Source organism: Eublepharis macularius, chromosome 7, assembly GCF_028583425.1.
Source record: "Eublepharis macularius isolate TG4126 chromosome 7, MPM_Emac_v1.0, whole genome shotgun sequence".
Classification (NCBI taxonomy): Eukaryota; Metazoa; Chordata; class Lepidosauria; order Squamata; family Eublepharidae; genus Eublepharis; species Eublepharis macularius.
In genome coordinates, this window is record NC_072796.1 from 123,748,133 (window position 1) to 123,892,311 (window position 144,179).

Here is a 144,179-nt window from a genome sequence, read left to right on the forward strand (position 1 = left end):
TAAAAAGTATTTATTAACAAACGATCGTCTCTTTAGAAAATCCATTTTCAGTCCCTTCTTGAAATCTGTTTTCCTGTATTGCCGTTGTTCTCTCCACTGACTTTATAACGAAGGGGGAAAAAATCCAATAAAATATTTAATCTAAAGGCCAAACATACAAGGAAGGGAGAAAAAAAAAAACAAACCAGACGTAAAATATTCTTGAAAACTGTAGTGGGAAAGAAGGATGTACTACAACGACGGAGAAAGGAAATAGAAACATATATTTTTTTCGCAATATACACTAAGCTTTGAAAACTGAATACTTGCTGGATATTGTTCCTTTATATACCCAAACAGCCTAAACGGCAACTCACTGTACGATCAAGAGATTTTTACTCACAATTTTTTCCAGGAAATTTATCATAGGAGTTTTAAAAGTTTTTGCAGAGAAGTCGTCCCCCCCCCCCCCCACCCGTGGCCACTTTACAAGGAGTGCATTTTAAAGGTTAACTGACATTTTATGGAACTGCTGCCTTTGCCAATTTTGCAAGGGCTTGCTTTTGCCCAAACTTAATTATATAATTACGAGACTGATTACAGGACACAGCAAAAACAGCAGCATTTTTCTGCAAGCAAAAAAAAAAAAAAAATTGTGGAAGTGATTGCCAAATGCAGTTCAAGCCGCATGGGCTATATGCACATAATTTTTTTTTTTTTAAATCAGCATTCTACCTACCAATAAGACATTTTTACCTCCAACCATGCAAGCATTTTTTTTTAAAATTACAACATGGTAAACAGCAATGGTTAAACAACATGTTGAAAAGAGATCAGTCGAAGGTCTTTGTTTCCTTGGGAGGTCTACATTACGTTATACAACATGGGACCCACAACTTTTCCAGAGGATTTGGCAGTTGGCTTCTTATTCGTGACAGCCATCAAAGGTTTTAAAACAATTCATTCTGGCGGCACACGTAAGAAGCCTTTTATGAACTCGGCCTTTCGATACAGCTGTAGCAAAGCAAGAGGAGCTCGTTTCAGTCCGACAGTGATGGAGAGCGAACAGAGCGCCCGCTGGCAGGGCTGTTGGAGAAGGTGAAGGGCTCCTTCTCCTTCTCCTTGCTGTCGTGTTTGTGTTTGTGCTTATGCTTGTGTTTGTGCTTCTTCTTCTTCTTCTTGTGCTCGTGATGGTGGTGGTGATGGTGCTCACTGTGCTTCGAGGAGCTGGACTCTTTCGTGAACCCAGGCAGCGGAGGCGCAGGGATTGGCAACATGTTTAAGTCGAGTGAAGACTGTTCTTTACCTGGAACAGAAGGTCAAAGAACAAACTCAGTTTTACAACATTAATATAACACGTAAAATTTTCAGAGTAAGCAGGAACCCAAAAGCTCTGAGGAGGGGGATCAGCAATGCATTTCTAGGGCCCACATATCTATATTTTGTAAAATTCTGTTGACTGTTTTATTTCTAGCCTGCACAGTCCTTTAGCACTGAAGTCACAAATCTGTAATGCACAACGATTTACCATTCTAACTTTCAGACTTATGCCCTTTAAATGACAAAAACAGCTTTTTATGTTAAAGTAGATCTTAGCACATGGTTTAGAGTCTTTACCAATTGTTTCCGCATAACTTCATACAATGAGGTGATATCACAGAGTTGACAGACCAACAAGTCCTTGGTTTGAACTTCATCCCCTGCCACAAAATAATGCAAGAAGTGAAGTGCTTTGGACACCTGAAAACAATGCATGAATGCTAAGCATTTTATTATTATGAGCAGGAAGAAGGGACAGCAGAGCACGCACATTACATGTGGATGCACCAGGTTCGATCCCTAGCATCTCGTTAAAGATGTCTGCCTAATGGGTTGGATCCAGACTCGTCAATGGAACGCGCTGGTGTCTTCCAACTTCCCTGCTTTCCCCTTCCCCCAGCAGTCCTTTTTGATCCCAGAAACTTCATTCCTAGGTTTGTGGAACCTGCGTGGGCTAACAGTTATGTATGTTGGGTGACTGCTGTGGGAAGGAACGGATGCAAGAGGGAGGGCAGAATGCTTTCTTCCCCGTGTCCCTCTTCACTGCAGCCCACCAACCTGTGGGGATATTGTTCCGTGGAAAGAGCTCCTGGGAAGAGAGGAAAGAAAGGAGGATCCACGACCCCCGTGCTTGATCCAACCCAACATCTCCATTAAGTGGTTTCAGTCACAACAGGTGGTGCTGAGCTAGATGATCCATTAGACCGAGTTAATGTAAGGTTGCTCCTTTTATCATCTTTATAGATGTCAACATTTGCTTCTACTTCGGTTCCTATTTCTCAACCGCTACCCTCCGCCTGAGTAGTGGGATCGGCTTCGCTTCTTCCTGTCTTTGCCTCAAGTCAATAAAACAATTTCTGACTATCAGCACAACGAAAGCGAAGAAAGCCAGCAGAGGAACAGGGACAGGTTTGCGGGGAAGGCAGGCTATGAAATTAAATTAAGCCTAATTTAATTGTTTTACATAAAAGAAAAGCTTCACAACACCCTGTTTTTGACCATCAGATTGACTAATCAGGGTGCCTTTAAGCCACATACAATATCCAACATGTGAAGTTCTCTCAAATATCAGACTAAGGTGAGAAAACCTGGTGGTGATTACTTGAAATGGGTTGCCAAAGTCCCATTCTTCTGATCATCCTAAAACACCCTCCCAACTAACTCTCTCACAGCCGTGGAAGGCTGTGCAAGTCTAATGAATGTGTCCACATTTACTTGCATAGGCAGTGGCCATGTACAAGTCTGCATGGAAAAGTAAGCTTGAACGAGAGCTAATGCTGAAGTTGATCTCTACTGCAGATGCTCATAGGGCACTGAATAGGAGGAGGGGTCTTTTTATTCTTAGCACCTAGAATTACTGCAGAAGAGTCAGAAAAAGATAAGAAATGGCTGTGTGACTTGACATTGTATTGCAGTGTAAATTTCTCCCCCCCCCCCCGAAATAAAAATTAACAAGAAGACAGAGCTAGATGCTGAAATTATGTTCATAACACTGCCGTTTACACAGGCTCAAGCTCCTATGTGTGTGATAATCGGAGACAACAAAAAGATAAGTTATCTCCAACTGAAATAAACAGGAGTCACGTTGGGGATTGTGGGGATCTGGTGTTCTAGATGTAAACCTCCAGCCTGCAAAGCCTTTCCCTTGACCACGAATTCAGCATGTTCACCTCTGCCTCTAACAGGACGCCATTCACAACTAGTTCTGTTGTCCTCTTGAACCGGGAGGGGGCGGGGGGAGAAGCAAGACCTAATGTTCACGTGCCATCTTTCAGATTCTCAGAGCGGCTAAGCTAATCAACAAAGACTCATAATCTTTGACTCCAGGAGTACCCACTAAGAATCAGAAGGGTGAGAAGGATTTATGCCCTATCCCAGACACACTGGCTAAGCTTTTTTGGAGGAAATTGAAAACAGGAAGCTGCTTTATACTGAATCAGACCCTTGGTCAGTACTATCTACTCATACTAGCATCAGCTCTCCAGAATCTCAGGGCCTTTCACGCCCTCTATTACCCGATCTGTTTAACTGGAGATGCCAGGAATTGAACCTGGGACCTTCAGCATGCCAACCAGATGCTCTTCCATTGAACCACGGCCTGTCCCCCAAATTCTGAAATTCTTAATTGAATTTTTCTTTAATAGGCTGAAGAAACAAATCTGAAAACATTATACAATACATGACAGTACAGAACTTACACACTTTATATTTTATTTATATTTATATTTCAATTTATATACCGCCCATCCCCAGGGGCTCTGGGCAGTGAACAGAACTTCATTCTGTGACGTGTGCAGTTTAGCCAGCTCTGTGCTAAAGTGCTGGCCACAATCAGGAAGTAAAGGCCAGCAGGAGAATCGTTGCTTTGCTGCTACTTCTGCCCTCAATTATTGTAGGGCCTAGGGGGCAGGCTGTCCTTACTCCTGGCCTAACTACCAAATGACACCATCATGAATTTAAAAAGGTGAGCTCCTGCCAACATGGTGGTGGCATTGTTGGTTTTGTGAAATATTTGAATGCAAACTGACTGCTAATTGACTGGTACCTCAACACTACCGGTTACCAAACTTACAAGGCCTCTGAAATATATAAGCTCAGACTAAATCTGCAGAAGAAACAAGTTTTGGAGGTAAGAGTTTATCTATGTATCTAAAAGCTAGCCATATGGAAGAAATCATCATGTGGAGATACTCTTCCACCAACCAGAGAGATTCATACATGAAACTGTCTTATACCAAGGGCTTTTCCTCATACTTGACTTATTGCTGATTTTCTTAGCCACTGATCACCAGACACTAGAGTCGGTAGGTTCTTCTGCACGTCTGCCCTCCCTCTGAATTTTTACAGCTGTGGAGTTGGTTTGTTTTGTTCATGTGCCTTAAATAATCAGGATTTTAAAGTGAGGGTGCTGTCGCCAGCAGTGGTATCATTGGTGATGTCATAGCACCCCCTTTTCTTTTTTTGTGCATGCTTATATTGATAGATAGATGTAAGGGGTGAGCTTTTTAAACAGACTGAAAATGAATACATGGGGAAGTCTTTGCGTGAGGAGGTCTAAAGGGGAGCAGCTCGGCTACCCATACCTATGCCCCCCCTCCAAACCAGAAAGCCCTGCCTGGCCTGACCAAGCCAGGAGGTGGAGGCCAGCACTGGCGGGGCAAACTGACCTCTGTTGGGATGAAGCTTGGAGTAGCAGCGACTACGTGTTTTTCAAACCGTGCTGCTGTTTCTGGTGCCAGGAGTGGCTGTTTCCCCTTCCCCAGGGCCAACAGGCTTTTGCAAATTAAAAAACATTGTTAAATTCATATTGATAGATCGACCTACCATTGTAATAGCAATTCAGCAATTCTTCAACCCCATACTGGATCCTTGCTAATACTATGTCTTTGTAAACTTGCATTCGTTTACCCTACGACATTGTTTATGGAAATGTTCTTGACACTGTATGGAAATGCCTGCCCTTGTCCTTGCCACTGACTGTACTAATCTCACACTATGTAACCTGCCTTGAGTCTCAGTGAGAAAGGTGGAATATAAATAAATAAATAATAACAGGTGCAACATATTCTCTGAATTCCCAGGTTTCATCTTTTAAAGAAACTAAGTCTCTAGCCTCTTCCCTTCCAGAGATATAAGGAAAAGCATATCTCCACAATGGAATGGACTAGAGACTTGCTTATCTTTTATTAAATGAAAGCTGAGAATTCAGAGAACCTGCTGTACCTTCTATTACAACAGAATCGATCTGTGGATATAAAATTGACGATTTAAAAAAAAGTCTCTATCCCCTTCCCTTGAGAAGATAAAAGGGAAAAGGCATACCTCCACAATGGAGGGGGCCAGAGACTTACTTTTTTAAAATATGAATTCAGAGACCCTGCTATACCTATTATTACAATGGTACATCAATATAGCAATACAAAACTGACAATTAAAAAAAAGAGATCAAAACAAGTCCCAGAAGAGGAGAAAGGAAGTGGGGAGAAGGAGTGGTTCAACAATGACAAAGTCCAATAATCACAAAATGGAGGTGGTTGGGAGCGGGCACGACAAACAAAAATAAAAAAAATTACACACAAGGGGAAAAAATCAACTCAAAATCGGTTTCCAGAAAAAAAAAACCAGGGGTAAAAGAGGAAAAAATGTGGTGGTGGTGTGGGAATGAAGCAAAAACTAAAGACAAAAAAATGTGTGCAGAAATCAAGGGACAAATTGGAGCAGCATGGACAAGAACTGAGGGGGGAAATCTGTGCGGAAAACCCCCAAGTCAGACCACCAGTTCATCTGTTTAAGTACTGTTTTTATTGTTACTAGCTGCAGCTCTCCAGGGTCTCAGGCAGAGACAGGACTTCCTAATACTTGCTACTCAAGACCCTTTAATTGGAAATCTTATGGACTAAATCTGGGTCCTTCTGGATGCAAAGCTAACACTAAGCCACAGCCCCTAAGATACAGGGCAGCCTCTAATAAAGGAAAGCACTATTCTGTTTAGAGATTAATAGGTTAGGGTGATTTTCCTAGGAGCCTTATGCCTGCTGACTTTTTAACGTTACTGTCTCTTTAAAATGCTGGATTCCTTGCCCTGTTCTATTCCCAGAGAAGCCTCTGACCACATGATTACAGCTTCTACATTATGGGCTTATATTGTATCTAAGAAGCTGTCATTCTCAATTCATTACATGAACATAAAAAGGGCACCCCGATGGTTTGGGTACACACATCTAACACACAAGAAACCAGACCAGATTTCAGAGCCATTTCAAAACACAAGTTTAAAAACCAACTGCAAAAGCACAAAATGGAGAATATATACATGAATACCAGAAAAACAGGAAAACTGAAAAGAGCCAAGTATTTGATTTAGAGCCCCAAGTCCTCAGAATTGCATCATTAAAAATATGTAAGAATTAAAAAATGAATGAGTCACTGAAAACCAGTTGTTCAAAACCAGCCTGCATCTGGAATACCAGCTTGCTAACATCACAAACTGCCATGCAAGACAAACTTAATGTGTTTGGTAGGGTCCGAGTCACCAGAATACAATCCCTCAAGTTTTAGGGCTGAAATCCTTACTGGTTCTTAAAAAGATCTCTGCTAAGAAAAAAGGTTGGAAATTAACACATATACCAAAATAAGGGGGGGAGGGGAGTCTCTGTTAATTCTAGGTATCAAAACCTAGGTATAGCCTCTTCGGTGCCATAAGGTATTTTTCCAAACTTCTAACACCAACTCCCCAAATGCGGTTATAAAAGTGACATACTGCAGAAAGCATCAAAATGCATGGAAAAGGACATATGAGAAGGCAATTCATACTGTGGAGAACAGACATCTTGAATCTGAACCAGTAAAACAGGTCCTCGGACAGACCCACCACTTATACCTCTTAATATATAAAAAAAATCGATATTAAGAACTCGTTAGGTTGCTATCTCATAGCTTCCAAAAACCTTAAGTTACTTTTCTTTTGAAATTAGCCACTGAGAACACATCAATGGCTGGCTCTCAAAAAAATTAACACAACGTTCAGCAAATGTTAATAAATTTCCTTCTGCAACTCAAATGCCACCCTTGAATACATCTCCACACTCCCTCTGATTCCTGGGCTTTAGCATCCCTGTGTCCTCAACATGTATGAATACTCATGTCATCATCTTCAATTCTGTGTGATTAATAATGTGGTCCAAAACACTTCCTTCGTATTGTTCTAAAGATGTACACCCTGCTGCACTAAAGGGGACTCTGCTCTTCTGATGGTTCATGAAACAAGAAACTGAATCGGGGATTCTCAGTTAACTATCCAAAACCACCACAGAAGGGTGAGGTCCTGGAGTTTGCTTTTGAAGTGGTTAGTAATATTCCTTGGAACAGAACAGGCATTATACTAGCCTATTCACTTGGCACCTTCCCCCAGTTTGGGATGTTCAGAGGCCAACATAATTATTAGTTTTCTCTGTGGAACAGATGTTTAGAATCAGAATTGCTCTCCCTATGGAGAAGGTTAACTGGTCCCCAGATATCCCAGCACAGAGCTCACGACAATACCAGGAAAAGTGAGAGCATGGGGGAGCCGTGACATGCCTTCTGGTCTACCCCAAATTGGGGGCTGCCTCATGATTACTATGGCTCTTGGCTCCACAGGCTATTCCAACCTTACCAACCCGTATTTGTGTAATTCCATAGGGGTAGCTTTGTTAGTCCATTGCAGCAAAAGAAACAAAAGTGTAGTAACTCCAGAAAGACTAATTTTATTTCAGCATCAACTTTGTGAACTACAGCCCACATCAGGTGCATCTGACAAAGTAGACTCTAGTTCATGAAGCTTTTGCTGGAATAAAATCTTGTTAGTCATTAATGTTCTCTTAGTCTCTTATATATTTTAACCATCTCTTGCTGCAATAAAAAGGGCATTTTCCATATGGACATCTAAATCAACCTTAAACACCATGCCCTCCCCATATAACACCAGGATGGTAAGGAGGGAGAGATGGAAAGCTACTTACACTTCCTGGTCTCCTGGTACTACGTGATGCTTGAAGGCGCTCATGCCAGCAATCTTGATTTTTTTTTTTAATTTTTTATTGGTGAGTTTAAATTCCCAAATTTAATACATACATTCCCTTCATATCTAATTAGTTCTGTTCCCCACCCTTTTCCTCCCCCCTCCCTATTGACTTCCAACAGCTTTCCAACCCTTACCCCCTATTTTTACTTAATTCTATTTCACTTATGTTTTTCTACAACACACAGATCATAATATCTCTTACTCTAAGCATATTCTAATTCTTTTAAACATATACTCTATCGAATATACTATCAATATAGTATCTATTATATACTATACCATACAATATGACATAGCATGCATTGTAATATAACATAACATATATGTTTATCTACTAGTAAATCAAATCTCCACACTCAATGGGACTGTGTTCTAAGCAAGTCTACTTAGTAAAGTGAGGCAGCGTGATGCTGAGAACCAGGGCTTTTTTCTGGGAAAAGAGGTGGTGGAACTCAGGACTGCACAATAACGTCACTTTGGGTCAGCTGGAACAGGGGGGGGTTGTTTTTTAAAGTTCAAATTGCCCTTGGCGAAAATGGTCACATGGCCGGTGGCCCCGCCCCCTGATCTCCAGACAGAGGGGAGTTTAGATTGCCATCTGTGCCACGGCGCGGAGGGCAATCTAAACTCCCCTCTGTCTGGAGATCAGGGGGCGGGGCCACCGGCCATGTGACCATTTTCAAGAGGTGCCGGAACTCTGTTCCACTGCGTTCCTGCTGAAAAAAACCCCTGCTGAGAACTGCTGGCTTGGGTCAGAGACATCCAGGTTCACGTCACCATTGCATCAGGAAGCTCACTAGGTGACCTCAGGCCAGGCACAGTCTCTCAGTCTAACTTGCTTCAGAGGGCTGGTATGAGTGTGCGCATTGTGCCACCGAGCTACAATGCCCATCTATGCCATCCTGAGACTCCTTAGAAAAAGGGCAAGTTAAAAATGGAGCCCCGCTAAGAAAAGTAAACCATAAATCTTCCACGTAACGACTCAAGAACAAAGGCTTTCTTTGATTTGCTCATGCAACACGATGTGGAAACCTCCTTTACACTGTATAAAATAATCTGAAAACTGGAGTGCAGAATTACGACACGAATACAGCCTGCTCTTCTAGTTCCTTTGATCCCTACAGAACTGAGGGTGGAACACTTCCTACTGCGTTTGAAGGTTTAATAGCAAATAAAATCTGTTTTTCATATTAGGAGTCAGATCCTGAATGACATCAGCGGCTTAAAAAGACTTCTTATTGATGCTTTCAAAACTACTGTCTTTAGGACAGAGTTATAATTTTCAAACCAACAGTGGAGTGGAGGAATGCAAAAGGGTGCTAACTTTTAGCTTTTGACAAACGAGATGCTGCTTTTAAACAGAGATGCTTTACTATAGTATGCAACGCCCTGGGTAATTTTTTTCCTAAGCAGGTTCAAACATTCATAAAATTAAGAACACAAACATTAGCTATTTGTCTTGATGCTTAGTGTTCTCATTTCTATAAAGTGATGGTAAAATAGAACAAAATCCAGCTTCGAACATTATCCTGCCCCTGCCCACCCCCACACCACTCTTCCTCAACGTAACAAAGAGTGCACAGTGGAAAATGTAAAAAAACCAAAATGTTAAAAATTACTTTTGCAAGCATGCCAACACCTTTCATCATGATTTGTGTATTATGAAACCACATCTTCATGAAACCTAGCTCTGGGTTGACACGACCATTCCCTTCTTTTGTTCATGCTTTTCCCAACAATCACTGTGGTGTAATGGTTAGAGCGTCAGACCAGGATCCTGGAGACCCAGGTTTGAATCCCCGCTCTGCTATGGAAGCTTGCTGGGTGAGTTTGGGCCAGTCACTCTCTTGCAGCCTAGCCAGCCACAGGGTGGTTGTGAGGACAGAAATGGGGACAATGTTGCAAGCTACTTTGGGTCCCCAGGGGAGGAGAACAATGGGGTATAAATGAAGAATCTGGTCATCAGCTGAATGCTGCTCCTAAATACAAAGATCTAGGGCTTTTTTTCAGGGGGAACGCGGGGGAACGGAGTTCCAGAACCTCTTGAAAATGGTCACATGGCTGGTGGCCCCGCCCCCTGATCTCCAGACAGAGGGGAGTTGAGATTGCACTCCGCGCTGCTGCAGCACGGAGTGCAATCTCAACTCCCCTCTGTCTGGAGATCAGGGGGCGGGGCCACCAGCCATGTGACCATTTTCTCTGAGGGCAACCCACTGAGTTCCACCACCTTTTCCCAGAAAAAAGCCCTGCAAAGATCCCATCATTAGCGATGACAGCTACTAGCCATCTATTAACATCCTCCACTAGTTTGTCCATTGCCTTTGTAAGATCACCACCACCCATCAGGAGCTAATTCTGAAATCTTCTGCAGACAAGAAAGCCATCCATCAAACACTATACTCACAGCAACCTGCAAGTTTACTGGTTACCAATTAATTAAAACAATTTACATCTCACTTTCCTAATGCATTTGTTCAAAGTGCCTTAACAACAAGTATCAGTAATACAGAGTTTCCCCTCACCCTGATGGGCTAAGATAACCACTTATGTGTGAAATGAGGCAGTCAAGCCAGTGACATACAATCTTTAGGGTGGTGAAGGCAAAATCCTCAACAATCCAGCCTCTGGGCTTCCAGAAACATTGTAAATTCTATAAAGGAAGCCATGCTGGTCTACTGCAGCCAAAAACAATGAACAGTCTTGTGGCATCTACAAAATCAATTCATTAACTGGACTTCCCCTTTCCTAAGCCAGAGCCCCCTTGGTCAGGTGCATACAATGTGGGGAAGAGTGGCATGGTTGCAGTTCAGCACCACAGCACAGGTTCACTGGCAGAGGTGAGAGATGACCTTGCAGTGCTCCAAAAGCAAGGGCCATTCAGAATACACGTGACTCCCAAAATAGCTCTCTTTGCCTGTAAATCGGCCAACTGGCCCAGCTTATTTGCACTGCGCCCGTTTCTATCCCCAGCATACTTGACATGGAACAATATGGAGCATGCAGCTGGTCGACACAAATGTCCCTTAAGCAACATCTGTTAGCTTTCTGGCACTGTTCTCCAGCATCTTTTGTTTATTATAACTTTATACCCCCCGTAAGGGTGTACGAGAATAGCACAGAACAAGTATTACGAAACACCAGAAAAAGAGCTACTTCTTGGCCTAGGTACTTGGACACTTCCCTGCATTTCTTTACAAGGCCTCACTGTAGACTGTATTTGCCACAGCAGCACTTCATTTTAAAGGATAAAGTACTGAAACTGTCTATGGTCATACTGTCTCCAGGGCTCACTCCAGGACGTTTGGTGAAAACCTTGAATATATTTTCAGGTGAAGTCATTTTTAAGGACATAATTAGTAGGAGTAATGCAGCACTAACAGTCTGGATCTTAGGCAAAGTTACAGTCCTTCTAGGTCCACTAAACTCACTGGGCTCAGGGGGGTGCAACTATGCACAGAAAGGCACTGTAAATCTTTGCTTAAAAAACAAAGAATGAGCAAGACACTCCCTCTATCACAAGAGTCTGCAGGGTATACTCATTTATTTTATTTAAAATATTTACATGCCGCCTTGCCACCCAAAACAGGCTCCTTAAGGCAATGAACAGCAAATGCTAAAACTTGTAAAATATTGACATTTAAAATGTATACATAATTACAAAAAAATTAAGACATATAAACAGCCGCACACCTACACTCACCAGTGAGGCCAGTAAGAGTTTACTGGGGGGGTGCCAAATGAAACCAAAGCCTTCACCCACTGGTAGAAGACAGCAATAGACGGAGACAGACAAATCTCCAGCAGGAGAGAGTTCGAAAGATGACCGCAGAGGGGCCGGTTTATATGGGAGAAGGCAATCCTTAAAATATGCTGGTCACAAGGTGCACGGAGCTTTAAAGATCAATACCAGCAGCACCTTGAATTGGACCTGGAAGGAAACTGATGCCAGTGCAGATGGAACAAGACTGAAGTGATATGGGCCCTATGACCCACCCCAGACAACACTCTGGCTGCAGCACTCTGTACCAGTTGCAAACCAGACAGTCTTCAGGGGCAGCCACATAAAGCACACTGCAGTAATCTAATCTAGATGTTCCCAGGACACAGATCTCCGTGGCACGATCTTTCCTATCCAGGAAGGCCACAGCCAGCTCACCAAACAGATCTAGTGAAAGGCACTCATGGCCTTCACTGCCACCTGCTTATCCAACAGGAGGACAAGTCCTGCTCCTTTAGGGGGAGTGCAATCCCATCCAGAACGTGAGATATTTCAATTGCTGGGTCATACCTTCCCCTACAAGTAGCACCTCCATTTTGTCATGATTAACGTTCAGCTTGTTAACCCTCATCCACTCCAAAACCACCTCCAAGTTCACAGTTTCCACAGCCTCCCCGGGATCTGTTGGAAGCGCAAGATACAGCTGAGTGTCATCCGCATACTGGTGACCACTCAACCCGAATCCCTGGATGACCTCTCCCAGCAGCTTCAAATAGCTGTAAAACAATGCCCCCAGATGCAAAACAATGCCCCCAGTCCCCACCCCGAAAGGCGGTCCAGAAGGACACCATGTTCAATGGTATCAAAAGCCACTGAAAAGTCAAGGGGAATGAATAAGATGGCACTTTTCCTGTTCACTTCCTGGTGCAGGTCATCCACCAGGGCAGTCCAATCAATACTCTTAGAACATATCTTCAGGACTCATCACAAGACGGGATACATCAGTAAAAACCACACTAGTTTATAGAAAACAAGCCCCAATCATTTCCAACTAAGTTAATATGCGCCAGGCAACACCTCACGTTCCTAGCTCAGTCTCAGCACAGGTGACACCTTGGAAAACCATGTTCTATCCTAGCCATTCTGCAAAAAGGTGTCTTTTTGTCAGCTGAATTTGTCAGCAACAAAGGACTCGAGTGCATTTGCTTGCATCTATTGCTGAAATAAAGGGACTGGCAGAGAATTAAGAGCCAGGTTAACATGCAAATAGTCACAGAACGAGTTTTTTGAGGGGCCAGTACACATCGGCAGCAATCAGATCACTGTGTTCTGGGGCATGTGCTGAATGCCCAATGATCCATGCATTATTTTTAAAATAAGCTACACGTGCTGTGGTCCATGAAAGGAACATCTTCTCTAGAATCAAGAGTGAGCTGCCATCTAAAAGATCCTCCTGTACCAGACAGATTGCTCATTTGACCTGGTATTCTCTGTCAGGAGGACCAGATACACCGTTGCTTAATGGCTTCGGTTCTGATGAGCCTAAACTGGGGATGCAAGAAGCCTGAACCAGGTATAAGAGCGGCTCACACACTTACAAAGTAATTTGCATTTTTTGTGTCTTTATAATTCTCCATGGCATGTGACTTATAATGTTCAGAAAAAACTAGGTTTTATGGGTCCATTTTATTGTCATCTGACAGAATTAGAAATCCTGGAGGTGAAGGAAAATAGCGAGCAATATAGTATTTAATTTCGCAAAACAGCTTTGCACAGTTAAAAAAAAAAGAATGCTGTAAATACAATCTCATAAAATGCCTATGCCAAAGCAGCTTCTGATTTGTGAAAAGCTAAAAATTAGCATTCCTCTGTGAATCACTGTTGGTGTGAAAATTATAACTGTCTATATGTTACCACTAATCTGAAGGCATAAAAATTAAACATAGTCAACTCTGTTGCATCAGTAAGGCTCAAAAATTCCAGTGAAGACCACTTCCATTTATACTTAAATAATATAATTGCTCGTTTCAATACAAATTCCATTAGCTGTCAAGAAGGCTTCTACTTTAGAAACACAGACATAGAAACACAGAGCTGGAAAGGATCCGAAGGGTCACTCTGATGACATTCTGTAAGCTGTGCATGGTGGAATTATTCAGAAGGGATTCTGCCACTGCTACGTAATTTTAAATTATATGTTAGTTTTTATGGATTTTTAATTGTATACTGTTTCATCACACTAAGTCCAGTTTCAGAGAAAGGCAGAGTAAAAATGCTTTAAATAAAAACAAACAAACAAATCTCTAACTCTAATGACTTGTCTGATCTTTCACTTTCAAGAAACAACTCTGGGAAAGTCCAGAAAACATTCAATGCAAAGTTACTTTCTTTCATCTTTTTTCTTTTTGCTTGATGAATGATTTGTAATGCTTTTAAAATACATGGCTATTGTACTTTTCCAACAAACATTAGGACAGATTTTCAGATTCAAACACACATAACTTGACAATTACATGTGTCCCATCTTGTTATAAATGAGTCAAAGAGAGCTAGTTAATCATGGGTGTTAATGTCCCAGTGACAAAGGAAAGGTGCTAGTGAATATGGGGGAAACGGCTTCCCCAGAACAAATGTGCTCAGTATTCCTAGCAAAATAAAGCAACCAGGTCTGAACTTTTTAAAAAGATCCCAATGGAGAAGGCATAAGAGTGTGTTAGAAAAAACTGGCTTTAGAACAGGAAAAACACTAGTCATAGCTGGAATCTTGTCAAATCTGAAAAGTCGTAAGCGTCTCAGAGGCCACTCTTGGGTCTCAGTTCAGATGAGCTGCAGTCCTGTCAGTATCTGACAAAGTATGAAGCTGATTTAGACAATCATTAGTAAACCTTTCAAATTTGTTTTCAAATTTGCTTTCAAATTTAACTTCTGCCACAGGATCACTGAGAAGGTCTTTTCTCCCTGAGTCAGACGTGTGAAATGAGACCTTTAGCAGCCTACCTCACAACACTGTTGTGAGAATTCCCAAGAGAAAGCCCATTGAACAGAGAAAATTCTGTAGAAGTTTTAAGCAAAAAGTGTATTTCTCTCAAACATTGAAAGATCTTATTTTGGAGCGCTTGTTTACTTTTTTTTTTAACCTCAACTATTTTGTTTTCATGTTAGAAAATTTTATCTTATTCCTGCATGAATTGTGAAAGAGCCTTTTAAAATGGTGCTTTTATTCATGTGCTTGCTGTACACGGAATGCAAAGCATACAAATACATGAAGTGGCTGTATTTTAAATCAGACCATTAATCCGTTCAGTTTATAATCGGCTACTCTGACTGGTAGCTCTCCACAATCACAAGGAAACTGTTTGTATCCACCTGAGATTCTTTTCACTGCAGATGCGAGAAAATGGCCCTGCGACCTTCTGAATGCAAAGCATATTCGTTGTTACTGAACAACGCCCCCCACCCGACACCATGCAGTCATTGCATGTACAATACAAATTATCACCATAACACCAATATGGGAACATACAACACCGGTACTGCGGCAGCTGCATTGGCTACCCGTGGAGTACCGAATCAGGTTCAAGGTTTTGGTACTAACCTATAAAGCCCTAAGTGGACTGGAACCATCGTACCTGCGGGACCGCCTCTCCCCATATGAGCCCCAGAGGACTCTTTGCTCGAGCGATAAACATCTGTTAAAGATCCCTGGCCCTAGGGAGGCTCGCCTAGCATCGACCAGGGCCAGGGCGTTTTCAGCCCTGGCCCCAACCTGGTGGAACGCTCTGTCTTGTGAGACCAGGGCCCGGCAGGACTTGTTATCATTTCGCCGGGCCTGCAAGACAGAGCTGTTCCACCAGGCATATGGGTGATGCTGGGTGATGCCCCTCCCCGCAGTGGGGGGAGGTGAGTTTCTGTCCCTCCTGCCCAAAGTCATCTCACATCTTTATATGATCGTCTATAGGTGAATGTATAACGTGCTGCTATGTTTGCAATTTTGATAGCTGTATTTATATGGTGCCAATGTTTTAAATGAATGATTTATATTATTTATATTTTAAATGGCTATTGCTGATGTATTGTGTACTGTGTTTTAAATTGTTGTAATCCGCCCTGAGCGCACTTGGTTGGGGAGGGCAGACTATAAATCTAAGTAAATAAATAAATAAATAAATAAATAAAATACATGCAGTACAGTGCCTTCCAAAGAAGAGTTCTGTTATCTATTAATTATTCAAAATGCGTATATCCTCTCTTAATGTGCACTGAATGAATGTTGGCTTAAGGTAAAATCATAAAAGTGTGCAATAGCTTAGTTCCAGAAGAGAGAAAAGCAGTGGGGGTGGAATTTTTGCTGATTCTCCTTCTCCTATTGTAGACCTCGCCAGTCCCTATTCAAGTTGTTTCTGTGGCCCTGTTCCCCAAAGATAGAACTTCAGGGGCCATTCTGGGCTTAAACCTGAAGGGAGGAAGATGGGATAGTTGCGCTCCATGGACAGAATGCCCATCTATCAGCAAAGATTACTACTGGCCTAAAAATCTAACGCAAAACCAGTAACAAAGCAACAGATACACTAACCTTCAATCACTCAACTAGAGCTTGACTCTTGAAAGCTTATATCCTGGAAATCTAGTTGGTCTCTAAGGAGCTACTGGACCCAACTCTTGCTCTATCAACATTGTATCTTTAAGGTGCTGTCCATGCAACTCTTATGCAATATCAAACATATCTCCCTGACCCTCATTTACAAACTAGTTTGTGGATAAAATGGCTGACGTTCACTCCTAAGAACTGTGCTTGATCAGACCAATGGTCCATCTTGGCTAGTCTCCTGCTTCACATTATTGATTAGGTGGTAGGTGAGGTGAGATATCTACCTGGGACCTGGAGACTGCTTGACAATCAGAATGGATGATACCAGCCATAACAGATCAACAGTCTGGTTCAGTATACAGCAACTTCATGTGTGCACATTATGGCCAACCAGATACTCTTGGAAGGCCCCTCAGCAGTGTACAGTAGCCAGGACCTCATTCGGCTGTTGCCTGCAGCACTAGTTTTCAGAGGCTTATTGTCTCTGAACATAGATACACAATGACATTAATTTCTGTACTGGAATTCACCTTGGGCTCTACTGATTGCAGCTGCATCAAAAATATTTGTTGGTTCCATCTGAGGATGTGGGCAATATATTTGGAGAAGTCGGGTTTTGAGACCCAGCTTGTTTTGGTGACTCTGGGAGAGTCAGGCAGAATAACGCTACTGATTCTTCTGGACTTCGTAGTGCCGTTTAATACAACTAACTCATCAGCTAGGAAAATGCCTGCCTTAGATACGATTGCATGCTTCCCTGAAAGATCAGGTTCTGATGAAGCTTAAAGTGATAAACACTCTGCTCAAACAAAAATTCAGTGAATCCTGAAAAGCAGAGTACAACAACAAAAACTGATTTACCTACTGCCTTTCAGGACAACTTAATGCCACATTCAGAGTGGTTTACAAAGTGTGTTATTATGTAAGCCCTAACGACCACCATTATATATTTTTTTCCTCAAATTCAAGAGAAATGTGTACACACCTATGTCCTGATAGGATGTTTCATAGCCTTGGGAATACAGCTGAAAATTCCTTGCTATTGACCATAACAGCTCATGAGAGAGAATGTGGAACAGGATCTGATAACTATACCTTAAAGCAGCACTGAAGTGTTTATCTGGCCACTCCAACTAGGCTATGCGTAGGAAATCAAATAAAGTCATCAGCTCATACTCAGTGTCTAGTGTGCAACTTGAATGACAGAGAATGGGGAATGTGATTGGTAGGATCCATTCAGACAAGGAACAGGGATGCTTATGAGCACGACGGTGGTGAGGGAGCGCAGCCCGTTTAACCAACCTGGTGTTGACGGTCTTTCCAACATGTTCAAATGATGGTAGATAAAAGCCTGACTATCATGAACAGTGTCCATATCAATCTCTTCCTCCTCTTGCGAGTTTGAGAACTAAAACAAAAACAAACAATATCAAGCTGCTTAGGGAGGGCCAATTAACGTGCTTTAAAAATATCCCCCCCCCTTTGACCATAGAAAACTATTCCAAAGAGGACATGCAAATCAAGCCCTTCCCACCCCCCAATACTGCAACTGACAGGCTCAGATATGCCTAAACCTGCATAGGATGGGATGCAAATTTTACTTTTATGATCTGGCATGGATGATAACAATTACTTGATGGTCATTTTCATTTTGCTGTCTGGCATCTAAGAGGGCCAGCACTTGTATGACAGGGCATTTTTTAAGAATGTGGCAGCCAGAGGAAAACTGGGTGGGGATCTTAGCTACAACCACTGGGGCCTGGTCACTCTTTATCATGGTGTTCTGTAGTGTAATGAAAGCTAGGTTTGCATCTGCCCAGGGAGGTATCAAGTATTAGGTATCACTTTGTTACCTTCCGCCTTTCTCAGAGTATATTGCAAAAGGGGTTGAGATCCCTTTCATCAGTCAGCTGTAGGACTGGACAGGTTGCTCAAGAAAGAGGGGGGTACTGACTGGCCACTCCTGGCAATGACTGCTACCTTAGGTGACCCCCCAAGCACTCAAAGTGCAAAGCCTGCTATTTACTTACCCTTATCTTGAGTTTGACTTTACTGTCTTCACTCTTCTCAAGGATCTGGCCTGGTTCCAGCGGGGACCCCAGAGGCGTGTCAGCTTTCCTCTTCAACCCCTGCTGGTGAGCAGGAGGTATGGCTGCTGCTTCTTTAACAAGATGATCATCCTCCTAAGGAACCAATAAAAAGCCTTGAATCAATCTTAGATAGTCCCCAAACACCATCAAGCACAGCAGCATAACACCATCGGCAGCATAGTGACACCAATTAAGAATTGGTTGGGGAACTTGAGATAATTTAGCCAGTGCTGCTGTTAATAAAGGAGGGGAGCTGCAGCAGGAGTTGTTCCAAATGCCCTGAAGCACAGTTTGGAGTGAGCACAAGTGCTATTCCTCCTACTAAACGCAAGAAACCCCTCCTTGCGCCAAGCCAGGTCATTCTGAACAATGACTGACATTTCTTATGGAACGAAGTTTGGTATATTACATACTTGTCTGACCACAACATGAACTACAGACATGCCAAAAAAGAGCGTATTTACATTGTTTTAGCATGGCTTGCATTTCATCGACTTCCAAGTGGAATCTGGGCCACTGGCTACTGAGAATTTTTGATGAATAAGCTATGGGGGGGGGGGGGGTTAGGAAAGTTATTACGAATGTGGAAGTGGAACTGTTTTTTGTCTGGCATTGTAAACAGCACTGGCCATTGCTGTTCCTGCATTTTTATATATGGATTTTAGTTTTTGTTTTTATGATGTTTTTTGAATTGCTAGCCACCTTGGTGACCCTGATTGGGCAGAAAGGAGGGATTATCTGTTTTGTGAATAAGCAAACAAAGGACAAGATGAAGGAAAATGAGATAAGGAGGGAGAGGCCAGGAAAGAGAAGTGAGGCTGCCCTGGGTTAACTGGGCAACTGTGAGTTCTGGGAAGGCTGGACAAGAACAAGGAACTGCTCACGGTGCTTTGGAAGCCAACTATCTGTCCCAGGTTGTTAGGGTTGTTGGCAGGTTCTGGGCCACTTGACCCCGACTCAGGGATGATGGTGGGATTCAGCACAGCTTTCTTTTCTTTCAGGTTAAGGACCAACCCGAGTTCTGGCAGTGGCAAACAAGAAGGTCTGCTGAGACCAAACAGGGTGGAGTACAGGTCAACAGCGCCACACCGCAGCCGCCAGTCGTGAGATGTACCTACGGAAGCAAGAGGAGAGCAAAGGTTCACACACTATCTTGTCCAATGTTTAACACCCGTTCTACTGCAAGCCGTGTGTGAGCTGCAGTTCCACAAGAGTGCAGAAAAAACACAGAATGTGGTACTGGGTGCAAGCTTCAGTGTCTTGGGACCTAAAACTTTCACTTAAAACAAGTCAACAAACAAGGCAAGTGATAGCCCTTATGTCTGAGAAGATAAGGCTTTGAATGTTTGCGGGGAAGGCATGCTTAAAACTCAGATGTGCTTAAGACTTCTAGTGGCTGGGGCAGGACTTCGGTAGCCTGCAGCATACTCATGCTCAGCAAATTTTAGAATAAATCATGCGAAATGAGCGGATTTTCATGTTTTCACCAGAATTTGCATAATTCATACTGGTCAGATAATTCTGCTCTTCTCAGCACAGAATGGGATTTACCTTGATTATTATAGCCCTGGCTCATAATGATCTCGTCTTGTCATAAGAATGGAAGGGGTGCCCTGCTGGATCAGACTGTTGATTCATGTCGTCCAGCATTCTGTTCAACACAACAGCAGCAAACAGGGCCCAGGGCCCAAAACCTTCCTGTGGTGTTGCCTCCTAGCACTGATACTGCCCCTAGATATGAAGGCTCCCTTTCGTCGTCGTCACGTCAGCTGGCCATTGATGGCCCCGTCCTCCACAAATCTGTTTAATCCTCTTTTTAATGCCATTTTTGGTAGTGGCCACCACTCCTGCCAAAGTTACCGAAATACTTCCTTTCGTCTATCTTGAATTCATTGCCCATCAACTTCATTGGGTGTTCCAGAGTTCACGTTGTTTAGCTTATCAGAATTACTTTAATATAAGGAATAAAGATAGGAGAGTGTGTGTGTGTGTGTGTGGGGGGGGTGACACAGGTGTAGTGTAGAAGGTTGCTGCTGAAAAGTGGAGTGGCTTATTTCAGAAAGGGAGAGAAGGGCAGCATTAACTCCCACATACATATCAAGACACACACACACACACACACACACAAAGACCCAAAGAGAGATACAGTCTGAGAGTGGTATTTGAAAACATGGGATCTGAAGGTCATGCCCAGCTAGTTTCAAGCACAGTTCTAAGCTTTCGCCTCGCTTTCCCCTGCATTTTTGAGTTCTCTTCATCTTTGTTCTGCCTGTGTCTAAAAATCATAGGGAAAAGGGAAAGTCTTCTACACAACTGAGCTGCTGTGAGTTAAAAGAAACACTGAACCAACAGAAAACAGTCCAGTAGCATCTTGAAGACTAACCAACTTTACTGTAGCATAAGCTTTCGAGAATCACAGTTCTCTTCGTCAGATGCTACAGTAATGTTGGTTAGTCTTCAAGGTGCTACTGGACTCTTTTCTATTTTGCTACTACAGACTAACACAGCTAACTCCTCCTCTGCTCTCTGAACCAACAGAGACCGACATAAGATACCGCAGCATTTTTTAGTATAGTCTTGGTTCTTTAATTTTGTAATGTTCTTTGAATAAAATCAGTAACATACATTGTGCTACTGATGCATTATCACTTTCACCAACTTTTATCTCAGTCTCCAACAACTGCAAACTAAGTAAAAAGATCATCCTGCCTTCCACCCACGATTTAAAAAACTAGGTCATCTCCCTAATAAAGAAAACTGCACAGAACAGGATGACCCAAATGTATACAGGGCCTGCAGCAGAATAAACTGCTTGTTCCAGCACGGCTAGTAAGTATCAGGGGAGAAAAGGCAGCCTGGAAGGAGTAAGGTTCAGAATGTGATTAGGAAGAACCCGTGCCTTGCCAAAATCCAGGTTGAGACAATGGGTTGCGCGCCATAATGCAAAACTACCATTTGCAATGCTGACGTTCTTAAGCTCGATCATGCTTGCAGTTTTACCACTGGCCTTTCTTCTTCACATGGGTCGCCCACAGAGTACGACATACACATTGCTAATAGATTAGGGCAGGGGTGGGCAAATTGCGGCCCACGGGCCAAATGCGGCCCGCTAGAGTTTTTTGTGGCCCGCCAAGACAGTAGAAAAGTATGATAGGGCACATTTGTCTCATTAAACTTATTCTAAAATTAAATGTGCTTGCAGCTATAGATGATATGAAATTAGCACAATAAATAAATTGAATAAAACTACCACTATTTTATTTAATTTATATTTATTGATTTTTATGATACAGTTTATACCTTTTCTGAAATGCAAAGTTAACTAATGAATGCAATCATTTTAAAAGGTGCGGCCCTCCGCTAACCTCCGCTCCCACAAAGTGGCCCCCGAGCCAAAACAATTGCCCACCCCTGGATTAGGGGTTTAAAATTCTTTATAAGGCCAGAATATATCACAGAGATCCCAAATTCTCTTTGTGTGGCCATAGGCTCCTGTTAAAACAATGATATTCCCAACAGCCTTTGTCCGCTTTGGCTGTTCTTACTGGCCTCTCCTGACCTGCAGCTCCCCCCACCACAAAGCCACAACACTGAAGCTTGTTTTTTAAACAAAACAAAACAAAACCCCTTAAGTTTAAAAAGAAACTTGTGATTTGGGGCCAGAAGGAGACCATTTGAAAGCCACAGGAGTCACTTAAAAAACCATAGAAATGCACAACATTGTTCTCTGGACCGGGGCCTGTCTCTAAGTCGCATTTTTACAACACACACTATGGGGGTCTCTTTTCCTGTTACTGCAGTTAATGAAACAAAATTGACCGGTGATGTGCAGTGCAGAGAACCCAGTAAGCCCACTGCTCTGAAGCTAGAGTAATTTACCAAGTTGGAGAACTATCCTTGTGATTTTACGGGCAACGTTGCGCATTTTAATAAATCAGGTTGTTTATAACTCTGGGCTATTCATTTGCAAAGACACCTTTAAGAGGGATAACCTCCAGGTTTCTGAGGATCCCACACAAGAGATGTGCAGAGCCTTTCTTTGTTATGTACAGAATGCATGCGTTCTTTGTTAAGCAGAGAAATACGGCTGCCCATGCAATGTATGCCACCTCCCTGCCACTGCTGTGAGGGCTGCTATCACCAGCCATTCCCTGTACAGCTTCTTGTCACAGGTTCTAGAGAGGTGGCATACATCTTTTCATAATAAATGAATAAAGTAAGATTGTCCCCGGAGTGCTGTATGCCCCATCTTAAGAATCACTGGGCTACCTATAGCAAGGCGTTCACTTCACCTTCCTGTCTTCTCCACTCATTAGGCTACCCTGGGCGAGGAGGTTTTGGTAACAGGAATGAGCAACAGCTGCCCAGTGTATTTTAAAAGACAAACCCCTGAGAGAACTAGTCTGGCTTCTCTATTGCACACTTATAACCGCACAGCAGCCACAGAGAGCAGCCAGAGAAGCTGCTGCTGCTGCTGCTTTTACCATCACAAGTAATCACTTGGAATTGTTCTGCAGGGGGCAGTGAGGCAGTCGGCACCTGGCACGGGTCACTGCTCTAGCTGACTTTCAGCCATGACTGCAGAGCAGGCGGCCAGCGTAGATGGAAAGAGGTAGCTGCTTCAGAGGGTCAGTTCCATTATCCGATATGGAGAGGTGTCTTAGCTTGCTCAGTATTTCAAGTAACAATGCCTACAAATGGCACAGAACTGGGCCACATCAGCCCTATATTCAGGGCTTTTTTTCAGCTGGGACACGGTGGAACAGAGTTCCGGAGCCTCTTGAAAATGGTCACATGGCTGGTGGCCCCGCCCCGATCTCCAGACAGAGCGGGGTTTAGATTGCCCTCAGCGGCGCGGAGGGCAATCTAAACCCCCCTCTGTCTGGAGATCAGGGGGTGGGGCCACCAGCCATGTGACCATTTTCGCTGAGGGCGATTTAAACTTTTAAAAACTCCCCCCTTGTTCCAGCTGACCCAAAGTGACGTCATTGGCTCTGGCAGCACGCATGCACTTTGCGCGTGAACATGTGGTACCAGGGGCACTGCCTCCCGCCAAGAGTTGCCCCCTGTGCTGACAACCCACTGAGTTCCACCACCTCTTTTCCCAGAAAAAAGCCCTGCTCATATTTATCATGTGGATAGCTAAAACAGAGATATTCTGTGATGTGTGAAAGCATGCTATAAATGATACCAGAGCCCAGTAGTTCAAGGGTTCATTGAGTGGCCAGTTCCCAGATGGGAAAGAGATTCAACCAGTAAACAAGGTAAAAGGCACATGGCCTTTAAAAAAAAAAAAGAGGAAAGTTACAAGACAAGCTTCTGTAGGATATAACTGTCACGAGAACCCATAGCATATGACAGTGTCTGTGGAGATGCAGCCCCCCCCCTTGCTCTGATAAGACTTTTTGGAACATCTGGGAAAACACAATGAAATGAAGCTCAGCCGCTCTTATCATCCAAACTTGAACACATCTTGAAGGCCATACAGACTAGAGATTCTCCCGCCCCTCTCTTTTGCAAGTTGCTCAGCCATGAAATGTGCACTGGTTTCTACAGCTAGGATAACCAGAGTTTTGGAGGAAATTTTATTACAACTAACATAACAGGTGCTATCATTTTAAGCTTTCTAACAACAGACTAGTGAACACTTTCACCGCTATTTAAGCAGACATTCTGTAAACATTTAAAAATCTAAGTGTGATTGACTATTTATGCAAGTATTAAACATTGCAAATTCACTAGCTTTACCTTCCTAGATACTAGCAGCTGACATTCTCCTGAAGTTGCAACAGCTGCCATAAAAACATCTTCCTTTGCATGGGCATTAATAAGTGACAAAGCATTACACTCGGAGGGGTGGGGTGGTTTACTGGCATTCTGGGACTCTGCAGTTGCTCTTTACAGTAAGCAGAACTCGGGCAAAAGGTCTACAGGATTCAGAGATTTATGTGGTTAACACACAAAAAATACCAAGAAGAGAACGTATCTTTTACTATCGCTTTTTTTTTGTTACAACAAGGTCAACGAGTTAAAGGCTAACTCTGTACACTAAAACTGCTTGAAAAAGAGAACAGACACATCACAAATTCTCTGGCGGCCAGATCCAAACTGTTTACTTCCTGAGCTTGACATCTGGTAAACCTTTCCAAAAAAATTAAGTGAAGCAGGTCCCCCACTGGCGTCCCACTGTTGAAATGCAGCTGTAAACTGCCAAACTCTAAAAATAATGATGCATAAGAGCACATGGCTCTCACCATCCCTAGAAGAACACATCTAAGCACTACAAGCAATGTGCCAATTTTTGAAGAACATTTTTTAAACCTCAGTGGTCTGTTATGGGGGGAAAAGATGAATAGTAATTGAAGGTAGATTCTGGTAAAATATTTTCTGGCTATGGAGGGACCCCCTGTAGAAAAACACATCCGGATGTTTCCAGCAACAGACCAACAAGCATCGCACTCAAAGATCTTCCCTGCAAAATCGAGCACCTTTGAAAAAGAATAACTAGCGTAGGAAAAATGGCTCTGCTATAGTTCATTGTTCATTACAAACACTTGACAGAGTTCGTTATTTTTAACTTCTGTTTTAACCAAAAACTTCCAAAAGTATCAAAGATAGATAGGCTCTTCCAGTTTTCAATGGCTCTGGTTTGACTGATGTGAGTTAAAATAAATAACCTCCCTTTTTTGAATACATTTCTAAAGAAAATCTATATCTTCCCAATAAAATATACCAAACAATCCTGAATCTATAATTCAAAATATATCAGATCATTCAACTTGAATTTGTCTTTCCATGTTTTACCTTTCTCTGTTATGTAGTTTTTAACGATTTACCAATGTTGTATTTCATACTGTAAACAGTTTTGTTAATAATTGAAATAAAAATAATTTAAAAATAAATAATAAATAACCTCAAAGGAAACGTGATAGATTTGGGCATAACTGCATGGCAACCGCCAGTGGGATGCCTGACATACTACTCCCAGATTGTTGTAACAATAAGCTGCGAGGGCATAAAAAGGTAGTAATATATTATTTGCAATGATTAAATTTAATTAAATGTTATCAAAGCATTGCTGAACCCATGCTTTTACCTTTGAGTGGATAGCACCTTAAAAACCAACAGGCTTACTGGGACATGAGCTTTTGTAGGCAAGAGCTGAAAAGGTAGGTACAAAGGGAAGATAAAATTAGCAAAGGAAGGAAGGTAGGTGCCCTGACCTGGATAGCCCAGGTAAGCCTGAGCTCATCAGATCCCAGAAGCTAAGCAGGGTTGGCCTAGGTTAGTGATTGGATAAGAGACCTCCAATGAAGACAAGGGTTGCAGAGGCAGGCAACGGCAAACCACCTCTGATAGTTTCTTGCCATGAAAAGCCCACCAGGGGTTGCCATAAGTCAACTGTGACTTGAGGGCACCACACACACACACACACAACACACACACACACACACACACACACACACACACACAAGGAAGGTAGGTACTGTCAACTACAGTATCAAATGTGAGTTGCAATACATATGCATGCAGTAATCTTTCCCATTCTTTCTGAAAGGGCTTCAGAAGGTGAAATGTTCATTACTATTATACTGTGAGACTAAAACAACAGCATCCTGGGGAAGCAGCTGCCCGTGTAGTCTACTGACTGCAATGGTACAGTCATGCAGGAAGACTGTACCAACTTTGTGGGCCGACTCGGTACCAACTCTGTGACTGAGGTTTAGATCAGCTTTGAGTTTCCTGCTTTTAAGGCAGATGCCAAAATTTAAAATTTCTTCACAACCAGAAACTAAACCCCTCCTCTGGTGCCCCACAATAAATTAATTTCCAAACATAACAGAATGCTGAGGCAAGCCCATGACAGGGATGAACAGAAGCAAACTATATTCACAAACTCACAAAGCATACAGTACACTGACTAATCCAGCTCTCACTAAACAGAAAACCTTATATGTCAGGTTAATTCTACAAGGAGTGAATGTGATATCCAAAGAATTTCATATAATGTAGGCTTTAGAAAGCAAGATTGTAACAGTATAAAAGGAGTTAAAATATTTATATCTGCTACTTCTTCATATCTGAAGCAGCTGATAATAAAATTAAAAGGCAGATCAACACAAAACATTCCATCACAGGAAGCAAGCATCAAATAATTAATACGCAGTGCTGCAAATCAGACAATCCAGAGCCACTGGATCCCAAACAAGGAACAAACAAAATCACAAAAAGCAAGAGCACCTTTATCAAGCGTAATCTCAAATTTGCAAAACCTGAGCAGTGAAGACACTTCACAGGTATTCCAAAGAACAGCTGCAACATCAGCAGACCAGTATGAAAGCGCCAGAAAAGAGTAAACCCAGTGGTGCAAGAGAGCGACAAAACAGCATCAATGCAAAGGATTTTGAGTGGCATGCAGGTTGAGACAGGGCGAGGCAGTTCTTCAGGCATGTGGGTCTCAAGTAGGCAGTAAACCAGAACCAGACACAACAACATGGTTTCAAGGTGGTCATAACGTGTACCCAGTGACCTGCACCTGTTAATGCACACTTACTTGGGAGTAAGCCAAGGTAGGAAGGCAGCAACCTGGTTAAAGCTACACAGGTCTGGATTTGGTCAGTGTTTGGATAACAGAAAGCCTGGCAGTCTGCTTATGCTGCTCTGAATTCCGTGATGAAAAAAGGTAGGGTGATATTGCAGAATAATAAATGAATAAGCCCTGTTGAATTCAGTGGAAGTTAGTTACAAGCAAGCATGGAAAAGATCAGGTTATATGCTAATCTGAAAAATGTTCCTAAAAATAGGAAAATGTTTAACCTGAATTCATAAGTTTCCAGAGTTGATCCACTAGAGCTTCATTGCACAAAGGAGACTCCATGTTCTTGGTAAACGGTGGGTTCTTTGTCAACATGTTCAAGATCTTATGTCTAAAAAACAACAAGCATCAACTTCTTAATTCATATAAACACAAACTTTCCATTTCTCCTATCTTTTCTCAGCTTCATACTTCTTTATGAGGATTACAAAGGGCTTATATAAAAGTCAAATCTGTCCTTCAGCGCTCACAACCTCTTAGGAAAGAGAACCTCTTGTACTTGTATGGGATTCTAAAAATACATCAAGTTGCCATTTCAGAGAAGAATCCTGGGGCAGTAGTGATCAGTGGCAACAAGAAAAGAAACCAAGAGGGGAAAAATCTGAAAAGAGACTGCAGTGTTCAAAGGCTGCTATTAGCCAGGTCAACAGGGGTGCTGACTCACATGGGCAAACATTAAAACAACAGGGCACGATGTTCATCTACAAATGTGTCATTTATAACCTTTGTCCCCCTACAAACTAGAAACCAGTTTACACTTTTCTTGGCTTCTCAGCATAATGATATCCACTCTGCTCCGATACACTGGGACTACTGTGGATTCTTTTGAAAGGAAAAAAAAGTTTTAAAGAAATTCCTCTCTATGGCCAAAATACTTAAGTGTGTGATGAAGGCCTCCTTATGGGAGGTAGGGAGCAGCTGTTAGGATAAGCACCCGAACCTCTCTAAACTCTCAACCGTCTTGGGGTTTCTCTTTTCCCTTAGGGAAGTGGAAGAGTGCTGCCCTCTTGTTCAGCAACTACAAATGACTGTCAGCTCTGGACACAAACTATTCTGTTGACTCAGGCGGTAACAACTCCGTGCAATGTTTGTAATTTTTTTTAAAGCAGAGATATTTTATGCAGATTATTCAAAATGGTTTACTGGAAAATCTTTGTAAGATCAATCAGAAGTACTGTTAAAAATAAACAGAAGTAAGTGACAAATGCAGAACTTTGTCCACCCGTTAAGAGGACTAACCTTATGTAGGGCACAGGGTCATTCTGAACCATATTCAGCAGCCACTGTAATTCCTCATAGCTCCTGTCAACTTAAACAGAGAATGCAGGACACACTGAACAAGACGGCCGTCTCAAAAGCAAGAAGCTGGAAGGGGTCAGAAACCTGAGATAGACCCGGCCAACTTTTCCTCTTAATCTCATGAGATTTCCTCACCTTGCAGCACTTCTGGCCCCTCATGGCTTTTGTCAACATGGGTCCCTCAGGCATCACCTTTTTGGTTGTCAAAAGGAGCCAGAAAAGTCGGTCGGACCCCACACCCCCTACCTTGCAATGCAAGCCATAGGAGAGAGGGCATGGTTTAGGACACAGTCTCAGCTCACACACCACAGTGGTAAGAAGCAAGGGACCTGAACAACACCCTGCACAAAACATCCTTTATGAATAACTGCAGAATCTGCCCCAACATGCCAATGTTTGTGGAAGACTCATGGGGTTCTTTCACAGGCACATCAACGCAGAAAGTGAAAGTCTCCATTCTGATACAGAGACAGCTGTCTGTACATCAAGCTGTGTGTGTACTTGGGCTCACAAAGCACCAAGCTAAAGCTCCCTAGAGCTCTCCCACATATGGAGCTCTTAAGCAAAAGCCTTTCATGCGTGGATTAGTATGCACACTACAGGTGCTACCTCCTTTCCCCCCTATCTTTGTGGGGAGATCCTGAACACACAGGCCCATAAAAGCAAGGTAAACTTGATCGTTCTATGCTTTTAAGTCAGTATGAAGAAATACATCCTTGACTGCTACTGGAAATCCCTTCCCCAGAGCAATGGCCGTTCTAGTTTCTTGCCTCTGCACAGGCCAGATATTGGGTGGCCTAAATGATTCCAAGCTTGTCAAATCTCACCCTTAACAGCAGAGAAGCTGCTTTACGTTGATGAAATTAAGATAAGGAGGTGCTCCCATTTTCATACTGCTCTTCTGTTCTACCTTACAACTACCATGTTTGCTTCTGTTATTAAATTTCATTTTTTTAAAAGGATTCTACAGTGATCTCCCACTTAAACTGAGACTCAGTCAGGGCCTATATAATCTTATTACTGGATTGTTTAAAAGTGTTTTGTTTAAATGGAGAAGAGTTAAAAACCACGTAAAACGTGTGATATAACACTACAATTTTTAAGAACTATTAAGAGACCTGTAAAATTTGAGACAAAGGGGAAGTTGGTGTGAAGAGAGGGGCCTTGTCCTGCTATAGCCATTCACTTAAGAGTCAAACTATACATTGCAATGTTTGCAAGCCCACCACAGGGACTCGCAGCCATATTGCAGATGCAATTTCTCGGTGGGAACTCCCTTTAAAAATTCTGTGGGGGCCCCGTTCAGTTTGGGAAAACAGCATGAGTGGGCAGGAGCCCGTCCTCTACTCACACTGTTGTTCTAATCTGAATCAGGCCCCAAAACACTTATAAATGGAGTTCCCACCAGGAAACTGCAGCTGCAAGATTGCTGTGAATCCTTATGGTGGACTCACATATGTTATATCATCTAGTTTTGCCCTTGCAAAGTATATAGAGACAGGATGTGCTCAGGAATGCCATTATAGTGAGGACTGAACAACTTCTGCCTCCTACCCCCTGGTGATTCCCAGGCATTAAGAATCAAGTCTGTTCCCATCCTGGGTTCTGTTCTGGGATCTCTCTAATGTGCGATGGAGCATTCAAAGAATGGGGTCACAAGTCGGAAACCAACAATTATACATACGTTACAAGGAAATATAAGTAATGCCTACTATGATTAACTGAATGGTTAAAAAAAAATTACCTTTTGTATAGTCTACAACTGCCTCCAAGGCTGCTATTCGGATATCCACAAAGTGCCCATATTCTGCATATGACTTAAAGACAGCAGGATCGCTTGGGACGTGCCCGTTCTTCTGCAGTATACGAATAGCATTCAGGCAGCTAGTATTTGAGAGAAGGGAGAAAGGCGAAGAAAAAAGTTCTGCTTGAGAATTCTGAGTGTCCAATCACAGGGGGAAAAATTCAGTTCGGCATTTTGACAAGGATTTACACATCAGTTTGCTAAATTGCACCTAAGCTATATGATAACTTTCAGAATCTTGCTATAGTGAAATTTTAATTAAAAAGAGATTGCTCTTTATTTCCTAAAGTTTCTCCAGTTTCTACAGAGCGAAACATGAGACCATTTAGGTATACAACATACTAAGTGCAATATATTAAGTGAAGAGATCCAACGTAAGTAAAATACAGGTAAACCATCTAGTTCATTCTGGGCTGCATCTGCACATCATTGGATAATGCGCTATCATTACACTATAGAAGTAATTTGCACTTGCATCAACTGGTCCAAACAGGAGAATCCTGCTATGAACTGCTACAGTGCAACGATACCAGAATATTCAACTATGTATGGATGTAGTCCACTTGCAGCTCCCTTCCCTTTACCTCCCACATGGTATTCTGCTATTGTTGCCCTTGTTCCCCACGGACAACTGTAAACATCTGATGCAGAATACACACTTCATTCTTCAATGCCAAGCTTCCGTTAACTGCAGATTTTTCCTTCTTTTGTTGTGCAAGTCCAAAAGCTTGTAGTTTCAATTCCACCAGCTGCTCTGGTTTTAAAAATATCTAATGATGTGCTTTTCCTCACACTCTTTGCAATGTTTTTAACAGGACTTCCGAAGTGCACAGTCAATCTCCCATTTATCTTCTAGCTTTTGTGTGTGTGTGTGTGTGTGTTTAATATAACTGGGAAAGTAATTAAAAGGTACAGTCTGCAAGATCAGAACGAAGCATCATGGTTTAATAAGATCCGAATTACAAAGATGAAGTTTACTAGACTGATGATTGCAACAGTTCACAATGTTATTGAATCATACCTGACTGTAATGGTGTGCCTGTAACTGGGTAGTAGCTTTTCCATATTTAAGAACCTGGTAATTTCTTCAAGAATGAGGCGAACATCTGGGTTTAAATTATCTAGTGTCCGAGCTTCGTTGTTCACACTGACAGCAGGGGTTACAGAGTTTGCTAGGGCATCTATCAGTTCAGCTCTGTAATAGTTGTCTGAAAACTAAAGTCAAAGACCAAAACATAAACCAACAAACAATGCAGAGTGGGGCACTATAAAAGAGAGAATCTCTCGAAAGGCACATTCCACTGAGTTTGTTTCCATACAAAGATCTGACACTGCCATCTGATAGGCATTAGGAAATCCCTTTGTCTTCAAAGGGACATGTATTTGTGTAAATGAGCTACAGCCATGGATGTAAACCAAGTGTCCCCAAGGTGGTGCCTGTAGACACCATGGTGCCTGCTGATGCCTTTCCTAGCACTCACCAAATGTTTTCAGAAGTGGTGTGGACAGGTGGGTCTCCTGCCCAGCAGGGCTTCTGATTGGCTGTGCAGAGTAAAATAATGTTTTGGCAGCAGCTGCAACCATAGATTTTATTCTCTTCCTACTCTTCCAGTGTATTTTTTTTTAATTACTCCTCTTGTCCCCTGCATTTGGGCTTCCTCTGTGTGTGTGGCTAGCTCAGCCTCCTGGGGTGGCCATTTTGAGGTTGCAAACACCCCGTGACAGAATTTCAATGGTGCCCACAGGATCAAAAAAGTTGAGGACCCCGGATGTAAATAATATACTTAAGTCCAAATTTTTCATTACTGTATCGGTACCACTGCTGGTTTATCATGGTTCCACCCCAAAAGGCTCCATAATGCAACAATGTAAAAACCATGTGAACAGGTGGGATTATGTAGGAAGAAACATATTCAAATAAAATGCTGGGTGAGTGTGTGTGCACAGACCATATGTACTGGAAAGCAGCGTTTAGACATCAGAGTAAGTTGTGGTCTGATCAAACCCCAGATAATTGTGTCATCCAAATCCATGCAGTCAGACAAATTTGGACTTCCTGGCTGGCATCAAAACTGGAGTTTCAAAACTATGGTTTATAAATCACCATTGGTATTCATTACGGTGTGTTCTGGCACATGAATTCAGAAACCAATCTGCTGAGCAGCACTTCCTTTCCCACTACCTGGACACAGAAAGCAGAGCTTGGGAACAGATCTTAATGGGCAAGCTGGAATATGTCAAGTGAGCTGCTCTTGTAGCATATGAATTAGGCTCCACTTCGGGGAGGTGAAGAAAACAGAAAAGCAATCCTCACAGGACTTTACAATGTTTAAAATCTGTAAACAGACACACCCACCTATTGCTGAGTTACATGTTTAAGACAGGACCTACGAACATGTCATGATTTCATAAACACACGGTGATCTCAGGAAGTTTGTCCTTTGCACACCAAACAGTGAGATCATGAATATTTCAAAGCAAGCTTTTTACCTTGTTTTTTCTGTTGTCGTTGTACTTGATTAGGTCTAAAATGAATGTTAAAACCTCTTTAGGACACAGATTATGAACATCTCTCAGCAAAGCCATTGCAACGGGCATTGTCTGTGAAAAGGATTAACACATTAATGATGAAATAACTGAAACATTTAATCAGAACTAGCTTGTGAAAAATCACTTCTACCTTGATACCGAACAGAGTGAAGTTCCGTCTTTCAAATCTACTGGGCTAGCTTGCATAGTGGTTAGAGGGTTAGACTAGGATCTGGGTGGCCCAGGTTCGAACCACCCTCTGCCATGGAAGCTCACAGGGTGACGTTGGGCCAGTCACACTCTCTCCGCCTAACCTACCTCCAGGGATGTTGTGAGGATAAAACAGAGGAGAGGAGGACAATGTGAGCAGCTCCCCATTGGGGAGAAAGGCAGGGTATAAAGTAAATAAATCAATACTGGATAGCCTCTCTGACAGCAGTGCCAGCTTCATACAAGGCAATGATAACCAATAATTTCCTGAGATTCAGGATCATCATCTGGAGAGGCCGAGCCCTCATAATAAAAATGTGATACTAGATCAGCTAAGCAAGACCAGTGCCAGGTCTCCAACAAATGTCCCCAGAAAGCTCACGGACATACAGAGCCGAAACCTGAAATATTTTCTCTTTCAGAATGGGGAAAGTGCTTAAGACGAGGATTTTTTTTTACACTCACAATATATAGCATGAAAAGGTTCAGGACTTTCTCAATTTTTCAGATGCAGAAACTGAGAAATTTGGAGCAGCACTGAAACACTGTAGTCATATACAACATTTTTAAAGACTTCTGTTAAACGTAAATAATTCTGGAAACATGAATATGCTACAATGTATTTAATTACAATACATTATTATATAGTACAATTTTATATAGTAAGTTACGGACTGTATGCCGGGCTTTTTTTCTGGGAAAAGAGGTGGTGGAACTCAGGACTGCACAATGACGTCACTTTGGGTCAGCTGGAACAAGGAGGGAGTTTTTTAAAGTTTAAATTGCCCTCGGCGAAAATGGTCACATGGCCGGTGGCCCCGCCCCCTGATCTCCAGACAGAGGGGAGTTTAGATTGCCCTCTGTCTGGAGCCACTGGGGCCACCGGCCATGTGACCATTTTTAAGAGGTGCCGGAACTCCGTTCCACCGCCTTCCCACTGAAAAAAAGCCCTGACTCTATGTTTTACGTTATTTAAATAGTAAAATCAGTTTAGGTTTGATAGGATAGTAAGTATTGCATATTTCTCAGTTTCCCCCTCAAGTGTCATTTTTTTTCCTCAATTTTTCCCCCTCTGAGGCTTCAAAATTTCTGGAAATTTTACATCTCTATTCAGAACGGTACACAGAACTTGCTGTGTGGGCAAACCACAGATTTACCAGTCTCCAAAAGAGTGGTGCAAATCTTCCAACCCCACCGCTGAATCCAATTCTGCTACAGGAAGTTAACACACGTAGGAAAAAGTGATGACAAATACACCTTTACCTTTTGAAGGAAGTAACTCTGGAAGTTCATGAAGTTGTTGGTTTTCACAATGTTGGGGCAACTTTTACAGCAGAACATGCGGGTGAAGAGAGACTTCATAGCTGGCGGCCCCGTCCATGTGCTCACCATGAAATTGGCGATCTAGATGATTAGGGAGAAAGAGAAGCCGCAGTAATACTGACTGAGTGCTGCTTACACAGTTTCCATCCCTTAATCAAATTTACTTACCGAAAGGGGGTGGGGAATCTGCAGCAAGCAAACAAAATCTACAACCGTTGAATAGGTGGGAGTTTTAAATCACTGGCTTGCAAAGTTTTCTACCCTCCACTTGTCTGATGGGGAGTTCCTGCATAACTGCTATGGAATTTGCATGTGCTTTAGAGAATTCTAAGGCCCAGTCTAGCGCGTGCACTAATTCTGTAGACACCCCATGAGGGGTTACCGGGTTCAGTTCAGAGTTCTGATCATCACCTACAATGTGCTTAATGGCCCACATACCTGTGGGGCCGCCTCTCCTGCTATGCCCCTCTACAACACCTTCGGCCATTTGAACAAAGCTCTCTCAAGGCGCCAGTTCTGCTTGCTTCACCTTGTAACCTGGCCTGCCTGGGGTGGTAATGGAAGGGCCCACACATCCTCTCGCAGAATGTGCAAAACAGAAATGTTCAGGAGTGCGTTTTTACAAAAGGATTCGACGGGAAGTACAATGGAACAGAACAAGAGACTACTTCTATAAGGGATAACATTACAGTACATTACAGTGTTAATCGCATGCGCCACTTCCTTTTTTACCGCAATGTCCTCTCCCTTTGTAGCCCCCTTTCTTCATCATATTATCCAAGGTCTGAGTATTGCGAGGAAGGACAAGTAATGGTGGATAACCACCATTTGCTGAACAGCATTTCTGCCATTGCATCGCGGAAACCTGATAATTTTCTGAGGAACCCCAGGGAGCACCGTTTCAGAACCACTACTTAAAATGAAAGTGCTACCTAAAAACCAGACAGCCTCTCATCACCACAGCTTCTATAAATTGAAACTATAGCATGTGGAAACAGTCTGTATTTATAGGACATCTGCAACTAATTATCTTCCCACAATCAATACCTGGCTTTACTTGTTCCCTTCACCGCCACAATTTACATTTCAGTCAGATTTTTTAAAAAGTTGGTAAGCTACATATTCAGGGTTTACAGAAGCCCATCACTGAAAAGTCATTAGCATTACCAATTTTCTCATTTTACCCTGCCAATAACCTCAATGCAGCTTTCAAACATGCCTCAGCCACCCTGGAAGTACAAGACCACCCGAAGAGAAAGAGACAATTCAGAATTTCGTCTAGGTTTAAGTTATGCTCTAGAGCAGATGAAGCAGCAAAGCAAAGTTAACAATGGGCACATCAGAGACAGAGCTTGTCCAAACAACCTCGATTTAGAAATTCTACTTTACAGAATAGTAAAGGTTTGCAGAAATTAATGCGCATTGCATTTGTCAGTAAAGACAGCTGGCAGCAGATAGGACATCTATCTGTTAAAAGCAAGACCTCACAAAAAGAGATGGGGAAAAGGTATATCTCCCTGTAACATTACAGGGCTGGGGTCTACAGTTCAATAATCTCAAAGGCTTAAGAGACAGAATGAATATTTTGTCGAAGGCTTTCACGGCCGGAGAACGTTAGTTGTTGTAGATTTTCCGGGCTGTATGGCCGTGGTCTTGGCATTGTAGTTCCCTGCTTTAAATGAGAGGGCATGTGTGCTTTTTGTAAAAAAACCCCAAACCCAAAAACCCTTGAAAATGTTCACCTTTGAAGATCAGTTATACAAAAAAAAAAATTCTACCTTACTCAATTTGTAATCAGTGAACTATAAACTTTTAAAAGTAATGAGAATCCAACTAAACTATTAGGCTACTCATTTTAAAATTACATTTGTTTAGATTTGCAATGAACTCACTTGACCATCTTGGAGAGAAAGGTAGGCAAGAAATACAGTAAAATAATTAAAAAACTGTGAGCTCCGGACAAACCGTGTTGAGGCATCCAGAGAATTCCTTAAAACAGAAATCCAACAGAGCAAGCACACAATCCAAACTACTTCCTAAATGAACTTTTAAGCAATTTTCAAAAATCAATTTTACAAACATATGGTACTGGCAGAACACACACATAAGGTGCAATGTAAAATAAAACGAACAGTGTAATCTTAAGAAGAGTTACTCCAGTCTAAGCTCACTGACGCCAATGAGCTTAGACTGGAGTAACTCTGTTTAGGATTGCACTGAAAGTTACCTTCAGAACACCCCAGGTCACTGAAGCTTCCATGCAGAGGTTCTGAGAGGGCTGGTAACACGGTCAGCCACCAGAGGCCCTGCCAGGACCAATCCATTCCAGAGCAGTAATGGAGATGGGGAAATCCTGTCAACCAAAAGATTCAGAGAAACTGGGAAATCTTGTCAATGGAAACTGTTGGCAGACCATGCTGGGGGCGGATTGAATCCCTGCTGGCTACAGCATCTCAGTCTTCCAAGAAGACTACCTGCCAGTCTGTGAGCAGCCTCAAGCCTCCTCCTCTTCTGCTACTGAGAGAGTGAAAGAGACCAGGGTGGGGTAGGGGAGCCACATTGCTAGCAAGGCACCACTCTAGTTTTCATAGCAGGAGACGTTCAATGTAACACTAGAGTTATAGCAGACATGCAAGAAATTGCATCTTGTCATGAAGAAAGGGTGGCATAGAAATAAGCAGATCTAATAATTCAAATTAAATTCTTCTAATTATGTATTTCTTTATAAAAATTCTATACCATGCGATTATTTTCCTTTTGCAAAGCCAGGAATATGGTTTAAGCATCAAATTGTGTTCCAGTGTTGCATGTGCTTCTCTACAGTTTTAAATCTACAGAACCATGCTGTATTGCTTTGCTAGAACAAAAAGGAAACAAGAAAGAAAGAGAAATCCAAGGAGACGGTAAAGCTAGAAGTGAAAATTCACCACTTCCCCAGATTTCCAACACACCAAGGAATTCACCACCAAAACAACACATGTATATTTGTAGAGCGGGGGCGGGGCGCCTTCCTTTAGTCACACGATTTAATGCAAGTCAGGAAACTATTTTAATATCAAGTATTTCTGCTTCCTCAATTATGGTGAAAGGTGCCTCTATTTTCCCTTTTACAGAGTAAAACAATACTGTTTTCTTTTCAAATTGGTCATTTCCGAGCAATTGGTAAATATTTCCATAAGGCTGGGTTGGACAGCAATCCCATTTGGGAGATGTGCTGATGTTTGGACGATTACTCTCAGCTGACATGTTAAAAATAAAGAAGACCTAAAATTCTGCACTACAGTTCAAGAATTACAAGGAATGCAGCCTGAGTTTAAAGCCGCTAATCATAATAAAATGACAGCCAGTGTGCTGCGTTGGTCAGACTAGGATCAGGAAGACCTGGGTTCAAATTCTCTGCTTATCCATGAAACTCACATCATGGGGTGACTTTGGACTGGTCATTCTGATTCCAACTAGTTTAACTTACAGGGTTGCTGAAAAAATAAAATGAGGGAGAAGAGAACTGAACACACCTCCCTGACCTCCTTAGATGAAGGGTAGGATAAAAATACAATGTTGAGATAAATAATGGATTGGATTCTGTTGAAAAGACCCATGCATGGAACTTCCCCACTTTCCCCTTCCATGCCATCCCCAAATACCTCCCATGCTGCTCCTGGGTGCCATTGTCCACCAGGAGTGGCATTTTGGGCTGCTGCTGGACGGAGGAGGCAGGGAAGCAATGGGATCAATGGGATCTAACTCAATGCTCATAATCCAGACACAGATTTTTATATCCCTTTGGACTCATTTCCCCTTTAGAACAGTAGGCAACCTCTGCTATGTCAGAAACTATTTTTGAAATTCCCATAAGCTACAAAAGGTAATTACTATATGATGTATGTGCAAGAGGATGACTGGCGTGTGGAAAAACACAACCTGCATCGGTTAGTTGATAGTATCCAATAGTATTCTGCAGGCTCAACAAATATTATATATATTCTTATTTTGGTTTTAAAGTTTTTTGGAGGGACATGATCTCTAGGAAAAGCAGCAGCTACTAGCTGAAAGCCTGGAGAACATACAATCACTGCATTGTGGGACAGAATCATCCTGCTGTCCTAGCTGTAAGCAGGCACTTGCTATAAATGGCATAAATAAATACTTTTGTGGGAGTCTGTTTTGTTGTCTCTGCAGGGAATATCAAGAGCTCAGATGTGATCCATATTCAACAAGATAACGTGATACTGGGTTAGGCCCTGAGAAACTGCTGTGGAAGTCTCAGAACCTTTGGCAGCTTTTAACAGAAATCCAACATGGCTCTCCTCTCACCTTGGCAAGACAGAAGCATGCCATTATTCTCACTCGGTAGAAACACTGCTCTTGTTCGAGGATATCGGTCAGTGCAAGCCGTGATGCTGGAGTGGGGAACTTCTGCAGGGCCAAAATGGATTCCTCCTGTGCAACCACATCTCTCTCATATCTGAGCTGGTACTGCCACATGAAGTCAGCCTGTTCAAATTCTACCTTCCTTAATACAGACATGTCCGGGTCTATTCTTATCCAGAGCAAAGGAGAGTCGGCGCTGAAAAAGAGACGAATGAAATTTATGCTGTGGCTTAAAATGTAGCAGAGGTGTGAAGACTAACGGTAACATTTTAACGTGGGGTGAACAGATAGCCCTAAACACAAAACCTCTTGTTTTCTACACACGTAAGGCTAAGGTTATGGTTTTACTCCTGGTACAAGCTTTTAACTGCGACCATATGCTTTTAGGGGTGGGGCATTTTCATGATAATTTCCACAACAGAGCACTCTGTTGAAATTCTCCCAACTCTCCTTGGCTCTTTGTTGTCTTTCGCTAGCCCAAGATGCTCTTGACCTAACAGCAATACCTACATTCAAAAAATGGCACAGGAACAAACTAGTCAAAAGGCAAGACAAATTTGCAGAGGACAGGTTTATCAATGGTAATTCACTGTAGTAACTAAAAAAAACACCTATCTTCAAAAGTTTTAGGTTAGCCAACATCAAGTTTACCATATTGGAGACCTTTGGATTGCTCTGGCGGGCCAGGTAATGTTCTTTGTTAGTTGGAAGGTGAAGGGGGAGAGACTGGAATACACAAATTAAATATGCTGAATTTGTGACTTTTTCAGATGTTAGTGAGTTGTTAAACTGCTTGACTTCCCTCCTCCTGACTGGTCAAGGCACCATTTGAGGTACTTGACTGGCCAAGCTAGGGTGCATGTACACCCTTTTAAAGAGATGCCTGCTGGCCATCTGATTGGTGGTGGCTGACTTTTAATGGCTGTCTACCCTTTGGCAAGGGATGGAAGAGACAAACCACACCCCAGTCAGGGAGCTGCTCACAACCTCTCACCTTGTGCCCAGGATTCCTGGTGTGGCGAATTTAGTAAGGCCCTATAATAGAGGGGGGGTCAAGGAGGATGGTCCAGGTCTGGTTTTCAAGCTAGAGAGGAAAAAGTCAAGGGTGAGCCAACCCCCACGGCCTTTCCTCTGGGTCTGAGACAAGGCCCAGAACAGCACTCAGGCCCACCGGACTAGGTGAACAGGAACTTCAGTGGAGAGATCATCAGAAACCCTTGTGTAGATTTACATGATAGATGAAGGCTCACATGTGCCAGGGAGGTTCTCATCATCTACATTGGCTTAATCCACATATAATCCCAAAATATGGTTTGATGAGTAAAAGTACACACACATGGGCTTGCACCTCCTTTGTCTTTCACTACCCACAGTTTGTCATGCTTAAAAACCAAGCTGCAGCAAGACCCTTGCTTCCAAAGTAGTATTTGAAACCCAAGTTTGAAGTGCTTTTTGCAAGCCACGGCCGGTTTCCCAGAGACTTGCATCCCAGGACTTGCATCGTGCTTTTGAACAGAGAAGCTGAGCTCAGAAATGGTGCAAGAGGCAAAGAGGAGTGTAGGTCAGTTTGCTTGAAGCCGTTTTATTTCTGAGCTGTTTGGTGTGCGCGTCTGCCTGAAAATCTCTTCGCTTTTGAGGAGTGCTCTAGAAACAAATGGTCCTGCTGGGAAGAGCTTCTGCTGAGTGAGATGAGTCAGCTGCCTATTGGCTAACCCCAGTGGGTGTAGCTACAGCCCAGAGCTGTAAAACAGGGTTTATTAGAGGGCTGACTCTAAGAAGGCACATGGGGTTCCTAGGGGCTTGCACCCAGTGCTTTCACAGGGCTTCTAAGAAGGAGTGTGCTTGGAAGCTACATAAAACCATAATAACTGACGCAGGCAGCATGCATTCCCCAAGTTAGAAAAGGTACTGTCGAGTCTAAAAAAGGTCTGCCCAAATGAAATGAACAGAAAGGACTGCAGGGTCTGGCAAAAGAAGTGTAAGCTAATAATTAAACATGTGGAGTGCTAAAAGCACGAAGATAAACAATAAGCATTTCTTTAAGTACTAGCAACAGAGTCTGTTTTTTTTTAAAAGGGCCCTATAAAACCCAGGAACACTGGGCTTTCTGCGGCGGCAGGTCCCTATGGAGGAGCAGGTGGGCTTGCCAAGCCGTCCTTCAGTGGTGCCTTCCAGGGGTAGGCTTGCCTGGCAGTCGCGTGGCGGTGCCCTCCAGAAGGGCAGCAAGCTCGTCGGGCTGTCCTGCAGCAGCAGCTCCCTCTGGAGGCCGCATTGGCCAGGACACACTTTTCATCCTGCGCAGGCGCACCAGGATAAAAGTGCGTAGTCGGGAACACAGTTTCCCTTTTATATAAAAAGATATCCAGAGCAGGAAACCAGCCAGAGAAGCAGATACTTTGGATAACCAAAGGAATCAAAGTATTGCTAAAGGAAGATGTTGGGATGACAGAGAAGCTAAATTTGTTTCTATCTGTGTTCACTGTGAAAAGCGTGGGGCATGTGCCCACAGCATGCTTTCCAGAAAGGAAGTCTGAAGAACTGAGTCAAATTGAGGCAATAAGAGAAGAAGTTCTAGACCTACTGCAGGAATTAAAAAACACTGTATCTCCCGGTCCCAAGGCACACACCTGAGAGTTCTTAGGGAACTCAAATGTGAGTTTGTTGATTGACTAACCCATTTATGTAACTTGTTACTAATACCAGCCTCTGCACAAGAAGACTGGAGAACAGCAAATGTTACACTGATTTTTTAAAAGGGGTCCAGAGGGGAATCAGGAAATTACAGGCCAGTTAGCCTAATATCCCAGGAAAACGAGTAGGAATTGTAATTGAAGATAGAATTGTTAGACACAAAAAAGAATAAAGCCTGCTAAAGGAAAAGTCAGCACAGCTTCGACAAAGGGAAGTCCTGCCTCACCAACCTTATCGGGTTCTCTAATAAAGTGAACAAAGATGTAGATAACAGTGACCCAGTAGTTTCAGTGACCTGTTATATACTTATATATAAACAGAGACATTCTATACTTCAACTTTCAAAAGGCTTTCGATAAGGTACCCCACCACCCTGACCTGGATAGCCCAGGTGAGCCTAATCTCATTAGATCTCAGAAGCTAAGCAGGGTCAGCCTTGGTTAGTAATTGGATGGGAAACCTCCAACGCAGGGTTGCAGAGGCAGGCAATGGCAAACCACCTGTTAGTTTCTTGCCACGAAAACCCCACTGGGGGTTGCCATAAGTCAGGTATGACTTGAAGGCACTCTCCATCACAAAGGTACCACCTCACCAAAGAGAAAGCTTAGCAGTTATGATGTAAGAGGACAGGTTCTCTTATGGATTAAAAATTGGTTAAACAACAGGAAGCAGAGAGTAGGAATAAACAGACAGTTCTCACACTGGTGGTAGGCAGTGGCATCCCACAAGGATTTGTGCTGGGGGCTGGTGCTATTTAATTTGCTCATAAATGATCTGGAATGGGGGAGGGGGTGAAGAGTGTAGTAGCCAAGTTTGCAGATGACACTGAACTATTCAGGTTCTCCTGTCCACCAGGAACAGCATTTTGTGAAGATCAGTGGGCTACAGTGGGAAGCAGCAGAAAATTTCTGTTCTTCCACTGGAAAATTTAACTAGGATCCAGGAAAAACCAGGAAACAGAGGAGGGACTTTTTTAGGAGTGTAACCACAGATTGGTGGTAGAGCATTTGCTCTGCATGCTGAAGGTCTCAGATTCAATCCCTGGCATCTCAAGTTTAAAAGATCTGGTAGCAGGCATTGCACAAGACCCTGGAGATCCACTGTGAGTCAAGAGTAGACAGTAGCGGCCTTGACAGAACACCAAAGGTCTGACTCAGAACATGTGTTTACATGAAACGTGAATGAGCTTACACACCATTTACAATTAACAAACCATGGCTGGCATTACAACTGAATGAAGCCTGAGATATACATGTGGTTGCACAAACTCAACAACCTGCAGTTTGTATGTTTTTTCTGTACAGAAATACCTTCAAACACAGTAGTTTCGGAAAGCTTGATGTCTTGATTGTTACTAACTGGCACACATAATAACTGCATGATCTTTTAAAATTATATTTAGCAGAGGTTTCCCAGTCAGGACTTCAAGAGTTAACAGCTCTTTTGTTGAAGAACCGAAGGAAGATGGCCAACAACAGAACAAGGTGGCCAATGAAGTGGCAAATTCTTCTGATTAAAAAAAAATCAGGCCAATTCACAGCAGTTATTGGATCAGTTCAGGCCAGTTCACAGCAGTTATTGGATCATGATGACTACTGTCGCTATAGAAAAAGGATGGAAGAGTGTCAGCCCCAGTTCCAAGGCTTGTTTGGACAGCTCTAACGCAGCACGCTCGTACAGCTTTTGCTACAGAGGCCACTTTCTCAAAATGGTTCTTTTGAGAGTGCAAATGGAGCAGTGCTCATGGGCCTCTGGAGGGGACTCAGTGAACCCCCAAAATCATGGACCTTCAAGGAACAGCGATTGGAAAATATAGCTAGGATGCAAGCACTGTTATGACAATATTTGCAAAGAGGAAGAATCAGGATTCTGTGAGCACTGCAGAAGGCAGCAGGTGTACGGCTACACCTCCAGATTATTTCTTCTATGAGCATCATCCACCTGTCTGGTAAGCAGAAGAAAAGAAGTACCTCCTAACAGGTAACTGCTGCTGGGGCAGGCAGAGATGGGGGTGGGAATTAAATGGAAGCAAACTGATGTTTCCAAATCCAGGCTGTGCTACTGGATTTGGGCCAGTATCGTATAATCTCTCTTCCTTGGGACAACGCAATACAACACGAGAAAAGGGACAATATTGTCATGAATTGACTTACTCCATGGCAGAAAGATCCATGTCTACTTCCTCTCCATTCATCAGGGGAATCTTCTTCTTCTTATTCCTGTGTAAATGTTTTTAAAAAGTCAAACGTGTATATTAAAAATGGGTTTTTCGTTTCTGACCTCAGCAAGCGTAGATTAAACTGTGTTTCAATGAACCATGTTACGAAGAAGGCTAAGGCTGAGCCATTAAAACTTCATTCAACCAGTGCAGATGTTCCCGATTGTTTCTGTCAATCATCCTTCAGAGGCGCATTACCTCCTCCCTTCTGCAGACAGCACTCGCCATGGGTGCACCATCAAGCAATATGGATCATGACTGCTGCTTAAAAATGCTTAACCACCCTGCTGAATCAATATTTCTGGTGGTTAAGAGTGACAGGTAGGTTTTTTCCTATCTTTTAAAAAAAAACCTGTTATGCCTGGAACAGGGAATTCAAACCCACATTAGCAACTAAGGACTGCATTCTCACATAACAACAGTGGCACAGAGGCTGCTACAGGGCTACCCCTTCCCAGCTCATCATAGTAACACTGGAAGCCCCAGGATACAAGGGGAAAGCCCATGGTGTGGCCCTTTCCCTACAGTAGCACAACCTCCTGTTTCCACAGAGCAACCCTGGCATCAGAAGGAGTCCTAATGTGGCTTCTTCATACATGATCTGGTGATACAGGAAAGGGCAATGATGTGGCAGCTCCCATGCGATCGATGTAACATAAAAAAGGGGACCAAGGTAGTGGAAAGTGGGACACAGTACTTATTCTAGTTACGTGTGCCACAAAGATACTCTTATAAATGGTCTAATGCTTACCGTCTGCTCTTTGAATGGCAGGGTATGTCATGTTTAAGGCTGTTTTCTTCTATTTGCAGAGTGTGGTTGAAAGATCCGTCAAGCTCTTGCACCGTTACTTTCAGAGGGCCCTTAGAAGATATTAATTTAATGTGAAAGAACAATTAGCTGTGATTTCATGTAAAGTGAGAGTGATTTGACTGTTTCCAGCACGTGTATCCTAACTTTATCTCACAGCACCTTCCCCCACCAACAACCACCCTATGAGATAAGTTAGATGAAGAGAAAGAAGCTTGCCCAAACCTATCCCATGATTTCCAAGGCTGAAGCTGGATCCGAACACAAGATTCAAATGCCTAAGGACAATATTCAAGCCACTATACTAAATCAGGTCTTCAATGAGTTACTGGTGGTGTCAACCACACTTGGTATAACACCCTATTGCCACCATTATTTTGAATCAGGAAAAAAAAACCTTAACAAAACATGTTTCATGTGCCCTTGGTTGCAGAGACATGGGATTATAAAAACAAGAAGGAAACAAGGTAACCAGAAGTTAACTGAATCCGGTATCCATGCATCCAAATTCGCCTTTAGGATAATAGCTGATAAATAAGGGGAAAATGTCAACTGGAAATTATATCATCTGACATTAATAAATATTCTGTTCCACATGTATTAATGACATGCAATAAAATATTTAAAGTCGCTATGGGCTACTGACCCCTACCCACCCTGACCTGATATTGCTCAGAGTGCCAATAAAGTTGGCCCCCACACTTTATTTAATGGTAATAGCATTTTAAAAAGACAAAATGGACAGTAAATATGTAACTATTTTCAGTTTCAGTAACTATTCAGAAAATTGGACTTACCACATATTTCTGGGTTCCAGGAGATGTATAGTCCTGCTTTATTTCTAACTCCAGTACGTTTCGTTTCCTATTAAATGCAAAACTTCCATAAAACTTTACCACGCTGCTCTGATCTCTAATGGACTGAATAGGATAACCACCATTGTGTTCAGATCTGCTTTTTCAAGTGCATGTTTCCCCAAACGGTACCCTCCTAGGCTGCTCTGATCACCATACAGGGCTTTACTGAATGCAATTAAAGATCATTATTCTCCTTGTGCTGAATTCAGTGTCTTTTAAGTACATTATGTAAACAATGCCTAAATCTGACCTTTCCAGTTATCTTCATGATGGAGTAGCAAACATAGATTAATTTGCTCATGGGAATTCAGGTGAGTCACACAAGTGTCTCCTTAACTATTCCCAAGACAACATCAAGGTGAACTCAAACTCTATCAAAAGCACAGGCTGACACTACCAGTTTTTACAAGCACCAATGAGTTTTACACATCTCTTCCTGTTCACACAATTTTTAACTGTTGGTGTCCTAAGACTTTTTGGTGCCAAAATGGAGTTTCAGAATTTGTAGCTTAGGATGTACCAAACTGGCATTTTCTATATATGACACATGGTTACAAAACTTCTCACTATGTAATTTAGATTTAAATTCAACTCAAGCTACTGTACGTTTTTCAGGGTGAAGGCAACTCTACAGACTGTTCCAACCTGCTCCATATAAGGATTCACAGGATTTTAACTTAAACAGAAGAGAACTGGAGCGCAACAACTGGAACAGATTTTTTAACTAACAAACTCTTCATACAATTTTAAGGCTGCTTCATATGTTCCAGTGTACTCATTTAACTGGGCCACAGAACAGCTACTTTTAATCTTTGCTGTTAACTAGCCCAGAGCTAGAATGAAAAGGATACACCCATTGCTTTATTAATGGCTGGATATCTTTGCCAGAGACGTTGGAGATGGATTTCAAAAACCCAGATGTGGAAACCAGCATCTGACTCCACATATGAGACTGGAACTTCTGGGATGAGGCGGTACTGGCCAGACTCAACAGTTTGTTGAAAACCTACAAAGAAAAATTAGCCTCAGTTCGTATTCAAAGCCAACAAAGTGATCTTAAATCTTTAAAAAATGTGAGAGACATTCAGGTCATAGTACGCAACAGAATTCATCTAAAAACAAAGCCAGACAGGATCCTAGGTGGTTCTGCTGGTAGGGAGAGAAAAGATTTCAAACAGCATCTTTTGGGAACGAAGCTCCTCATCAACTACCTTTGGAAAGAGCATGTATCAGAAAACTCTGACTCAGAAGTGCCCTCATAGTCTGCGTAGTTTGGTTGTCAGCAGCAGTTAACATGGGAGACCTCTGGGAGCTCACAGCACAGTACCTTCTACTCCATTATCTTGTACTCAGAGGCATGCTGCCTTTGTTCATGGAGGTTCCATTTAGCTATCATGGCGAAGTACTGATAACCTCATTGTTCAACAGCTTCTTTGCATAATGCTTAATAAAGCAGGCTGCTAAGAGATTACAGCATAACTCTTCTGTAGAGTTACTGTCATCTAAGCCCACTGAAATCAGTGGGCTCTGATTGGAGTAACTCTGTACACAATTGTACTGTATGCTCGCTGAAACTGTTTCTGTTGGGTGGGGGGAAAGAAGAGCTCGACACATGCAACAGCAACAGATTGAATTGTTTAAGCCAGTGGTGAGTACCCTTTTTTTAAAGAAAAAGGCACTGGCTTGATTCCATGGCCTGCTGTTTAAGAGGAAACCTGGTTTTCCGGGAGTGGTTGTAACTGGCTCCAAGCCACATGGGTCAGTTATGCAAACAGCTATCCATGCAAAGAGGTGCTTGTGTTTTCTGAGCTCCGCAGGATTGTCTTAAGGCAGCACGATCCGATTACACTGCCGAGGCTATGGAAGTTTAGACCTGGCTAGGGAGACCACTTAGCAAGTCCATGTACAAATGTAACTAACAAATCTTCAATGGTTTGGGCCAGTATGGATGCAAGGATGCAAAGGAGCAGGCTGTGGGGCCACATGCCCTTCCTGGAGCAAATGCTTCCTCCTCTTGTGTTAACCATGGTTAAGAGATATAGTGGCACCAATGTTCACCACGGTTAAAAGCTAAACAGGTTCTCTCTTAACCATGACTTGAAGCTGGTTAACAATCTCTGGAGTAAGCAGGAAACATGGTTACCCTTCACCCTGGCTAAAGCTGGCTCCAATATATCACTTAACCATGCTTCGGTAAAAAAGGGAAATTGGTTCAAGAAAGGGAACCTATAAGCCCCTGGCTGACCCCTAATTTCTTCACTGTGATTAAAAGAAAGCTTTTTATATGTATCAGACATTTGCACCTAATGGGATTGTGCTGCTTTTACTCAAGGGATTGGATTCAGCCAGATTTTCAGCAGCAGAAATGGAAATTAAGGGTCCTCCTCTCCCCTCTGACCACCAAAGATGCTAAGCTGGGGACCAGCATGGACAAAAGCCAACGGGAGCAGGAGCAGTGGAGAGGAGAGGAACTGGACAAGATTGACTGAAAAAAACTGGCTGGATCAAACCCACGGTCATATTCCCTTTTTTTAAAAAAAATCATATTTTAAAGTTATGACATTGAAATTGATTTTTTAAAAGCCATGGTTAATGGAAAGAAAATACTCTTGAGGTTATTTTAAGGTAAACCAGAATCCATTTCATAAAGTCATCCAAATACTTACTTGTAACATGAATTCCATGCTTATTCTGTTTTCTATCAGCCTCATGACTAGGTGGGCCTTACACTGGAACATAGTGTAGTATTCCCATGATAAAGTGTGTGGATGTTTTATGGAAAAATGCAGATGTGATGAAGGGCTGGAAAATAAAATCAAGATCAATTCAGGACCCTTTTACGACAAAATCCCACCACGGTTCTCGGCAGAGATGACAACATGACAAAAAAGAGAGCTAGATGGGCTTCAGGAGCATATTATACACACACACACAAGTTCTGGAAGTGTGTACTGTCGAATTTGAATGGTAGAGATTTTACAAGGGAAGTCCAGTGGCACATTAAAGACCAACAACATTTATTCTACCATCAGCTTTTGCAAGTCAAAACTCATTTCCTCAGACTGAGCATTGGTGAAAACTTAATATTAGACACACACACCAGAAAAATATGGGCAACATATTTCTCTATCCAGCAGCAAACTGGTTGGCCCTATGTGGATAGCAAAAGCTGCACAGTAAGGCAATGAGGTTCTCTACCGACTCAGGGGACTCCCTATGCAAAAAGACAGGACTTTGTAAATGACCTGAAGTAAAAAGACCTCAACAACAGCCTGACAAAATCTAAATTTTATTCTATAAGGGACGCAACGTTGAGTGTAGTTAACAGTCAGTTAAAAGAATAAAAAGGGGAAAGGAGGACCCCTGCCTCCACAGAGCTTAGAGCAGGGGGTCTTCAAACCAAGGGCTGGGATTCCTAGCTGGATTGCAGAGCACTACCTGCTGGGACATGAGTCCCGACTGAGCTGCTATTGACAAATAATGTTCTGAGAGAGAGTGCATCAGTTAGTGCAAATGTGCCAATGGTCGACTCGGCAAAATGCATTTAAGGCTTTAGCTTGAAGCTCAGTCACTTTAACCTGTCTATTCTAGGGCTGATTCCAGATGGCCCTCTGCAATCCAAAATGTTGCGCGTTGTCGCGCGTCATCACGCGGAAAACGCGAAATATCGCGTTTTCTCGCACGAGTTTTGCGCGAGGTCACGCAAAACTCGCGCGAGAAAACGCGATATTTCGCGTTTTCCGTGCGATGACGCGCGACAACGCACAACGTTTCGGATTGCAGAGGGCCGTCTGGAATCGGCCTAGGACACCAGAAACAATCTGATATAAGCGACCTGTGTTAACCAATCATTACAGACAGACAGCAGGCTGCAGTGGTTAGAGAGTCAGATCGTGGGGAGACCCACGATCAAATCCGTGCTCTTCCTCGGAAGCTTGCCTGATGACCTTGGACCAGTCACACACACTCAACCTATCCTATCTCACAGGGTTGTTGTTGTAAAAATAAAATGGATGAGGAGAAAATGTAAGCGTCTTTGGATCCCCACTGAGCAGAAAGGCAGGGTATAAATAAGATAAATTCTGTATTAAGTATCTACTTTATTGCTCTCCAAATATAACGGGCTTAAGACCTAGGACTTAATTTTTCAGCCTAAATAAACATACTTGTCTTTTTCTTTTCCTCCACCAAATATTGGATGCAGCAAGACTCCACCAGTCTTCAGTTCATACACCACTATTTTGTCTAGTTCCTGAAATGTAAAATATATAAATACTGTGAATGAATATCTTATTCTAAAAAGACCAGTTCAGCTGTGTGCAAAGTCTTTGCTAGCAGCAAAGTAGGCAACTCCAGGTATGTGAGCATCAAAAGCAAGAGAGTTTCTCTCATCAGGTACAGTGACAAGGACTCGTGTGGATGCCTCCCATACTGCTCTTCGGATTCTTTTGACCCCTGAAAAGATTATTTCTGGGATCACAGAACCTGTATAGATCAAGAGCCATGTGGATTTGGGTGTGTGTGTGTGTGTGTGTGTGTGTGTGTGTAGGGGAGAGGGACTGAAATCACACCTTGTGTCACTGAATAGGTTGAATTGCTGCTGAAGAAATGATGGACAGAGATGTTCCCTGGGAGTGGGAAGAATACAGCATAGTATTCCAAAGAAAACATACGAGGTTGTTTAAGGAAAAAAAGCAGATGGGATGCAGGGCTACAAAATGAAATCAAGATAATTTAAAAGCTATTTATTTTAATGGCAAAATATACCACTTATTATTGATACACTATAAAGACCAAGAAAAAGAACCAGATGGTTTGGACTAATTAAAAAATCATGTATTGGATGGAAGGATGTAGAGCCTCCCCCAAGAGGCCTAGTTCTACCGTGGTAATGAATTAGCATTTTGACCGTGCCACTTAAAACTCTTCAGATGTTCTTCCTTGGATGGGGGAACTCTGCACTTAGAAAACTGGTATGTACGTGAATTAAAGCCAGTCTAAATTTGGGGGCCTATTTATTTGTAATTTTGAGTCCTGAAGCATAAAAGAACTTTTTTTTTATGCTGGTTGCTGACACGCACACGCAAAAACCCAATTACTGGTAAGATAATTATTTCTCCATTCTCTCTCCATCACTGAGGCAGTGATACAATAGCAATGACTAAATATAAAGCCAACATACATGCCATATACTCTGCCATATGCATGCATACACATACATTTGTGAGCATGAACTGCACAATCTGGTTGCAGTACTTAGATGCTTCTCGGGTCCATTCAACTGCAGAAGCTACCAAAGTAGACACTTAAGAACTGGTTAGATTCAGAATACCAATTGTTTCCCACAAAGTAGTGGAAACTGTAAGGAGGATGGTAGCCTAAGGAAATCTGCCATGTGACTGTCTCCAAAGCCCATTATGCTTTAAACAAGCTTAAACAAATATTTCTTGATGCAAGACCACATTGCACCCATTTTGCAAACCAAGGCAAGAAGTTATGGGTTATTAACACACAGCCTGAGGTTGAAGAACCAGGTTATCTAATCCCTACAGAGGTAGTAGACAATCCAATATGACAAAATGTTACCTTAAAGAGATAACTAGATAACGGTATAACTCAAAGCAACTTCATTGTGAAGGTGGACCTCTCTGCCTGACTACTCTGATGTCACCTTTTTAAATGTCTCCATAATGGTGCCAAGTGCTTCCAGACCTTGGTCAATCTTCTAGAACAATTTCTTTTTAAAATGTGCAAGTTACACTGATAATTTCATTCACTTTAATCTATCAAGACCACAAAGCACACAGCTTGTTCTCAAAGAGCCACCTGCATGGATGTATTACCTCCTTGATCCAATGTCGATACTCATTTACGCCAAAGGTTTTCTTCATCCAAAGGCCATAAATATAACCAGAGATTCCTTTCAACACCCACTCATCTGACCTGAAAGCAAAGAAATAAAGCTCCATTCCTCTTGATTTACACAGTAGTGTGAATGCTGAAAAGTGCAGCTCCTGCTTTATGCTTTCATAGTGCAAGTATCTTAGCAGCTGACACACTAGCACATCTAACGAAAGAAGTCTGACAAACTATGAATGGAGTGTTTGTGTCTGTCTGTCTGTCTGTCTGTCTGTCTGTGTGTCCTGGCCACAAGACATCGAGCTACCAAAAAACCAAATGACTTTGCCTCCAAAGCTAAAACATTAGATTTTGCATTAGGTGCTATTGAAAAGTTTCCTGTGTTCAGGACAGGAGTTGCCATAACATTTTTGGGATTCATTTTGAAATTCTGGCAGTTCAACAGTTTAAAATGTTATCAGGGATAAATCATCCTAAATGTCTAAACAGCAATTGCAGGTAGTTGCACTGGTTCAAAATGAAATCCAAACACAAATGCCATATAATACTTTATATTCAGACTGACCAAAACACAAAACAGGCTGCAAGCTTTTGAGTTCTCTTTATTGGGCTGCACAAACAAACAAACAAAAAGGAGGTGGGAAAGAAAAAGTTTCAGATCAAATGCTTTAAGACAAAGGGCTGAACCCCCCTCCCTTCTGTATTTTTTACATCTAGCCTGATGAAGAGATCTGGAGAATCTGAAAACTTTTCAAGGTTATTTTGAATAATAAGAACCTTTTATTAACAAAATGTACTTAGCAGCATTTCTTTTTAAACATCTAAATAATTATGTCATATTTAAATTATGTCATTTAAGAGCTTGCAGGTTATCATATCGTACATTTTAAAAAATGCAACACAATCCAGTGCTTCTTGATCTGATAGCTAGGAGAAAATGTCGATCCTACAATAGGTGCTATAATGCAAATGCTTTGCAGACTGTGAGTGTGGGAGGGTGCAACATGCTGGGGGGGGGGAGGGTCGCTTATCCCACGTCCCTGCCTGACTGCTTGGAAGGATAATCAGACCCAGAGGGGCAGGGCAAGCTTCCCTTTAGTCCACAGTTTCCCCCATAACAATTCTCCCTTTAGGGAACAGGCTTACCTCTCGGGGAAAGTCCCCTCACTTTCTATGGCTCAGCTCCCTTCCTCCACTTCCCCTTTCCCTCGTCCACTCCAGGCTTCTCAGGGTGGCAGCCCTTAAGGAATAGTCCAGGGGCTGGACCTACCCTCCATTTGCAAGTCTCCCACCCTCTCTCCCCGCCCATGCTACAACCTCAGGGGAATTCCCTCCCCTTGCAGCTGTGAAGACGCTGACTGAAGCCCGGCCACAATCAGACTATAGGGCTTCTGTGGTGACCTGTGTGGGGAATCCACGGTCTTGAGCAGCTTTTCCCCTGGTAAGGACTTCCATTGCTCTCTCCCTTGACCTCCTTACCCAGCTGCCCTATCACACATACCCATAAACAAAATACTTCTTGCAGAATGTTATATATTAATCTGTACTCACCAAGACATTCTGGATATGAAACAACCAAAGAACTGCTGGGCTAGGGCTTGAGCCAAACATCTCCTGGTCAGTGGGGTCTCGTCTATTATCATTGCACTGTGCAAAAGGTTTGTGCTAAAGAATTTTTAAAACACATACATAGATTACTGTAATGTATAAAATAAAAAACCACTTTTACTCTGCTGTTAAAACAATTAACAAAAATGTAACATTTTAGGAATCTTAGACCTCCATATACAGTCATGTTTTTGAAAAGCTAAACTTTCAAAAGTACAAGGTTTAAAATTTGTAATCAGTATTTGCCCATGAAATGGTGTAAATGGCACCAATGTGTTTTGTGTGCAGAAGCTTCGGGGAGGATTTCTTTTCCTCCAAAGGAATAGGAGGTGTTACATATTCCTAAGAATGTTAAGGCAGCTTGCTTTTAAATTTAATTAATCTCAAATAACTTTTCCCAAGTGCTTTTGCGTACTTTTCGTCTATGAAAAGTGAAATTAAAAGAAGGCTGTGCAAATGAGAGAGCTCTCTGGCTTGCATGAGGTCAAGTTATGTGAATACACATTCATCCTCTGCCTCCCCCCACCTTTTATCCAGCAGACTTCTGCACGGCATTACAGGCTGCTTCTGAAGATGCACTGAGTTCCAAGTGTGTCGGTCGGGGCATTGTTTCTGGGTCAGAGCTCCATCCTAACCTTACCAATCCTCTTGGGATTATAGTCATATAAAACTGGTCTCATTTATGAAGGCAGCTTTTTAATCAGAGATTGCATGGGAAAACTTATAAGAGGAGTTAGTGGTGCCTTCCCCAGCCAGCTTGTTTGTCATTTATTTATTTGTTTTTATGAAAATACTGATCAAGTATTATGGGTTAGGGTCCTTGTGAACAAAATGTGCCAGAGTACATGGGTCTGCAAGGAATAGAAGGAACTGGGTATAATCACATCCACCCCACTTACAGCTGGCAGCCTGCGCCAGGGAGGGAAGAGATGATTTCTCCCATTCTCCTTCCTTATTGCAGCCCCTTGTACTATAGTACATTTTCTTTATGGGCATCAAAAGGATTTTCAGAACAAAGAGCACCCTGCTAAAATAAAGAGAAAACGGAAACAGATCCCTGCCACCAACTCCTTCCATGCGCTTTTCTGCTGGACCCAACCTGTAATACTTGTCCAGTTTGCTGCTAAATAAAGATGAGCTGTAAAATGTATATGGAATTTTTAGGATCTATACACTGTTTCTGCTCACGCTCCTGTTTGTCCATTGTGGGGGTGGTTTTTCACTGGGGAGCATGTTCCTATGGCAATAAGCCCTTCTGAGCTCACTGAAAGACACTGGCTGTGGCCTGAGCTTAGTGCCAGAGGCATGCATTCCACAAACGATGAAAGGAATGCAAGCAGAAACAAGGTATAGCATCCAGGCCTTCCCTTTTAAGTAAACTAGTTTTTACATACAAAAGTTCCAAATACCAACCTAAATATGCTCATGGAAGCATAAGCAGCGACTTCAACATATGCCTCATCTACAAAAACTGTTTTGAAACAGGAGTAAGGGTAACGGCAGGTAAGTATCTCTTCATAGAATTCAAAGACTTCATGGAGATAGGAAGTTGTATGTTTGAGCAGTGGGAGAAGCTGAGGTAAGCAAAAATGAGTCACCTACAATGAAAAGGAAACGTATCTAAGTAAGCTGGCATCTCTCAACGCTTTAACATTGGAAATCTTGAATCTCATTGAGCTGTGCCCAGGTTTGTCTAAACCATTTTTCTGCAATCCAGTTCAAGTCCCCTTCTGAGAAAATAGGCAAGATGTAAATATTGTAATAAAAATGTAAAGAAATTCTGTCTAAGGGACATATCAAGAAAAGCAGTTTAGTTTCTGATTTCACAATCACTGGGGCAGTTGACCCAGTTGGAAACCATAACGGGCTCTTAAAATTAAGGGCACCACTTGCTTATAATTAACATCAACCATGTTTCCTAAAAGGAAGAGAGGGATCGACTCTTGGGAAATGATCTACCTGGATTCAGCAGAAAAACCACCAAAAAAAACCCTCTTATTTCAATGTCTTCCTCCTATGACAGCATTCAATGAGCAGGTTCAAAGAACTGGCAGAACATTTTCCATAATTAAATATGGAATGATACATAACAGAACAAAACAAACAGGCTACCTGCACCAAGCTCCAGGCTAGGGTAAAATGAAGTTCTAAAATAAGGTATCGATAGACATAATCACAGAGTTTGAATGTAAATCTTTATTTCAACTTCAGTGACTTCTAGACCTCTTTGTTGGTTTCTTTTGTCAGTTACCATATCTCTAGAAGTACCAGTTTTACTTAAACTTGCAGTAAACTGCAAAGACATACAGTAGCTGCTCAAAAGTAAGGCACCTATGCCAAGACTGTCTATACATTTTCATCCTGTCTTTCCACCCAGGTGCTCAGCACAGCATACATGGGTTTTCCCCATGCCTTACTTGGTCTTTACAATAACTCAGTGAGGTAAGTTAGGCTGAGTGTGTATGACTGGCCCAGATTCATTCACTGAGCTTTATGGCAGAGTGGGGATTTGAGCCTGGGTCTCCTACGTCCTACTCCAATATTCTCATAACTGTATCACAGAAGCCTAATATTTCATTCCCTTTCTTTGGGAGAATCATCTTTCCCATATTTTTGAAAGACGGTAGAGGTCTGGTTACACTGCAGCCTGAGGCTACTCAATGTAATGTAGATAGCTACCGCCCCATACATTCAACAGTGTTTTTACATTGTTACTGGTTATCAAACTGAACACACACAGAAAACCAAATCAAATCAATAATCCTACAAAACGCACGCTAAACCTAGTTACCATGTAGTGTATTGCAACTTATAAAAACCTTTACGACCTCTTTAAAATTCGTATGACTAATGTAACGATATCCATATAATCCCAACTGTACTCCACCCAGAAGCACCAGAATAAACAAAGTGAAAAGCACTACCTCATGCATGTATGGGTCAACGAGGATTTCAAATGGTCCTATAGCCAAAGAGATATTAGGGGCTGCAGTTGGAATCGTCAGCATATAGTGAAAGGTCTTTTTTCTCATATCGTGAGTGTACACTGTTTCTACCAGATCTCCATTTGAGACAGCCACCATTGTCGCATCAACTGTATACTCCAGTTTCCATGTGCACAGTTCAGAATATGAATCAACACAAGGAAACCAAAACCTAGAGAGAAAATCAGAACATCAGTCACAATGACCTTTCTAACTCTAGACTATACTACTAAATTTTGTGGTACTTTAGCCCTTGATGTTACCTTACCTAGCCCTTGATGTATATTAAAGTGTGCTCATTCTGTCAGCAAGAAAGGCAAAGGCTAGGTGTAACTTACCGAGCCCCCACCCCCGAGCTTTGCCACAAGCAAAACCACATGCTATTCCATGCCCAAACACAAAACCTGGCCAAAACAGGATTTACTCAACAGCAAAGGCTTAACACATTCTCAACAGGATGCAGCTCTACAGTACTGAAAGAGCTGCTTTAGGATCTCTGGAAAATTTCCATCTTATGGAAAAGAGAACACTTTGGATTCTATCCCTTAGTAACGTCAGTCATAAGGTATGGCAGAAAAAAGAGTTAACCCATCTGTGAGAATAAATGGATGTCAAAAAACATGTGCACATTGGGTTGGGGCAAATCATCATGTACTGGTAGGAGGCATCTTAGCCCATCTTAAACCAACTACTCAACTGCTACTTAAGCGAAGAGATACCAGTGCTACTATTGCTTATTAAATCAGGCACATCTCAGTCTCGGGGGAGGGGGGAGTACTTTTAAAATATACACATGGAAACTAAAAGTCTCTTTGTCTGTTTTAAAACAATGCTTTAACCAATAAACCACATGTATTCTCTCCCAAAGCCTGAAAGAGGTCAGAAGTTTTATTTATTCCAAGTGTAAAGTGAAAATCATGTAAGCCTAGCCAAAACCCACTCATGATTGTCATTTAAAATCAATCTAATCAATCTTGAAACAATCAACTATACAGAGATCAGCAGATCTGCATATGACATAGTCCCTTATCTTACATTAGTTCTGAAAGATAAAATACAAATTTAAGAATCTTGCCAAAGCACTTTCTGAAAAATTAAATAATCCCATACCTGAGAGAACCAGGGAGTCTTTGGGGTTATTCAGGGAGCTATATCTAATACAGGCTCAATGACATGAAACCCACATGATCATACCAAAAGCCACCGATTTGTCACTTCCAATGGCATGCCATGAGTTTGTCTCTGAGCTATAGCAGACCTTTCTCATAGAATAAATGTAACAAACTTTGTTCTTGTTAAGAACACACTCTTGAGATTAGTCTGGGCATCCCTCCGACTGGTGTTTTATTCTATTTGAAGACGTGCAGCAAGAACTGAGCAGAGAAAAACATGTCTTACAAACATGAAAACTAAAGCAACTGGATTAGGCCTGTTCCTTGGCTCAACTAATATCTATTTCAGAATAGGGTCTGTAACACCATGCTGTTTCTTCACACCCATGATCTCTTTACTTCTTCTTTCCTGCAGTGGTTGACCAGATGCTCTGGGAGGGACAAATATGCTTTACTGAGCCCAATGACTTCCTTCTGCTTAGTGAATCTCTCTCTGCAACAGAGGCAGATTCTCATTCAATGGAAGAGAGCACCTTTGAAGCCCCGAGCTCCTATTAGTGGGGAAAGGCAGCGTAGAACATTTTAAAATGAAAATAAAACCAATCCCCTGAGGCCCACAGATCTGAATACCTCTGAACTTCATCGCTGAGAAGAGCTTATCTAGGTTTCCCACATCAAAAAATAACACTTCACCACTGGCTCTTCTTGACACACGAGAGAGGTACAATCTCCATACAGGACAGTACACACAGGTTTATTCCTACCCTTATATAGGCACAATGTCATGTCTGACGTGGTTCTAAGATGTAACTGAGAACACAACAGAATTAAATCTCAAACTGTCACAGCAGCTGCTCTTAGTAAAAGCACAGTTTTAAGGAGAATCAAGGAGGAATTGCGAAGGCAAAACTGTACAACTCTCACCTTGTAGAATTTTGATATCCACAAGAGAAGACATGGGCCCCTCTTTCAGCCAAACTGCCTTCCACATTGGGTACCACAAAATGAAGACCTCCTTTTGGCTGATCCAGAGAAAAATTTATATGTACTTTTAGGGCTTTTAACTCTGTAGCGATAAAACAGCAACAACATGTTGACGCTCATATTTATTTAGTTATATGCTTACTTCATTTATATTCTCCGAGATTCACTTAGCGGAAGAGTTTTCTAGTGGTCATCTATCGATTGCCTTTAATATTCAGCCTTGCAAAGGCATCCATATTAACAACTGGGGGGTGGGTAGATGCAACTGTTTGTGAACCTCGGTTTTTTTAATAAAACCTATGACTCCCAAGTGAAATAGTAATTTTCTATAATGAGTTTGTTTGAAATCATCTATTCCAAATGGTTTCTCGTGATACAGCTTTTCCTACAGACGGAGAGTAGTCTGAGATTCTCAAAATACCTCTTCATTGGTACGGCAGTGTCAACCCACTGTCAAACCACTCACTGCCCATTATAAAAAGATTCTGGATTGGGAGCAGGTCTGTAGGGCCTTCACTTTAGGAATCAATAGGGCATCTACAACTTACCATCAACTTGCTTCCACAGCTCTGATGGCACCTTAATACACAGCTCTCCATTTCCTGCATCTGGGTCCACAGCACTGACCGCGGCAGCATAAGCATTGGAAAAGTAGTTGAGGTTTCTCCTGGAACAAGACAGCCAAATGGTCTTTTCAAACTCAAATTCAGGCTGGGGTTCTGGGAAGTTTTCAAATGAAGTTGTTACCAAGCTGGAGAAGAGTTTTCAGTAAAACACAGTTTAAAACAGCCTCAACCAGTAATCAGTAAAATCACGCGCTCTATAGCAACAAAGCTAAGAAACCGGAAAAGCCCACTCGATAGTCATAGATCTTCTGAAAGAGGAAGGTTCTGCATCCCCTTGGAAAAACTTCAGTACTCAGTGGGAAGATTCTTGCAAGACTGCCCTGAGCCTGCCTGTGCAGGGAGGGCAGAATAAAAATCGGGGGGGGGGGGGGGAGTTATGGAATACCAGCAGCAAAGACCTAGCCTCTAACAGCACATGAAGTCTGTCCACTGTATAAAAATATGGTGTGATACAGAGCTAGTATGTGTATTGGCTAGAGTGATGGAGTAGGGTCTGGGTGACTCCGTTCAATTCCTCACTCTGCCATGGAAGCTCGCTGGGTGACCATGAGCAAATCACAGTCTCAGCTTAGCCTACCTCACAGGGTTGTTGTGAGAATGGAGATGAGGAAGAGAATGATATGAGTAGCTTTGGGTCCCCAACTGAGGAGAAAGGTGGGATATAAATTAAGTAACTAATTTGGCTTATAGGGAGAGAGGTGATCTCTGACAGATGTTTGGGTTCTAGGTTACCGCTGGATCTGGAACTAGCAGATAGAACTGATCCAGGATCCAACTGGTGGCCAGTGCATTGATTGCAGTATACATGGAATACATTCTCACCTCCCCCATATCTGATAAAATGGTAATTGCTGAATGGCTATATTACTGAATGGCCCTTATGACTGAAGCCACTTGTATTATGATGGTGGTATTTTCCACTTGGACTTAAAAAACGTATTTGGGATGTGTATAAACAGCTGTAATTTTTTTTGTACATTACATTTCAGACCACAAGTGGATGGAAATTCAAAGCATCAACCCTTCTATACCTAACCATAGCAAATACTGTTCCTTAAGCCACTAAATGTTTCTGCATCCTGTTTCACTCTAATGATGGTGATTTCACAGTCAATTGATTTCCTTGGCTGGATGGCTTTATACAATACCTCTAACATTCTTTTAAAGAATGATCTAATGAAGAACAGAGAATACTTTTGATTCCTATTAGATTGTGAACTAGTTCTGTTAAAAATACCAACAAAACATGCAGCAGTCTGTCTCCTTCCACTCATGAAAAAGATACAAAAGCTAGTAAGTAAATGCAGTGTCACTGTATATGTTTTATCAAAGTCATTGTTCGGCACTGCAAGCTAAAAAAGAGTTGAGCCAAATTTAAAACATCATAAAAATCCAACATGATCTCATTTCAAAAACTTTCTATCTGCTTCCCATTCCCTACCCAATACAGACTGAGTGAGCTTCATTGTAGATGATGTCTTAAATCTGTCTCAGAAAGTCCCACGGCTTTATACCAAAGCTACACTGATTTATACAAGGGCAGTCCCTGAGGTTATAGACACCCCAAACCTAAAGCACACCCTGCGTCACTTAAGGGAAGTGTTCTGGGGCGTATGATGAGGACAGATGCTAGTGGGCTTTTGATCATTCTAAGGGATGAGCCACACAAAGGGTGACTTGCACATGTGAATAACTAATCCTAGAGCAAACACCACAGGAGTAATCACCTTGCATCTCCTCAAACACGATGATTTTCAGAGGAGTCGATTCATATATTTCATTAAGAGCCACCAACAAAATATTCAAGTAATGACAGTTGGTGATAATTATTTTTGTATGAACAAGTTGGCTGCCTAAACTGCCTGAGTCTGAAAGCGTGAAGTGTTCAACACTACCTAAATTACAGCAATACCAAGAGAGTTCCCACTAAACATACATTTATTTAGAAAATTTACAAGCTACCTTTCCAGAGACCTGTTCAATATATCACATCAGAATTGCCACATTAGCTTTACCATGTTCAGTTGTAATCTTGTAATCTTGTAAGCTACTGTAAACATCTTCTTGTAACCATCATGCAAACTTGGTACACAAGTTAAAATGATCAACAAGGTATTTAGCAAAAAGTTTGTGATGGAGTCTAGAAGAAAAAAGACCTAAGCAATTTAGAGTTCAAGGTGTATGGAATACAGGAATAGACTCCAGAGATCAGTATCCCCAGTAACCAAACTCCTCAAGCAGATGTGCTGTTATGTTCCTTTCTACTTCTAAATACTCTTCAAAGGCAGCCCAAGAAAGAGCATTTTACAGCCTGGAGATTTCACTGACAATTAATTACAAATACTAATGTTGAAAGGTCTCAGCTGCCTCACTCTTGACATGCAATTCACAGACCAAGGCAGGCTCAGCAAAGGATCTGAGGGCCATGAACTTGCAACATCAAGAAAAGCTGAGCATTTTTAGAGAGAGAGAAAGCACATTCCAGTCTTGTCCCCATCACTCAGACATTCTCAGTTCAAAGGCTGGTCTATCTGTCTTGTCTGTACAGTTTCAAGCGGCTCCAGTCTAGGGTTCCCAGGTGCCTGCTAGTGGAAGGTAATCTCTCAGGCATTCCTGACTCCGCCCACTGAACGCTGGAGATCAGCGGCAGGAGGCAGGTCTGTGAAGATTCCCCACCATCAGCAGGCAGGCTGGGGAAATGTGCAGGCTCCTGCACCGGCTGATGAGATCACTTCCAGCTCAACCAGAAGCAACAGCTTTGTGCCAGGGCCAGAATCGGCTCAAAACACAGTGAAAACACTTAGGTTTTTTGAATTGGCCCTAGCACAAAGAAGTTGCTTCTGGCTGCAGTGGAAGTGAAGTGGGGAGAGAACACAAACTTCACATGTAAATGGAAGGGATGCCAGGTTCCCCTATACTCCCAGCGGCGTTCCCCCACCTTTCCTCCCTTGCTGGCCAAGTGAGTAGAGGCAGGGGGCAGAAGATGGGAGTGGGGGATCCTCCGACCCCAGTGGGGGAATGGCATCCCTAATACATGGTCTTAGGGACAATACTTGTCTCCAGTGAAAGGGATGTCAAGAGAGCACTGTCGGAGAATTTGGAGAACTCTTGCCTTTCCATGTAGACGTAAAGTAGATGGACTCACTGAATTCAGAGGTCTGACTACGGCATTTTTTTCATGGACACTGAAGTTAAACAGAGAAATCTCTCGTAGCATCAATGGGACCCAATGTTCCCTTTCGGATCACTGAGCAGAAGTCAATCGAGGCCACAATCACATTCTCAGTACCACGCATATAATAGCAAGGTGGCCTGGATCCAGAACAGCAACAGAATTCAATTATTTTTGGAGCTGTGCACTGATTCCCAACCCCCGCCCAAATTTCCCTAACATTTTATTAGCGGCAGAACTGCTACATTCTAGGTTCCATAAACTTGATTTAGTCACTTGGAAGCTGCTGGCATTTGATTTGTCAAAACTGAAGCGCTCAATTAAACATTGCTAGACGTATACTGTTTTGTTATATTGTACCAGTCTCAGAGATACAGCCTATTCCCGTAAATAATCAAATCCACAAAATTCCAGTAAGTGTGGTCAATAAGTACACTTAATTCTTTCCAGAATTAGGCTCACAGCTCAGCAAAAATCAACCATCTGTTAAGCACTTTTATTTTGTCTCTTAGCCCTAATGCTGCTTTCATATTTAAATCCTTTAGTGATTATATCAATGAAGTTAATAAAATAAACAATGTCACATAATTGGCAAACAGAAATTTAAAAAATAACACTTCAATGTTAGCTTCAGGGATACCTGTTTCAAAGTACTTTAAAGTAAATCTGATACAGGAATTTTATGCCTGTGATTGTTACCAAGGGACAGCTTTTTCTGAATGTCTCTGTTTAGAGGGAACTTGTGGTTAGATACTAAATACCAGTGGATTCACAGACAGGAATAAACCACAATTTATGGAATGAAAGCTAGACTCCTTAAAAGGGAAGCTACTGTTCCACAGAAACCATTCTTTATTTTGTTCTTTTTCACTCATGTGGATTGGTACAGTTTAAACTATGTGACGCTATAAGAGGAACCTATTTAGAGTACCAATATGATAAATGAGATGCTTTACGGCTGTGTTTGCCCTCTTTACATGGAACATAAATGGTTGTATTGGTAGAATCCTCACCTGGACTTGTATCCCTCTGCCATATATACATTTATTTTAAACTCTAATAAAGACCTTTGTGACCCTCTGGCTTGGATGACATATTTCCAGACATATTTTTGAAGAAATAATGTGATATTGGACTATTACCATCAAACATAATGCTTTGTTCATACTTGTTATTCACGGATTACTATTTTTGAGTTGACTCTGAGTTTTATTCTGTAACCTGTAAATTTAACCATAAATTTTAACCAAAATTTAACCGAAGCGGGAAAACATTCCGGATTAACCCGAATCCTGAAGTGGCAAGCTGCTTCAGGATTCGGGTATTTAAACCGCTTTGGTATGCTCTGTAAAGATTCGCCACTTGCAAGTGGTGCGGGGGAGCGCTTTAAGTTTGCGCCCTTGCAAGCTTTTCAGTATCTTCAGTCTACATGCACTATGTTGTTTTAAACCTAGCTGTAAATATTCTAATGATGTTAAAGGATAAGCTGCTGACAGAGTTGTCCCTAGCCTAACTGTGACAGAGAGTGGGCCTGCGCTCCTTAAGCACACAAGCGTATACTTTGCCGGATCAGCCCAGTTGTCCATCTATTCCAGTATCCTGTTTCAGACAGCAACCAACGTCTTCTTCCAAAGCTGCTTCCTAGCTCTGGTAGCCAGAGGTTTACTGCCTTTCTATATGAAAGTTCCCTTTAGTCACTATGGTCAGTAGCCGTTGCTGAACTATCCTCCATGACTCTAATTCTACCACAGCTCTATACAAGAGTCTTACAATAGTGGGAGGTTTTTTTCAAGCCCTTTCCTAATAAACCCCACCACAAGAGTTTGCTGTTTTCAGTGCTGCCACAAACGGAGCTGACACGTTCAACAAGCTATCCACTACAACCTCAAGACCTCTTACAGCTTTGGTCTCAGCCAGTTCAGACTTTAGCAACATATATTTAATGTCAGGCTTTTTTGCTCCTACATTTATCACCTTGTACTTACTGACTCTGAGCTTCATTCACAGTTGTCTGTTCACCCAAATTAAAGAGATTCCCCTGGAGCTCTTCATAACCCACCTTGATTTTTACCTTCCTGAATAGTTTCTCAACTGAGCATTTAGCCATGAGACAGCTCACCCCTATTTCCAAGCCACTTATGAACAAATGTAAACAGCACCAGTCTCAGCACCGATCCTTGTGGACCCCACTGCTCACTTCCCACCATTTTGAGAATTCTCCATTTATTCCTGCTCTCTGCTTCCAGTTGTTCAATGAATGTTTAATCCATAAAAGGCCTTATCCTATAATCCTGTGACCGTGAAGCAATCTACCTAAATAAACATTCTTTTTTGCTGTTAATAATTTTTATCCAACTTGGAGCTAAATGCAACTTCCAATTAAGAACATCTATGCTTAGGAAATCAGAATGACTCTTGGGAAAATTAAAGGCTCAAATAGACTGCACAATCATCTTTCACTCCATCCCCTTTATAAGGCAATATTGTTGTGCTTCTTGTTATGGGTGCGTGATCTGGCATTTATATACCAGTCAATGAGCTGGATTTATGCCCATCTGGCTATGCTGGCAGAGGTCCATCAGTGGCTATTAGCCACAAGGTATAGATGGAACTCTGTCTAGGGCAGTGATGCTCTGTATTCTTGGTGTTTTGGGGGGGGGCAATCAGTGGGAGGGCTTCTAGTGTCCCTTCTCCACTGGCAGACCTCCTGATGACAACTGGTTTTCTTGGCCACTGTGAGACACAGAGTGTTGGACTGGATGGGCCACTGGCCTGATCCAACATGGCTTCTTTTATGTTCTTAATAGAGGATGCCAGATCAGATCTGAGAAGGTGGATACCAATGGGATGGATTAAACCAAGTTTATTTGGTTTAATCCAGTAAACGCAGCTGCAGATTGGCTTTCTTTTTCTTTCCAGGCCCCGGGGGGGGGGGGAGAGACCACCTCCCTTGGTCCATGCCCTCATGGCTCCCCATGCTCCCAAATGGTTCCTCTCCCAGCCTCTCTGCCTGCTGCCTCCTATTCCCCGTTGACCTCACAGCTCACACCATTCTCTGAGTCCTGCCATGGACTAGCAGAACCTCCCTCGGCACTTTGTGCCCCTTTGCTCTGCTGCCCTCTCACTCACTGCTGCTCCACCTCCTGCCCTACTTTCCTCCAGGAGGGGAGGGTCATGGATTCCCATCCCTCCTCCACCCACACCAGAGCTCCAAAAGAGCTGTTCAAGCTGCCACTGACTCTTGTAATGTGCTCAATGTGGGGCCATCCACAATTTAGAAACTTCAACTGTTACAGAATGCAGGGGCTCACTTTAGATGGTATTTGGCAACACAAGCAGGCAAAATGGGTTCTGTGTGAGCTTCAATGTTTATCAGTTCACTTCTGGGTTGAGTTCATAGTGCTGGTATTAACTTTCACGGCCTGGAACCCAAGTATCTGAAAGCTTCTGCACCTCACCACAGATACTGAAGTACCAATTAAGATTGGAACACCAAGCCCCATTGACAGCCCCATCATTACAAAGGGAGGGAACAATGGAGGGAAGAAATGTGGCTTTTCCTGTAATTTCTCCAGTGCTTCAGAACTGCCCCCTGAGTTGGTCCAAAAAGCTACTTCACTTCAGACATTCTGAAATATTTTCAGTTGGCATTCAGTTGATCAGGTTTTGTCAGGTTGATCTAGGGTTTGATTTAATGTGTGTTTTAAATATTTTCAAATACCACACAGCAAAGGTCATATTTAATGCTCTTTTTTCATTCTGAATTATAGTAATCAATACTGATGAATTAGAGATACACTTGTTTAAGGTTTTGTTCTGGTTAATGCACCCTATAAAAGGCAAAGAAATGTACCCGTAACTCATCAATGAAAAATGATCACAACAGAAATTTGAATTGGTGCATTTATCAATCAACTACTTAAAAACTGGAGCCTGGGGTGAATGTGTGTGTGTCTGAATAATTCATAACCAAGATCAGATGTCAACCACACGGAGCTCTGAGGGGGGAAAAAACCCTTGAAATGTACTAATTAATCTCATATTTGAAAAGTGCACTTGATTTTATGTCATTTATATTCCGATCACAACAAATACTGATAATGATTTCAGAAACTGGAGCTACTAAGAATAAATATACTTACTGTTTTGATTCATTATGACAAACTTCAAGCGTGGGGTCATTATAAATAAAAGCTGCTTCCAAATCATTGACTCTCACTCTGTATATCCTACATTGTTTACTGTTAAGCTTGATTCTATTCAGGTTTGCCACAGTGGGAAATATTGTCAGCTCCACATAACCCTATATGGATTTAAAACCACAATATTAGGCACAGGCATGTTATGGAATGTGTGTGTTTCAAATTCAGAAAAAGCATGCGCCCAAAGTGACTTATTTTTATAAAAGCAAATACCAGCACACAAACACAAACAAAATATTCTGTACTACCCGGAAGTCCTAAACAAACCAAAGGGTGAATTATCCAGTTGGCCTCCTACTGGGTGGGGGAGCATTGAGCTGCTCTCCTGAGCGTACTTTCCATTTAAACAGGTGGCCATCCATACCCCATGGGGTTTGAATGCTCTGGGGTGTGCAATATTGAGCGCTGCATCTTGAATTGTTTTATTGTATTTGTAGTTTTGCTAGATTTTATTCATATTATGGGCGTTTTGTGTGTGTGAATATAATACATTATCCACTCTGAGTCTGCTTGCAGGAAGAGCCAGATACAAATTCAATTGATTCAATAAATATTCTGGCTTTGACTTTTCTTTTAGGAAGTCATTCTAGGAGCTCTCCCTGGTCCAAGTCCAACACACTATCCACTACATACCACACCAATTCTTTTTTGCCATTCTTCTTGCACTATTTATGCTGCTTGTGTTGGAGGATTCATTTCTTTATGGAACTGCAATTGTTTGTGTGTGTCATGAAGTGTGCACTTACAACATTACAATTAAGACAGTGGAGATGGGGGTAGCAGATATACTGGACTGGAAGTAAACAGTGGGATAGTAAGGTTTAGCAAGCACTGACTGCTTTAAATAATGGCTTTGCATAGAAGCGCTGAGGTATTTTAGAAGGCTTTTATTAAAAAATCAGCGTGACGGGAAGAAAAATAGTGTTGTGGTCAGAACACTGGTATACATGAAGCTGTTCCCTTCTGCACTTCAAAATTTATCCCATTACTGTATAAGTTACTCAGCTTCCCCATTCATCTGCAGGGTTCAGTAAGCAGCTGCGGTAACATCACATCCCATGTTCAAGTTCATTCAAGTCCCATTCAAAGTGAGCATTTTGGGAAGAGCTGCAGCTCAATGGCAGAACATCTGTTTTGTCTGCAAGAGGTCACAGGTTCAATCAGGCAAAAGGATCACGTAGCAGAAGATGTGAGACATCTACACAAGACCTGGAGATCTGCTCCACTGCCAGTCAGAGACGACAATACAGATCTTGTTAGTAGGGTTACCAACAGACCTGGAAATAAACATCCTGTCCCTTTAGTAGAGGCATAATATGTTGATAATAAATAATACTCCATTAAGCCTCTATAATAAGAACTGAACATAATTCTCCAGGCCTGTTGGCAACACTACATGCTAAACCAATATTCTGACTAATGCTATCTTGGAACACCCATTTCTCACCCCAAGATTTGAAAAAAACAACAGAACAATTCATGCCTCCCTCACTATAACTAAAACAAAACAACAGTAAACATTGCTGGTGGTATTCACTCATTTGAAGCCTGAGAGTAAGCACATAAAATGGAGCATATGGAATACATTAAGGGCCTCTGGGAACACAAAAAGCTCATGAAAAATAGGAAGATGTACCATGAAAGCCACCATTGTCAATTAAGACAAAGTGGAGGAATGTAGCTATTCATGTTTACAATAGCTCTCTCTACAAGGGAGGAATCTAGCAACGATCCCTGCCTTTTTAACCTTCAGAATTGACCCCTGCAAAGTAGCTTATAGGGGGCTGCCCATGAAAGGCATTCAGAGGTTTGTGCAGAATGTAGCAGCCTGCTTCCAGTCAAGCATGGAACAGCACCAACACACAAGACCCACGCAGAGGCAACTCCACTGGGTACCTATTCACTTCCAAATCAATTCAAGCTGCTTGCTTTAGCACTATTTGTAAGCCACTTTGAACTTGTCAATAATTTGGGATATAAAAATTTTGTCAATCAAGAAAAAACCCTAGGTATTACATATTTTAAGGAGCACTTTTCTGGATATGCCAGCATATCTGCTGGGATCAGATAAATCCTATTCCCAATACCATCCAACTGCAGTATAACATGACAAAATCTGGAATGCTGCTTTCTCTGCATTGGCCCAGGAGCTGTTGAACTGCCTCCTGAGGCCCACCTGAATACCACTCTCTATGTAGGCTTTAAAAATAGGGGCCTTACAGATAGTTCTAAGGGATATTTAAGTTCCAAGATGATGATGATGATGATGATGATGATAATAATAATAGATGTATATACCATTCTTCCCACTCAGAGCAGTTTAAAAATATGTTATTATCATCCTCACAACTATCACCCAGTGAGGTGGGTGGAGCTGAGAGAGCTCCAAAAGAGCTGACTGACTTAAGGTCACCCAGCTGGCTTCAAGCATAGAAGTGGGTTATCAAACTCAGCTCTCCAGATTAGAGTCCTGCATTTTTTATGATATATTCTGAAAATTTTTAAAAAATTATGTACTCAGTCCTGAAGTCACCTTAAAGAAACAATACATAATTACCAGGAAAAATGGGAATACAAAGTTCTTGGCATATCCAGCTTCACTCTCTACAAAATTTGGATGCCTTGTGATGCTTAATCTGTTCTTATAATGTTCAATGATGCATACTGATCTCTGACACTTCAAAGTCTGCTTATCAGATATACTTTTTGGAAACCTGAATTCTCCATGAATTCACAATCAATATTTGTTCAGCACTTCGTTGGCTTGGCTACTGATTTTTGTTGTAGCATCATATATTATTAGAAGCACATGTAAATTTAGGGCTAATTGGCTAGTATGTTATCATTATTGTTGTTGTATCCTTTTTTGTGTCACTGCATTATTTATACAAAGAAGAAATGTGTTAAAATAATTGTATAACTGTTAAATGCTAGCCTTAGGTAGATTTTCACACTAAAGCACGCAGATCAGAGATTGAGACACTCAGCATCTGCAGACCAGCTTGGTGGTCAGGAACAGGTGACCAGACCAGACAGATAAAGAGCAATGCTTCTAAGTATTTTCCTGTCTATGAGGATTTTGTTAATGGCATAACAAAAATGCAGTTAGTAAAGCTGAAGGAAAGAATCAGCCGGAATTCAGCAAGATACATGGTATAAAATAAAAGTTACAACAACCCCAAAAACTAATCCCTTGGTAGCTATAATAAATAGAGGGGTTTTGACATAAGTTACATACTTACAACAACAGATTTTCTCTGGAAATTTATGTTGTTTATACAGACCACCTGATGAGTTGTGCTGGGCAGAAGGGGGAAAAAAAACAGAATTCAAAATAAGGATCTTGGCAAACCCAACTGGAAAAGAAGGTAGTGTAGTGTTACCCTATACACACTCATATGAGTATAGTAGGTTATGTGCTTGGAAAAAAATTATTTCCCCTCAGCCACTGCCGAGAACCAGTATTTTCAGTAGAGCTTATCAAATGTATGTGAATGCATTAGTAAATACCATAATAAACATCTCTGAAATTGTAACATATGAAAAGTGTGTAAGTATAACATATTATTTTCTTGAAAAGAACAATTCATAACATTAATGTTGCTTACATGACCCCCCAAAAGGGTAACAAGTTTGCTAGTACACCATTACATATACCATGATGTATTTTATATATGGTTATAACAAGAAATAACCCTAGGGCACCTTTTTGGCAGGGCAATTAGAAATGGACAGTTGACCATTTTATAATTTCATAGCTCTGTTGCCCCTGAACAGCACAATTAGAGTGCGGCAAAAAGTCTCTCCCAGCAGCCCTAGTATGTTTTATATAATGAACAATTCTACATAATAAACTGCTCTGATCTTATCGCAAACCTCTCTTTGTAAAACCAGCTGAGTAATACAGGAAACAACTCATTTTTATTGTAAAATGAACTAAGAGGGGCTAATCCTAGCCAACCCCACATTCATAACAGTAATAAATTGCCCCCCAAAAATCTAGTTCACTTCATCTGCAGACTCTGCTGTATGCCACTTTCAGACATCAAGCTAATTTTGACTGTCTGGATCAGGAACTTAAGCCAAGTCTATTTATGTGTACCCAAAACAAAGATGGTTTCCCACTTCTTTGTGGAACTGAAAAATGGCTTGTCAAAGTGAAATTTCAGCAGCTCTATGGTTTACCCACAATCTTTCAGCTCATCAGTCTTTCATAAACAAGTGCTTTTTAGTTCCGGAAAGTTAACATACTTTAAAATCATCAAACCATGCTCACAAGACACAAAAATTTATCATAGATACTTATAATTTATATGGTCTCGGGCTCTCAAACCCCTTGTCTCCTTTCTTTCTGTTCATCATGAATAGCAGCACTGGATCGATGAGAATCAAATACACACCACCTTCAAGAGGAGTCTTTTCAAGTGTTTTCCCTTTCTTCGTGAATTCCTCTTCCTGTTACAGATCATTCATTAGCAAGTCTTAGAACAGCCCACACTTGGACATATCCAGAGGCACCGTTATTCCCTCCCCCTCTCAAAAAATGCAGCCTTCAATGCACGAATGCTTGATTTTTTTTTCTGAAGGATGTCCCTAAATCTGGAAAACATTGATCTATTAAACTAGGAGATTGATAAATACATCTAGTACCAATGACACCATCTACTGAGTTAATGAGGCAGAGAAGCATTGCTAGAAAGAGAATTTATATAAGCCAGCCTCTGGAACTCTCATCAAAGTAGAAATGGGCACTTTATGTGCTTTCAAAACAAACTACTGGTGTGTCCTTTCTTTGAGCAGAATATAGTACAAAAGGGGCCTCTTTCTAGTGTTGAACTGCCCTTAGAACACAGACAGGTTATTGTTGGTGTTCCTATTTGAAGAAGGGAGCACTAATAATAACCAGTTGGCCATCCTTTGGACTTGATTTTGGAGAAGAGACCTAGACTGCTGCCAAGGCTCCCAAGCTGGTCTAAAGGTATCTAACACACGGGTGCCTTCTTACTAGAGCCTTAAAATTAGATGAGGTTTTATTGGTGCTCCCATCAGGACCTGAGGACACCAACTTAGATGCGCTCAGCACGACCTAATCTGACTCAGACCCAGGATTCCAGGGCGGATGGAACTGACAGTGAGGGTATGCCTAATTCCTTGTGGAAGCTACCCAGAAGAGGTGTGCTTTGGGGTGGCTCATAGCAGGGGTTGGGGCTGTGTGGCAGCGCAGTTAGCTGAATGGCATCTCCGGGGAATGTGAGGAGGTTCTGAGGCAGCGTCGGCCCTCCACTCGGCGCTGTACTCTTCAGGACTGGCAGGGACGCGCCGGCTGCCCTCCTCGGAGCAGCGTCGCTTCCCCTCAGGGAAAACCCTGGCGCTGGCAGGTTGGAGGCAGGTCGGCTCAGGCGCGGAGCGAGGCTGGGGGCCGGACGACACGTCTTCCTCCAGGGACCCTCGTCCACTATGAAGCCGCTTGGGTGGAACGTTCCCGGCCCTCACACCGGCTCCACGGAAGTCCCTCAGCCAGTCTCTCGTCCTCCCGGTCACTGAACACGGGCCGCCGACGTCACTCGACCCTTTCCCCGCACTTCCAATCAGCTCCACGCCTTCAGAGGCTTTCGTTTTTATTGGTCACCTTTGACCTCCCTCCGTCGGTTGAAAGGTCAACGTCTATAACGGTCGTCATCTGCGGTTCTTTAATTTAGACCGCGGTTGTCGAACGAGTTATCTTAGACGGCTGGAGTCTAAGCAATGAAGAGTAAGGAAAGGAATTTTATTTTTAAAAAATTGTATTGAGGCGCATGCGCACAATGGAAACTCAGGCGGGTCCTCTCGCACAGAAGCGCGCACGCGCAATGCGATTTAACACTGGGCGGGAAGCAAATGGTTGATTTGTGGCTTAGAACGGTGGAAGTGGCAGGGCTGCCAACTTCCAGTTGAGGCTCGAAGAGCTCTGGGATTTCCCCTGGTGGAAATGGCAGCTTTTGAGGATGGACTCTTATGGCATCACATTCCTGCTGAGCTGCTTCCCCAAATTCTGCCCTCTCCAGGCACCACCCCCGAACCCCCAGGAATTTTCCAGCCCTGGAATTGGCACCCGTTAATCTGATGCAGCTGTCACAGCAGGGAGTCTTACCTTGCAGCCTTTTAACAGGTTTACGGTGCAATCCTATGCCTTATAATAAACCAGACAACTGGATAGACTGTATAACGGTGCGTTGTTACACAACAGTCACTGGGTTAGAATCTAATTTAATGAATCGTCAGTGAACGTGGACTCAGGAAGGGGGGCGATTGTGGATAGTGGTTTTAAAAGATTGTGGAATGCGAATCTGTGACATTACTATGCACATCTCAAAAAAAATATTATCCAGATACTCCCCTATTTACAGCTGCTGTGAATGATTGCTGTGCTTCCCTTGTATATTTTCGAACTTTGCATAAACATGGGACAAATCTTGACTTCCATGGGCTTTTAACCCAGATATTGTTTATGTATTCCTCTATTTCTGGAAGAGTTACTTCACCAAGCAGATGAAATAGGATCTATGTCCTAAAAGCCTCTGCCATAAGGAAACGTATGGGGGCACAGGACCTCCCCCCCCCAGATGACTGAAAGAATGGAGACAGCCCAGCAGAAGGAAAAGGAAGGCATCCTGTTTTTGCAGAACAGAATGACTAACAATTGTGTTTTAAAAGCAGGTCTGGTGCTATAATAACTTTTAAAATACACAGTAATCTTGTCATTTCCCCCTTTTTGAGATATAAATGGGAAACATTTAAATGCTTAGGAAAAATCTGAAACTTTCCTTCAATATAGGCCCAAGATTCAAAATTACAGGACATGAGAGTCCTAGGTTCATATCCCGTCAGAGTTTACCCCTTCAAACTGTAAATGTCAAAACTGACAGCTGTACAATGTCATGGGAATCTTTTCCTCCCCTTTCACTTGGCCACAACAGATAGGGCCATTTTAGAGAGAAGGAAAAAGAGGGTTATAAAAGCTTTACCCATCTATTTCAGTCCTAACAAACTACAAATAGGATTTGATCAGATGTAATAGCCTTATGAAGCTGCTTTATATCAAGTAAGACTATTGGTCTATTATATATTTACCATATTTGAATACTGTTTTTCGATGTTGCTCAAATCAGTTTACAGTTTTATTTTACATCACTTATACCCTGCCTTTATCCGCAATGGGGACCAAAACCTACCTCATTCTCTGAGGTAGGTTAGGCTGAGAGTATTTGACTGGCCCAAGGTCAACTAGTGAGTTTCCATGGCAGAACGGGGATTCAAACCCGGGTGTACCAATGCTAGTCTGATACTCTAACCACTACACCACACAGGCTTTCCAGTTTAAGGGCTCCCCCATACCAGCTCTCTTAAGTAAACTATAAGAAACGTAATAGAAAAACAAAAGTACAGCATCATAAGACATAGGAAGAGAAAAGGATTTAGCTCCCCCAGCTTACATTCTGTTTTTGTAAAAAGTAGACCCACCCTCACTCTGTTGTAGATGTGACGGTCATGCAAAACAAACATGGATTTCCATCACAAACCAATCATGTTTAGAAGTTTAATAGAGTGACATCAGGCCATTATTGTGAGAATTAAATAGGACATGAACGTATGGACTAGCATTCAACCAAATGCTGGCAGAATATACAGTGTTCCCCTCCTCCTCTGCAGTCTCTTTAGACGCCAAAAAAATTATTCTGTGATTAATGAGACAGGTGTACATGCATGGGTCAGGGGGCTTTACTGAAGCAATAGAATGGGGAGAAAGGGACTGCTAGGGGGAAATGTGAAATGTTGTGTACATTCTAGCCTTTTCTGAGTTCAATACAAGCCATGTTCAATAAAAAGAAGGGAAAAGGAAAGAAAAGAAACGGCCCCTAAACCCCAGCGCTTTCCCACACATTGGTCCTCCTGCCCAATTAGCAGCCAACTGCTATCATATTATTGTACCATCTTATGCCGTAGTCAGCAGAGAATGCAAGGAACGTTAATTTTTATTTCCAAAATCCTAGAACAAAAAGCCTTATAAATAAATATGTTTTGGATCAATATTTCCAAATGCTTTGGATATATTTCCAAATGCTTTGAAAAAAGGATTCCCCCCACAATAATATGAACTGTTGTTCTTCATGTAATGGGCCTTCTAGAATTATAAACTTTAACTCCATTCTGCATCGAAGAGCGAGCATATTTTGTCAGCAATGCACCAATTGTTTGCTTCTCTGAACATAAGTCCCTGCAAGATAGAACAGAAACAATCTTTATGCAGTTTTAAAAATCCAATCAAATAGGACAAAATGTTTCCGTTATTTGAGTGTACTTCTGAAGCTTATGTAAAATTATGGATTCATCATTAAATTATTACAGAACATTTTCAACCACCTCACATTCCAGGCTAAAAAAGGAGAAACATTTGTGGGAAATGATGCAACATGAAGTGATGTAACTATAAAAGAGAGCAAGACCATGGAAGAACTTTGAAAGCAAGGAGATAATTTGCAACTTATACTATGAAGTGAATGGTAGACCAAGTCATTAAAGGAACTAAGTTGTAATCAAGACCACTAGAAAGAATTTCTGGTCAGCCCACACAGATGAAGGCTGACCAGGAAAGAGGTCTTGGAGTTCTGGCAGCTCTCAATAAAAATGTTGACTCAGTGTGCCATAATGAAAAAAAAATGTAATAGGGATGATTAGGAAAGGGACTGAAAATAAAACTGCCAACATTGTAGTTTCCTTGTATAGATCTATGGTGTGACTGAATCTGAAATACAATTTAGTTTCTGGGCAGCCCACTTCAAAAAGTGCATCATAGAGAAGGGAATGGTATGGAAAAGGGCAACCAGGGACTGGAGCAATTTCTTTGCAAGGCTAAAGGAACTGGGCCTTTTTAGGTTAAAAAAATACAACTAGGTGGGAAATGATAAAGACTGATGCAGTTATGCATGGGTGGTGGAAATGGATAAAGAAAACTTCCAGACCCTTTCCCTAGTTACTAAGACCTGTAAGCAGCCAATTGAAATTGATGGGCTGTAGACGAAGGACAAACTAAAGCACGGCTACATACCATGCATTTTTTATGCTCACTATTACAGGATGTGACAACAGCCACGCTCATAGGCAGCATTAAAAGGGAATTGGATAAGTGCATGGAAGATGTGTCGCATTAATAGCCATTAGCCGTAACAGCTAAACCGAACCTCCATAAGAGTCCTTTTAGATCAAACCAAGCTTTCATCCAGTCTAGCCCTACAAAAGCCCTATTCATGCCAGGTACCAGTGCTGGGCAGGAGGGCAATAATAATAAGAAGCCTCTGTGGTATGGAATTTGGCTGTCCACTGGATTAGATGGACTTGGTCTGATGTACCAGGGTTGTTCTTATGATAGCAGGATGCAGATAAATAGATAATGGGAGTAGGGAAGGCCAATGAAAACATTATCTCAATATTATGGCATGTTTTAGTTACAGAAATTGTTACATTTAAGTAACACTGCAGAGAGAAAAGAGGAGCGTTTGAGATACCTAGAAAAAGTGTAGGAGCCACTGGTGAAATGCAAGCTACTTGCATAATGGTTAGCAACACAGTTGGCAGAAATAGAGTAGAGAAAGGCTGGGGAGTGGCAAAAGGCACAAAACAGAACTGCTGAAGATTAAAATATTCATCTGTAAACATCTCCAAGAGCACTGACTAGGTGGTATAGAGAAACATGTAAAAGATATCTGAAACTATCAGAATTCAGAGAGGTCACCCCAAACTGTATACAGAGAGTTAAAAAGAGAAAGAAAGAAAGAAAAGAACACACAAAGAAAGGGGGTTGCATACTGCTAGAGAAACTACAGTAGCGGATTCAAAATGTGAAGTGAGCTATATGAAGAAAGGACTTATTGCATCTGGAGGACAGGCGCTTAAACTACTTACTGTATATAGGGAGCTATATCAGCTTCAGTCCACTTCTCCCGAAGGGTAAATAAGCTGTTAAATCTTTCCTGGCTATCCTCCGGCAAGTCTTCAACATTTAGCAAGAAGATAGTCTCCGGTCGGGAGGATTGATCCACAAGAGCTAAACCCTGGAAGAAACAACATATCAAAGGGGAAAGTTAACATCCATCTATTTTGCATTGTTCAATTTATTTATTTTCCTTCCAATGGCAGTGTGGCATAGTAGTTAGAATGTTACACCCGGGCATGTTTAAATCCTCAGGCTCAGCCATCATCAGGCACCCTCAGGCCAGGTGTTCTCTCTCAGCCTAACTCAAGAGGTTAGTTTTGAGGATAAAACAGGAGTAGAGGAGAACAGTGTATGCCATTCTGAGCTCCTTGATGGGGAAAAAAATGTGATAAATGGATTACAGAAGTCCAAGGAAATGAAAGGATCCTTTAAGGAGTGGGGAGTAAGTGTACAGACCAAAATGCCAGCTCTGTAGAGCATAAAAATTGCTTTGTTAGATCAGAACAGGATGCAATACTCTTGTTTGCAATAGCCACTTACAGATAGTCATAGACAGGACATGATCCTTTTCATTCTTGTAAAGAGTCCAGTAGCACCTTTAAGACTAACCAACTTTACTGTAGCACAAGCTTTTGAGAACCACAGTTCTCTTTGTCAGATGCATCTGACAAAGGCTGCATCTGACGAAGAGAACTGTGATTCTCGAAAGCTTATGCTGCAGTAAAGTTGGTTAGTCTTAAAAGTGCTACTGGACTCTTTACTATTTTGCTACTACAGACTAACACAGCTAACTCCTCTGGATCTATTTTCATTCTTGGTGTCTCCTAATCAGAGGTAGGCTATATCCACAAAGAGATGTAAACAGAGGCTCCTTCTTCAATCATCTCTTGTGCAGCAGACATGTCTACTTTAAAGTACCAGGAAAGCAGACAGCAAAGGATGTATTACTGCTCATGGGATCCACGTTACCTTTAACTGGTCTAGCCTCGTTGTAATTCCGTCGGGGACACTTTGCTGCCACACTTCTTGGAATTCGGAGAGGCTGAACTTGACTGCATTTTGCAAGAGCATTTGTGCCGTAGCTCTGCATATCTTCTCTTCGTTCATTTCAAAGAAAGTCTCACCTAGTATGGAGTAACAAAAATCACAGATCTTAGAACTGGGATTCTGTACATATGAATTCTTTCTAAAATAAACAGGGGGAGTGGAATCTCCATCTCTCTGAGGTATTGATTTTTGGGCCGGGTTAGATAAGTTTGCCTGGCTTGTACAGAACATTAGATAAAGCAGAATGCAAGCCACAAAGTTTTGCATTTGGTTGCAGTTTGGTTGCAAGACATAAAATCTGGTTGTCTCCTGGTAAAATACAAAGCTGTTTTACTTGTTGGGGGAGAGTTTGTGCATGCGTGTGCCAAAGTTGGGCATGTTCATCTATAGGAAAATGGGAAGATTGGGATTCATAGGGAAGTAGTAAAAGGAGAGGGGGATATGATGTAGAGGAAACATAGAGCAGTTGAGTTTCTCTTCCCCACTCCTCACCATCAAGTGCCACAATCTTCCAGTGCATGTAGTTCCCAAACTATCCCTCCCTGCTTGTGGCTGAATCTTATGTCAGATCCTCCATTTCATGCACTTTTGACTTCTGCTGAGCTAAGCTGAGAGAAAAGCACTTGTGGCAGACCCAAGTTTAAGCAAGATGATATTGTGAGGCAAGTAGTATTTACGAAGGTAAACTTTACAGGCATAGACTTCAGTTCTTGCATAGTGGTAGTTCTGGAACATGTATATGAAATCTAATCTGGCATCCAGAACTATCTGCTGCAGTCCCCTCTAGTTGTTTACTGTTTTGCCTACTGTTTAGCACCTTGTTGTTTAACAACTAAAAACATGCATTCATGAGGGTGACTTACCTTCGTTGATGCTTTGCCTTCCGTAACTCCTAAGAATGTGGTCTATCATTTCCCTGGAACAAGCATAATTTGTCTACTTCCAGCATATAAATAATAATCCTCATCATGCCACAGAAATTAATCACCGTAGTCAAATCTTGTAACTCTTCAACTAGACTCTTGCCTTTAAAATTCTGATGATAAAGATGTTTAAATACATGCAACAGCACCACTTTTGAGACTGGCACGCTATGCTCTTTTGGAAAAGCAGCATCATTAGGACTCGTAAGGCAGAATATCTGCTGCACCCCTCTGCATTAGGCAACAGAAGGACTGGTTAATCCTCCCCTTTCCTGTAGTAACTGTATTCCACAGTTTCATTAGGTGGTGCTAATGGGAAAGGGGGGGACTTTCTAAGCAAAGAAGAGAAAAGAGCCGAATTGTGCAGTTCAAAAAGAGTATAATCTGGAGCAGGGTTTTTTATATATAAACCCTATTACATTGTTTATTGAAATGTCTTTGAAACTGACTGTTCTGACTCACGCTGTGTAAATATAAAGGAAGGAATATAAATAATGACAACAATAAATTAAAAATACCTCTGATCTTGACTGTCTGCGCTGTATCCCCCAACTGAGGTTACCATCCTAAGCACACTTGACTAGGGAGTAAGTCCTACTGAATCCAATGGACTCTGTGGACAGGCCCTAAGATTCGGGGAATCCCAGGAGCTGTTAACAAAGAACTTACATGGGCTCCAGAGGTCCGAGTTCTTGAAGACAGATACTTAAAGGAACCTTGCTGAATGGCCATGACTCTGTATATATCAGCTGGGTCACATGATTCAGCAGTTTCATCTCGTAATCGAAGTCTAGAATCCTCCAATATCCTGCCAAGCAGAGATCAAGACTTTTATTTTAAATGGTAACAGGTAAAAAACAAAAGCCGTCATTGTAATGTTGCTTCCTTCGGGTATTTTGAAAATACAGATGATATCCGTTAACACTTTTAAAAAAGAGGTACATGCTGCCTTAAATTCTAGTATGTTCTGATGGGGACTGAGGGTGGGAGGAGGTCTATGTATTACAGAGATTGCACAACCCTGCCCTACCCTGAGCGTAGTTTCTGGAGTGTGCTACTGTAGAAGCCAGGAACTGGCTTTTCGTATAATTATTCAAGCTGAGGAAAGGAAACTAGAGCAGAACAAGAAAAATCCATGCTACTTTGCTACACAAGGCAATTCTGTTAATTAAACGTGAGAGGTGGCAAGCAAAGCCTTGAGGCAAGCGCCGTTAACTGCCAAAAGCATCGGAAAATTTTAAAGAGCTCTCAGAAACAATTTTAACCATATACTCTTTGTACTCTTAATGTCACAGTTCATTAGAAGAATGGCAGAACCAGCAAGGAATCATGGGGGAGTGGAAACCCTACCCTCCCACTGACCCCACCATCACTTCTTCCCAGGGCTTTTTTTCTGGGAAAAGAGGTGGTGGAACTCAGGACCTCACAATGACGTCACTTTGGGTCAGCTGGAAGAAGGGAGGAGTTTTTTAAAGTTTAAATTACCCTCGGCGAAAATGGTCACATGGCCGGTGGCCCCGCCCCCTGATCTCCAGACAGAGGGGAGTTTAGATTGCCCTCTGCGCCGCTGGCAATCTAAACTCCCCTCTGTCTGGAGATCAGGGGGCGGGGCCACCGGCCATGTGACCATTTTCAAGAGGTGCCAGAACTCCATTCCACCGTGTTCCAGCTGGGGAAAAAAGCCCTGCTTCTTCCCATCTGGCTTTGCCTCATTCCCCTTCCCCCTCTCTCCAATCTTCTCAAAAGTTCAATTTTCTTTACATTCCTGAACCCCCCCCCTTTGTGAAAAAAAACAGACCTGCCTTGGCGTACAATTGTATTTAACGTTTTGTCCTGCTTGGCACGAGTCCGGATCCTTATCCTTGGCCCTCCGGCTTTACAACTACGTCTTGAAACCTGGAGGCTCTGATGCTGGAAGCTTTCTTAGTCTGGCATAAACTCGTATCAGGTCTGTTTCGGTATTAGGTTAATTAGCTCCTTTTCTTTTTGCACATACTCTCAATTTGGTATTTTATTGAATTTCTTAATAAGTACAATATATTTTACATTTGTATGATGTTTCATTGGTTTCCAGCTTCAATCTAAAAATAAACCCTGGGTCGATCGGCCCTCTGCTACTTTTTGTAATGCTTTGGCTGAGCTCAGCACAGCTGAACCCAGGTGTGGTCCAGTATGGCTCGAAGCTTCGTTCCCCAGCTTCTGGCTAGGACTTAGTAGAGGAAGTGGTAGCAACCACTGATTTTGGGGGTAGCATGTCTCTTTGCAAAGGACCCCCCGTCATTAGAATCCCCTGAGTTTGTGACAACCTTCTCTCTCCCTCTCATGGATGCCTACCTTTTTTGGTTTGACAAGTTTTTTTATATGTATCTGTTCAGATGTCATATGCAATGAGGGGGTTAACCCACTAAATTTTGAGAAGGGATATTTTTAAATATTCTTTCTGCAGACCTGGAGACCACCCAAGATATGCAGAAAAATATACCCTTGCCTGGGTGGCTCCCCCGTCCATATTTTTTGATCCATATGGCAAGCATGTAGCATTCAAAATCAGCAACCCTTGGGTTTAATCACGGAGGAACCGAAACAGACAATGAGTGATTCCGCACACATTGGATAATGCACTTCCAATCCTCTTTATGGATCATTTGGAATGGATTTTTTTGTGTGCGGAACGAATAATCCACCTCAAACAATTGATAAAGTGCATTGAAAGTGCATTATCCAACGTGTGTGGAATTAGCCAATTTAGAGAATGTGATGCAAAATGATTCCTATCTATATTAGTCCTAAACAGCAATTCATACCTTCAACCTGACATGCTTTTAGAACCTCCAGCTGATGCGTTATTTCTTCCTCACTTGCTTGGATCTGATCTAGCAAATCATCTGTTGTGTACTATAGAAATAAAGCAAAAAAATATTCCTGGGATGTTAATTTTCTTGCCAGATTTAATTATTATGTTATTCTGTAAAGCATCATGCGCACAGATGGAGATACACACAGAGCCAAACACACAAAATGTATTTATTTGAAAGATTTATATCCTGCCTTGACACTGCTACGATTTTCAAGGCAGCTGGCAAATATAATTTCAAGCAGCATGAAGCACCAACAATGAAATGAATTAAATAAGCAACTTAAAAATCAATCAACATATGTTTGTGTATCTGTGATATACACAACCAGTTTCCAACATTACCAATGAAATCCTAAGCAGAGGTACTCCAGTCTAAGCCCATTGATTTCAATGGGCTTAAAGTAACTCTCAGCAGATTTATCCCTCACCCCACTGGTATCCAGAGAAGTCCTGCTCATGGATAAAAGGTCACCTTTCACTCCTATGGAGAAATAAAGCACTGAATGCAAAGCATGAAAGCATGTTCTCCATTCTAACTCTGGACGATTCTGCATTCCTGGACAAGGGATTAAAAATTTTTACAACAAGCAATTCTACTACCATTCATTATTTTTCATTACGGCTCACAAAAAGACCTCCCAGGAAGATTTCCTTCCTGCTTTGACTCCTGAAACTGTGAACGCTGCCTCAGTTTAATGCCATGTCCTTTAATCTAAGTGGCAGTGAAAGGAGGAGCCTTGCAGTATGCTGGAGGCTAACATTTTTATACTTAACACACACGTCTTTGAGACCCAGAGGAGTTAGCCGTGTTAGTCTGTAGTAGCAAAATCAAGAAGAGTCCAGTAGCAACTTTAAGACTAACCCATTTTATTGTAGCATAAGCTTTCGAGAATCACAGTTCTCTTCGTCAGATGCATGGAGGGCAAGAAGAAACTGGTCAGATATAGAGGAGGAGAGGGGAGGGCGGAGTAGATGCAAACAGCTCCTTCTGATATGGAGATCAGTTTGCTTCTGTAAAGGAAATCAGTTACTTTTGATAATGAGATAACCATTCATAGTCCCTATTCAGTCCCAGCTTGACAGCGTCAAATTTACATATGAATTCCAATTCAGCTTGAGAAATACTGATGGCCAGGAGCGCTCAGAGCCAGGAAGCCCCCAGCACAAACCCTGCCTCTGGTAGGAACTTGTCCACTGGCCTTAGGCGAGTTGGCCACTCAGCCTCAGCGGCACCCCAACCAATGATACAAATTTGGGTTAGAGGGTTGGCATTAAGTAGGTCATTCTTTAATGTTATCGGCTACTTTCCACTTATTACCCTCAGTTCATTCACTGTTTTCAGTCTACTCTTCTGTGCATAATCCTTCCAAATTATTAATTTTTAAGAGGCTGCTGCATCCTCTGAGCTGAAGAGAGCTTCTCCCCCTTCCTATTTTTTACCTTTGGGCTTGTCAACGTTTTCCTTTTCTCCTCATCTGGCCCTTCGTAAGGATTTTCCATTAAGAGTTTCTTGAGTTTCTTTAGCTTGGGTCGACATCTTCTTACTTCCCAGAAATTGTTAGAGAAGCCTGCAATCTTCAATAAGAATCTTAATTGGGATTTGCCACAACTACACTTTTTAATATGGCACCTGCCCACAGAACTCTGTTCATCAGTAACAGACCTACAACAAAACCACCATGATATTCCTAGATGGCTCCTTGAAGCTTCAACAATTTGTATCCATTCTGTTTTTTAACTAAGTTATGAACACAGCTTTTTCTTATTCCCCTTCCCATTCATCATTCGTGCCTGAAGGGATCATTCCACTGTGTTGTGTGGCTAATGAGACAACAGGCTATGAGGAAAACCAAGGGTTTCTCAATCCCTCAAGCAACCTGACCAGCACTCCTGGTTTTTCAGCTGAAGGCAGCCCATCAGGTGGCAATCAGAGTGAGGTGAACAGCGTTTTGCCCGATAAAGCAATGTGAAATTAGAACAATTTTCTTTGGGTCCACCAAAATGGCAGCTGCGATACTGCTATTATACCACCAGAGGCTGGTGGTATAATTGGGAGAGTTTTTTCTCCTCAAGTTATATGAGAAGCTGTAGAAGCTGCAGCTACTTGTCGTCAATGTATCATGAAGATGACATAAACCATGGGTTCTTCTCTCACACTTCATGAGAAAGCTATATGATTATCTCCAATGTATTTTTAAAATCTGAAGAATTGTGATATTTGAAACTAGCGTATAGCCCAGGGAATTCATTATTTTAAAATGTATTTTCAGATACATTTTCTTATTTTGCCACTGTTAATTTTGGATTGCCCTGAGCTAGATAGCCCAGGCAAGCCTGATCTTGTCAGATCTCAGAATCTATGCAGCGTGGACCTTGCTTAGTAATTGGATGGGAGACTTCCATAGAAGACCCGGGTTACGGAGACAGCCAATGGTAAACCACTTCTGTTCGTTTCTTGCCTATAAAACCCCACCAAGGGTCGCCATAAGCCAGCTATGACTTGATGGCACTTTCCACTATCAATTTTGGATTAATTGACAACATATGTTGCATTTAAGGTTTGGAGGGGGTCCTTCTCCTTCGGGTTTTGGGTTTTTTTATAATTAGCTGTCACAAATGGGAACATCATGTACACATTTCTCTCTCTCTCTCTCTCGAAGATAGTCTTTAATATAGAACTAAGGAGCTGCCGAGTAAAAGGACCACTGAATCTTGCATGAAAGAGCTGGCCATCCAATCACCAGCTCATCAGGCCTGGGTTCAAAACTTCACTCAGCATGAATTGCACTAAAAGACCCGAGTCAGAGCTTCTCACCCTCAGATAACTGAACTCACAGAACTGGGGTATGGATAAAATGGGATTACCCCATGTACACTACCTTGCACTAACTGGAAAACAGGAAAGATGCAAAGATAAAAGGAATAAATAAAAGACTTATATGTGTGTGTGCTTGTATGTATCCCCCCCCCAAGAAAATTAGCCACTCTAGAAAAATACCTGTGTGTGAATGACAGAAGGAGGCTTGTCTGCACAGAGCTCGTCTGGAATTTCACAGGTAGGTATGAAAAGCAACATGTTAGAGGTATCTGCGATTTTCATCTCATAGGTCCTATCTTTGCTGCATAGCACGGCGTGGTCCTCTTTATCTCCACGGATGACAAGGCTGGAAATGATACAGTTTTTACAATTATACACAGACTTCAACACAGAACTAGTATGAAGCGGGATTTACTTCAGTGTAGAGTGAAAAAATTCAAAATCCACTAACCCCATATCAGAGCTCAGTTGGTACAAAGGCTACTGCATGTTAGGTGGAAATATAAACCAGGCTTTAAGAAGAGTCCTGCTAGATCAGAGCCAGCAGTTCATCTAGTCCAACGTTCTGTCTCACAGAGTGGCCAACAAGTTCCTACACAGGGCCCTCAACTAGTGTTGCCAGCTCCAGGTTAGAAAATTCCTAGAGATTTCTGGGATAGAGCCTGGAGAGGGTGGGATTTGGGGAGGGAGGGTCTTCAGCAGAGTATAATACCATGGAGTCCAGCCTCCAGAGGAGATATTTTCTCCAGGGGAACTGATCTCTGTTGGCTGGAGGTAAGTTGTAATTCCGGGAGATCTCCAGCCACCGCCTGGAGGCTGGCAACCCTACCCTCAACATTGCATAGAAGCCACAGCCTTCCCCTGATGTTGCCTCCTGTTGCTGTTATTCAAAGAATTTACTGTCTCTGAATGTGGGCATTCCCTTTACTGGGCATGGTTAGTAGCCACTGATAGTCGTACCCTCCACGGATCTGTCTAATCCCCTTTTAAAGTTGTCTGTTCCTATGGCCACACCTACATCCTCCAACAGCAAATTCCACACTTTAATCTCCAGTAAAAGGCGAAAGATTTATGCGATCTGAAGAGAAACCAGAGTATGAAAAATGTTTGTGCCCATGTGGAGATGGGAGTGTCGAGTCCCTATTACATGTTTTCTTTTGAGTGTAAAATATATGATCATATTAGGGAAATATATATCAAACCTGTAATTGATGGTCTTCCGGGGAAAGAGAGAAAAAATTATATTACAATCATGTTAGCAGACAGGAATAGGGAAATGACGCTCCAAGTGGCAAAATGAGGCTGGATGGTCATTAATAGGAGGAAATCCTGGCTTAGTGTGCAGAATCCTAGATAAGTATTGTTATAATTTGATAATATAAGGTAATTTGAATTTTAGGTATTTATATTATGTAAATTATAGTAAGCTACAATTTTAATGATTGCCTGGATATTTTAAGTTTATATTGTTGCCAAATAGTTATGCTTTTAGGACTGATCAATTTTATAAGTAAATTTTAAAGGTGGTAATTTGTTGAAATATATACCTTCTAAATGTTTATTTTAAAATGGCATGTGTCTCGCTGATGTGCAATCATGTAATTTGAATTGATTTCAAGAATGTGATGGCCTCTGGCTAATAAACTTTGTTGTTGTTGTTGTTGTTGCTTTCACACTTTAATCACTCATTGAGTAACGCTGCATTTCCTCTCACTAGTGTGTGTGATTACTTCATTCTCCTATTTGCTTATTTCACGTATGTGACCTTGCTTAAACTCATTGCAGGAATATAGAAAGCATCTTCAAATTATATCAATCTACAACAGGATGCAAGTGCAACAGAGATGAATGCACAGCCATTGCAATGAACTCTGTGAGTGCGCAACTTATATTTAACTTGCCATACAAGTCTAAGGATGAAGTTAGTGAGATATTCTCTAGAGTAAGCATGCCTGGGATCACACAGTCCTGAGACGCTCAAGAAAAAAACAAGTATATAAACATTTTAAATAAATACTGTACAGTATCGGTGACATTAAAACAGCTGCATGCCAATACCCTTGCACATCCTTTTTCTTTGATTAAGGAACCGTGTTCATGGTTTTAGCATCACTGCAAAGAACTCTGGATTGTTCTGCCACACTGTCCTAGGACTAAAGCCATGAAGACAGCCCCCCCCCCCGATTTTTTTCCAATGGAAAAATTAGACATTTTGAGAAACACATTTTAAACGTTTCTGTGAAATAGTTGCTCTTTTGGAATGAACGAAATGCTTTTGAAAACAAAGTTTTACTCAGTGCAATCCTAAGCAGAGCCACACTCTTTGAAGTCCAGGGCGTAACTGTGCTTACTGTCAGAATGTGGTGTATGAAAGTTATTATGCAGAACCTACATATAAGAAAGGAAAAGGCAACACTGGGCGGCAGTGGTCAAAGTGCTGGGCTAGGATCTGAGAGACTCAAGTTCGAATCCCTGCTCTGCCACGGAAGTTTGCTGGGTGACCTTGGGCCAGTCACATGCTCCCAGCCTAACCTACCTCACAGGGTTGTTGTGGGGATAAAATTAAGGAGAGGAGAATAACGTAAACTATTTTGAGCCCCCACTGGGGAAAAAGGTGGGGTATAACAGTCCTACTTTCTTGGAAAGAACCACCTGGCACTGCCAATTCCAGCCACAGGGGGAGCTACAGAGCGCAGACTGCCTGCCAACCTTATGCGCCCTCCAGCCGCCAGGGGGCGCCGCCCCCTCTCACACGAACCTTCCTCCCGCCTCCAGCTCGGCGCAAAGCTCGGGCTCCAGCTGGAGCAAACAGCAGTCGGCGGCGTCCTCCGGGGAGCAGAAGCTGAGGCACTGCGCCGGCGGCAGCAGCTCCGCAGGGTCTAGCTTGGCGATGTGTAGCGTGGCGTCCACCTCTTCGCGGCTCCGCATGATCGGTGGCTGTGTCTTAACCAGAGTCAGAGCGGCGGCGGTTAGGGCAGTTATGGTTGCCCGTGGCGACCGCAAAGCTCACGCAGGCAGGAGGAAGCGATCCCCTTCCAAAAGCGCGCCAAAGCGCCTCACGTGACGTGGAGAAGGCGGGCCTAGAGGAGAGGCCCAAATGGGTAGAATTTGGCTGCGCGCGTTAGACGCGGAGTTAATGTCGGAAAAGATTGATTTTGTGGTTCGCGTGCTGACTGGTTCGGTAAAATGAATATAGGGGGTAGGGAATCGACATTTGGATTTAAAGAGGCGCCCTTTTAGGGGAGGGGGGATGGCTGCTGCCCCCACAGAGCTCTAGATCTCTCTTCCAGTGCAGTCCTATGCATGTTTACTTAAAAGTCTTATTTTATTCATTGGGGCTTACGTGGGGAGGTTGTAGTAAAATAGGGCAGCACATCACTTGCTCTCGTTTTTGTATTCTTAAAATTGTTATTAAAAGACACAATTTATTACAGTTTTAGAAAGTGAATCCTTTTTAAAAAGGAAAAAAAATATCTTTCTTGTTGCCTGAAACTGCGTGTTTACGCAGAAGGTAATACCATTGGAGTTACTGTTAGACATGATGGTAGCCAGGAAAGAAAAGCCCATCTTGATTTGCTGAGAGAAAAACAATTGATGCTTTTTACAGCATAAATGTTGGCTGATGTCAGCCCATCTAAAATTTTAGAAAGCATGGTTACAGTGGCCCATTCGAAAACTGGCATCCTGACTGCTAAGTAAGTGTAAAGAGCTTACTCTTAAGTAAGCCAGTGTAGTTAGCGTGTCAGACTAGGCTCTGGAAAAACTGGCTTCATGCTCTGTAGTGATCTTTGGCCCAAGATTCTTTCTTGGCTCAGCCCACCTCACAGGCTTGTTGTGTGGTTAAAATGGGCAAAAAGAAAGCAACGTATGCTGCCCTGAGCTCCTTGGTGTACCACTGGGATACAAATGTACCTCAGAAATAGATAAGTATCCAAAGGACTTCCATCTTAAAACCAAACATGTGCCTAATAGGAGTTTTTTTGCATCCCAGATACTAATTTTACACACTTGACACTTGTGTTCTGTTTAGCTAATTACAACATGTATGATAGCCAGCTTCTTGACAACCTAGTTTGTATTACCCCTCCCACCCTTTGCCTGGACTTGAATCTTGCTGTTCAGAATAGAGTTGCCAACTTGTTTTTTTCTTGGCCAGGTTATTGTGCCTTTAACACCTGTATGGTAGGTAACTGAGTGTTCCTTATTATACAAGGTTGCCAATTATGGGTAGAGAAATTCTTGGAGATTTGGGGGTGGAACCTGGAAAAGGCAGCGTTAGGGGAAGGACCTCAGTGGGGTATAATAGCCTCCTGCAGCTATTTTCTCCAGGGGAACTGATCCCTAACCCTTGGAGAGCAGTTGTAATTCTGGAAGATCTGGAAGCTCCACCTGGAGGATGGCAACCCCGGGACCTTCTGCGTGCCCTGCAGATGCTCTGTCGCTGAACCCCAGCACCTCCCCTCGACTCAGCGTCTCTCTACACAAGTCATCTTACACAAGGACACTCAAGTGACTTACTTTCTGTGTGGTCGTATACTCAAGTGTACTCTGTCTCCCTAGCAGGGCATGTGTATCCACAAGGGGGAGAACAAGTGTAAGGTCTTTCACTTGAGCATCCCTGTGTGAGAGCCAAGCTACAAGAGACGAATTACACAAGGAGGAGCACGTGAAGGGAGTCACAACGTTAGCCGGGAAGCTGAGTTTTAAAAGACAGATTGGAAGGCTCTGTCAATTTCCCCTCTCCACAGAGCCAGCAAAGATGGCTCTTCAGACTTCTGTAAATTTCCTCTTTGCCTCCCAAAGGCTGTCAGTTTCATCTCCCCTTCTAAGAGGGGAAGAGGAAATAAACCCTCTGAGCAGTCATCTCCCTGGCTCTGTAGAGAGGGGAAAGTGACAAAGCCTTCCAATCTCTTTTAAAACTCAGCTTCCCAGTTAACATTGCAACTCCTTTCAAGTGCTTATTCTCTGGAAAGCTTTGTTGGTCTTTAAGGTGCTACTGGACTTTAATTTTGTCCTTCCTAAACTTCTGTCTAGTGATTTAAATCTGTCAGTTCTCTTGTGGTATTTCTCTGTCCTGTTGTACATCAAAAGAAAACCACATGGGGGCAGACGGGTATAACATGTACAATATGTGACCAGTTGCTATGGCAAAGGTGTTAACGTGAAAGGTGGAAAAATCACCCTGTGTTTCTATTACAGTACCAATTTTCTCTAACTGCTCTAATCTTCTCTTCCTGTTTACTTTCACAGCTGGAGGAGTTTTTGCATCTTGCAGTTTCTGTGTGTCCTTGAAAATGCAGCAAGTTATTTAAAATCAGATCAGTTTCTGGTTTGTGGCCTTCAGGAAGTCTGTGTACTGTTGTCTGAATTCATCATCTGCAAAACTAATCGTAGTATTGATTAACCGATTGAACAGGAATGCAGACAGGTTAATGAGGGTAGGGATGATTTGTAGAGTATTTTCAGGTGTTCAAAATACTTTACATACTTTTTTGGTTGTAATTCTTATATATCTCTGCACGGTAAAAATATTTTCACTTATCCCAAAAGAGAGGCACAAATAGGATTTTTTTCCAGTACTTCCCACTATCTCACATTTTTCCCACTGGAATACTGAAAAGATCCTTATTCTTTATTTTGTTGTATATCTGGAGTGAGCAGGGTGGATTCAATTTAAATCAAATCGATTTAAATCATGATTTAAATCCCGATTTAAATCACTAGTCAGTAAGACTAGATTTAAATCATGGTTTTCTACATAAAGGCTCCTCACACTTAGCTTCTTGAGCAGATCTATTCTACTCCCAACAATCTTCCTATTTATTGCATTTTTTGAAACTTAGCACTTAAGAGGGTAATGGGTTGGTTCTGTGTTCAAAGATTTGCAAAGGAATAATGGGATTGAGGTCTTTTTCTCAACTGTGTATGTTTATTTTATAACCTTTTTGCTGTGAAGAAGAGACATGTGATCTCTACAGACACAAATTCACAGTTTTGAGAACTGTAAAACCAAGCATCTGTGATAATATCTTCTAGATAGAATAACTACCCAATAGTCTTCCAGAAACCTCTGGAAGAGCATGACATTGTGAATGGATTGATGGAATTCGTTTACCAAAAAAATTTAAACATTGAAAGACTATACAGCTTCATTCTACGTAATTAAAAACTAATCTTTATTTCATAATGATAATCTTTAGACTATAATGTATCTTAAATAGAAAACTATCTTTAGATAGATTTTTCTTCAAAAATATTTTATTTAAAAATCCGATTTAAATTTAAAAAATCTGATTTAAATTTTAAAAATCCATTTTTAATTTTTGTTTAAATCATTGATTTTTATGCACTCTGGGAGTGAGCAAAACCTTTGCCAGATTTTTCCCAGGAAAAACAGTTTCAGGTGGGTAGCCGTATTAGTCTGCAGTCCAAGAGTAAGATCCAGGTCTAATAGCACCTTTAAGACCACCTAAATTTTTAAGATGTGAGCTTTTGAGAGTCAAAGCTCTCTTTGTTAGATGAAGGGAGCTTTGACTCTCGAAAGCTCACACCTTGGAAATCCAGTTGATCTTTAAGGTGCTATTAGATCCGGATCCTACTCATCTTAAGAAGCATCTCACTTATTTCAAAAGAGAAACGATTTCTTGGTCCCCCCCCCCAATATTTTTCTACATTCCCAGTTTTCTGTCAGAGAAAGTCCTTTGAGGGATTTTTAAAATTTTTCTGGGCCTTCAGATCACTTCAGGTCATGGATTGGTCCTTCTGTAGATGGTCTGCTGTTAACTCATAGCCTCTTCCTTTGTCAGCTTTTGAGAGTATCAAAGACTGATGACAGTTAATCGCAAAAGTTAAAGACAACTAACAGGAAATAAACACTTTAAATGGTACCCTAGTACAGAGGACAAGGTCTGTACATTCGGTCAGTCCAATAGCCACTTCTAAAAGGCATCAGGCGAGAGTGTACAATGTACACAGCCTGTCAGTTGGTAGCATAAGGAGAGGTAGACTGGTCATCAGTTTTAAATTGATGACTGCTTCCTACACTATTGCTTGATAATATGAATTAAAGCAATTGAACAATTAACAGCTGTCAGCAATGAGGAGACGGATGCTCAAGTAATCAACTTTTCATATGTAACAGCAGTCATTGAAATAAATATTATTGGTAGGTAGCAGTCTCCATAACAGAGATTGTGAAAAATGCTCTTTCTGCTGCTCCATGCTAGCTGTTCTTTCTGACATCGAGTGATTCCGCACACATTGGATAATGCACTTCCAATCCTCTTTATAGATCATTTGGAACGGATTTTTTTGTGTGCAGGAACAAAAAATGCACCTCAAATGATTGATAAAGTGCATTGAAAGCGCATTATCCAATGTGTGTGGAATCAGCCATCATGACATCCTGTATCTCTACTTTCTTTTCTCCTTTCCCTCGCCTCTCTTCTCTCCATACATGTCACCAACTAACTTCAACCTCTGTTTGACTTTCCTCTGCAACTGTTGTGTGCATTTCTCTTCAGTTGCCTTTGCTTTTATAGAAGGCCTTACCTGCCTTTGGGGCCTTCTGTTATTCCAGTCTGTAGCAGTTTCTTTGTTGAAGGAGAGTTGTTTCTTTCCATTTAAAATCAAGGGTGATAAATTATCTGTTCTTCTTTATGCAGACAACAGGATCCTGTTGGCAAAACATCAACAAGGGTTAAGATGACTGCTAAAAAACCAAGCAAACAGTAATTACTGTTTGGCAGGATATCTTGCCATTAATTATACTGAAGCAAAGATGACAGTTTTCAGGCCCAAGCTGACATGTTGTAGCTGGATGTTAGATGGCCAATCAGTCACTCGGGGAGACTCACAAATATTTGCTGCATTTATTAATTTTTATTTGGAAAACTTAGGCTTAGCCTTTATTTAGCAATATATCTAATTCTCAACATGTCCCCATCTGTGGATTTTTAAATCCACATCTTGGAGCCATGAGCAAACAAATCATATTTTCTACAAACTTGAGAATATACCTTTAAGAAAAATGAATACTCTCTGATATCTCTATAGCCATTTTAATGGTTCCTAGGCAACCTCAGCAATATTGCTCATCTTCAAACCTTGGTTTCTGTCAGTAAAAGTAAAAGGCAGGGTAGAGGCCCCTTTCCAGGGCTATTTTGGAGAGAGGACTCATCAGGGCCAGGGCCAACAGCAACTGCTTGGCAAACTGCTGCCGTGTAACACACTCCACTTGGCTGGATTCAGCAGTAGCCACTATACAACTCACCTGAACAACTGGCTAATTTTTGCAGCTTTGCCAGATTTTTCCCAGGAAGAGGCTGCTGGGGAAGCGAAGACGGAAAACCAAAAGCCACGACGGCATAGTGATTAGGTTAGGCTCCGGGAGGCCCAGGTTTAAATCCCCACTCTGCCATGGAAGGTTGCTGGGTGACCTTGGGCCGGTCACACACACTACCTGGCAGTGTTGTCGTGAGGGTAAATTGGAAGAGAGGAGAATTATGTAAGCCGCTTGGGCCCCCATTCCCAACGGGGGGGATGTAGGATATAAATCAAGCAAATAAGTATTAAAGCTGAAGATTGGAAGGCCAGATTAAAGAAAGGCTGGTGAATGGGGAGGAGAGAAGGAAGCAAGAAAACAGGCTAGAACATGAGGGCTGTCTGGAGGAGGGGAAAGGAAACGGTGCTGGGAGGGGGACACGTTGGAAAATGAAGTGACTCATACAAGTCCATTTAGGATTCTACTTGTTTATCTTTTTCTCTCCCCAGTTGGGACACAAGGCTGTTTGCAGATGCAGAGGAGTTAGCCGTGTTAGTCTGTAGGAGCAAAATCAAAACGAGTCCAGTAGCACCTTTAAGACTAACCGACTTTATTGTAGCATACGCTTTTGAGAATCACAGTTCTCTTCGTCAGATGCAAAGCTGTTTGCAGCATGAAAAATAGGAATCCAATAGAAAAGCAAACAGGGAACGTGTCTTAATATAGGGCAGGTCCTTCTCTGCTTGCTGATCTTCCTCAAAGCTTCTCTAGGCTATGATCTTCAGTGTAAGAGCCAAAGTTTAGGTCCAAGTACTTGGAGCAGAGGAGAAACAAATCTCAGCCAGGTCTTATTCAACTGCTGCTAGTCACTTAGCAGGCTCTCCTCTGCCTTTTGGCTACAGAGAATCCAAGATCAAAAAGAGTCCAGTAGCACCTTTAAGACTAACCAATTTTATTGTAGCATAAGCTTTCGAGAATCAAGTTCTCTTCGTCAGATGCCCAGAGAATCCAAGGAAGCTTACAGAAACTAAAAAGTCAGTAATATTCCTATAAATAAATCTGACAAAATGGAGGTGCTACTTGTAGGAGGAAGGTGGTACTTGTAGTGGAGGTGCTACTTGTAGTAGGTCTGACCTGGGCATGGGTATATCTCTTGTTCTAGATGGTTTGACACCCCCCACCCAAAAGGAGAAGGTCCGTAGTTGTGGATGCTACTGGATCCAGGCCTCCTGTTGGATAAGCAGGTGGCCAGGGCCTTCTTTTACCAACTGTGGCTGTTGAGCCAGCTGCAGCTGTTCCTGGGCAGAAAAGATCTTGCCACTCTAATGCATAGTCCAGTAGTATCTAGATTAGATTACTGCAATGTGCTGTGTGGTGGGGGGTGGCTATCCTTGAAGACTGTCTGGAATCTGCAATGGATACAGAATGCTACAGCCACAAAGCTGAATGGGGTGGATTCTACAGACCATATCGCTCTAGTCTTGTTCAATCCACCCTGGCTCCCGATTTGCTTCTGGTCCCAATTCAAGGTGTTGGTATTGACCTTTAAAACCCTATATAGCTTGGGACCGACATGCCTTAAGAACCATTTATTCCCATATGAACCTACCCACCACTCTGGTCATTTTCAGAGACCCTGCTTCTGGTGCCCTTCTAGATGGGCTTTTTTGGGCATAACGCTGAAGCTCTGGAACTCCCTGTCCAGGGAAATTCGCCCGTCTCCCTCTCTTGTTGTCTTTCTTCTGTGGGTGAAGCCTTTTTTGTTTTGCTTGGCATTCCCTCACTACCTCTTATTAGTCCTCTTCCCTGTTTGTGGGGTTTGTGTGTGTTTATATTAGGTTTTGTATAATTGTTTTAAACTTTTTATACATACATTTGTATTTTAAATGCTTTGTAATGTCTCTTATGCTTTAATGTTTTGTTTTAACGTTCGTTGCTTTGGGGTCCCTTAATTAGGTGGGGAGGCTGCATTAAATAAATAAACAAATAAAACAAGCAAACACTAAATTGGATGCAAAGGTTGTGTTCCACCAGCATAAGACAATTTCATTCACATAATGGAACTTTCCCTTCTCTTCCCTCCTTTTTCAGATAACTGAGTTACTATAAATATTACTCTTTAGGAACAGCAAGTTATGGGGGGAAGTGAAGTGAGGGAATTGACAAAAAATGGCTTCTGGTGATGGGAAGTGACCATTACAAACAAGTGCATCAAAGTAGCAGAGATGCCTGGTATATATAACAAAGTAGCATCAGAACTATTAATACAGTCAACTCAGTGTGGTGGTGATGGTAAGTGCCATCAAGTCATAGCCAAGTTATACTTCCCTCTGGATTTCCAAGGCACGAGACCTCTGCATAACAGCCTTGGTCTTCCACAGTATATGTGTAACTTTTCCCCCCTTTCAACCTTACTGGATGAGTCAGGTCATAAATTTCAAAATAAATAAATAGAAGTCAGGCAGAGAAGGGAACCGCATCTCATTCCGTTTTCTTAGATTCTTTTTACATTTTTGGTAGGCTGTTAATATTAACAAATCCTACTGTAGTAGCTATGACTGCTGCCAGATTGAATCGTTGCTGACATTTTCTTGATATTTCGTTTTTTATTTCGTTGCAGGGCTGCTGTAGGGTGGGGATGACTATGAGTACAAAAATTCAAGATTGGGTCACCCTGGGGAGTCAGGCACGATCTGGCTGAGAGCAGCAGCAGCAGCATGCATGTTCCAGCCAAGCATCTTGTGTGTTTTCTCCTGAATATGAAGACGGCCCTAGAGGAAATCTTCTGAGTTCCCATGATTTGGGTGGCTCTAAGAGCTAAAGCAAACAAGACGAATTACATGAGGATGCTCAAGTGAAGGGTGACACAATGTTAGCTGGGAAGACTGGAAAGTTTGTCAATTTCCCCTCTCTGTAGAGCCCTGGAGATTTTTCCTCAGAAGGTTTGTTTATTTCATCTTTGCCTCCCAGAAGGAGAAGTGAAACTGACAGCCTTTGGGAGGAGAAGAGGAAATAAACAAACCCTCTGAGGAGCAATCTTTGCCAGCACTGCAGAGAGGTGAAATTGACAAAGCCCTCCACTCTGTCTTTTAGAACTCAGCTTTCCGGCTAACATTGCCTCTCCCTTCACTTGAGTATCCTCATGTAATTTGTCTTGTGTGATTTAGCTCTGAGAGTGTTGAGACATGGAGGTATTTGGTAATGATGTCCCATATTTTAAAAAGAATTGCCTAGTTAGTTGCCGACCTACCACAGCATGGTCTTCATTGTGGCCAGAATAAAATCCCAAGAGGCAGGCATCTCATCAGAGATCTTTTTAAAGAACGAATAACAGCCATTACATTCACAGTTGTATGATTTGCATACAGGCTCTTCCTCAGATTTTACGGGACAATCCTAAAACTGTTCCAATCCTTCTAAGTCCACCAAAGTCAATGGACTTAGAAGGGGTTAATTGTAATAATATAATAACATTAGATTTATATACCGGCCTTCAGGATGACTTAATACCCACTCAGAGAGGTTTACAAAGTATGCCATTATTATCCCCACAACAAAACACCCTGTGAGGTGGTTGGGGCTGAGAGAGCTCTGAGAGAGCTGTGACTGACCCAAGGTCACCCAGCTGGCTTCAAGTGGAGGAGTGGGGAATCAAGCCCAGCTCTCCAGATTAGAGTCCTGCCACTCTTAACCACTACACCAAACTGGCTCTTTGCTTTGTACTGCAAAGGTGATGACTTGGCTTTCATCTAGTGTGAGGTGGGCTGTGTGGTCTAATGATGTATGATTTGGGGGAGGGGGGATTTTGTGCAGCCGTAGCAGCAACAATAAATGTGACCGGCTGATATTTTGGGATCAAAGTAAAATTCAAACGGTTCCTTGTTTCCTTATGGGCTTATCGCATATTTTGGTGCAGCCAGGCTTTAAAACTTGGTTTATTTCATTTCTTTTAAACCACAAAATAGCTCTTATCTCACTTGGCCATGACTGCTGAACTGTACTGTTAAATTAATGTGGGTTGAAGTGGTAGAAGGGGAGCCGGCAGACACATTCAGGACAAATCCACCCGTGCCATTTCAAAGGACTTTTCACCGTCACCTCTGATGTTGATGTGCACGTACAAAATCAGGAAGATAGTTCCCAGTGTGTTTGTGTTCATGTGTTCTGAAGTGCTTCACGGCAATGCACCAATTTATAGCTGGATTTCCATAATTTGGTGATTTTCCTATGATTTCAATGTCTGTCTGTGTGCTGGTATACTGACTAATTTATTTTATCGTATTTGTATCCTGCCATCCCCGTGAACAGCCTCACAGTGGCTCAAAACAATAAAATATTACAAGTTTAAAACACTAAAAATACAGAATTTAAAAACCATAGTAATCCATAAATTAGTGCAATTTTTTCGGCTTCCGCAACAACCCTCAGAATATTAATCAGTCGAGACTCTTGCAGGCAGATAAGCCTGCTAACTGTGTGTCTAGGGTTTAAACTGTACATTTAACTAGTGTATTATTTTTAACTTGTAGGACCAGGGCTTTTTTTCAGCTGGAATGCGGTGGAACGGAGTTCCGGAACCTCTTGAAAATGGTCACATGGCTGGTGGCCCCACCCCCTGATCTCCAGATAAAATAACGGGTTGATGGTTGATTCCAGGTATTCCTTACAGATGATTAAAACCGATGCTTCTTTTCGAAGCATCTAGGAGCTCTCTCAGCCCCACCCACCTCACAGGGTGCTTGTTGTGAGGATAATAATAACATATTTTGTAAACCGCTCTGAGTGGGCATTAAGTTGTCCTGAAGGGCAGTATATAAATCAAACGTTGTTGTTGTTATATATTTGGTGGAACATTTAAACACTCACCCAGGATTGGATTATTGAGGCAGGTTTCCATCTGCTATATTCTGTTTCTTGGATAAGCCAATAAATGATTGGAAGAAAAGGTAAGTTGTGAGGTTTCACTTGGAGGCATGTCTGTGAGGAGAAATTGTCCAGGAATGGAAGTGTGTGTGTGTGTGATTGGTTTAAATAATATCCCTGGCCTTCCTTGGGATTAAAAAAAAAGGACTATGATCATTTTGGCGTTTTCTCCACTCTTCCAGGAGGCAGAAGTAAGGAATAAGCTGCAGACGCGCTATACAAATTGTGGAATGGCAGAAGTGCAAGGCCTCTTGACGAGGAAAGGTAACACCGATCTCTGAGGGAACAGGGAGAGCAGAGCCATGCTCCCGGAAGCACAGAATGAGGCTACTCCCACCTCACCCCCAAATCCATCATTTGTCGCATTCGCGGACGTGCTAGGAGCCAACAGATCTTTGCTGTGATCTGTCTGAGAGACCACCCGAGATTTCAGAGTTTAGAACTGATCAGGCAAAGAGCCTCAAAGTCCTGATACTCAGTAACATAGAGCAAACTTTTGAAACCTGTCCGTCCAGCGTAAGGAAAGGAGTGAACCCCCTATTTGACGTCCATCCCACCCTCTTTATAGCAGTAGTTCAACGGCTTGTGAATCCCCACTTCTTTAATAGGAACACTGACTTCACTACCTTTTCTCAGGTGCCGTTATAAGTCTCCTGTTCCATCTAGATGATGCTGGGGAATCGTCAGTTCTTCATACCAGAGAAGATCAGACGTAACATCAGAGTCTGCTGTCCTTTGGAAATCCTCCAGTCATTCCTTTCAGTCCACCTCTGCACATTGGTGAAGATCAATGAACTATCATAACGTGATAGGATGGCATAGAAGTCCAACCAGCAGGGAGGGGTGGTGACCAAGCCTGCACCATCTGTTCTTAAAGGCACACGGGAAAGAGCCAGGAGGGCCTGAAGGTGGCAGCGAAAGCAGGGTAGTCAAGAGGAGAATGTGCTGCTATCTAGGATGCCCCTGATTCGAATTTTGTTTCTCTTACCCCACTCACTTGCTGGTCTTAAGCAAGCCACACATTCTTTGACCACCACATATAACACAGGAGTCATAATGCTGGTTGACCTTACAGTCTGTTGAAAGGACTGAAACAAGCTCATGTGTGCCGAAAGCCCAAAATAAATGCTAATTGTTGTTATTATCGGGCAGCAGCTAATGCAGACTGAATGAAAGGTTTTTAGATGATGAACAAAAGGGAAGGGAAAAAAGAGCAATACAAGATCAGGAGGCCTCCCTCTCACTTCCTCCCTCTCAGAAGGTAGCCATTTCTTTCTCGCTAGGTGAAGCTGCCGTATTTCCATGAGGCAAAACAGTACTCCAGGTGCGGAGCTGCGCATGCTGGTCCCATCCTGACTACCATCTTGCTGAGGCCAAAGAGGAAGCAGCCAGGCAGCATCATGCCTAGCTGACAACCCTTCAGACTGTCATAGACGGAGCCATCGGGGAAGGGAGGAAGCAGCTAGGTATGATTCAATTGTTTCTTGGGGGTTGAGGGTGGGACGGAGGATCGAATCCTCTCAGGGTTGCTGTCAACTGTCAGTATGGTGAGGTAGTCCTGGAAGCTCACGATCCCATTTCTAGGTTGATGGAGCATTTGAAGGAAGTTTTTACCCAAATAGGAATTCTCCTTAATTGGTTGAGGGAATTAGCATTAAGGAGGCAAGTGAGAGGGGGTAGCTAGGAATCTCCACCAATGTTTATGGGGATTATTCCCTTTGAGAACTCTCAAATAAATCAGGCAGATGTTCAACCAGAAAGGTATTTTTTTATTAAAGACAAATAAAAGGCAAACGTATAGAAAATCACACACAGCACACATACAGGGCTGACTAGGAAAATCAAGGAGGAAAGTGGAAGAAAGCAGTTTCAGGGAAGGCAACAATTACCAGTCTCAAAGATAGGAGGGGTCTGCGGAGGGAGCAGTGAAAACGACCAGCATTTTATAGCGAGGAGAGGCCCAAATGAATTTGGGGCTGTATGGACAGATCCAGAATACACACACAGAGCACGTAGCTAGGGAGCCTAATTATAGGGTAAAATGCTCCCTGGGGCAAGCTGACGTCTTGCTCCCCAAAACAGTAACTTAATGGTTTGTCTGGAGGTATAACAATAAGTTTGGAGATGCTTGAAGTGACTGGGATGAACTATAGGTAAAAATATTGCTTGGTGACTTAAGCTACCAGGTTTGCTGAATAGCTTTGATTAGGATAGGCGGGTGAGGAGGGGGGAGTATAGCAGGGTGTTGATGGGATTAGACAAAGAATTTCCTCGGAAACCTCATTATCTCTGCATCTCTCCAGGGCTTGGAAGGGCTGTCAGTCAGACAACCGCCTCTGACTCATGTTCTGGTAATTTTCTGGCTCCTGCCCAGTTGGCATTCAGTCTGCCTTGGGCCAGGCAGTGCTTTGGACTTACGGCATGTGAGGAAGGGGTTGATGATATTCCATCCATAAACTGCCCTCACAACATGAAGAGGGGTCTGACTGCTAACGGAGTGGAGCAGCTACTGAGTCAAGCTCCTTTTTCGGACTTTCTGGCTCCTTGGAGCTTAAGGACATCATGCACCAATCGCTCCAGCAGCGTGCCCAGATCACCCTAGAGGATCCTGTGGTATCAGAGGCAATTCTGGCATGGCCTCCCATTTCCGGGTGGGAGGAGCATAGGAGAGGGTATACTAGAGATGCTTGCATGTCCTTCTAGAGTCTCTGGCTTCTTAGAGCAGCAGCAGGTTATGCTCTGCTTCCTCTCTCATTATCCCCAGGTCATTCCAGTGGCCTCTATGACATCACAGACCCTTTGGAACGGTCTCCTTTTTCCTGTCGCTGGCAGGGTAGACGTAGATGAGCATAAGGCCCTTGTGCTCAAATCCAGATTGGAAGCCCCCATGGCTGCCATTTAGAGAAGTTTAAAGAGATGGGGAGGGGGGATCTGATCAGATCACATTTCTCCTATTTCTCCTCCAGTTTAGTTCTGCAGTTCCCTTTTTGCCCTTCCCTTTGCCTTAGGGCCAAACTTGGGGAGGAGGTTAACTCGCATCATACCCATTTCCTGCCCCTTAGGAAGTGCTTTTATTTATTTATGTGCATTATTAAAATATTTATATCCTACCTTTCCAAGCGGCTCAAGCCAACTTGCATGTCCCAGTTAAAACATGGCACTTTAAAACAAATGGAATAAAACCCCAGAGAATCTCCCCTCTAGGGTTTTCTCCAGTAGTGAGAACATAAATTTCCCATTGGAGAACCATATCCAGACCAAGGCTGGCTGTACAGGTCCAATCTGTATTGGAGAAAAGGAGACAAGGGGAAAAGTTTAAGCCTTCCGTGGGCCAAAGTCAAGGATCAGCATGGTTAGGCCCCGGCTGAGGTCTGTGGCTCACCTCTGACCTGATGTCTCCAGTTGGCCTGTTGCTTCCCAAAAGCAGAAGAGCCTGGCGGCAATGAGGTGCCCAGAGACCTCTTCCAGGCATCCTTCCCAACCGGCCCAGAGGCAATTGCAAGCTTGAAAGGGATTCTGGGGCAATATTTCTTGCCACCTAAATGGGAGGGAAGGCAGCATGGTATAGCCTGATCTCATCAGATCTCAGAAAGGAAGCAGGGGTGGCCCTGTTCAGTATTTGTATGGGAAACCTGCAGGAAGGACTGGGACTACCCTGCAGCAGAAGGAAATGGCAAATCTCTGCTGTTCACTTGCCTTGAAAGCCACTTGCTGAGACGTCAAGACCTCAAGACCTTCACTCCCATTCCTGAATGCTGAGGCACAGCCGCTTCAGGACCCCTAGGAGTTCCCCAAAGGCTCTAGTCTATGTTATGTGAGGCTTTCCAGCCTTGGTTCGCTCTGTGTGTGTGTATAACTTTGGCAAGTAACTCTGGAGTCAGGTAGGTAAATATATTATTGTAGTTTATTAAAGAACATGGGAGTGTATGCAAAGCAGGAATCGCTCTTGAAAGACGTTTAGGCAAGGCACCAAAACAAATAAGGCTTTGCTGTTCTAAATACAATCTAACTAAAATACTACAGGTTGGCTATCTAACAATTCTCTGACTTGGTTCCAGGGCTGGCTGTTCTTACCAAGCTATTAGCGAAGAGTCCATCCATGCCAGCCATCTCTAGGCATGCTGACAGAGTGGCAAGGAACTGCGAAGCTCCTCTTCTCCCATAGTGGTAGACAATAATGTCTAGAAGGTAACGGTACTGAACTTTGCCTTGAGACAATGAGACTTCTTGAGGACTGAGGTAGTCAGCCCCCCAAACCAAAGAACCAATCAGAGCTCAGCAACTTAACTTGGCATTACAGCATGAGAAACTACGGGACTGAACGTACAGATTACAGGCACCAAGTTCCTCAATTCCCCAGCTTGAATCAATTGATTCTGAACTGTGATTTAAAAGAAAAAACATTAAAAATTGCTGGTTACATGGATCCACCTGGAATAGTTTATGGCTGCTCTGGTTTTCCACCAGAACAAAATTTGAGTCCAGTAACACCTTAAAGACCAACAAAATTTTCCAGAGTATAAGCTTTCACAAATCGAAGCTCACTTTGTCAGATCCTGTGGCTTCCTTATCTGACAAGTGAGCTTTGACTCACGGCAGCTTATGCCCTGGAAAATTTTGTTGTTCTTTAAGGTGTTGCCGGACTCAAATTTTGTTCTACCACTGTGGACTAACATGGCTTCCCACCTGATAGTGTTTTAAAGTGTTATTGTATGTTGTCGGCTTGCTTTTTGTTGTTGTTGTTGTAAATCACTTTTCGCTTTTAGGAAAAGTGGCCCTGAAATACCATATACAAAGTATTTTTCAATGCCTCCCTCATTTTTAAGTCTCAATCAGTAGTTATGCTGTCTGATTAGAATGCACAATAGTCTGCATTATTTCAAACACAAGCAATACCAGAGGAATACAGTTGCTGTTGCTCTCCCACAAAAAGCATTTCATCTCAGTCAAGAGATCTGTGCTCATGAAAGTGTAGTCTTTTTTCCTTTACAATATACTATTGATTAGCAATAAGGGAAGGAGGAAAGAGGCCATAACAAATATGAGAACCCCTCTGACCCCTTCCCTTGGCACTAGCAAACCCCATACTTATCTGGAGTTCTAGGTCCAATGATTTGGCTTTCAGGAAGGCTTGAGCCCCCATACCAACTTATAAGAAATGAACAATTGCTTTTATCTGACAATGACCCTCTTTGGCTGATTTTTTTCCGTGTTGTAGAAAAAGAAGAGCAAGAAGGAACCAGTTTAGAGGAGGGAAAGGCTGTGTGTGTGTGTGTGTGTGTAACAGCTGGAGCTTCCCCTACGAAAGAGGAGACTGTGGCAGGCAGCTGTCTCCAGAACTGCAGAAGCGCCTCCCTCTTCGCTTCTCTCTAGCTCAGCTGCTTGTTTGCTCTCCTGATCTTATAAAAACCTTGTTTCCAGGGGGAGCTCGGAGCCCTGTCCCTTGCCAGCCTTGAACCAAACTGGATTCAGCTGTGGGGAACTAACACTCAAGGCAGGCTTAGCCAAAACAGTCCCCTTGCAGCCCTGCCAGACGGAGGAGGACGCTGCTGCTTTGGCTGGCTCTGTTTTGCTGGAACCACGTGCCTCGCTCAGGCTGCCTGTCACACAACAACAAGGAAGCCAGCGGTGGAATCTTTTATCTCCAAGAGGGGCTGACGGAGGAATTGACTTTGCACAATCCAGGTGAGCGAAAGCCTGTGAGGGCAGAGGAAGAGGGGATATTTTAGGGAGTGCTGTTAGTGTCTTTTTGCAAAAGCAACCGATTTGAAGGAATGACACCCAGAGATATTGTGTGTGTGTGTGTGTGTGTGTGTGTGTCTGGACTGGACAAGAACTGAATTCCGTTTGACCTGTCCAAATGCTCAGGCTGTCCAAATGCTCAGGCTGTGGGCATTTTATGGGCTGCAAGAGATTCTTCAGCGCAGGGTGGCAGGAAAGGAATGCATGCAGGGAAAAAGGAAAATAGACAATCCAGCATGACTGGAAAGGGAACCGAGTGGGGGAAACTTGTTCAGCTGAAGAAGAAAGACATTGACGGGCTGGCTGCAAACGGCCCCTACTTGTAGGATGTGAGCAAGAGCATAAGATGGCAACGATCGATCATACTTTAAATTAAAGCAGGGCGTAATCAACCTCCGAAGAGGACAAGAATCTACAGTAGGTGCCAGTGGAGAGGCGCATGCAAAGAATGCAGGGGGCAGATGGGATAAGGGCACAGAGGGTATTTGCATGGCGGGGTGGGGGGATTATTGCGGATTTGGAACCTGAAGGTTTGAAGTGTTGGGGAGGAGAGAATGGGCCCTCCCCCTTTAATGTTTGGGCTGTGCTGTGCTGTGTGTCCCTTGCCAGGTTGGTCGTGATGGAAGAAGGCAGCCTAGGCACTTTGCAGCAGAGAGCTGCCGAACTGGAGCACATGGCTGAAGTCCTGTTGACAGGGGAGCAGCTGCGGTAGGTGATCTTTGCCTTTTTCTGTTGTACAGATTCACTCAAGCAAGCTGGATTTTTTTTAAACACAATTTTTTGTACTTATGCAATCAGCACAAAGCCCATCTCTCTCTCTCTCTCTCTCTCTCTCCCTCTCTCTCTCTCTCTCTCTCTCTCTCCCTCTCTTTCTCTCTTTCTCTCATTCTCTCTCTCCCTCCCCCTCCCCCAGCTGGCATAAATCAGCTGCTCCACCTCTCAGTGTATGAGTTTGAGGTTAGGGTTACTCCTCCCATGGTGTCACCCGTTTCAACAGTCAGGGGCTTCTCTGAGCTGCATTGTAATTATGGGTGGCCCGCTTCCAAGAAGGAAAGGTCTCCGAGACTTTTAAAGCTGGGTATATAAGGCAGAGCTTTTCAGGCGGCTGCATGAGATGCTGCACCTGCCAACCCCAGATTCCCTTGCCTACCTTTGCTGTTAAAGGCACTGCTGGAGCCCTGCGAGACTTTGCATCGTGTTACTCTCACTGCAATAAGTGAGAGTTGTGTACTTTGTAACAAGAAAACCCCAAGCCTGCAGCCAAGATAAATTATGCAAAGCTGGCTTGTTTTTACAGGGTGGCGGATATAGTTTGGTTTTCAAAGAAATGGAATATTTTTTCTCTCTCCCGGGGTTTAAGGGATTGGGTGTAGGTGCCTGGAAAGAAGAACAAAGCAGTGGGGCATGAAACTGATGCCCCACCTACATGGTGGCTGAAAACTGAGCCAAGCCCTCTTCTAAAGATTTTACCTGTTCCTTTCCTTGCTGTTCAAGTTAGGGGGAAATTCCCCTTGGTTATATTGCTCTAGTTATGTTCTTATAGCAAAAGAACAATTTTTCTTTGGTTCTGAAGAAAAGCATGCTGGGATGAGCTTTGGCTGCCTCCCTCCCTTATTCTCCTCTTCTCCTACATACATTGGCCTTGCAAAACTAGCAGTTTAGCTGTAGACAATGGGAGATAAGGATTCTGATTTATAACATTATGATTTGTAACAGGAGATATCCTCTATAGCATGCAAAAGTTATGGCTTTGTTCTTTTAGTACTCCCCACACTGTCTCAAGAATGTACCCCTTTTGGTATGTGAAAAGATAACATGAGCATGAAATGTAACACATAACGGACTAAAATGACATGTCAATCTTTTAGAGTTTTTGAGTAGATGTTTTCTTATTGGTGTAAGGAGAAACTTGGTATTTTGAATATATTTTTTGTTGATTTGTTCGTAAGAACCTATATAAGATAGGGGGCATGGCCTGTGTGGCATGCATTGTCAGAAATCTCTGCTTTGCTTGAGTTTATTTGGGTCTATTTACTCTAATAAACTTTTTTCTTATTTTGCCAATATTTCTGCCTTGATTAATGGACTGGTGAAATCAGTTTTGGGGGCTCCTGAATTGGGAAATTGGTGAGTTCGTCTCACAGTTCACAAACTTTTCTCTGAAGCCATACAAGTAAGGATTCCTTTTTAAAAAGGCGATAATATGTGGCATTAATATATGTTGCATTTCATATTTTTTGTATCCTTTCTTCTCAACAAGCACATGGGATTAGTTAAGGTGAGAAAGAGTGAACGGCAGGCCCAAGATCACCCTATTGTGTTTCATAGCAGCTTTGAATCCTGGTCTGCTTTCTCAACTGTACCAGGAGTTGCCAAACTGTGGCTTGGGGCTCAAATGAGACGTGACTCTCTCTCAGGTGGGTTGCACAAGCAAGAATAGGAAGTGGACAAGGAAATTAGGAGAGGAAGCTTGATGGCAAAGTTTGGATTTGGCTCTGAATATGGGTGAAATGGCTATGAAATACAGCTTGTTGTTCCATACTGCTATATACGCATGCTTACTAAAGATGCAAAATAAAAATATAAACTTGTTCAGTGTTAACGTGTTTGAGAATTCTCGTGTTCCGTGTTGGGAAGGAGGAAAGCAGCTTGGAGCTACTTTGCAAAAGGATGCCAAGAAGTGGAATAAGGCTAGGAGGAGGTCCCACTTTTAGATGCTTTAGTCTGATTTAGATGCTTTAGTCTAAAGCAGGGTGTTGGACTAGATCAGGGGTGGCCAAACTTGCTTAATGTAAGAGCCACATAGAATAAATGTCAGATGTTGGAGAGCCGCAAAACATGACACACTGAAGTGACTTCAGAGGAAGAGGTGAGTTTGTGGGAGTGTCTTGAAAGTGGCATCACAGGAAGGGGTGGGATTTTGGTGCAGTATGCTGGAAGTGACATAATCAAAAGGGGTGGAGCTTGGGAAGAGTAATCACCTGACCTTTGACAAAAGTGATATCCCATCCTTGCTAGGCTTCACCCCCAAAGTCCCCACGTATTTTCTGAGTCGGACCTGGCAACGCCAACATTTTTATTGAAAATACGAAAGACATGGAAAGAAAGAAGGAAAGAAGGGGAGGGAGGGAGATAAACTGTACAGCCACGGCGATACTCAGAGACCTCTGGGAGCCGCACAATATTTCTGGAAGAGCTGCATGTGGCTCCCGAGTCGCAGTTTGGCCACCCCTGGACTAGATGGTCTGTATGGCCCCTTCCAACTCTGTGATTCTATGAAAAGTTTGAGAACCACTCCCACGTTACTTATTTCTCCCCAAAGTGTTTACGACAGTCTCCCCATCTCCATTGTATCCTCACAACAACCCTGTGAGGTAGGTTAGGTTGGGAGTGTGTGACGGGCCAAAGGTCACCCCACCAAGCTTCCAGGGCAGAGTGGGGAATTTGAACCTGGGTGTCCCAGGTCCTTGTCGGATATGTTAACCACTAAACCATGCTGGCTCACTTTACATTACACTGGCTTTTGTGTATAGGCAGTGTCCAAAATAATTCAAGTCTGTTATCTCCTTAAAGGAGCCATGAAAGGGATACCGGCAATATATTGCAGGTGGAGGCTGAAGCTGAGAGTGGTTTGCTTAGGAGTGCCAGCAGCTCGTTCTGATGAAAATTTAGGCCCTTCTAAGCCTGGTGAATTGAGTTAGGCATCTTTAATTGGGCATAGGATCAGGAGAACGGTTGGCTAAGGTGAGATTTGACCTGGGAGCGTCCTGTGCCAGAACTTCGGCTCTGCTACACTGCAGTACCTTTGGGTTCTTAAAAAGTTGCAGGTTTCTGCTTGTGGAGTGTGTCTGTGGAGCAAAGCCGCAGACACATGGAAGATGTGCAGCCTGGATTTATAAGCCCCGGTAGCTTTTCAGAGCCGAAAGAGGCCTGACATGTAAACTTTTACCTTGAACCGGGCATGAGAACATGACAAAGTAATCGTGATTATGTCTAACAAGCTGATAAGGACTGGGTTCTCGAGTAACTAAGTGCTACTCCATTATTAACAAAGAAAGCAAATATTTGGATGGTGGGAAAAAAACCCTCCTGGGAATTGTGATGCTGTGTTGTTCGTTTTAGTCACAGTGTTTGGTTCTGAAGTGTTCATCCTATATAGTTTGCTCAGGTGAAGAGGTGGAAAGTGACTGCTTGGCCTGGCTTCAGGGAGATGAAGCCTTGTAAATGAAGACACCGTTGGGACGTATTCAACCCTTTTTATTAAGGGTTGGGCCTGAATCTCTTCCACCCACCCAGAGGTGTGATTGCCTAGAGGTGCCCGGGGCTGAGAGTGGGAGGGTTGCCTTCCTCCATAGGGGCTTGGCTTAGTTACTTCAGCCATCTTCACCTGTTTGCCCTGAAGGCACCATTTTGCAGGGTTCTTGGGGATTTCCACCTCCCCCCTCAATTGTGAGAGATTTGGAGAATGCTGTCCGTGCCTCATGTCTGGAGATGGGGGAGGGTTGTTGTAATGATTTCAAGTCAATGTGTGCATGTGTCTTCAAATGCTTGGTGCGATAAAGGTGAAAAGTTGGGGTGAAAGAGAGGGATGAGTGAGTGATATGATTGGTTGATGACGGAGAGTGTGGGCGGAGTGAATGCAGTTTTGAGTCAGAGGAAAGCAGGCAAGCTGTGTGCTGCCTGAGCAGTTTAAGCATTTCTATGGAAACTATTTAGTGAGGGAAAGAGAGGCTAGCTGTATGCTGCCTGAGTAACTTTAAGCACGTCTGTGAGAAATATTGAGTCAGAGAAAGAGGCTAACTGTGTGTGAAGTAGGGTTGCCAGCTCCAAGTTGGGAAATTCCTGGAGACCTGGGAGGAGAAACCTGGAGCAAGTGGGATTTGGGGAGGGAAAGGACCTTGGCATGGCATAATTCCATAGCGCCTACCCCCCAAAGTACCCATTTTCTCCAGGTGAACTGATCTCTGTGGCCTGGGGACCAGTTGTAATTCCGGGAGATCTCCAGCCACTACCTGGAGGCTGGTAAGCCTAGTGTGAAGCCTTAGAAAAGATCTGTGTGAATGAGTTTAAATGAAATGACTTTAAGAACCGAGAACTACTTTTATGAAACCGATATGCTTCTTGAAAAAATAAAAGTTTATTTTGTTTTTGTTGTATCTCAGAGTAGCTGTCATTGCTATATCCCATTCCTATCCTCAGGGCCACATAGAACCACGAAGGAGCCTGACGCTTTGGGAACGTTACCAAAGGGAAAATTTAAATAAAATATCTTGGAATATAATATTCCTGGTGGCAGCAATCTACCCAGAGGGTGTAAGGGAAAGATTAAAGGTAAAATCTACCCAAGAGAAATAAGGGTCATAACAGTTGTGTACTAAGTGGCCTTTGAACCTTTTCAATTGAACCTGTCTGTGATTTATGAACTCCATTAATCTGTTAGGAAACAAGGAGGCACGTGGGTTTTCTTTCTCTATCCAGGCCTATTTCACATGTCCTAGCGTGGCCGAATGCAGGTTTTCCATTCCTCATTGGTCGGATTGGTCCCCTTGGACAAAAGCACACCTGAAAACATGTTTGTTGTGCATTTGGTTTAACTGAAATTTAATGTAGTACTTTATTTTTAATCCTGACCCTTCCTACAAGGAGCTTTTATCCTCACAAGAAACACCCCGCAATGTAAGTTAGGCAGAGAGAGTGTGACTGGGCCAAATTCACCCAGCAAACTGCAGGGCAGAGTAGAGATTTGAACTTGGGTCTTCTAGATTCTAGTGCGACACTAACTGCTATACCACACAGGAAATACCACACCTCAAAATAAATACTCTTCCTTAAATGGATTTTTAAAAAATGTTTGTTGCCTTTTTCTGAGTCTCCCTCTTTTTGAATTAGATTTGCTCAGCAACTTTACTACAGCTAAAAACCGTTAACTGTCCTATCTGCTGTAGTTTTGGACTACTTGCTGTTCATTTCAGTGCTTTATTTCGCAGGCTATTTGAGACCAGGGCAGCCAATGTGTTTTAGAAGGCAAAGAGACAGAGGCAGCATTCCATGTATACCGTGCATACTTAGCATGGGCAGATGCTTATATTAGAAAGAACCTGTTTGCCTTGTTGAGCTCTGGACATACATAGTCCAGGTCATAAGACAAGGGCCTAGCAGGGAAAAAAATGAAGCAAATTCAAGATCTAAGTTCCAATATCTCTTGCGATTCATTCTGCCATATAAACTCAATGGGGTGTATTGCCACATTGGGAGGGAGGTAAGGGTAGTGGCTCCCTTTTCAGTTTTAAGCCTATTTCCTGGAAGCAAATTCTATTGATTTTATTGGGATTTACTTCCAAATATGTAGGATTGTAGGTTAAGTAATAATTATGATGTGCTGTTCAGCAATTCTGTTAACTCTTGTTTCCTTCCCTTTTTATTACCTCAGCATGACTGAGGAATTATGCAGGTGCAGAAGCCGTTAGCAAAACATGTCACAATTTTTCACTGTTTGGTAAGATGGTACGGAAGTGTGTGATGGTGGCCATGTGTTAGGAAAACCTCAAACTTTTCTGATTCTCGTTGCCCTACAACTTTTAGCTTCTCCAGATTTTTTTTTAAAAACTCTACATATATTCGCATTAATGTAGTTCTTTTGCCAGTAGCCTGCATCATACTTTGTATTTCTTGTTTTCCAAAGAAAGAGATGTACATACAAATATAATGAGTAACAGCATAGTCAGAAAAAAAGAAATAAAAAAGCAGAAAGTCCTTGAAATGGTAAGGGGGGGGCGGCATTTTTAATTTGAAAAGCTGTAGGAGCCCTTCTTTCCCATCCTTGAGCAGAAGAAGTAAAACAAATATCCATAGAATGGGTGGGAGTGGTCAGCTGGGGAGTTGTTACATTGTTCAGCACTGGTGATATCACAGGCACTGTCCAATAGGTGCCTGCAGTACATGTTCATTGTATTCCCAGCAACAAACTGGAAGTTTGAACGCTAGAAAACTGTAATATTGCCATGACATTATAGCTGTTCCTTAGTTGAGTGTTACAATTGGAGGAAAAAAAGTGTGAAAATGGGCAGCCAACGCTTTTCATGGCATGGAGTTAAAGAACATCACTTGATAAATAACATCCCATTAAGCTTCTATTAAACGGATGGGAGTTTTTTTTTCTCCCAAAAGGGGGCAAGCTGAATTTTAATCCTCTGCAATCCATGAGTAAAACTACTGAGGAAAAAGATTAGTTTGCTTTGGGTTTCATGAAGAAGTTGTGGCAGGAATGGCTGTGTAGCTATGCTGCTTTTCACATTTGTTCCAAGGAAAGAGGCTTCAACACACTGTAGGGTTGTGCTTGTTGCATTTGAAAAAGGATTCTTAGACAGCTGGTCAGCGTGATATAGTGAAACAGGTGAAGTGATGTAGAAATGGGTGAAAGTTTATTTGAACAAGTGTGGCACGTTTAAAATGCAAAACGTTTTATGACAAGATGGAATAGAAGTCCAAGCCTGAGGCGTGCTGCTTGCCTCAGGTGTGACAGAATTATGTTGCTTGCTCCAGTCTGAGGACCCCGTAGCCCAACATTCTGTTTTAGACTACAGAAGCCCCTGGAATCTCGCAAACAGGGAATGGAGTTGAAAGCAGTTTTATAGATACCACGGATGGCCAAAAAGACCAATAAGTGGGTTCTAGATCAAATAAAGCCTGACTTCTCCCTAGAAGCTAAAATAACGAAATTGAGGCTATCGTACTTTGGTCACATCATGAAGAGACAAGACTCAAGACAGTAATGCTAGGAAAAGTGGACGGCAGTAGAAATAGAGAAATACCCAAAATGAGATGGAAACCCACAGCCTTCCAGTTTGTAAGATTTGAGCAAAGCTGTTAAATATAGGACTTTTGGGAGGTCTTTCCTTCATCGGGTTGCCATTCTATTTTGCCATTTATGCCCTACCTTCCTCCCAAAGCATCTTACATTGTTTTCCTCTCCTCTGTTGTATCCTCACAACAACCCTGTGAAGTAGGTTTGGCTGAGAGTCTGAGAGCCCAAGGTCACCTATCAAGCTTCCATGGGAGAATGGGGAATTGAACTTGGGTTGCCCAGATCCTAGTCCATCACCTCACTGGAAGCAAGTTGACAGCACATAACATACACACTTTGTGGGGGGGGGGGGTGTATCAGAAGCTCGTCCTCCCAAGCTCAGTCCTGAGCAGAATCAGGTCCTGCAGGCTTTTAAAATGTAGTTCCCTGCAGCTGCTGTGCAGCTGTGGAGACAACAAACCCAGATCACAACTCTCTAGAAATCACATCATGTGTTTGACTCTGAGACCCAGGAGAACCACTGGAGGTAAGAGTAGATAATCCTGAACGTGATCGTCTGATTGAGTATAAGGCACTTTCTAGAGTTTCCAGCTGGCCTGGAGGAAAATGTCCTGTCCCTTCAATGGTGGCTTAATGTGTAGAAATGGGAACAGTAGAAACTTTTCATGGCATGGAGGTAAGTAACCACCTGGTAAATAAAAGCCAAGCTGAGAGACTAATTACACAAGGAGGAACACGTGAAGGGAGTCGCAATGTTAGCGGGGAAGCTGAGTTTTAAAAGATGAGAAGGCTTTGTCAATTTCCCCTCTCTACTGAGCCAGGGAGATCCCTGCTCAGAGGGTTTGTTAATTTCCTCTTAGCCTCCTAAGGCTGTCAGTTTCACCTCCCCTTCTAAGAGGGGAAGAGGAAATTAACAAACCATCTGAGCTGCTATCTCCCTGGCTTGGTAGAGAGGGGAAAGCCTTCCGATCTCTCTTAAAACTCAGCTTCCCTGCTAACATTGCGACTCCCTTCACGTGCTCCTCCTCGTGTAATTAATCTCTTGTAGCTGGGCTCTAAGAATGTGTTAAAGGGGCAGGGTGGTTTTTTTCAAGCCAGCTGGCAATCCCAGCTGCTTCATGTGTGTTCATCCAATAGTAATGTAGCAGCATGAACAGGCCACACACATACAAATAAGGGGTCTTGATTAGGGATGTGTTGTTGGAAATCGCCAACCGAATAAAATGTGTGATATTTCTGGAATCAGATCAGCAATATCACATACCGTGAAAGGCCCTACCGATATTTCCCAGTTTCGATATTTCATTCCCAATAAATATCTGACTGCAGCATGTGGCTCCCCACAGCAGGGCGAACAGGGCCCACCCCTTATAGCTGTTTGGGCTTGAGAAAATGGCACAGGAGGGAAGGCTGAAGCTTGTCTTCCCTCCATGCCACACACCCAAGCTGAACCGGGGCCCAGAGCACTTGGGAACGTTAATTCCTTAATGTTCCACTTGAAGCCAGCTGGGTGACCATGGGTTAGTCACAGCTTCTTGGAGCTCTCTCAGCCCCACCCACCTCACAGGGTGTTTGTTGTGAGGATAACAACATACTTTGTAAACCGCTCTGAGTGGGCGTAAAGTTGTCCTGAAGGGCGGTATGTAAATAGATTGTTATTATTACTGTTAGTTATTGTTGTTGTTATGTGTGACTGCAAGTTGGATCAGGGGACCCTTGTGCTGTCTCGTGTCACACATATTGTCTAGTTTGGCTCTAAGAGTGGTTGCTAAGGGCCTGTTCAGAGTAGCAGATAAATTAACATTGCATTTGGATTCCCTGCTGCCTGGAAGGCACTGTGTATCAGCCTGTTTCTAGCTATCTAGGTAATTAATCAGGAACAATTTCTAGTGCTTAGTTCCCGTTGAGTCACCTTGGGTAAGCGGCCTGTGAGCTTACGGAGTGGATATCTACATATCCATGATAGGGTAGCAAGGGTAAATGTATGTGCACTATATGTATACACTTGCCGCTGGCATGCCTACTTAAAATTGTAAATGCACAGCTGATCTCAAAAGACTTCCCTGTCTCTGTAGTATAGTTTAATACTGCTTTTAATTCTCCATGATTTTTTAAAGGCAAACACTTTAATACTGAAATTGTTGTGACTTGCAATTATCTTATTGTCAAGCATTTTAAATAGCACTTTCACAGTAGTTGGTAAACATTATACCTTCGAGGAACCATTTTTAGATCAGCTTGTTTGCTGAGGAGCCCTGTCGGCTCTGCCATGGACCTTGGAATGTCATGGTGCCATTCTGGGTGAGCCCTCACCAACTACTGGTTTTTGCTGAGTGGGAACATGTGCGATCGTGTTCCTCTTTAAGTTAATTACTCACTCCCTTATTTTCAGAACTACTTGGTATTTGCTCTTTGATCTTTTTGTTTTGGAAGACCAACATAAATATTAAGACTTCTTTTTTTTTTAATGGAAAATCTGAAACTTAGCAAAGAGGGATCTGGAAGAAGAGGGCTGGAAGAAATATTAAACTTTCAAAGATCAACCACTCAAAGTATTAATCATTCATGCAGATTTTACATTACACAAACCATCTGCTTCTGGATTCTGGAGCAGTCCCATAAACTTCAGCAGGGTTTCACGGACATAAATCTCAGCCTTGAAGACATTTGCTTGGAAGTAACCATTCCCAACCCCAAAATTTGAAAGCACTTAGCAGGTTGGCAAAAAGAGCTGCTGCCACTGGAACCAGCATCCTGAGAAATTCATGCAGCGCTTTGGAGGATTGCGGCCTGGGTTTTTATTCTCTGAGAAGAATATGATAGCGAGAAAAGAATTGTCCTGCAGTTTATATCAAGTGTTCAAAGCAAGCCGGGTTCACACATGCCCAAGAATGAAGTGATAGAATATACATTATCATAGGAAGTGGATTCCATCTTTGCATAAAAATCTCCATGCAAACAGAAAACTATGACAGCAGGAAGAAAAGTTCTGCATCTCTCTTTTCTTGTTGTGCTTATTTTCTGTTTGCATGGAGGGTTTTTTTTTAACACAGGGGAATACTTCAAAATGTGGCTTTCGACCTACAGTCGGTAGTGGCACACTCTATTCTATGCTGCATGTGTGAAGCGGGCTAGACTTCATGTATAATATTCAGTAGTCTTGACAAGCTGTTTAAAGGAGGCCAGTATCATAACTGGCATATTTTGAAGCCTCAATGAGGTGCACAAGTTCACATAGTAGGGTCTCTCTCTTCCAGGCATCCAAGGTTCATTTTTGAAAAGAGTCCAAGAAAAAGGGTAACTCCCTTCACAGTTGAGATATTGTTTACTCTAGATTTAGGAGGCAGTCTTGTTACCAACCTTGTAACTTTTGATATCTTAGTGGACAGATATATTCAAGAAGAACTGAATTGTGCAGTTTTATCACAGGCCTTCCATCTGTAAAGAAAGAAGCTGAAAGGTCTTTAAAGACTTACTATGCATGTACGTGCTGTCAAGACTTTTTGGCAATCTCAGCAACGGGCTTTCAAGGCATATGAGAAGCAGAGGTGGTTTTCCAATTGACAGAGGTAGTTTGCTGTTGCCACTGCAGAGAGCTCCCTGGTGGCCTCTGACGATCCAAGTACTGACCCTGCTTAGCTTCAGAGATTTGATGATATTGAGCTGTCCCATGCTGCCTTTTGTCCTGAAAGACTTGATAGGCAACCTAAAATATTTATTTGATAAAAGTGTTTGTTTGTTGAGGTGAAGCCGTGTACCCTTAGCCTTCTCAGCAGTAGCCAAGAGATCTGAAAACAATGGACCAAGTCCTTCAGTGAGGTTAACAAATCATTAACTAGCAAAGGGTGGCTATTAGGAGCCAAGATGTTTCTTGCAATAATTTTGCTACCCAGTCAAAACACAAACATTTCGTCATAGTAACTTCACTCTGGTGTGAAAGTGGAAGAATTGCGCAAGACGTCAAGCCTATAGTATGTTGGTAAACCACATTCCACGCAGCATTTGCAATCAGCAGTTGACCTGCTTTCTGCCCTTGCGCGCCTGTGTTCATTGTAACCAGATTTCTACTGCACCTTAAAAGCTATGTTTTATGGTAGTTGTTCAGGACTTATTCTGTTGTAGTCTTACAGTACAATCCCAAGCAGGTCTACTCAGAATCATACTGAAATCTGTTCAGTAGGGCTTACTCCCAGGGAAGTGTTCATGGGATGGCAGTATTATACAATAATTGCCAATGAGTTGAATTAGGCAGTTTTTTCAAAGAAGCTGTGAATGGGAGCCAGTCTACAAGTGACGAACTACACTTGCCTGGCAAATGAACAGACTCGTGTATTCCTCCCTGTTCAGTTGCCATTCACTTGCGCTCCACTCGATCAAGTGAATGGCAAGTGAACAGGAAGGAATACACGTGAGTCTGTTCACTTGCCAGGCAAGTGTAGTTCGTCACTTGTAGCTTGGCCCTGAATGGGAACTTTACTGCTCCCCTTCTTAATTGCACTCCTTTTTCAGAACTGCTTATCTCCATATCTTCTTCATATTCTTGTAGACCAAGTCCTATTCTACTCCAATATTCCTAGGCTTAGTGAATCCCTATCTCCTCCTTTCCTAGGGCCAAGCTACAAGTGACGAATGACACTTGAATGACAAGTGAACACTCATGTGTATTCCTCCCTGTTCACTTGTGCTCCACTTGCACTCCACTTGATCACTACATAGTGATCAAGTGGAGCGCAAGTGGAGTACAAGTGAACAGGGAGGAATACACGTCAGTCTGTTCACTTGCCATTCAAGTGTCATTCCTCACTTGTAGCTTGGCCCCTAGGCTTCCTGTTTCTTTTTTCTCTTATCCCCTAAGTCTAGATAGCTGTTTTGGCCATCTCCTCATAACATTTGGAGAACTCAGCAGTAACTTTTAAACGTAGTAAATGGGGTGTGTGGTCCCCCTGCTCCCATCATATAACCCCCAAATAAAAGTTTCTGCTCCTCCAGGAAAAAAAAATTAAAGTAAATTTAATTGTATCAGTTTACTAGTTTTGTCATCCATATAGCTAATTCTGAACATGGTTCAAAAAGGCGGACCAATAAACCCACAGAATAAGACCATTTACAGAGAAAGTGGTTCTCTTGCCTCTGCAAACTCTGAGGGACATCCAAAACATTTTAAAACAATGTGGAGGGTGTGGCTTATAAGAACCCTAAAATGGAGAAAAAGGTCACATGATGCTTAGCCACCATTTGGGGAGTTGCATAGCAAAGGCAATAAACATCGCTAGGTGGGCACTGGTGAAGGCAGCTGCCAGAGGCAAACAAACTGGGCAGGCAGAGAAAGTAAGCATGCGAGCAAACCAAATCAAATTGATGGTGGGGATGGGGGTGGGACAAGGCTTCTGTGGCTTCTAACAGCCACAGAAGAAGTTGGGCCGGGCAACAAGGCGACCTGGAGCAGATTTACTTCACCATCCTCCCTTCCTCAGCCATCTTTGCCCTGCCCCATCTCCTCCAGGGAGAGAAGGCCGAGAAGTGGGTGAACCGGAGAGAGTGGCAGTGCTTCTTCTTTCTCCTTCTTTCTTTTTTAATTACTTTGAGGCTTAATTGCAGGTCACGCTGGGGCTTGTGGGAGTGTAGGGCAGGAGAATCAGTGTTAGGTGAAACAGATGATCGGGGAGAGTGAGCGTTTTGGTGTTGCAAAGCGTTCATAGTTGATCCAGGGCATTCACATGGAAATGGATAAAGACGACATAAAGAGTCACAAAGCGTGAATTGGGGAGAATGGCGAAATTGCAAGAGAGACGGAATAAGGTGAGAATTCAGCGGGAGATGGCGCTAGTTTGGCGCTAAATTTATGGCCGTGTGACGATAGCCCCAGGTTTCTGGGTTATACCATTATACTCTGCTGATACCATCATATGATTATAGAATACAAAAAAGCCTTGATTGTAAATACTCAGCTTGCTAAGCTGTGCTAACAGAGGGCCTTCTTGGCTTTGAATCTCAGGTAGACAGCATGCTTAAAGTTTGTCCAAGGCTGTCTCAGTGTTTTGGCACCTTCTATCATCACAGCAAGAATCACTGCGCCTGAGAGTTCTAAGACTCAACATGGCTGCAGGAGCTAGCTTTGTAGGAGACATGGTGCACAGCTACCATTGCTCAACGTAGGCTTTCCTCCTAAACCATATTAACTCAAAAGTATCCTCATCTTTTGTTCCCCCCGCCCCCAGTGTTAGCCTCAGTTTTGTAGAGCATTTTCTTTCGTGCCACAGTCAAATGACAATTATGTATTCATGTGGCTGAGATGTAAATAGAAAGAGGAACATGACTTTGGAACAGGCCAACCGCTAGTTGCTGAGTGTTGGCAAGTCTGTATGAAACAGCCTGTCTTCCCAAATGCCTCCTCCTGGGCCTCCAAGTTCACATATTTTCAATGACCTACTTTGATATCCTCATTTCTTGGGATGGGTTGTGTGATAGTTGTATGCCACATGCACGAGGACAGAATAACAGGTAAACAATCGGAGATACCACCGCACTGGCTTCCCATTCTCTAACTACCCTGGTTGCAAACGCCACAGAGATTTTAGGTGTTAAAAGCGAACTGATCTGCTACTCCATGGGATATGATGAGGATACAGTCATAAGCGTACAAGAGCAGTCCAAAGATGCGATCATGCTCCAGAGATTCCCTTTGTTCATCGTTGTTGTTCTGTGCAGTCCCACATGGGACTGTGCATGCGCACAGGCCAGCTGCTCAGAAAAAAATCTTTAAAGCTTTTAAAATGCTTCTTTAGGGACCGCTTCTCCAGATTCATGTAGGGGCCCCTTTTCCCAGCAAAATGGACACGTGATAAAGGAGGAGCCACCCCTTTTCCACCCAGTTCTCTCTGAGCCACCACGAGGAGATCTTGGCTTGTTGTTGTTGCTTTGTTCATACTTCTAGTGAAGCAGAATAACAGTAGTAGTCGCCTTTCTTCTTTTACAGGGCCGATTCCAGACGGCGCCCTGCCTCGCGAAACGTCGCGCGTCGTCGCGCAGAAAACGTGAAATATTGCGTTTTCTCGTGCGAGTTTTGCGCGACGTCGTGCAAAACTCGCGCGAGAAAACGCGATATTTCGCGTTTTCTGCGCGACGACACGCGACGTTTCGCGAGGCAGGGCGCCGTCTGGAATCGGCCCAGGTGTGGAGTGTGGACCTAGGCCTAGCTGCCGCCTTGATTCTTTGTTGTTGACTTGCTGTATTTGACTATTCGTGTTCATGAATTTGCAATTGACATTGTTACTACATTGGTGTTAATGTGTTTTCGCCCCTGAAGAGGTGACATACGAAACATCAGGCAATACAGCTGGCCCTGATTGTTGGGCTGCCGGGTGCGTCGTCTAACACACTCCACACCTGTAAAAGAAGAAAGGAAAGTATCCCTATTGCCTACATACTCACCTTTGGTCTATTCTCTTCTGGACTTTACCTGTTGGACCATTCATTGATCGGATATTGTGTTTTGGAGCGGCTTGCCATGTGTAGATATTTGCTTGATTACATTTGATGGTTTATTTATTCTGTTTTCACTGCGTGTAAATATACAGTGGTACTGTATTTCTGCATTGTTGACTGTTTAGATATTAATTTATCTCTTTCCTCCACATACAGTTTAGTCTGTTTGTATCTTGCCTTATCTTGGTTGGAGGTGCCTCTCATTTTGTTGCTTCTTTTCATACTTCTAGCTAATTATCTGACTGACTTTTTCGGCTTCTTAGAATTTGCATCGGCTTGACTTCTCTTTCAGATTTCGGACTTAATCTGTGTGAGTGTCCCTTTGTTTGAATCCAGAGATTCCCTTTGTTTCAACGGGATGGGAAGGAAAAGGGTGCAACATTGGCCTTGCTGTTGCCACCGGCCCAAACTCTTCAGGGAATCTATCAGCCATGATGGTACTCCTTTTAGTCTAGAACAATTCCCCGTAAGACCACAGATTTGGCCGTGCAGATTAACAGATGGAGAGTGCATCTTTATTGAAACTTTGAATAAAAAAGGAGATACATAGGCAGTGGCCATCTAATGTTCACAAACCACATGTACTGGTACAATCTCTCTCTCTGCCTCTCACGTGTACCGCACAGTGTGGGCGGTTGTAGTGCATGGGCAGGTATTTGGTATGTTAGAGGCTTCCTTTTTAACCTGTGAGAAAATGTACTTGCTTTGTTCCACTTGCCGTACTTCTGGTAAAAACTGTGCCAAGGACACTGGGATACAAGAACTAAACCAGGTCACAGATCATCCAGCAGCAGCCAACTAATGCCTGGAGTAAGACATTAGCTAATAGTAAACTTCTTCCATATGATTAGAATATTTCTAGAGTTAACTTTCATCCTTACAATTTGTAAGCATTTTTCAAATTTTACAATGAAGTTCAGCATTTATTTGTTTTTGTTTTTTTAAATGTACTGTCAGGCATGCTCTTGAATGATTATTTCGTATCTGGCAAAATCCGACTTCCTGTCCTACAGCCATGTGCACTGAAATTTGTTTCAAAGAACCACATTACAAACCCCTGCCTTTTGTATACAAAAATAACAGTAATATTTACATGGTGTTCATACATCCTGCTCAGTGTCAGGCATGCTTGAAGTGGTGTTCATCTCTCCTCTGGGTCCAAAAAAGTACACAACTTGTTGATTATACTGTAAGTGGGTTGCATGAGAGAGGCATTCCTTTCCTGGCTTCCTCTTGCATACTAGTTAGGGCTTGGAGTAATAAAAGTTCCAGTTATGGCTGGAGAATAAGCAATTTGAAGCCAGAACTGTACATAGTGATTTTCAACAGACAGCAGATAATCAGCTTTGATGAAATGGTTTGGGCTGCCGTTCTGCAAAAGGGCAGAAAAATCCACATAGAATGCAGTGTAGGGAGGCAGTATTCCGCTTTCTTTTAAAGAAAGCAACACACCATGAACTAAGAGATCAATCAAAGAACAAAACCCTTTTTACATCCCCAGATAAATTGCAAACATCCTGGAAATTTGGTGGCAGAGGACTGGCTTCAGAGGCTGGTGAGGTCTGGCGTGCTTTGGGCCCCCTAGATGGGCAAAAAAGCTTTTTGCCCCAAGAGCCGTGCTGTTCCCAAGGAGGTCAGAAGTCTCATGAAAGAATTCTCAGCTGCATGCCTTCCCTCTACTGGATTAATGGGGCTATGGCCTGAGGTACCCCAAAATCCAAATGCCAGCACTGTGCATTGAGACTTATTCTTTAGGGTAGCTTGAAAGTTTGTGCAACAGATATGATTGCTGCAGGTATACTGGTGTTAGGTGGTGATTCCCATAACAGTCATGCTATGCCAACCTCATGGAACTAGTGGTATGTACCACTAACATAATCTCTGTGCTGGCAGAACACCACTAGCACAACGAGGAAATCTGGGCAGAGTTGGCCAGGAAGGACCCAGATCTTATATTGTCTTAAGATAGGTGTATAGCCATGTTGGTCTGAAATAAAAAAGTTTTGAGATACCTGACGAAGGGAGCTTGGCTCTTGAAAGCTTACGCCCTGGAATTCTTGTTGGTCTTTAAAGTACTACAGGACCCGTACCGTGCTCTGTACTCTCTTAAGGGGTTGGACACGATGATGATGATGATGATGATGTAATGACGTGTTTACAAAAGAGATAGGATAAGTAAAAAATACTTCCTATTGGAGACAACAGAGATCCCAACACAACCACCCCCTTGTGTTTTCCTCCTTTGCTATCACAACCACATGAGAAGCTAAAATTCAGCCAATCAGAATGCTCTGCCGGTGTAAAATTAGTCTCCACAAGGGAGCTCAGCTTGCATTTCAAGATAACAACAACAACATTCAATTTATATGCCACCCTTCAGGACAACGTAACGCCCACTCAGTGTGGTTTACAGTGTGTTGCTATTATCCTCGCAACAATCACCCTGTGAGGTGGGTGGGGCTGAGAGAGCTCTGAAAGAGCTGTGACTGGCCCAAGGTCACCCAGCTGGCTTCAAGCACAGGAGTGGGGAATCAAACCCGGCTCTCCACTTTAGAGTCCTGCCACGCTTAACCACTACACCAAACTGGATTTCCAGATGCAGAGTGATTTATATGGAATGTGAGACAGGGAACTTTGGTGGAAGGGCACCATGTACAGAGGGAACACTTTGCACAGACCACAGGCAATCAAGGCCATTAGGCCTATAACCAAGCTGGAAGGGGCAACCCTAACAGTTTTCCTAAGAACCCCTACAATCTCTTTTGTGTTGCATAAGCTGTGGAGCCACTGTAACTCTCCTTAAGCTCTCATGGTACCTAGTCCTTGAACAACCGTTGACCCTGAAGTATGGTAGCCTTGTGCCAAGGACTTCACAAACAGTCCCCTTATGCTAAACTCTTACAGATTTTTCCCCCTACTTAGCCTCTAGAACCAATAAAAGAATATCCAAGGGGGAGGATCTTAGGATTCTGTCATCACATAGGAAAACAATGAGAGAGGCAATGTGGCAAATTAGGCACTAAATTCCATTGCTCAAGTTCAGCCTGAAATAATTACTTTCTGCACAGTGGCATTATTTTTATTTATTTACGTCATTTATAGTCCGCCTTTCTCACCGAGACTCAAGGCGGATTACACAGTATGAGGTTAATACAATCAGAGATCAATTTGAGGGCTGTTTTATAAAACTCACAAAGCCTGAACAGGGAGGCACATACCCCAACATGCCAGATGTGCCTTTTGGACTCTTAACCTGTTGCTTAGGAGCAGGGCTTTTTTTCAGTAGGAACGTAGTGGAACGGAGTTCCGGAACCTCTTGAAAATGGCCACATGGCTGGTGGCCCCGCCCCCTGATCTCCAGACAGAGGGGAGTTTAGATTGCCCTCCGCACCGCAGCACGGAGGGCAATCTAAACTTCCCTCTGTCTGGAGATCAGGGGGCGGGGCCACCAGCCATGTGACCATTTTCTCCTAGGGCAACCTACTGAGTTCCACCACCTCTTTTCCCAGAAAAAAAAGCCTTAAGTATCAAGTACATTTCAATACAATACCATAAGGTAAACAGATACAAGTTTAAAAGACATAGCATTAGCAAGGATCCAAGACAGAGTAGAAAAAATACTGGAGCAAAACATAATCATTTGTACATAGGAGTACATATTTAAAGCACTTGTACATAGGAGTACCTATTTAAAGCACACATTTAAATGCACTTATGCTCTTGTTCTTAACTCTGGATGTAGTTGCTGTAACTTTTGGCAGCAAGATTACTCAAATAATGTGGTAATGCAAAAGCTTTTTAATGCAAATCTTGTTTACACTTATGTGGGAAACTGACAACTCCTGGCTTCTACCAGTGTTCAAATGCTTATTTACTACACACACAGAAGCATGTTTATATGTTTTAGTGCTTGGCACAGAAAGCTGCCTCTGTCTCCTTCTGTCCTGGTTTTCTGTTGAGCCAATAACCAATTCCTCCACCTGCCAGCTTTAAAACCAACATCATGTTCTTGGGACATGTCTATTCTACAGACTTTCCCCCAGCACGAGTAAAAGCTTGGAGCTGCCTGTCTTTTTGTAGGAGAATAGCACAAAAGCCTCTTTCCCTCTGCACTATTTACAGCAGAGCCTCACTGGCTGGTGGTGGTGGAGAGTGCCCTCAAGTCAGAGTTGACTTATGGCCACCCCTGGTGGGGTTTTCATGGCAAGAGACTATCGCAGGTGGTTTGCCATTGCCTGCCTCTACAACCCTGGTCTTTGTTGGAGTTGTCACATCCAATTACTAACAAAGGCCGTCCCTGCTTAGCTTCTGAGATCTGACAAAATCAGGCTCACCTGGGCTATCCAGGTCAGGGCTCACTGGCTGCAGTCTGTTAAAAAGATGTTTAACTGTTTTCTGTATAGCAGGTAGGAAAATTGGGGACAAATTGGTCTGTCTACAAACTCCAAGGAGTTTGCCCTAAAAGCCTTTCTCCACCTGGTCAGGGGCAAGAATGTTCAGATAGGCATGGACAACACAAGTGCCATGTCTTATCTGAACAAACAGGGCGGCACCAAGGAGTGGTGTTGGACAGATGCTTCCCACCTTATCATGGCCCTTTTAGTGGGAAATTTCTGAAATGCTGGGTATTAAAACATTGCCATAAAAGTGATAGAAGCTGTAGCTTTTGACTCCATTTACAGGTCCAGGAACATTAGAACTATACCATTTCTGGTTATGTGAGATGGTGGGGAATTGCATGATTGAATGCTTCCCCCATTAATCTCCCTACAGATGGAAAACCGTTCTGTAAGAGAGAAGTGGTCATCGAGCTGTCTCCTAAATATTTTTGGAAGAATATGTGAGACGTTACTCACAACGTGAATGTCATTTGACCCACAGGCTCAGACTGCATGAAGAAAAGGTAATTAAAGATCGAAGGCATCACCTCAAGACGTATCCAAACTGCTTTGTTGCCAAAGAGCTGATTGACTGGCTGATTGATCACAAGGAGGCCTCAGAAAGGGAGACCGCAATTAAGCTTGTACAGAAATTATTGGATCGCAGCATAATCCACCATGGTGAGTGGAAAAGAATTGGCCTTTATTATATTCTTTGTATTAAATTTGCTTAAACCCCCGTTTTCCTTCAAGGAGCTGCCCAGGGTCACCCAGCAAAAGCTTTGTGGTAGAATGGGTATTTGGGCCCAGGTCCAGAAAGTTCACACATTATGGAGTAGCGGACTTGAGGTACGGGTTCCCCTCAGTTCTCGCACGTGTGGAGCCTGCGTGTGGCATGTGTGGAGAAGGAATTTAAGCCTTTCTCCTGTACTCAACCTGAAAGGGCCACAAGGGCACTATTTGGCTGTCTCCTCTGGACCGTTTCAGGTCATGAAAATGGGATGTGGAAATACTGAATCCCCTTCTCCATGGTTGCTGTGGTTCTGATCTCAGTCATATACCCCATGTGTAGGACCTGAGGAGAACCCCCAACTCAAGTCAGACAGTTACACAAGGTGAGTACCCCAGACCCAAGTGTGTATTCTGTAGTGTATGAATCGGCCTCCAATACTCTGTGCTATGATTGTGTAGTATTTGTACAGGCTTGTAGAAAGGAATTCATACATTAGAATTGTCTTCAGGTGGCCAGCTAATGAAGTTATTTACACTGGAAAATAAGGGGTGTTTTCACACTGCTTACCGATCGTGCAAAACTCCCAGAATGATGCACCTCCCTGGCGCGATTTCCCATCGTAACTGCAGTTATCACAGGAAATCGCGCCAGGAAGGCGCATTGTTCCAGGAGTTTTGCACTATCAGGTAAACAGTGTGAAAACGGCCATTGTTTCTTTTCTTTCTCACTTTCAGGTCACTGATGTGAATGTAATACAGAGGGCTAGTAAAAAAAATATAAATTAAGGCTGAATAACTTTTTGTAGACGTAATTTGCAGAGACTGATGTTCGTGTTACCGTGCTTTTATTTCCTAGTTTGTAATGGTTAGTTGTCAACGTAACCATTTCTTTGGCCCCCTGCTGAGGAGTGTTTGCATTTTTGATTTCATGTATTTTACATTTCATTTCTGATTTCATGTATTTTACATTTTAGTGTGTGATGAACATAAGGAATTCAAGGATCTTAAACTTTTCTACCGCTTCAGGAAAGATGATGGAACGTTCCCACTTGACAATGAAGTGAAGGTGTTTATGAGAGGACAAAGGATATATGAGAAGTATGTTGTACACATCATATATAGAGAGAGATCTTTTTTTTTTTTTGAAAAATTTTTTATTGGGTTAGAATCCGTTATTTTTACATTTACATTCAATTTTCCCCAAATTTTTCATTTCTAACCCCCTCCCTTTCCCCCCCTTTTGTTGACTTCCAACAGTTTTCCAACCCTTTGTCCCTTTTCCCTTACTTCTATTGAATTTCTCTATCTAAAACAAATACATATTCTCCATTATACTAAGCAGTACATCCTTAACTACTTTTCTTATTGTATACCCAAACTGTAAGTCTTTGTGTCCATCTTAGATAAACAATTTATCCCTTTTTCCAATTTTAAATATTTCTATATTTCTATATCATAAACCTATATATCATAAACCATAAAAATCTTATACGTTTAAATCAAACAATTTGACTTATTCTCTATGTATTACTCATTCTATCTTTTTATGGTAATTCTATATAACTCTCGTCACATAGTCAATCAATTTGACTCGTCTATACATTCAGTTTGATGCATTATACAAATCTTATCAAAGAAAGAAAATATTGTTGGTTACTCAATCCGTATATTTAATCTTTATCCTTAATTATTTTCTATCAATATTCTATTTATTAACCAATATATATCTATATATATATCAATCTGTTAATCTAACTGCTTATAAATTCACATTTATCTCTTCCCCCCCCCCCCCCGGTAAAGTCACCCCCCTCTACATTTTATTATACTTCAGTAGTTCTCAAACTGCCACAGTTTTCCTCCCACCTCCCATTTCTTCTCCAGATATTGTTTCAGCTTATATAGAGAGAGAGATCTTGTTATTGGCTTGCATTATAAATACCCAGAAAAATTATGTTATTGCAATCAAAAATTCTTATTCAATTGCATGGTTTCTTCTCTTTTATATTCTTATGGGAAATGTTATACTTGAACTAATATGGAGGGAGAGGAAAAGATCAGTCCAGAGCAGGGATCTCAAATTGGAGAACTGATTAGCTATACAATTTTTTAAAAAACATTGTTTCAGTGGCGTTTGCCACCACAGTGTTGGTTTTGTTTTCTCTCTCGCTCCTCTTTCCCAGTGTTTTTTTTTTTAAATTAGCCCTCTTCTCTCTTGCACTTGGGCCTCCTCTCTCTCTCTCTGTGTATCTGGCTCCACCCCATATGGCAGCCATTTTGTCACTGTACTCCCCACCTCGTGTCAGAATTCCAAAGGTGCCCCAGGCTCAAAATGCTTGGTGACCCTGGTCCAGAGCATATAGATAAGATCTGAAACAGATGGTTGCATGAAGATACCAAATATGCTTTCATGGGTCAAAAAAGTCCTCAAGATGTTAAACTATATTGTCCATCCACAGCAAAATGCATGCTCCCTCCTCTCGCCCCCGCCCTGTTGTTCAAGCAACAGGGCTTGTTTGCAACTGTAGTGCTTCAGTCAAGTAGAAGTGAATAAAATATGTGAGCTGACATTTATAGACGGTGGACAGTACAAAAGGTGAGCAAATGCTTTACTGAGCAAGTCTTGCTGGGACAATTCCACCATATGCACACATAGCTCTACAGGGTGCAGGTAACTGAGTGAGATACTGTGTTTTGATTGTCCTCAGCTGATATAATTTCAATGCCAGTTTAAGGTACACAGATAAAGAAGGATTAGGGGAAAGGACTTGGGGGGGGGGGGGAAGAAAGCAGCTATCCTGAGTATCTGTCCAGAACCAGCAGCTCCTGTTTATATTACGATTCACAGGAATTTAACCTAGAGATAGGCAAGTCTTTTTTTTAAAGAGAGGTGATAGAGCTGCTGTTAATTGTGGTGTATGTGCTCACTTTTTCCATCCCAGTATTGTATCTGGGCCAAACAGGTTTTACAGGTTTTTCTGGTGCTCAAAAGCCTATTTGACCAGAGATTATAGTGTGACAAATGAGTGCCTGTGCCACAGACAATGATGCCGTGGAAATATCTACCTTTAAGGTATATATACCCTGCTTTTTTCCCCAACAGGAGCCCAAAGCAGCTTACAACATTATTCTCTTCTCCTCCATTTTCTCTTCACAACAACCAGTCTGTGACATGAATTAGGAGATTCTAGGGGTTTTGGCGGGAAAGGCATGGAGGGGGAGGCAAAAGCCCTCCCCCCCGCCCCGTCTTACAGCTCCCAGCTCAGTTGGGCTCTCCTTTATTTTTAAACAGACATTCCCCGCAACTGCTGTGTGGCTGCATGGAGAGAGAGCTCCCAGACTCGACTCTTAAAAATGTAATATCTAGTTTGGCTCCTCAGTAATGACTGGCTCAAGGTCACATAGTGTGAGCTTCCATTATTATTATCATCATCATCATTATTATTATTAACACAGCTTTCTAATAAAACACCGCTCACCATATAAAAACATATAACATCTGAGGAGGTGGAGGTGCGGCTTAACCAGGCGTGGTCGCTCATATATGGGGAGTAGATGGTCAATACTCCCTACAGACATAGAGGAGCATGACAGACATACAGACATGACAGAGCAAGAATATGAGCCTTGGTCTCTCTAATCACTACAGTAACCACTGCACCACTTTGTCTCTCTCAGTGATTGTTGGTCTTCATTGTTATAAAGGTAACTCCAAAGGCTAGCCATATTTGAAATTTGCATCATATTGCCAGCATAGGAAGGGCGGGGTGGGGTTGGGGAGGGAATACCTTAGGAAAAGTTTTAAAAGCATTAGATTAGATGGTGGAGAAAATTTTCCAAGTCTGTTTTAGAAATCATAATCAAAGGGCTTTTTAACATTGAGAAAAGCTGGCAGTTTCTCTGAGGCGGTCCAGAGAAGAGGAAGTGGCTCCTCAGAGCATCTTCCACATTTAAGAACATCAGTGCGGCCATGATTGATCAGACCAGTGGTCCATCTAGTCCTGCATCACGTTTCCAGTAGAGGCCAGATGCCCACAGAAGGCTTATAGGAAGGACATGCAGGCCAAAGCCTTCCCTCTTTCTCCGGACCCCTGACACGGGGCATGAAACCCTTGTTTGCTCCCAGCAAATGATTCAAGGAGGGCCCTGATTGGCCATAGCAACAGAAAGTCAATGCGGATGGGGAAATGGAAGTGTGACAAGATGTGACTGTTCCCCAGACTGCGAATAAGCGCACACACACACACACACACACCCTGCCCCAACAGGGCTTTGTTAAACGGAAAGAGGGTTGGGTCTGTTCTTTCAGGCTCCTGAGGTGCTCCATGATTATCCGGTGAACAGGCTAATGATTTTAGTTGTCAGCCTGAAGTTTTCAGAGAACAAAGGAGACGGGGCCCATTGTGATAGTGGTCTAGTCCAAGTGTTTCAGTTTTTCCATTGCTTGTCAAATATTTTTATTTCTCTTTATTTGTTTGCTGTAGACAGTAATACCAATACCTTTCGCTTTGAAATGACAGAGGCAGCAAACTGGAGGGTAAGCTGTGTTTTCAGCACGTTGATGTCATGCCATGGGAGGCTGTTTTTCAGAAATAGGAATTGCAGGCTTGTGTGTTGGAGTGACATGTTCCAACTTGGGAGCTGATGGCTGTGGTCAGGGTTAGAAGTTCCAACTTGGACTTCAGCCCTCAAGTGATGGGAAAATGCTGTTGGCCTCTGTGCTGAAGTTCAGAGAGATACGACAGGCTCCTCCTGCCCCCTCAGAGTCCTGTGCTATTTATTTATTCATTTGATTTTTAAAAAAATTCTGCTCATAATCAATTGGTTCAGGAGGCACCTGGCAAAAGACTATAGCAACAAGTAAATGTATATTAAACAACGCCCCCCTCCCTGATAAAAAAGCAGCAGCGAGCATTAAAACAGCATTAACATAACCATGAAGCAGCAGTGCAAATTAAAACCCCATTGGTAGGAGCAGCTGTAGGGCCAAAAAGCTGGCAGAAACAGCAATAATTTGAGACCTTGTTACTGGAAAATTCCAATTACTTGCTCCTGTATTAGGTTTCTGATCCATTTAATTCATGATCCTCGTAAATAGACTACTGGAGCGACACATCTGCATGCGATGACAGCTAATACATTTCTTAATTTTTTGGCAGGAACAACATGTTCTGGATTTGAAATGTTAAATGGCTGACTGATCTTAGCAGGGGAGGGAAAGGGACGGCAGTATTACGTTATAAAATTACAGAGTGATATCGCAAACCAATAAAAGTTATAATATAAAGATCTTGTGGCTTATCCGTTCAGGAGAGTATCTACACAGTGAACGCCTCCATAGTGGGAGGGGGTGAAGGGCTGCAGATGGTTTAATATTTAGCTATCCACATATGCACAAGCTTACCATAGTACTAGAATGTCCAAGCAAAGCACAGCTGGAGGATTTTTGTTCGGATACAAGCCTAGTGTTCAAATCAGTCCTATTATTAAAATGGCTAGCAAAGCACTTTTAATGATGAAGACGTTGTTATAGGCACGTGTATTTGTGTGTGTAGTAAGGATTTGTTTTTATAAGAAGACTTGCTGGTGGAGGGGGAATGTGTGGTACTCTGTACACAGATAAATTGCATCTCTCTATGGGATTGCTTTCAGTCAGGGAAGGACCACCCACTCTTTCTCTTTCTCTCCAGTGTTCTGGAGTAGCACTTTACTTCTCTTTCCAGAGGAGTGAATGGTGACCTATCGTTGATATGGCAAAGAGTCAAGGAGGGCACTTCCTTCCCTGATTGACTCCCCCACTCCAGGCTGCAGTTAGTCCCACACATGCACTTGGAGCTAACTATAGCTTAGAGGAGGACAGCAGTTTCAACCAGAAAAATGATAATAGGGAGGGAGTAGGGGCAAAAATTCTTGCCCGGCGCTGCAGTCCTAATCCAAATGAGAGGGGTGGGGCTTCCCTGCTTTTTTTGGGTCAAGAAAACAAACCAAGAGATCTGACTATCTATCTAAAGCCATCATGGGCCGATTCTGCACGGCTTACCTGAAGCCGGAACGTTGCAGGACGTTGCGGAACATGCCGGCAAAAACGCGAAAGATCGCGTTTTCACGCGCAAGTTTTGCGCTATGTTGCACAAAACTTGCGCGAGAAAACGTGATCTTCCGCGTTTTTGCCGGCATGTTCCGCAACGTCCCAGCTTCAGGTAAGCCATGCGGAATCGGCCATGGTGTAGTGGTTAAAGTGTCAGGCTATAATCTGGGAGTGGAACTACATGAGACATGTGGGTGTGTGTCGGGTCCTGCGAGGTTCCTTGGGAACTGTAGTCTTAAAAAAACCAGCCACTCAATGTGATTCTCAGCCAGGGAAAATCACAACTGGAGGGACGCTCTCTCAAAAATCCTCTGGGAGCTCGGGAGGAGGGGATGACTTACCAGGAGGCAGGAAAAACGCCTTGAGAGAAAGAAAATCCACGATGCGATTCCCTCTGGGAGAAGAAGAATGGGAGGGACTGAGATTCTCGCGCGCGCGCAAAAAGTTTGTCTTTTTTCCTGCCTCCTGTTATGTCTCTCTCTCTCTCTCTCTCTCTCTCTCTCTCTCTCTCTCTCTCTCTCTCTCTCTCTCTCTCTCTCTCTCTCTCTCACTCACTCACTCACTCACTCACTCACTCACTCACACACACACACACACACACACACACCCACGCGCTCCTGGAGGATTTTTGAGAAAGAGAGAGAGAGAGAAGGCAGGAAGGAGGGATCACTGAGGGAGCACCAAACAAAATGAAAAAGTCTTCACCTGCTGGCAGAAGATGGCAACAGAAGGGGACAGAGAATTCTCCCTGCGGAGAGAATTCCAGAGGTTTGGTGCCATGCCTAAGAAGGCCCTTTCCTGCATAAGCCCCCCCGCTTCAGTTGAGGGCACCTGAAGCAGGTCCTCAGAAGATGACCATAGTGGTCGGGTAGGTTTATAAGGAAGTAGGTGTTCATCTTCGTTCTTCTGTGCCTCCACACATGGGGGACTGCGCAGGCGCAGGCCAGCCGCCGGAGAATTTTCTAGAGCTTCCATGGCTCCGAAGGGGCCGTTTGTCGCGCGCCTCAGCGACCGTCTTCCCGCCCAAACGGTCACGTGATCCTACAGCGACCAACGGCCCCTTCCCCCAGTTCTCTTCTTGCCGCCGCTTGGAGAGAACGTGAGCTTCGTTGCTCTGTGCTTTTGTGCTTCGTGCTTACTCTAACTGATTGCTTGACTTTTGACTTCGGACTTCGTGACCTCGACTATTCTTTGGATCTCGCTTTGGACTTTGACGTGGACTCGGTAATTTGACTCGGACTGTTTTTGACCCTTCTTTCGCGTGCCCCTGAAGATGGCCTCTATGGCTCTCTTCAAGCATTGCCTAAAATGCCACACTAAAATGGCCAAATCCGATGGCCATGATTTGTGCCTTTTTTGCTTGGGGGAGACCCACAATGTCTCGGCCTGTAGGATCTGCCAGGGTTTCACCAGCAAGGCCCGGCAGGATCGCAAGGCCCGGCTAAATTCCTCGCTGTGGCAGAAGGTCATGTCGGAGGGAACCCCGTTACGTCCGTCCAAGGCCGGCCCTAGCCCCTCTGCCGAACGGCAATCAAGAGCTGGCTCAGTGGCCTCCGCGAGGTCGGGGTCGAAACCGCTGCCCCCGAGTGCCTCGGCGTCGAGAGCGGCCTCTCCAGCGCAGGGACCGGTGCGGCCGCCCCGTAGCGCGTCATCTACCAGGTCGGATCCGAGACCAGCTTCGGAACCGAGGGTCCTGGTACCGAGTCTCCGGTCGGAACCGACAACCGGTTCGATCCCGATCAAGGCGAAGAGGTCGAAGCCGAGGTCCCCTTCGAAGGCGAGGAGCGCGTCGGTTCCCAGGTCTTCTTCGGAACCAGCGAAGAAGAAGAAGAAGACCAAGCATCACCGGTCGCCGCGTCCCGCTCCTCAGGAGGAGGTCATCGTGCTTCCTCACACGCCTTCCCCTCATCTGGGCTCCCCGGAGCCAGAAGACATCTCCGTGCCGGTGCCGGATCCGATGGCCTTCGAGACGGTGCCCGCAGAATTCTCTTCGGGACCGGAGCCGAGCCCGCGCCATCGGAGCCGACCATCGCTTCCCCTTCGGTCGCCGAGGCTGGAACCGAGCCCGTCCCCTCGTCGGAGCCGTCCGTCGCCTGCCCGTCCGTCTCCACCTCCGGTCGGTCGTGAGCGGCATGGTTCCGGGGACAGTGTCCGATCTGTCCGGTCCGCTGCGTCCCGGCATCGACAGGCTTCCTACCTCCCCTCTCCATACCGTTGCCAATGGGAGGGGGCACCTGCGGGCTTCTCCGTGTCGGAACCGAGGCCTTCGACATCGAGGTCGGCGTGGGCTCCCCCTCCGCTCCAGGTTCCGGAATCCCAGCTCGGTTCCGATGAGGAGGAAGTGGGGAGCTTTGGCGGCTACCAGTCGGAGTCCTGGTCCGAACCATCGCCGGCTGAGGAGCTAGTGCCATCGGCGGACTCGCCATTCGAGGACCTCCGCATCTACGCCGACCAGATGGCTAGGATGGCCAAGGCTCTCGAGATGGACATCTCTTCGGCAGTCCCCCAGACCAAGGACAAGCTCCTCAAACGTATTTACGGGGACAATCCGGCGTACGTTGGCTTCCCCATGCTCGAGGGTATTGAGGAGATTGTGGAGAAGGTGTGGCAGGTGCCCTGTGATCAACCTCCAACATCCAAGCGCATCGAGCAGCTTTACAAGATCAAGCAGGGCACCTGGCCGGCGTTGGTGAAGCACCCTCCACCTTCCTCCTTGGTCACAGAGGAGTTCAACCCCCGACGATCGGGTCACTCCTCGGTGCCTGCCGATAAGGAGGGCAAGAAGCTGGATGCCATGGGCAGGCGCCAGTACATTGTCTCTTCACTGGGTCTGAGGATTGCCAACTACCAGACCATCATGGCAGGGTACCAACTGTACCTCTGGGAGAAGTTGGCATCCTATACCCGGGACCTCCCTCCTGAGCAGAAGGCTGTGGTGTCCCTGCTGCAGACAGAGGCTGTGAGGCTGTCTAAGCAGCAGATGAACGCTGGGAGCCACGCTGCTGACACTGCTGCTAGAGGGATGGCGTCGGCGGTGGTCCTCAGGCGCCACTCTTGGTTGCGGTCGACGGCTCTGTCCCAAGAGGTGCGTTCCAGGGTGGAGAGCATGCCCTTTGAAGGGGACTCGCTGTTCTCCAAGTCCACCGACGAGACCCTGAAAAAGAAAAAAGAGGACAGGCAGACGGCGCGGTCTTTGGGTCTGGCTCCAGCGGACAAGCCCTCCTCCAGGTCACGGTACGCTCCCCGGTCTGGCCCTTACCATTACCAGGGCAGATACCAGCAACAGCGGCCGGGCTACCAGCAGTATCCTGCCTACCAGCAGCGGCCTTACCCTCCCGCACAACAGCAGAGGAGGCGTCGGCCCTTCAAGCCTCGTCAGGCACAGCAACCGGCCCAGCAGAAAGATCAGCAGGGTGCCGGGAGGCAGTACTGACGGGTCGCGCCAGCCGTATCCCCGAACTTTTCGGACAGACTTAGTCCACTCCTCTCTGAGTGGGAGTCAATAACATCTGACTCATGGGTCTTAACTATTGTTGAACTGGGATACGGGCTGGAGTTTGTTGAGCTGCCTAGATGCGGTTCGCCCCTGACAGCTGTCAATAACACTATGGCCGAGCTGGATGCGGAGATCGTGTTGCTCTTGGCCAAGGGTGCTGTGGAAGAATTGCCCTATGAGGACTCTGTAAAGGGATTCTTCTCTAGATTCTTCCTGGTCCCTAAGAAGGATGGGGGCTTACGTCCCATCTTAGATCTGAGGGGCCTTAATGCCTTCCTCAAGGTGACCAAATTCAAAATGGTAACGTTGGCGGCTGTGATCGCCTTGCTGAAACAGGGAGATTGGTTTGCGGTTCTTGACTTAAAAGACGCATACTTTCACGTGGGGATACGGAAGGAGCACAGGAAATACCTGAGCTTTGTTTACCGGCAAAGGGTTTTCCGGTATAAGGTGCTCCCCTTTGGCCTTTCCACTGCCCCACGAGTGTTCACAAAATGTGTGGCCCCTGTGGTTTCCTTCCTACGGGAAGAAGGCTGTACCATCTTTCCGTACCTCGATGACTGGCTCATCGTGGCTGAATCGGAGTCTAGGCTGGTGCAAGACATTGGCTTGGTACTTAGCACTTGCCAACGCCTGGGGCTCCTGGTGAACTTTGAAAAGTCCAAACTGGTGCCCAGCTGCAAGGTGTCCTACATTGGTGCACTGTTAGACTCTGTGGAGGGTAAGGCCCTGCTCCCCTTGGAGAGGGCTCGGTCCCTAAGGGGTCTAGTGTCCATGTTTAAAAGGAACCGATTCCAGTCTGTGCGCACTATCCAGTGCTTACTAGGGCATATGGCAGCGGCCACCTCTGTGGTGCCTTTTGCTAGGCTGCGTATGCGCCCGCTCCAGAACTGGTTTGTGCGGAGGTACGATGCTCTGCTGCACCCTCCGTCCCTCAAATTCTCTATCCCGAGGGTCATCCTCTCCTCCTTGGACTGGTGGCTGTCTGATGACAACTTGTTTAAGGGAATCCCCTTTGGGTATCAACACCATGACATCACGGTTACCACTGATGCCTCTCTGTTGGGATGGGGGGCTTACTGTGGTGATGTGTCTGTGCAGGATGTCTGGTCTGACAGGGAAAAGACCCTCCATATCAATGTGCTTGAACTAAGGGCCATTCGTTTCGCACTTGTGTCTCTTACAGCACTACTGAGAGATCGTCAGGTCTTGGTGCAGACGGACAACACGACTGCCATGTACTACGTTAATCAGCAGGGGGGCACAGTGTCCATGGCCCTGTGCCGGGAAGCCACACTCACTTGGCAGTGGGCTATCAAGAACGGCGTGTCGCTCCGTGCTATACACGTGGCTGGGTCAGACAATGCCCGGGCAGATGCCCTCAGCAGGGTCCCTTTGCTGGACCACGAGTGGGAACTGAACGTAGAGTACGTTGGGCCGATCTTCCAGATGTGGGGTCATCCAGTGATAGACGTGTTCGCCACTGCGGCGACCACCAAGGCCCACACGTTCTGTTCCAGGGCAGGAAGCGACCCCCTCTCTATTGGGGATGCCTTCCAGTTTACGTGGACGCAGGGCTTGCACTACATGTTTCCTCCGTTCCCCTTGATTCCCAGGGTCCTGTGCAAGATAGAGGAGGACGGGACGGACTGCATCCTGGTGGCCCCCTTCTGGCCACGGCAGGTTTGGTTCCCGAAGCTCCTGCGAATGTCCCAACGGACATATGTGAGTCTGCCCCCTCAGCAAGACCTTCTCCTAAACGGGAGCCTAGTCCACCACGATCCCAGGAAGCTGCACCTAACGGCGTGGCGGATCGTTCCTCCCCGATAGGCTTTACTGACGAGGTACAGAGGGTCCTCCTGAATGCTCGTCGGCCATCCACTAGGCGCGCTTATGCGGCCAAGTGGCGCAGGTTTGAGCTCTGGGCACTTGCCAGAGGAGTGGTGCCTGACAGCAGTCCCTTGGGGGTTGTATTCGAGTATTTGTGCCACTTGCGTGGCCTGGGCTTGAAGGTGTCCTCCCTCAAGGTACACTTGGCAGCGATATCAGCTGCTCACGCCCGAGTTGAGGGTGCTACGGTGTTTTCTCACCCACAATCCCGCCAGTTCCTTAAGGGCATGTACAATCTTTACCCACCTGTGTCGGCGCCAGTGCCTCAGTGGTCACTGTCTTTGGTGCTCTCACGTCTCATGTTGCCTCCATTTGAACCTATGGCTACATGCCCCTTGGATATGCTATCCTACAAGGTAGCATTCTTGGTGGCCGTCACATCGGCCAGGAGGGTCAGTGAGCTGTCTGCACTGCGGTCTGACCCTCCTTTTCTTGTGTTTCATCCCAACAAGGTGGTCCTGCGTCCCTGCCTCGGGTTCCTGCCCAAGGTGGTGTCCGCCTTCCACCTCTCGCAGGATATCTCACTGCCTGCATTTTTTCCTCAACCTTCCTCTAAGGGGGAAAAGGCCCTTCATTCCCTAGACTTGAAGAGGGCCCTAGCCTATTACCTGGATAGGACGAAGGAATTCCGCTCCTGTCCTCACCTGTTTGTATGTTTTGGGGCCAAGGACAAGGGTAACAGGGCTTCCTCACAGACCCTGTCTAGGTGGATTGTGACGGCCATTAGCAAGGCCTATTCGCTGGCAGGGGTGGCTTGCCCGCTTCATGTCAGAGCCCACTCCACGCGGTCCCAAGCATCCTCTTCGGCACTCCTCAGGGGGGTGCCCCTGGTTAACATTTGTAAAGCCGCCACATGGTCCTCTGCAGACACCTTTGTCAGGCATTACGCCGTTGATGTCAATGCTGAGCAGGATGCATCTGTGGCCAAGGCTGTCTTACACTCCCTTTTTTCCTGAGGGAGTTTTGGAATGACTTTCTTGGCGTACCTGCTGGGTACCCTTGAGTGAAAGTGTGTATATATGTACCTGGGGGTGTGTATATATGTAAATATTGAGTATTTATGTGTCCTTACACAGTTTTTTTACATAGATGTATATATGCATATCTATTTATTGTTGTTCTTGTTTGTTCAATAAAATTGTGTTGGACTTCACCCCCGCCTTCCTTATTGTGTGAAGCTTGGTACACTCCCATGTGTGGAGGCACAGAAGAACGAAGATGAAAACAGGGTTAACATACCTGTAACTTATGTTCATCGAGTTCTTCTGTGCTGACACACAACCCTCCCTCCTACCCCGCTGTGAACTCCAATGCACAATACTGTGATGGCTGTAACGGATATTGGTGTTTTTAAGGTGTTATGGCTGAAGTGTGTTGGTCAAGCGGCGGCAAAGGAGAACTGAGGGAAGGGGCCGTTGGTCGCTGTAGGATCACGTGACCGTTTGGGCGGGAAGACGGTCGCTGAGGCGCGCGACAAACGGCCCCTTCGGAGCCATGGAAGCTCTAGAAAATTCTCCGGCGGCTGGCCTGCGCCTGCGCAGTCCCCCATGTGTGTCAGCACAGAAGAACTCGATGAACATAAGTTACAGGTATGTTAACCCTGTTATCCTTCAGGTATGTTGGTCCCAAACCATACAGTGTTGGAACCAAAATCAGGGTAGATGCCTCCAGTTCAATGCTTTCTTTATACCTAGATGGGAAAAGCTTCATGAGTACACAGCTTGATCCTAAGAAGGCCCATTGATTTCAGTGGAATTTATTTCCCAATAAATAGGCTTTGGATTGCATTGATGTGGGTCTAGGCATACCATATTTATTTTACTTAGAGCACCTTCCACCCTTACTGGTTATCTCCCTCGTGGCTTCTCACAGCTTCCTTGGTACTGGGCTACGTTTCTGTTCACATGCTGCCCGCTACGGATGGACTGGGAAGGAAAAATGGCCGTGGGAAAGGGCCCCACCTGCTGGCTCTGCCCCCCAAAGGAGGAAAGGAGGAAGAAGCAGCCTGCCTACCCAACCATGTGGGTGCTGTCTCCTCTGGGCTTATGGGGGCTGCGGTGGACCCGGTATCCCCTGAGGCAGGCTGGGTGCTGCCTTTCTGCCCCTGCGCTGTCCCAGACAGGTTGGGGGAAGCTCTAATGGCTAATCCACCCTTGAACCCACAAACTAGATTTAATGGGCCTAACCACACATCTGTCTTTTCCACGTCCGAAGTAGATGGTGGGTGCATGTCTCTTTTAACCAAAAAAGGAGAGTGCAGGTGATGGGAGATTAAGGTCTGGTTCCCACATGGAAAAGAATGGACTGGATGAGGCTTTAGGTGACAGAATGGACTACTGTGCAATCCTAAACAGTATTAAACCCTTCTAAACCCACTGGCTTCAAAGGACTTAGAAGGGTATAACTGAGCTCAGGACTGTACTGGCAGACAGTAGGTGGTAGATTCCAGATCTGAGTGTTCTGTCACTTTAAAAAATTCCCTGCAACTAGAAAACCAGCACATCACGGATGAAGTGATGTGGCAGAAGCCTGTTCCTTGTTTGTTCCCTTCTCACAAATGCTGCCCTCTGAGCTGCTGGGCCCTCACCGGAACAACCACACCTCATCCATGTAGGCAGCAGTATTGAGAATGAAGTATAGGACTAATTCCACCGGTAAAGCTGCAGAATCTCTGATCTGCTTTGGCCCAGCCATGTAATAAATCATTGTCCAATATGTTCATTCAAATGAGAAATGCCTCTCTCATCCTTTTTGGTACATTTTCATCCCAGCCTGGGTGACATACGTGGTACTTCTTTCCTCCATCACAACAGCCCCATGATTGGCTGAAAGATTATGACTGGCCCAAGATCACCTGGCAAGTATCATGGATTTGAACCCGAGTCTCTCAGTCCCTAGTCCAACACTCTATATCTGCCACACCACATTGGCTTGTGTCGACACCTGTGCTTTGCTCCTCGTCAATCCAGTTCTCTGATAAGAAGGCTCTACCGGAACCTCTCCAACAGAAGTACTTTTTAGATTACACAGGACACGTGAGAATCAAAGAAAATCCTGTCTAGAAACTCCATTAACTTTTTGATTGTGTTTGATTATCCTTTCCCCCTTCTGTTTAACTTACTTTCTGTTGGCGAAGCAAGTCTAGTTACTGTAAATAGTTGCAGTCTAGTTACTGTAAATACTGCTGAAAAAGTAGTTTGGTTAGTCCACTTGTGCCCTGGGGGAGCTGTGGAGCATTCTCTCGTGTTTAGGGTTTATTGAACGTTTTCTCTTGCAGTTCAACCTACCACTTGTGGTTTTTCTCTCTCTGCTGTGTATCAGTATGTATTCGTGCTTGTGCTCTGAAGGCCTCTCTGTTGCATTAATGGCCTGCAGTCAGTTATTATCTTTTGCAAAAATCTGTTGCAGTAAATTCAGTGAAAGCAAATTCCAGAGCGCGGATTGTCTTATTTCCTGAACTGTGCCAACACTTTCTTTGTGTATCAACTTAAAAGAAATCGTTCCTATTTCATGCTCTCATTTGTATCCCCCAGTCTATAAATTAATTTTTTTTAATATCAATAAGAATGAACATCTATTTTAATTGAAAAAAACTGTCAATTTTCTCCTGAAACGTCCCCTGGATGGATCTGAGGTTCAGTTTCAGGTTATTTTCTTCTTGCTGCAGAGCAGTTTCTAATCACACAAGCAGCATGTTTTTGATGCACAGCTCCCTGGACTTGAGGTATAAGCCAGTCACTTGCTGTTTCAAATCAAACTAGCACAAAGTCAGCAATTTTACATGAGTAGAGCTTGTATAGGCACCTTCTTCAGTTTTATATTCCCCTTGTCTTTTCCTAGGACTGGAAGAGCTTTGATCCATACATGAACACTTGAATGAAATGTTAGTCAAAATGCTAAGGTTTGCTTCATTTTCCCAAAAAACCAAGACATTTCAAAATAAGTGTATCTAGCCAGCTGTTTAAAAGTGATATAGAATGAATACCCTCTAAATGAGCCACTACTATGTATTTTGCTGAGAACTGCGGTTATTCAAATGTACATGAACTATTCAGAATTGTTGCAAGGCATGCATAGTAAGTTCTTGAGTTTCAGAAATGCCAAGTGAGGGTATTTTCCCATGGAATACCAGTAGCTTAATTGCACATGAGGTGGGAAATCAGATCACAGATGTTATGTTTAAAAAACGGGCTATAAGGAGCCTCATTTAGATGGAGGAGATGGGAGAGTACCAGGGGTCATTTCGCAGAAAAAGAGTGGGAGGAACTCATTAGCACAATTCATTAGCATATGCCACACCTGGAAGTGTGTCATTAGCATAACTGATTTGCCTATGCCACACCCCCTGACATCACCTATCCTGGCTGTTTTGGACCCAATCCTGGCCATTCAGGGCCAAAATTGGGCCCAAAATGGCAAAAAATGGCCGAAAAGGGGCCCAAAATGGTCAGGATCGGGCTGCTGCTAAGTTGGAGAGTGAGCCACCACCTGTCAGAGGCCCGATCTGGACCGTTTTAGCCCCAATCCAGGCTGAAACGGGCCCAAAATGGCTGAGAGTGAGGTGAGAGTGAGGTGGGCGGGGCTACCTGACATGTGACCTCTTTGGGGAACTGCTGGAGCTGCATTCCTGTGCGTTCCCCCTCGAAATGAGCCCTGGAGAGTACCCTTTCTCCTGCTTTAATTTCCTGATTGAAATTAGCCATGCTATAGAAATATATAAGAACAACATGAGTATCTACTGGGGAAATGGCAGGGAGGGGAGGGTCAATAACCCTCCTCCTCACACGATAGCCTTTATCCAAATCACCGCCTCCCCTCAACAGTTTATTTTTAACATTGAGATGTATGTTGTGTTATCTACTCGTGGATTCTCCGTGTAGCACAACCCTAAGAATGCCTTTCACCATGGAATATTTCACTTGTGCATAATGGCATGCAACTGGAAGAGATCCAGTTTTGAAACAGCACGCTTTTTCTAGTCAATGGAGCTTTTACACACAAATTGCAAGATGCAGCACAGAAAATGTGTGAAAAATCTCTCCATGTCAAAAGAAAATTTGGCCTGCTCGATCCTCTGTAAGGCTATTTTTCTGCATACAGTCGGGATTTTGGTTTTTTTAATAGGAGGAGTATTCATAACTGCTATTTCCTGCATGCATCCCAGACTGACACCATTCAGGACAGGAGATACTTTACCTCTTAATTGTACCAAATGTCTGAAATGGCTCTCTGAACTGAGCATCACATCACATCACTCTCCTGGTTTCAGTGCTGTAACATTTTGAATCCTAATGCAGTTTTTGGGTTGGATCCAACAGAAATTTTCCACTGACGCAAGACACTTCCATCAACGGAACATTTTCTTGCCACCCCTGGCCATTGTAACGCATTGAGCTCCCCCCAAATGCTCTTCCTGGGGAACAGGAACCCCTTAGGAACAGCATGGGGTGAATTAGTGCAATTAGACAGTAATACAGTTAAGTAATGAACCCACAGAGGAAGTCAAGAGCAACCTGTACCATTCTACTCTTGAATCTGTGAGTTTTGGGTTCATTTGGGTGTATTGTTCTGCAGAACTGCAACACAATTGGTTTAAGTTTCCCCTCGCCACCCTTTTTTACTGTTGTCGTTTAGGGATTAGCACCAGGCCAGTTTGTGCAGTGCAGCTCACAGTGGCTTTCTTGTAGTGTCCTGCAAAAAGTGGGTTTTTTTCTCTCCCCAGTAATGCCCCACTTCCTATTTACATATATCTTTGTTCTGCACGTTGGAACATGTCGTTATCAGGTATCATTAGGGCTACCAAGCCGCCGACTGGGGCAGGGCATCTCCCACCCTGAGCTCCCATTGCTTGCTGCCACCATTCAAAGCAGCGGTGAGAAGGAAGAAAACCCAAAGTCTCTAACATGATGACATCATTTCCGGGGACTCCCAGAAGTGATGTCATCATGCTTTCTGTGATGCCTCCTACCATGTTCCTGCCATTAACCCTCCCACTGGATGCCAGGCTTGGACTGACAATCCCAGGTATAATCTTTATTAGAGACTGGATTTTATGTGTGGTCCTCAGTTCACGTGCAGGCTGTTGTTCAGTGCACATGAATGCCACTTTCATGGGAGCTCCCTTTGTATGATTGCATCTGTGAGTCAATGGAGTGAGTCCAGAGGGCAGAGCACCAATTCAGCTCTGTTTTTGCTGCGAGAACAAGTACTGTAGGCTCCTTTGACTTGCCAGTTTGCATTTCTTTGAAGTGTGAGAAAGTGTCAAGATCTGCATTTCAATGAATGGATGTGGGGGAAACTGGGATTCTTTTAGCAGTTAAGGAGGATATCAAATGTGTGAATGTATGTATTCACATGGAACAAGCTGAAGTGTGACTGTTCGAGCAAGTGCATGGAAGTTGGAGAGGGGACACATGAAATGAGGTTCACATGAGCATCCATAGGTACTTTGTAATATATATTTCCACCTGGAAGTAAAGACAGATGGCCATCAATGGCAGGAGCTTCTCTGTTATAGCAAAATCAAAAAGAGTCCAGTAGCACCTTTAAGACTAACCAATTTTATTATAGCATAAGCTTTCGAGAATCAAGTTCTCTTCATCAGATGCCAGATCAGGCATCTGATGAAGAGAACTTGATTCTCGAAAGCTTATGCTATAATAAAATTGGTTAGTCTTAAAGGTGCTACTGGACTCTTTTTGATTTTGCTACTACAGACTAACACGGCTAACTCCTCTGGATCTGTTATAGCCAGTTATGGAGTGCCATCCCTGTAGCTATCTGTAAATGCAATGATTCTTCTGTGTCTGATGAAGACTTTTGTTTGCTCAGACATTTTAAGATGGCTAGTAGTTTTGTCTGAGTTTGTTATGTGATTGATCCTTTTGATGCCTTTTTTCTGCATCCACTTCTTTAGCAGTTTTTTAAACATTTGGTGCTTTTTAATTATTAGTACACCATCATTTTAAAGTATGGTAACTATTCATTCCTGCTTCTCGTGGTTTAGTATACCTTTCAGTTTAGGATTGCTGCTTTAATGAACTTGTTTTAACTGTATTACAGTTTTTTTGTCTGTTTGTTTTGTCATTGCAATGTTTGCAAACCGCTTCTGGGGGTTTTATAGAGCCTTCTGCATGTCAAATACATCCAACAAAACAGACTGAAACTGATATACTAGTCACTCCACTTTTACAAGGGAACCTCTTAAGGAACTCTCTTTGGGAGAAGCCATGACGTTTAAAGTGGTACAAAGCCAAGTCAAGTTCGTAGTGGGGCCTTGGTGCATGTGTTCCTGCAACCGAGCTATTCTACTCTGGCTTCACGATGTGCAAAATCTGCTTGCAAAGTTCCTGCTGCTGCTGCTGCCTTCTCCTCTATGTGACAGTGAACCCGATTCCTTTCATGTTTCTGCCCCTTCCAGTCATTAGCGTTCCTTTTTCAGACATAGACCCCTCTCTGCCACGCCAGTCCACCAGACATGTTATTTATAGACTCATCAAAGGACAATTAACAAAGAATTCCCACTCAGCATCTACGCATCCAGGGTAACCAATTTTCATGCAACAGCTGCTTTGAAAAGCTTTAGCTAATGTTTGGGGGGCTTTTAGTCTCTAGTCTAGAGAGAACAAGATGTAACTGAAAGCATCCTACCCACAGTACTGCCTGTACCGAAACTCTGGTCAGAAGCTAGATCTTTTCATCTTTACAATTTCGATTCAAAGGGACGATCAAAAGCTACACAGTGGGGAGGGGTGGGGGGTTACGGTCTTCCCTTTTTAAATCATTTTGGTTTGCCATGCCTTTGGATCAAATTTCATTTTGTCTTGAGCAATTTTAAAGGATTGGTACCATTATAAGAGATAGTGAATTGAATTGCTTCTTTGATTTGGGGCGATGTGACATAGGAGGCTTTGATGAGTCATTGAACTCCTGCTGGCCTAGATTATTAACTAGGTGTCAATTTTTTCCCTTTGGAATGTCTGGCAGATGCCTACATTTTGATCTTAACTATGGATTTAATTATCGTATATCTAATGCCAAACAAAAGGGAGCTAGGGACAGACAGGGTGATTTTCTGTACAAAACTAGAAGGAAGTTCCTGTGGTAACAAGAAGTCTCTCTGTCTCTCTCTCTCTCTAAAAAACTCCTCAAATTAACAAAAGCACCTGTATCTTTAAGAAAAGAAAGCCCACTGAACTCTCAGTGGTCATTCTGAAAGTTGCTGTGCAACTGCAACATCACTTTCATTTCTGTAAAGCAAAGCCATGGAGGAGGGGAGAGCAGGGGTGGACTTGGAGGCCAAACTAGCCCTGGAAAACTTCCACTCTCTTTCCCTGTCATGTCCCTTTGTAGAGGAGGCCAACTCCAGGTTTGGAAATTCATGAAGATTTGGGGGATGGCCCAGTAGCCAACATGCTACTTAACCACACCCAGCACCAGCTGCCGCCATGCAACTTGGCCAGACTTTTCCTGGGGAGAAGTTGTGAGGGGGCAGAAGGAAGGAAAGCTGAAGAGGAGAGGGAAGATAAAAGTATGCTAGCTGGTAAGTGGGCTATTAGGGTTTCCAGGGAAGGGAAAGATGTAATAGTGGAGTAAAGGGAAACGGGGAAATGAGTTTGTCACCACAAGTCATTGCAGATCCCTGGCTTGTATATTCTCATTATCCTTTAGTTTCTTATCATTATATTTCATAAAAACTCTGGATTGGAAGTAACTGTTTATCAAACTCTCAAGGCTACTAGAAGAATGTAACTGAGACTACGGAGGGCTGGACTCAACAAACCAGGGCCCAGACTCCCTGGATCCCCATATAAAGCAACTATGCTTGGGCTCAATAAAGTGTGGGAGTGGGTAGCTCGATATAGCAAATAACGGGTTTACGGGGCTTTTTAAATGCTGTTCCCATGTCGTCCTGGCTTAAATAGAGACTTGAGTTTCTTTACCCACTACAATTTCTCATTGTACAGGACCCATTTTTGACTGACTCTTAACATGGGCCAAATCCACATTACTTCTTTTTTTCCGCGTTTTCCCCGCATTCTCCCCACAATCTTGAGTGCCGGTCACATTACCTCATTAAACAGACGCATTTCATTCGCATTTCTCCCGAATATGTGGTCACAGTTTTTCAACGGGAGTTTCACGGTGGCCGTGAACAGTCCAATGCGCAATTTACGCGGTTTTTTTAAAAACCACCCCCCCTTCCTGTCTCTCCGGCCGTTCCGAGAGTTCCTATTGGCTGATTCAACTTGCAAGTGCTCCGTAGTCTGCAAAAGACTGTTTTTGACTTCATAGCATTGGATTTATTGATTATGCTGTTTCTGAATCAAATCTGGTAGTTTGAAAAATCATTTTGGGGTGAATCCATCATCAGAACGGACTCGCAAAACTTCCTTTTTAACTGTTTTTTATTTTTTTATTTTATATTACTGTAATATCGAAATTACAGTGAATCAATCATTCAAAATAAAGAAAACAGTCGCTGCCGAGGGCCGCCCCAGCGGCGGGGCTGGAGGCGCTGGGAAGCCGGCGGACTCATCGCTCGCCTCCTCTCCCGCCGGGGTCAAGAAGGTGCCCGGCAGACCGAGTCGAAGCCCGGGCGCAGCTGGAGGCTCCCAGCTCAGAGCGGAGAAGGGACTGGCCGAGGCATCCCCGGCTGAGCCGAACGGCAGGGCTTGCGGGGGCTGCCGGGACAGCAAAGGTGGCTTGGCCCGTGGGCTGGCACATCCGCGGAGGGGGGCTGAAGACGAACAGGGATTTTAAAAACTGCTGCCGAGAGAAGCGGCGGCGGCGGGTCGGGGATGCCAGCCGAGGAGACAGCCGCGTCCCTCCAAGCCTCTCTCTGCAGTGAGCCAGTGCTGCGCTGCCGGGGGGCGAGGATGCGCTGCGTTGCGAGGCGCCCTCTCCACTGTGGGCACTCTGGCTCAGGCGCTCGCCACGCAGAGGCCCAGCTCGCGGGGCGCCTGCCCCTGCGAGGTCGCCCATCAGCGCGGCGGTCCGCGGGAGGGGAGGGGGCGCAGCCTTCCCCCCTTGG

General features: G+C 43.4%; 3 protein-coding genes across 4 annotated transcripts in view; 1 reads left to right on the forward strand and 2 right to left on the reverse strand.

Moving 5' to 3' along the window:
- Positions 1-444: 444 nt before the first annotated feature.
- TAF2 (TATA-box binding protein associated factor 2) lies at positions 445-71,274 on the reverse strand. Of its 2 annotated transcripts, XM_054985122.1 has the most exons (26): positions 70,036-71,274; positions 68,972-69,026; positions 65,670-65,830; positions 58,278-58,396; positions 57,670-57,811; positions 55,574-55,805; positions 54,063-54,247; positions 52,593-52,706; positions 51,026-51,125; positions 49,349-49,434; positions 47,849-47,984; positions 46,034-46,188; positions 45,123-45,237; positions 44,269-44,378; positions 43,453-43,518; positions 38,552-38,804; positions 34,178-34,318; positions 32,666-32,776; positions 31,197-31,390; positions 30,116-30,255; positions 28,312-28,381; positions 27,294-27,403; positions 19,361-19,590; positions 18,417-18,569; positions 17,689-17,794; positions 445-1,285 (listed from the first exon to the last, which is right to left on the reverse strand). In XM_054985122.1, the coding sequence occupies exons 1-26, from the start codon at positions 70,089-70,091 to the stop codon at positions 1,020-1,022; spliced, it is 3,606 nt and encodes a 1,201-aa protein (XP_054841097.1). In that variant the 5' UTR covers positions 70,092-71,274; the 3' UTR covers positions 445-1,019. The 2 variants fall into 2 exon arrangements, with proteins under 2 accessions (XP_054841097.1, XP_054841096.1); XM_054985121.1 differs by lacking the exons at positions 68,972-69,026; positions 70,036-71,274 and having other exon boundaries at positions 58,278-58,448; positions 65,670-65,710.
- A 2,595-nt stretch (positions 71,275-73,869) lies between these two features.
- DSCC1 (DNA replication and sister chromatid cohesion 1) lies at positions 73,870-86,390 on the reverse strand. Its single transcript, XM_054985572.1, has 9 exons — positions 86,103-86,390; positions 83,525-83,690; positions 81,967-82,101; positions 80,474-80,564; positions 78,339-78,477; positions 77,610-77,662; positions 76,669-76,823; positions 75,669-75,817; positions 73,870-73,983 (listed from the first exon to the last, which is right to left on the reverse strand). The coding sequence occupies exons 1-9, from the start codon at positions 86,270-86,272 to the stop codon at positions 73,875-73,877; spliced, it is 1,167 nt and encodes a 388-aa protein (XP_054841547.1). The 5' UTR covers positions 86,273-86,390; the 3' UTR covers positions 73,870-73,874.
- Positions 86,391-102,140: 15,750 nt separating this feature from the next.
- Positions 102,141-144,179, forward strand: part of DEPTOR (DEP domain containing MTOR interacting protein) — a 78,497-nt gene continuing 36,458 nt past the window's right edge. The window contains exons 1-4 of the mRNA XM_054986035.1: positions 102,141-102,215; positions 102,882-102,980; positions 122,443-122,621; positions 123,647-123,770. Coding sequence (XP_054842010.1) covers positions 102,892-102,980; positions 122,443-122,621; positions 123,647-123,770 — 392 coding nt within the window. The 5' untranslated portion in view covers positions 102,141-102,215; positions 102,882-102,891. The remainder of the gene's footprint in view (positions 102,216-102,881; positions 102,981-122,442; positions 122,622-123,646; positions 123,771-144,179) is intronic.

Bases quoted from the DNA above. Each gene is read 5' to 3' on its own strand.
- DSCC1 (XM_054985572.1), bottom strand. From the start codon at position 86,272: ATGCGGAGCCGCGAAGAGGTGGACGCCACGCTACACATCGCCAAGCTA. The intron at 80,565-81,966 runs GTAAAAAATAGG...TTATTTCTATAG, and splicing joins AAACGTTGACAAGCCCAAAG to TACACAACAGATGATTTGCT. The intron at 78,478-80,473 runs GTATGAATTGCT...TCTGCTTGGCAG, and splicing joins AAAAGCATGTCAGGTTGAAG to GATATTGGAGGATTCTAGAC.
- TAF2 (XM_054985122.1), bottom strand. From the start codon at position 70,091: ATGATGAACAGAAAGAAAGGAGACAAGGGGTTTGAGAGCCCGAGACCA. The intron at 54,248-55,573 runs GTAGTGCTTTTC...TTTTCATTGTAG, and splicing joins TTGACCCATACATGCATGAG to GTGACTCATTTTTGCTTACC. The intron at 44,379-45,122 runs GTAAGTCCAATT...ATATCTTCTAAG, and splicing joins CTGGAACCCAGAAATATGTG to GGCCCTCTGAAAGTAACGGT.